Raw genomic sequence first — 144,179 nt, forward strand, 5'->3', positions numbered from 1 at the left:
TGTGCATGTGTGTGTGTTTCATGATAAAAACTACCAACCGTGCCGAATGTTAAACCTGTAATGCTGACTACATCATATTCAGCATTTCTGTCATTTCAGAGTAAACCGTTCGAGGACCGAACGTGTATAAACAAAACTTTTCTGAGTTGAAGACGTAAAAACGATTTGTTTTTACCTGGAACTACATCGTGTAAATGGAGGCTAAGTTACAGTATGTCCACAGCCAAACATATGGCCAATGCATCCAAAAGTCACCTTTGGGACATCCAATATATTGTACAACTTACTGTCGATCTTATTGCTGTGTCAACTGTAAAAACAAAAACAACAACAAAAACAAAAACCCAATATAAACCATTTGAAAGATCATCTGTTCATTTGTACAGTTTTGGTCAGCTTTCATCACATAGAAATGCTTTGTTGTGTTTATTTCTCCCTGACATTCAAACGTTTTGAAGTTATATTCTAAAATGATCAAGTCATTGGATGATTATCCTACAAAAAGTTAAATTAGCTTTGAATATTTGGCGTATCTCTGATGTCTAGCAGGGTTGTATAGGAAAGCTGCTGGTTCTGGTTGGTACACAACACAACACGCCCTGTACAGAAGGTAGGATGTCATCTAGTGTGAGCAGTTTCCAGGGTCGCTGTGGCGCGCCGTTTGATCACAACACGGCAAGTCAGAAAACAGCGTGGTGACTCGCATACTTACTCTCACGAACACCACATTATGTTATTCGGCTTCTTTAACTGAACTCGTTTTCATAGATCCGAGGCGTTTGCACCGGCCATGACCTTTAGGAGCATGACCCTGTGTGCTATTTGCATATTTATTGCACCATTGTCGTTCCTGACCTCCTTGGAGTCCTTTCTGCCGTCTTACTTGAGCTTTAATTCGTCGCTTTTCAGACCAAACACAATCCGACAAAGACCGGTTCATTTCCCTACGGGGGGAGTTCAATTTTTATTCGTCATCAGGACTTGATGCATCCATGTTCAGAATCATTCAGTTTTGGCACCTTGAAAGACATTACGCTTTTTTTTCTTTTTTCTTTTTGAATTCTCATTTACAACACAACGTAAAAACTGAAGAACAAGAGAAAGAAATGATATAAATAAAGAGACTAAGGCTGCGTGAGAGTTCAAAAGAACCGAGAAAATCATAATGAAACCAAAGTGAAAAGACATGAAAAGATTTCTCTTCTGATAAAAAAAGCTTTGACACGTTCTTCAAAGTTAGTTTTTTTTTTTGTTTCAAGCGTAATGAAGCCCCACCCCCAAATATCCCTCCAAAAGAATAAAGAAAAAAAAAATAGAAAAGAAATGTAATTGACACAGTACTGTAACATTAACTTCTACTTTGTCACTCCCACTGCCCTTACATGGTATCATTGTTCAGTAATTCAAAACATAGGTTCCTTAAAAGCAGATCGGATGATTTTTGATTAGCATGCATGTAAATTCTTAATTTTTTGGAGTCACTTAGCTTCAGCGCGCTGGTAGCCGTGTTCTCTCACGCACTACTTTGTGTCTTTGGCAGTAGTGACGTTTCATTGTCCACAGTCATCTTCAAGTTTGCAGAGAGATCATCCATTACCCAGAGTTCTCTCTCTTCACTTCGCCCCCTTTTTCCGGGGCAAAATATAAACAAACAAACAAACCAAAAAAAAAAAGAAGAAAAAAAAGTCAAAACCAAAAAAAGCACGGTCAACTTTTCACTCGTTGTCGACCCTGAACAAAGATGGCTGCCAACGTTTCGGCGGAAGGCCTGGGATTCTTTTTCTTCTCGTAAAAGAAGGTGATAATGTATCTAATACTAACCGATATCAGTTTATGGAGTCGGCTGAAGCCGTTGGCCCGTCGGATGAGCCGGTCACGATGAATCCTCCGTCTTCCGTCACAAGTTTCACCTGTAAGTTTTTTTTTTTGTTGATATTTTTTGCGCCAGGGAAATCTAGTCATGATTTATTAACATATATATTCATATATTTATATATAATCAATACATATATTAACTTATGTTTTTTTTTCGTGATTTTTTTTTTTTTTTTTTTTGTTGCGGCCTGAATTGCTCCCTGCTAAAAATTCCACACCGCAATGGTTCACAGTATTAATGCGAATAAAGAATGAAATCAAGAAGATACAGCAACTAAAGAAAGGAGTGGGGTTCGAGGGAGTTTCTCGGGTGTGTGTGTGTGTGTGTGTGTGTGTGTGTGTGTGTGTGTGTGTGTGTGTGTGTATGTGTGTGTGTGTGTGTGTGTGTGTTGGAGGGGGCTTGGGGTGTGGTGGTGCCAGGGCAGGTTCGTAGGCGGGGAAGATGGGGGCCAAACTACGCCCCGTTTTGATCAGACTGAGGAAGAGTAAAAAATATAAGGTTCGCCTTGAAAGGGGGCAGTCTGGCCCGGAACCCCGACAGAAGCCCGACTCCACGGATCCACAGCCCCGAGAGTACCGCCACCGCCCCACCCTCCGTCCTGAAGGACCACCCCCCTCCTGACTCCTCTTTCCCCATCCTCCCCCATGACTCTTTACAAACATGTTCAAAACTTGTTAAACAATGGTTCATGGGAAAATCATGCATGTTTCTTTTTTTATGCATTTTTACTCTGTTTCCTTTTTTTTTCTAAAACAGAAACTCGGTGATTATCTGAGGTGCTGTGGAGCCTCAGAGACTCCCCTCCTGTAGCGTACCCCCCCAGCCCCTGCTAAGCCCTCTCGTCTTCCTTTTACTTCCTCCTTTCATCTTGATCTGTCTCGTTGCTGCTTTCCCCCCCAAAGTCCCTCTGATGTATGTTAGTGTCTGTGGTCCGACTGTCAGTTTCATACAGGTGTGGTGCGCCGGTTGGCGGTGTTGCTGTGGCCACCCGAGTCCTTCAGGTCCTTCTGGATGCAGTTGTGGACCTGGAGGAAGTTGTGGTCCCTCTCCGTGGAGTTATAGGTGGCCGTGGGAGTGCCCGTTTGGCCCTTGGGCAGCGTGTACATGGAGAGCTCAGTGGAGGGCAGCGTCCCGAAGCCCTTCAGGCCCACCGGCGATGCCTCGCGGGAGTGCGAGGGGTCCGTGGAGCGGGACGAAGAGCGTGAGCGGCGTCGATAGCGGTAGCGGTAGCTCGGGATGCGAGTGATGGCCGCACCTTGGAGGTAGTCGGCGGCTCGCGCCCCCACGCGTAGCTCTCGATGGCGGTCGATGAACATGTGCACGGCCAGCACGCCCACCATTTCAGCCATGATGAAGGAAAGGGCACCGAAGTAGAAGGACCAGCCGTAGGAGTAGCTGTTCTTCTTGGAGTCACTCTTGGAAGGGTCCCCAGCGTTGGCTGATATGTACACAATGATTCCTATGATGTTGCTTAGGCCTGGGAAGAAGAATGAAGAGAAGTTAGCTCAAAATTCACATAACTAAAAACTTAGAGAGAACTTAGCAGCTTCAGTGTTTATCTGACAAACTTTGTCACTTGTTCGGCTTCTCATGGGAGCAGATGATAGGATCAGGCGTCATTAATCACAATTATAGAGGATGGTGCTCTTGAAATGATTGATGTCCTGTCAGAACTATCAGGAGCTTCCAACACTTGTTGTTTTATACCTGTGTCTGAGAGCTTGATCATACGTACCTGGTATTAATAATGTATTTCAGGTGACCAGATCACAAGAGGCGAGCCCTGAGCGTAGACTGTTTACACTTGTCCGTATCGTGTTTCAGGCTAACAGTAAATGGCCCGGCCAGTCCTGAGTCATCTAGCTTGCTCGATAGTATCCTCTGCCCAGCCTGCTATAAAGGATCATGTCTCTACAGACTTCCAGGCACGGACATCAATGTTCTTTTCAATAGTTTTGTTGGAAAGTTGGAGACACTGACGTCTATAAATTACGTATAATATAACTTCCTCCTTTGCCATCGTCCTAAGATGCATTTGTGACAAATGACATTCATACTGCAAAACCAATGCGGTCAGATGTGTCCCAGAACGCCTCCATAAGTGGTTTGAGTGAAAACATTTTGTCTACCTTTGTCTTTTGGGCTTTCCGCTTGTGATTTGATCACCCAAAGCAAACGTTAATGCCAGGTGTGAACGGGCATTGTGAAAAATGAAGATGAGGCATTCATACCAGAGGTAACAGACAATCCACTTCTCATTTCTGACCTAATTTTTTTTCACTGTTTTCAGAAATAAAACCGAAGTAATGCAAATGAAATATTCACAAATAAACAATCCAGTCCAAATGTTCACATTTTTTTTTTTATCAATTTGTACATTTTCTAAGCCCATTTTACCTTCCGCTGGTGCAGTACTACTGGAGACCACGTTTCCAAGCCCTTGGTTGTGACTCAGTCTCAGCCTCCTAAAGTCTTGGTCTTGGTATACTCTGGTCTCAGTCTTGACTCAGTCTTGGCCCCTTAAAGTTTAGGTCTTTCTCTGGTCTTGGGATACTCTGGTTTTGCTCTTGAGATACTCTGGTCTTAGTCTTGGGACACTCTGGTATTGGTCTTGGGATACTGTGGTCTTGGTCTTGTCTTGGAATACTCTGGTCATGGTCTTGGGATGCTTTAGGGTGGTTTTAGGTGGTCTTGACTATAACACTACCCTTAAAGAGGAGACCATGTAGTGGAACCAGATGTAGGGTGTCCAGAATGGCATTGTCTGGTGGCTGCAATTTTTTCTGTTTACCTAGATGATAGAGGACGTTATTGGGCAATATTTAAGAAATTTTACACTGTAAATTTATGACCAATTACCATACTGCTTTAATTGAAACAGTAAATTGACTTTCAGCAGCCCGTTACTGTGATAACTGACAGTAAACTGCAATATTTATGAAATTTGAGGATGTTGCTATCTCGCCAGGAAGCATCATCCTGCCAGATGGAGGAGGAAGCAGCAGAGACACAGGAGTGTTTTTATTTACAGCGCTCCCCAGAGGTTATAACAGGAAATCTGCACTGCACTGCATGGCGAAAAAGCACAAAAATAATGATCGATAAAAAAAGAAAAACATGTAATAATCACTCCTCAAAAAGGTCTAATGGGAACTCTAACCTGAAGAAGGGATGAACTAAGACCAAGTCCAAGGCTCTAAGGTAAAATCGGTCCGTTCTCCTCGGGCAGGCTGCATGTCATCATTTCACCAGAAGCATTCACTAAAGACTTTATATACCTGCTGTCATGTGACCAAACCATCCACAGAATTATTCAGCTTTAATTTGAGGTGCTGTAAATACTGTGCACTCACCTGTAATTAAACCAACACCAGCTGCTCTTCAGCATCTGACAATTCTGCCAAAGTCTTAAAATGAGAGAACTCTCAGAAAGAAAATGTTTCATGATGAACATTAACTGCCTTCAAAGCATCTGTGGGGTTTTGGATGTACTTAGACAGTATCCAGCCCTTTGGGCTTGCTGAAGAGATCAGGACTCTCTCAGAATAATGTCTTGGAGGCTGAAACGTCTCAGGCCCACCAACTGGACAGACAGCTGCAGGAAACTCTGCAGAAGCTGGTGAGGCAGAAGGACTTGAGATGTTTTTTCCAGAGGGAGAAAGAAACCAAGTGAGCATGCAGCAGCGCTGTGGCGTGGAAACTCTCCACAAAGCCAAGTTAGCTCTAGAGGTCCACGGCTAAAGAATAGCAAGCAGCTGCACAAAGCCGATGAAGCGCTGCGGCTCGCTCGTGTGGCGTTGAGGAAACAGAAGTCCAGTCCTCATCCACCACGCAAGGACCAAAGAAATGACGCTTGGTTCCACAACAGTTAGTGGAACATTTTATTGATTTCTTGGTTTATTGCTGAATGATTTAATTTAAGATCAAAGTAATTCATATGCAACTTAATTTATTTATTAATTAATCACTCCTTATACTCAGTCCTAACTTACAGGAACCGTATCTTGAGTGACGACACAATGGCTGTAAAGAAAGGTTTGAGTCATAACGAATACAGGATTTTTCATGTGTTCACAAACCAAAGGACTGATCCCTCACAGAGACAATGAAGGCATCTGATCAATGAGGGTGACAAGGAACCAAAATATATTCAGGATGAACGCATGGCTCGTGTTTATAACGGCATTAGTTATTGACAGTCAAGTATGTCTCTTTGTTCTATTTCTCCCTCCAAACTGGGGCAGACTGGCTTCTCTGCCTCACATCCTGTTTACATGTCTTCCTCCATATCTCAGTTTTACCAGCTCACCAGCCAATCACACTCCCATCCTTTAAATCTCACCACTTTCCTCTTCATTTAAACTTTCTTTTGTCAATCTCGGTCATCTATTACCATTCTCAGCGAAAACACACAGCGTATGAAGACGGAGGGAGAAAAAAAAAGGCAGACAAAGGTGTTGGGACTGTGAAGGCCTGATTGAGATGGATCAGAGCAAAAGAGTATCAGGGACACCTTATTTTTAGAGTGTAATCCCAGTGGCCTCGCCTCAGCCTAGCAACAGGGCGAGAGAGGCAGACAGCGATAAAGAGAGAGAGAGAGGAAACGGAGGGAACGGTCTCTCACTTCTTCGTTGGAGGGCAGATAGTTATGTAGCGCAGCGCAGTAGGCCATGGCCTAGAACCACAGTACACACATTCACGCACACATTCATACTCCAAAGAGGCAGCCTGTAATATCTCTGTTCACCTGACTTCACCATCAGCTGCTGGCCATCAAGGCTGCCTTTATTTTGAAAACGCCACACTTTGGTTGCTCTCATCACTTCATGCTGTAATTATGTCGGTTTTGGATTCAGAAATACAGTTTAAGAAGCTTCTAGTCTGATGGTTTTTAAAAATCCATATGGCGGAGAATGTTTTGGTGACTTCATGAACATGACTGAGCAGAACATCAGAGACCTCCGTGACGGCCTCGGTCCAAACGGCGCCTCGTACCTGCGGAGACGAAGAGGATGCCGGCGCTGAGGATGATGTTGTGGCGTGACTTGTAGAACTCGCTGGCGGCGATGCACAGCCCCCCCATGAAGAGCAGGATCACACTCAGGATGGGGAAGATACTGGAGGCCCGCACAGCGCCTGGACACAAAGACAGCGACTCAGATCTGAACACAGTGACTTGGCAAAGATGTCATCAGAACTGCAAACCATAGAAACAGATGATTGAAGAAGTAATCGTGGACATAGATCGATGTTTCTTTGGACTAAACTCAATCAGAGAAACGTTGAAATTCATTCACTTCTGAATTTTGTTAGTTTTTCACTTTTTTTTAAACTGACACAGAAAAGAAACAGTGTTCAGCGTATGATCAGGAAAGCATCTTTATGCATTTTCAAGCAGATTTTTTTCTTTTGAATACACCAGTTGGGCTCAGCTACTTTTCCAAAAACAGCGTTTTGTGAGCAGGCCTTGTCTGGGCAGCGCTGGAGAGCTTCTAATCTCTGGGATTTGACTTAGTAAGTGGTGTGTAAATCTATTACTGACGTCATTAAAACACATTTTCAGAACTGAAGTCATTCAAGTCCAACGTGTTGCTGTAAAACAGAATAAAGTCATTGGAATGATTCAAAAGGATTTCGTCCAAAAACCTCAAATCTCACAGAAAGGTTTCAGATCACATTTTAAAAAGTACCAACTTAGAGCATCTTATGAGCACAGTAGAGGTGCTTTGTGTTACACATTGATCCCAACAGTTTCAAAAGTGTCCTATTGGAGTGGGTCACAGTTTGAGTCAAGCTACTTGGCCCTGAAAGCTCTTTCTAGTCTGTATCCATAAAAACACTTGTTTGATTTCCTTCCCCGTCTGTCTGCAGACGATCTCAGTCAATGGGCAGCATCTGTGTGCCTCCATCTGACCCCTCTCCATCGCGCTATCGCTCCATCTCTCTGTGTCCTCCTCCTCCTCTGCCTGTATCAGTCTGTCCATCAGCTATCTGTCTGTTTGCCCTCTGCCTGGCTGATTTGCTGATTGGCCTTCGGGGTTGTCACGGCTCCGCCGTGGTCATCGAGCTTCGGAGGCGACCAATGTCACATTCCTGAGCTGTTGGTAGTTTTTCCAGCAGATGGGATTTGGCCTTTCTTGTAGAGGACAGTAGTTTGTACAACTAAGAATTTCCAAATGCATCAGTTTCATAATGTCAACCAAATGTTATGTCAGTTGAATTTCAATTTGCTTGTCACAAACAACTTTTCAACATTGTAAGTGAAGCTTTAGGTTCTTCTCAGCTTCATCCAGCTACAGACGGAACTCCCATTGTTGAACATCTGGATCTGATTGTTACCAAACCAATGCGATAGTGGCATTTTGTTTCCAACCAGTCCCGTAGCGATACACCTTTTTATGGTATAACTGCTCTACTTTGAGAAGAACTCAGCATCCCCACGGAACTCTACATCCAAAACTACAGCTTCAAAACCAAAAACAACCCAGCAGGTATCTCTGCAAGCCTTTAATAAACCCATTTTACACACCATCCATCTGTTGTATACCGCACTGTTTCTAACTGAAGGTCACGGTGTGCCGCTGAAGGCAGGTCCAGCCTGGACAGACAGCCAGTCCATCACAGGGCAAAACCAGAGACCGAAAACTACACCTACAAGAGATTTACCCTGATCAATAACACCGTTCTGGACTGTGGGAGGACAGCAAAACACTCAGAGAAAATCCACACGTGCACAAGGAGAAGACAGAAGCAGCAGAAGCTGCACAATTGACTCGCCACACGGCTGTCGGTGGCTGGCTTCTCCAGAACCAGGCTGTTCTGGGTGTGCAAAGGTCAGTTCCTACCAAAGGTAGCTGAAGGTTGAAATTTGTAATGCGTTGACAGGGTCGTGACCAACCCAGACTCAGTGATGCATGTGTGCAGGGCTGACCTCTGATCCAACCCACACAGGAGCCGCTGCAGCCCCAGCTGTTGAAAAAGTAATGCTGACTGTCATCAAAAGACGCCAGGACATCCAGTCCACAGCCATTTGTTGCAGAGAGGGTTGTGTTCCTGCGGGTCTGTCATGCTGCGCATCATTTCAAGTTCCCACCATGGTCAAGAGAGTCTAAGACGTAGATCAGGACTACTTGACCCCGGTCCTTGTGGGCCACAACCTTGAATGTTTCAGGTCTCTCCTAGTTGCAGCACACTTGATTGGAGTGAAGGCTCCTTACTGGACTGTTTTTTACCAGCATGATGATGATTGAGACAGAGTGAGGGCTGCTGAAGCAGGGAGAGAGCTGAACCATCCCCCGGGGACCTGGATTGAGTAGACCTGACCTCGACCATGGAGCGGTGAAGAATTCCTCCATTTGTCTGGCGATGAGGATTTCTAATCCATATTGGTGTCACGTTCTTGGAAAAACAGAGTTGTTGCGTTCCACTTCATGGTAGCATTGTGAATCAGAAAACAGAACAGAAGAGTCCATGGAAGTGGTTCCTGAGCATTCAGCACACCTGTCATGCAGAAACATCATAAAATCATCCCCACAAGCAACGCCATGGTGAACAAAGACTTCTGTGCTGTTAAGAAATGATTTACTGCGAGATGTCGGAGGAGACACAGCTACGCTGAAAATTAAAGTTGGTTTCCATCGAAGCCAAACTGAGTTTCACAACTCAGGTTAGTCAGTCTCCTTTTAATCCTTAACAGGAAATGCTCAGAGAGTCCTCCGTAACAGTAATCCAACTTCACCATCTGTCCATATGAGTGTCTGTGTTCATCAGCAGTGCCACCTCATGGCCTGGCATGCTAACTACATCGTTTTTGCCTCTTGAACATGAAACACTTCTGAAATGAAAATCCAAAAATGATGCATTTTCACTTGAAACAATGACGTGTAGATTGAATTGAATAGAACAGAATAGAAATACTTTATTAACTGCAGAGGGAAAATCTTCTAAACGGTTCCTCAATGAATAAGAAAAATCAACATTTGTCCTTCGTACGTCGCTCTCAGTCTTTGATTCCCTTCCATCTCCCTCCTTTTCCTCGTGTATCTCTTTCTGTTTCCATCTTTCCAGTGTAGCCGGACTGTGTTGGTTTCATTCACTGAAGCAGATCAAATATTAAGGTGACCTCAGAGTTGGCTCTGCACCAAGACCCCCCCTTCCTCCTCTCCTCCTCTCCTCCTCCTCCTCCTCTCCTCCTCTCCTCCTTCCTCCATCCTATTTGTTTTAACCCCATCTCCTCGCCTTCATTGACAGGTGCCGTCAGGGCAAATTATCTTCAAGGTGGATTGCCCCCGCCGCATGAAGCGCATACTGTATGCACACTGAGAGGCACACATCTTTTTCAGAGAGTAAGCAAAAAAAAAATGTCTTCAGTCACGCACACACACACACTCACTCACAAGCACCTGCACTACACTTGATTTATCACTCACTTAGAGTGAACACACTGCTGGCTGATATCCTACACAGAGCACAGACTACCACGGGCCGTTCATATTATCTGACAGCGAGGTTGTATTTGCAATCAAAATTTTATCGACTGCTTATTTTTATCGACCACGTCCAACACGCCCGCTGTGCTCACACCTGTCAGGCTTTGCGTGGTGGCATTGGACACGCAAAGTTTACAGTGACAGCAGAGATCATAGTCATCTTTAGAGCAAGGCCTTCTTAATGTCAGAGGGAAAGAAGACCAGCCCGGAGTTCAAACTCTCACCCAGTGCAGTGGCACTGACATCCCGGTAATGTCGGAACAATTTAGGAGCTGTAGCTGGTTCGCTTCATCGGTATAAAACTATGACCTGTTGGGAATGGCTTTCACTAGAATTTAACAACTTCTATGTACCTGTCATCATTTAAACAAAACGGTGGATTGGCTATTTCAGTACCATGGACAGCGCCTTGGCCTTATTACAACGGTGCCCCAATGATAATCTTAACCATAACTGTGGATTGGCAATTTCAGCAGCATGGACAGTGAATTGGAATTTGACAATGAATAGAGACCCACTGTTAATCTTTACCACAACCATGGATTGGCTACTTCAGCACCATGGACAGTGCCTTGGAATCATCATGAAAGAGTGACCTACTGATATTCGGCACCAAAATGGTGGACTGGCTATTTCAGCACCATTGACAGCGCCTTGAACTTATTAAAACAGTGACCCACTGATAGTCTTAACCAAAACTGTGGATTAGCTATTTCAGCACCGTGGACAGCACCTTGGTCTTATTACAACAGTGACCCAATGATAACCTTAACCATAACTGTGGATTGGCTATTTCAGCACCATGGACAGTGAATTGGAATTCATAAATGAATAGAGACCTACTGTTAATTGTTACTAAAACGGTGGACTGGCTATTTCAGCACCATTGACAGCGCCTTGTGTTTATCATTAAACAGCAACCCACTGCTGATTACAATTGTCATTTGGATATTTCAGTATAATGGACAGCGCCTCGAATTTATCATTTGACAGTGTCTCACTAATAATCTGCATCAAAATGGTGGATTGGTTATTTCAGCACCATGGACAGCGCCTTATATTTTTAATGATACAATGAACAACTGATACTCTGCACCACAATGTTTGACTATTTCAGCACCAAGGACAGCACCTTGGAATTATGAAAGAGTGACTTACTGTTCATCTGCACCACAACAGTCAATTGGCTATTTCAGTGCCATAGACAGTGAATTGGAAGTCATCAGTGAATAGAGACCCTCTGATAATCTTCACCACAACAGTGGAATGGCTATTTCAGCACCATGGACAGCATCTTGGATTTCAAATGATACAGTGACCCACTGATAATCTGCACCACAATGGTGGATTGGCTATTTCAGCACCATGGACAGCGCCTTGGATTTATTGGTAAACAGCAACCTGATATTAGATTTTACCACAACAGTCAAATGGCTGTGTCAGCACCATGGGCAGCGAATTAGAATTCTTCAGTGAATAGGGACCCACTGTTAATCTTTACCAAAGTGGTGGATTGGCTATTTCAGCACCATGGAAAGCGTCTTGGACTTACTAAAACAGCGACCCACTGATAATCTGCACCAGAACAGTCAATTGGCTATATCCGCACCATGGACAGCTCCTTGGGTTTTAAGGATACAGTGACCCACTGATTTTCTGCTCCACAATTGTCAATCGGTCTTTCAGTACCATGGACAGTGCCTTGTGTTTATCATTAAACAGCGACTCACTGATAATCACAATTGTCATTTGGCAATTTCAGTGCCATGGACAGCGCCTGATAATCTCCACCAAAATGGTGGATTTTCTAATTCAGCACCTCGGATAACGACTTCGATTTATCATGAAAAAGCATTCTAATATTTACCTTTACCACAACGGTGGATTGGCTATTTCAGCACCATGGACAGCACCTTGGATTTGTAATGGTACAGTGACCCACTGATACTCTGCACCACAATTGTGGATTGCCAATTTCAGCAACACGGACAGCGCCTTGGATTTATCGGCGACCTACTGTTAATCGTTACCACAACAGTCAATTGGCTATTTCAGCACCATGAACAGCGCCTTGGATTTATCAAAACAGTGACCCACTTATAATCTTGTGGATTTGCTAATTTAGCACCATGGACAACGCCTTAGATTTTTCATGAAAGAGCATTCTAATATTTACTTTTACCACAACCATGGATTGGCTATTTCAGCACCATGGACAGCGCCTTGGACTTTTTGAAACAGTGACCCACTGATAATGTTCACCACAACGGTGGATTGGCTATTTCAGCACCATGGACAGCGAATTGGAATTCATCAATGAATAGAGACCCAGTCATCACTATAGTAATAGAAATAGTCTTCATCGTAGTGGTGGATTGGCTATTTCAGCACAATGGACAGCACCGTGGACTTATTTAAACGAGTGATCAACGATAGTCTTTACGATAATGGTGGATTGGCTATTTCAGCACCATTGACAGCACGTTGGAATTATAATTAAAGAGCAACCTACAGCTATTCTGCACCACAGCGGTGGATTGGCTGTTTCAGCGCCATGGACAGTGACTTGGACTTATTAAAACAGTGACCCAATGATAGTCTTCACCCAAACGGTGGATTGGCTAAATCAGCACCATGGACGTCAAATTGGAGTTCATCAATGAATAGAGACCCACTGTTAGTCTTCATCATAGTGGTGGATTGGCTATTTCAGCACCAAGGACAGCGCCTTGGACTTATTAAAACCCATCGATAATCTTTACTACAATGGTGGATTGGCCATTTCAGCACGATGGCCAAACCTTTTACCACAACCGTGGACTGGCTATTTCAGCACCATCGACAGCGCCTTGGACTTATTAAAACAGTGACCCACTGATAGTCTTAACCAAAACTGTGGATTAGCTATTTCAGCACCGTGGACAGCGCCTTGGAATCATCATGAAAGAGCGACCTACTGATATTCGGCACCAAAATGGTGGACTGGCTATTTCAGCACCATTGACAGCGCCTTGGACTTATTAAAACAGTGACCCACTGATAGTCTTAAAACCATGATAAAGTATGTAAATTTATTTGATGGGAATTTATCGTATTTTTGCAAAATAGCTTTAAAATGGGTCTATTATCAATAGAAACAAAAACAGATTGCACATCTTTAATGATCTGTGAAGGACCAGAACCCTGAAAAACACTCGGGTCATCCTGTTTCGTGTTTCCTGCATCTGACTGGTTTGATCTGCAGATCCAACACACCTAAGAACTCCTCTTAAAGTCTGCTTTGTCTTCAAAGAAAAAAAAAAAAGCATTGTTGATGATTTGTTGTTTCCATTTTTTATTTTTAGCTGCTGGTTGCCCCCTCAGGGATAATGTTCTTCATTTGACCTCCATCCTTTAAGACCCAAGAACTTCTACCAAGACCTTCTGCCCTCGCTCAAACTTTTCTGTTTGAATTGTCTTGAAAATTCTCGGATTTCACCGGAACTTCATGCTTCCAGTGCCAGGGGCAGCAAAGCAGTCCCAGGGAAATGTTGAGTTTGGGTTTTGGATTCGTCAGTGCCAAATGGACTTATTTGGTGAAGGGAATGTTCACTGCCATAGTGGTGTGTTGAAGGACTGGTCATGAGGCTGCCTGGAACTCATCAGTACTGCTCATTTCCCAGTTATCTGCAGTCATAATCAGCATTCGACTGTTCACTCTGGAATTTAATGGTGCTTCTCCAATAAAGTGCACATTTACTGCTAGGAGAGGAGACTGTACGGCACCAGTGGCATGTTCTCCAGTGGCCTGATGGGTCATGAGGAGCATTGCACATCTTCCTGGGCTGAACGGGTCTTCCTTTACTTTCTCCATGCCTGATACCACGGCTCACCTCTTAATGCAGAGTGGAACTCGTGCACATTGACAGATCGAGGCTGCTTTGGGGCCATAATGGGGATCCAGATGTGAGTAGAACAGGGCAAAGCAAAAGAAGTGTGATCTCCACAAAGAGAGACACAGATTCGGGACGGAACATAAAAGGCGGCCGTGGTGGAAAGCTGATTTTTCACAAAAAGCCAGAAGAGAGGGATAAGTAGGGAAATCAATAGAAAAACAGATGCGGGAGGAAAAGAAATGAGAGCAGAAGAGAAAAAAACAAGGAGTAGACAAGACGAGGAGCGTAAAGACTGCAGGCCTTCGTTTCTCTGTGAAGCTGCTTTGCCTCCAGCGGTTTCTCTCTCTCTCTCTCTCTCTCTCTCCCTCTCTCTCTCTCTCTGCTCTTGCGCTTTAAGCAGAAGGCAGGGAGTTTAAAAAGAAGAATTTTTAAATGTGCTGGCCTCCAGGCGCACCCTGCCACCAGGCACATCGAGAGAGAGAGAGAGAGAGAGAGAGAGAGAGAGAGAGAGAGAGAGAGAGAGAGAGAGAGAGAGAGAGACCAGCTGAGGCTGGGAGAGTTCCTGTGAAGCAGTGTTGGGGAGACTTCTCCACTATGTTTGCAGTTTCTTTGCTAAACAGGCTGGAGGCTGCTGTTGGGACTGAAAACACCATCTGACCGGCTGCTGATCGATCCCCGCACACTGGATTCCACCCTGCCTCACCACAGTGTGTCAGGCCGAGCGTCATTCTGACCGACAACCTGCTCACTAAGTCACATTATTCACGAAAAATAAATGGAGCCTTACTGAGTGACTCTGATGCTTTAGACATCCCATCACATCATATTTGTCCACAGGGGACCAAACACTTGATATCAGCCATGATTTCAGCTTTTTTTTGCCTTGTTAGAAGAAGCCCTCAATTCCTTTATATTTGTTCTCAGGTTTACAGATTTCATTTTATTGGTTTTACATGTTTACATTATTGCATCACATGGAGAAAACAGAGTCAATGTAAACAGATTCAGAGGTTCAAGGTTTGTTTGCTGGTGATTCACTAAAACATCAGTTCTTCGGAATACGTATCCTTTATTACAGTAACTCTGACGCTGTGTTTGCATCAGCAGCACCTCCCTCTTGCTTCCTGTGTGCAGCTATTCGAGTGGTCAAAACAACCACTTGCAGCTGGCTTCTCTAGAATTTATTCATTAAGTCTTTATTTTTCCAATAAACGTCATTCCGAATGCCATTTGCCTGAAAGGTGCTCCGATGACTTTGCTGTCGATCTTTACGACTTTAAATGACAAGTACAAGTTGCAAAGCTGGACATTTAAAGCAATAATCAGAAGACCGGTTAATACCGCTCTGGCGATGATTAGACATTTACATCCAAACACACTGAGAGCTCGATATTGCTGTGAGATTTGAAAGCAATTTGTGAAAACTCCCAGCGAAGGGACCGGCGTTTGATTATCCACATCCATCAATCTATCCGTTATCTATAGCCACGGATCCTGCAGGCTTTGTCTCATGATTGAACGTAGAGAGATGATTGTTGGAAGGAGGTGTGGAGAGGCTCGTGATGATCGTCTGGCTAATGATGCTCCTGCAATACGCGTCTGCAGTTAACGGCCGATGTGACTAATTATCAGCCGCTTTCTTCTCTCTGATTTCCATTTTTATAAAAACACTTTAAATGAGGGAAGGTGAGCAACATAAGGCCTGAGTTACAATGATAATGTATAAAGCAGGGGTTTCAAACATAAGGTCCGTGGGCCAAAAGGAGTGTGCAGGGAAAAGGCCCCCATTGGATTGAAAAGCCACCGATACAAATTTCAATGAAAGCTAATTTTTTTTTAGGAAGAGTGGAAAAAACACAACACTGGAAACCTGAGATCACTGCAAACCAGCTAGCATTAGCCTGAAACCCTGCAGTCAGGGGGAGTTTGTAAAAACAAGCACAATGCAACAGTCTTGTTTCATTTCACTGTATTTTGCACTAGAAGGTGTTAACATCGACTTTATGTCGAGAACGTAGTCATTTTCAGTTTTTTTGCAAAAACACAAACATTTTCATCACGTTTAAACTGATCTGTGTGGAATAGAAGAGATTCAGATACGATACGACACAGGAAGTACATTAACAAAACTCTTCAAATTAACAGAGTTTTATAGCGATATTGAAATTGATCTGTCACCAAGCGGTGAACAGAACTCACTGAGGGAAGTCACGGCGGGCCAGCTGAGGAAATGCCTTCCAGCACAGTAACGACAGCATCTCTGAGGCGATTGTCCTTTAAACAAACGCTATAAAATAATAACAAGCATTCTCAGGTGCTGATAAACAGTCAATACTAACTGTTCTCAGTGTTTTCGCACGATCTGGACAACGTGCTCATAAAGGAAGGAGTGCTAAATCTAGAGTATTTTTTTGCATCTCTGTGATCCCTCACGTGAACGCCTGTAAAGGTTCAAACCTATAAATCCATAATCTAAAAGGAGTCAGATTCCTCCATCCATACAGTGTGTCCACATGTTCCCACACACAGTCTTTGCCACATCTCCGCCATGTCTTTCCTTATCCGTTCTCGGCGGCGCGCTGTGGTCTGGCCTCCGTCTCTGCCGTGTTGCTCGCTGGGTTCTGCTGCAGTGGTGTGTGTTTATACGTGTGTGTCTCCGGCTGACTTATGGTTTCATTAGCTGCGGCAGAGGAGAGCCTTGTAATTGTGGCTGAATTATAGAGGCGGGGGTGGACACCACCATGGGAGCTCCCTGGGTTCACACACACACACACACACACACACACACACACACACACACACACACACACACACACACACACACACACACACACACACACACACACACACACACACACACACACACACACGCACCGCAGCTCAACAAGCTACAAAGTGAACACACTCATCGATCAGCCTACCACCTACTCACTTGCTCACTCTCCAAAGTGGGGTGTTTCCCATACACACTGCACAGGAACAATCTGCTCGCTCGCTCTGTCTCCCACACACGTTCATCTAACTTCTAACACACACACACACACACACACACACAGACACACACACACACACACACACACACACACACACACACACACACTCACACACACACTCTTCGCCCACGTGGGAGAGCCCAGCAGCAAAGAACATGTGGTAGTGGGAACTCAGCAAAACTGCTACAGGGGAATAGCTATCTGCCTCTGTGCGTGTGTGTGTGTGTGTGTGTGTGTGTGTGTGTGTGTGTGTGTGTGTGTGTCCGTGCGAGCATCACCGGTGGAATCGCTTTGAGAAAACAAACTCATCTTCGTTCAAAAGGAAGAAAAGATGGAGAGTGAACGCACCAGCAGATGTGTTTGCACGTGCCCGCCTGAGTGTGGGTGTATTTTCGTATTAATGCAGCACACACACACACACACACACACACACACACACACACACACACACTCGCATTGGGGGAGCCTGCGCCGCCTGCCAGTGGTTATCATGGCGTATTACTCATGTAAATCGTGATCTGCCTCCATGTCACAAGTCTCCGGCTGTCTGGAAATAGCAGCGGTGACGTCGGCGAGCGCGGCGATGTCCTCACGGCGTGACGTCACGTGTCTCCTAGCATCCCCGTCCCCGGTATTAGCATTATGTACGGGCATCCAGCTTTCTAATTATAGCAGCAGCAGGATTGTGCGCAGCTTCCACCTCAAACAGGAATCAGTGTGTGTGTGTGTGTGTGTGTGTGTGTGTGTGTGCTGCATTTCCATCTGTGTCGGAGCCAGAAATCTATCAGAGGACTGTTCCAATGTGTTAAATTCATGAGAGTAACGTCAAGAATTAGAAACTATTCTAATAATATCACCGACAACCTGTGTAAAAACGTACTTTTCGCTTTACTCGTTAATGGCATTTATTGATTGATTTATATTTTCAGAAGTGATCCTCAGTGTGTCCCACTGTTAGACCTGCTTCCTCATGAGTCTATATTCTCAGACCTTTGGCAGAGCAGTGTTTGGTGCTCATGCATGAAATGTAACTCCTCACAATACGGTCAAAACCTGAAGAATGCAATAAAAACATTCATCATCATTAATGGTGCTTTCTTTTACACTCGGATGATTTGGTGTGAATGCATGCATACCAGTGTGTGTGTGTGTGTGTGTGTGTGTGTGTGTGTGTCTGTGTGTGTGTGTGTGTCTGTGTGTGTGTGTGCCTTGCTCAAGCCAGTTAGGGCCAGCGCTGAGCTGTTGGCCATATCTAATCCCATTCATTGGCTCCATGCATGACACAATGCACACAGGTACTTCACACACTCTCTCTCTCGCACACACACACACACACACACACACACACACACACACACACACACACACACACACACACACACACACACTCACACACACACACACACGCACACACAGACTTGAAGTAGTTCTACCTGAAATTCTTCCTCAGAATTTACATGAACTCTTTACAAACTGCTGTAAGTCGTAACATTCAACCCTTTGCGAGACACGCTCGAATAAATCCCAACAACACCGTAATCTACTCCACAACAAGATGAACAGACAACGCAGTAAATATGAGGAACGTCTGACGCCGTCAGGCAGAGGTCACCATCACAACCTTGGATATTCTCCGTTTTCCCAGGAGCTGCTGGCTCTAGGTGAGGGGAATGCTGGGAGTGAGGAAACCTGCTTCCAACGTCAAATAGACCTTAAACAAACACGTTAGTTCTGGACTAATTATCCTTCCAAATAATAGGAAACAGGACTCATCATTCAGACGGCTACAGTGAGAGCTCTGTTCTTACATCAGGAAGGTAAATGGTTCAGCATCTGATCTCTGTATTGTGCTATACTGGCTTTGGGTGGTGTCTCTCTCTCTCTCTCTCTCTCTCTCTCTCTCTCTCTCTGATAGTACAACTGCTGCAGGACGAAGGCTGACTGCTCGCTCTTACATAACCACATGTACAAATTCAGCCGGCGAGAGGAGGGTTAGGGGAACGGGGGAGGCGGGTGAGACAGCTCAGAGAGCGAGCGGCTGAGGGAGAGAGATCGAAAAGGCCCTTGGGGAAAGAGAGAGAGAGAGAGAGAGAGAGAGAGAGAATAGAAGAGAGTCAGTGTGTAAAGCATCCAAAATGAATGATGACTTCCATGCTCTATTTAATGTGGGTCTACTACTGTCTCGCTCCGTGCATGTGGTCCAAACGGGAGCAGAGTCCATGAAATGTGACATTTCCGTCAATCTCCTCTACAAATGAGTTACGGAGCCGTCTTCATTTTAGGAAATGGATTTCCTGAGCTAAACTGAAAAGCTGGTGTGCTTCTTCACTCTCAGGCTAACGATACCAACCAGACGTAGCTGCTGCGCTGCATGCAAAGCTGCTCATGTTGTGGTATTGAGTCCATCTTCCACTTCTGTCTTTGGCCTGATCTTAAACCAATATTATGAACAGAATAAGCAGATTCAGGCCATTTTCAAGTGAAAATGGAAGACATGTTGCGTTTTGAGTGTCTGTTCAGACTGCAGCGATGCTCAGAGCCACTGAAAACACAACTTCTTGAAAACTTTTTGACAAGACTCCCAGTCCTTATTCTCCTGGGACTTGGTGGTTTTAGAGTTCCGACTCGTGTATTTGCCATAGTTAATGTCTGCAGTGTATTGCTGTGCCAGTGTGTGTGGTTTCACTACATAAACAGCCATGTCCGAGCTACGCCGGGCATTTGGAATCAGTGAAAACAGAACTTATAGGAAACAGGACTTCGCTAGACGCTCGTGCCACACATGCTCATTAAAGTCCAACTTCGTAGTTCTGCGCACGTGCGAGAAGCTCGGTTATAAAAAAAGGAGTCCAGGCGCAACGCCTTCGTCGTGGAGACAGAGACGGTCCGAGGGAATTTAAGTTAGAAGGTTGGAAGGATTTGGCACATCGTTTGCATCCGGAGTTTAAATCAGGCTTCAGAGTTCTGCTCATGTCAACGGGACATTCATCGAGTCTATTCAGTCTGACCTTGAAAATATTCCAGTAACTACACAGAAAATTGAGCCTGAATCAAGAGAATATATGTTTAAAGTCGATGAAAAGCCGGACGAGACCGTGCTCCGAGCAATCCTGATCCATCCCATAATCCTCCACATCTGACGGCATGCGGGGAGTGATGGAAATTCAAGGTGATGCCCAGAGACCGGGAATCACCGAAGCCAGAAGAATTCCTCCAGTTCTTGTCAACTAATTTCTCTCCCATTTGACGGAGGCCGTTTAGCGAGGCTCCGGCCCACTGGAACTGTCCCGCAGACCGGCGGCGTGGCGCCGAGGCTCCACGCCGCCAAGCTTCCAGGTGGGAACGGGGATGCCGAGCGGATTAATGGAGAAAGAAAGCCCGGCTTTGATAAACAGACGTTGCATCACCTCCATCTGTCAGAATGTGTCATCATCCACACTTTACATTGTTATTGCGGTAATTTAGCTGACAGTGTTACTCAGAGCGACTTGCAGCGGCAGAATGGGCTTTGATTACCGTATCAGCGGAGATTACAGGAAACCAAAAGAGAGGGGCGCGAGGAGTCGCCGCGCTAATGAAATCCCCACGTCTTTAAAAGGCTCGCTCGGAAAACAAACAGACAAAGAGCAGGAGGACAAGCTGAGCGCCGCGCTCACAGTCACACACGATTACAGAGCCGACATCCAAACAGCGACTTCGCTGATCTCCTCTAAAAGTTCTCTTTGTTGAATTTCTCATTAACAGCTGGTCCAGCAGCATACAGATGTAAATGAGGAGCAAACTGTCTGAAGTAGAGTTCAGGCAGCCTAAACCCTTCACTGCTTCTTCTTTCTGTTTAATCAAACGGTTTACATGTGTCAGTACACCGATGCTGGAGGCTGGAGGTTTATTTGTTCTCGTCATCCACAGTCCTGTAAATCCTCACCAGCCCAGCTGCTGTGAATTATGAACAATTAGCAGGAAACCGTGAAAGAGATGGAGCGTTGCTCTTTCTGATCAGTTTCTGAAACACGCTGCTTGCAGTCTGGACTCGAATCCGGGAGTTTAAATGAAGCTGGTGACGTTGTGACGTGTTTTCAGTGTAGATATTGACAAAGCGTTCCTCTATCGCTGCTAAACCACTAAATACAAGTCAACAGCATCTAGGACAAGTAAAGGGGCATTTAGATCGTGACAAATACACCAGGCTGTCCTCCATAAAAAATATAAATAAATGGATTTCACTTATTTTGAGCTTTTGCACCATTCAGTCACATTCATCCATTCACACACTCATTCACACAGCAGAGGCAGCTGCTATGCTAGGCGCTCAGTCCATCAGTTTGGGGTTCAGCAGAGAGAAATATAATGAATACTAGGTAAAGATAATATACGGTACGGAAAAATAACTGCCTTGAGTAGAAAAGGATGACAGTGATTCATATTACAGTTTAAATGCTTTTCAGATATTTCAGTACAAGATGACGATGAAGTGCAATTCAAAACCTATTTTCAATATACTGAATGGGTGGCATTTCATACTTTTCTTTAGGAATGCAATCTGTATGTAGGATTTGTTGGACATATCAGGAATTCAAACGTTGGTATTTGCACAGACTTTCCTTTAAACAACAGATTGTATTTATTTTGAAAAGTGCGTGGAGTGAGTCCGTTTATGAAGGCGTGAACAGGGTGACGTCTGGGGGTTCTCTGCAGACGGGATATTATTGATCAGGAAGATTTCAGTAAGTGAAAAGCGCAAACTGCATTTTTGTTAGCTTCATTTTAGAATATCTATTTATTCTCCTGCTTTAATTGCATTTTGTCTTTTAATTGCTCTTTAATTTTCAAAAGTCTTGTTGTTTCTATCATTTTAATGTTGTTTTACGTTTCCTTCCACACACCTCAGTCAGCTGAATTACATTACACAGGCTAATGCAGACACTGACGTCGACCTTTCAGTTTTCTCGAAAAAGATTTGTTAGGATTTAAACTATGTAGTCATCCCCGATCCAGATTTGAGTCGTCATTATTTTTTATGAATAGGACTGTTTCAGACATCGCTCTCCCCTCAAATGTCAGAAAAACTCTGGGAAAGTCTGACAAACATCTGGAAACTCCTGCAGCCTCCAAACAATCCGCTTCTCCACACAGTTAGTCAGTTTTCTGCCCGCAGTGGCTTCAAACTTTCTCAAACTTTCCAGATCAGCTCTTGGGAGCAGACCTGACATCGACTCCAGCTCCCTCCCTGGCCCCGGCCCCCCCCGGCCCCCCCCGGTTCCCCCTCGGTTCCCCCCGGTCCCTCCCGGTCCCCCGCCGTCTCCCGCTTCACCCACAGCCTCCATCCACCAGCTGTCAGACCGGCGCCAGGGCCTCGGCGGAGATGGACAGACAGATGGATGGAGAGCAAGAGGAGGGAGGAGGCAAGGGATGGATGGATGGAGGGAAGGAGGAGAGGAAGAGGTGTGACCCACTTAGCAGAGCCCGGAGTATTTATAGAGGAAAGTGTCCTAATTGGCAAGCCGCTGGGAGAGCGACAGCGCTGCGCTGGTTCCCTCCTCCTTGTCCTTCACCTCCCCAACCTTCCCTCAGTTCTTATCCGCAGACCCCTTCTTCTCGTCCTCTTTCACCTCCTCTCTTCTCCCGCCTCTCCGGGGCTGTACTGACCTTCCCCACCCCGGGTCTTTTCATTTTCCTTTACCACACCTTGACTTTTCTCCTGCTTCTTCTCATTTCCACAAACTTTCCTTTCAGATGTTTTGAACGACTGAAGGCTCATTCATGCTGGACGTTAGAAACCTGCAATCCAGGCTCTTCATTCACACGGCAACTGAAAACGCAACTTCTTGAAAACGGTTCCGAAAGTGAAACTGATCGCATGGAGACGGAGCGTTTCTAAAAAGTTGCGTTTTCAGTGATTCCGAGCCTCCAAAACTGCAAAGTTTTCATTTGAAAACATCCCGTAAACAGGAGCCTCACTCTGAAGGACAGAACTGTGCAGACCCTTACTGTGAGAGCTTCCATCAGTGGAAGGAACAAGAAGATCAAGACCCATATTCTAGAGGCTCCGTTCTGCTTTCTGACTAAATCTGGAATGTAGCACAGACGCAGAACGTCTCTGCAGGCTGCAAGCAGCACACACACTCGTCATTTAGCTGCAGATTATTGGTTTGATCAATGACAGTCGCTCCTGTTTGGGCTCTTTCTGGTGTTTAGCAGCAGTTGTGAGCTCGCGGCAGGTAGATTCACCTGAGGGCATCCGGCTCGGCTCACAGCCGTGTTGCTCAAGTCATGAAATATAGGTCAGTGCTTTCAGAACCGCTGATTCCGAGGCTGTCAGAATTCACCAGAATCAAAGAAAACACACTTTTCTAGCAGAAAGCCTGAGAAGAAGGTTTCTGCTGTTGTATGTTGGTCAGAGTGTCCATCAGTGATATTTTGGCAAATTTAGGGCTTGAGAGGTGGTTGGTAGCCTTTCTTAGAGGCATTCTTTAGGGATTTCAGAATAAGAAAATGGTATAATATATCAGAAAGGCACATTGAGCATTTATGTGATGCATTAAAAAATCTCAGTGCGATCATATAGTGTAAAATGAAAAGCATATGTGGATTCCCTTGGTCTGTTTGGGTCCAGATTATTCAGCAGTTTTTCATTATTCACACCTGTGCATGACCTCCACACCCCAGCATACCAACAGTAAAGACAAATTCTGCTTGAATCTTTCAGAAATTCAACATAAATCATGGTTCAATACCAAAAATCTAATGATTTGTTGTGGTGTCTCTTCGATGTTCGTTTCTACACTGTTTAAAATCACATCAAAGAGATGAAGACAAATGTTTCATCAGTGCAGATAGAAAGCACAAGCCTGCTAGTAGGATTTAGATAATTTCATCAGAGAAGTGATTTCAAAGCCTGATCTGAAATACAATACTAATGTAACAAATGGATGAAGATGTAAATATTGAGAAGACTCACGTAGGAAGTACTCGGAAGCATCCGCCTCATAGTCGGCGTCCTCTGGGAAGTGATCTATCTGCTTACACATGCCTTTAAAGGAACCTGCGAGAGAAACAAGCAAGAAGAGACACGAGAGGGTTTATTAAACTCATGTGGCTACAGTGACTCTGCGTCTGCACGGACGCCCCGGCACATCGGGCAACAACAGGAGGCCACAAACAGGAGGGAGAGGTGGAGGGGAGGAGTTTAATTTAAACGCCTCAAAAGTGCAGGTGGGAAGAGGAGGAGGAGGAGGAGGAGGAGGAGGAGGAGGAGGAGGAGGAGGAGGCGAGAAGAAAGTTAGCAAAATGCAAATGATAGAGAGGAAGAAAGGAGAGCTGATAGTGCCTCTCATTAAGGGGGATTGTGTGTGTGTGTGTGTGTGTGTGTGAGTGTGTGTGTGTGTGTGTGTGTGTGTGTGTGTGTTTTCGCTTGGTTCAGCTCCAGTGGTAATTGTATGCCCTCCCAAACCACTGCAATTAAATGGGCCCTTGTTAATTGGCGATTGAAGGACGAAAGACTTGTGCCCGGCTTTCAAATGGGCATCGGTTACACACACACACACACACACACAGTAGCGCCAGTCTCGCCTCTCCCGTTCATCCTTCGCTTCATGCTAAACATTCAGCATTTTCATCAAGACAAAAGAGAAAAGAACAATTTTACACCAAAGCTCGACGCATAAAAGTGAAAAAAAAAAAGAATGGCTGAGAAATCCTGATGACAGGCCTCCAACAGCAGTCTTTTTTCATATTTACATATCTTTAATACCCCTCAGCAAACACTCAGACGAACAAAGTGTTTTTCATCAGGTAGACTTTGATAGATACTTTAAAGACGATATTTCACGAGGAAGCGGCGCGGAAACCTTTCAGCAGCCTGCAAAAAAAAAAAAAAAAAAATGAAAAGGCTTTCATCATTTCGTAATTTCAGCGTGAACCGAGCGGCGTGTTGGAAATTCTGCTGGATTGGAGAGCGGAGTGTGTCAATGCGACGGGTGTGTTTCCCGCTCCTTCTTCCTGCTTTACACCCTGCGCTGGTTTGTTGTGTAAAACGCGGCGGCGCTACGAAGCCAGAGGTGTGCGGGACGTGCGGCGTGGACTCGGGAGGGCCGGCAGCGCAGAAACAACGTGTTGACGTGTGAAGACCTTTCGGGTGGCGCGATTCGCCCTCCAACACACGCGAAGCAGGTCTCAGCGCCGTGACCTCCAGCAGACAGGAACTAAAACACTTTTGGAAGGAAGTGGGTTACATTTCAACCCTTCTGATCAGGTTTAGCAAGGAGCTTGTGCTACTGCATGCGCGTGTTTTCATAACAGAGTCAAACTGCAGCGCCCACTAGTGGACCAACGTGAAAACTGGATCGTTTCCAGGGTTTCTGTTTTCTTCGTTCAGAACGTCGCTGTTTTTGTGAACGAGACGTGAACCTGTGGCAGTTTAACGACCTCTCAAAGCAACTGAAACAGGTCAGACGGACAGGCGAGACGATGCATGGCTACGATTCCACTTTCTAGTTAAATATCTAGTGTTGTACCTTCAGCATGCATCGAGTGACACTGTCGTCGTCCCAGTTTTCCTTTCAAGCTGCAGGAAAATGGTGAGAGCCATCAGTGGACTTAAGATGTCTGAAAGTATTTTGTGTCCCAAATCCTGTAAAGCAGGATTAAGACTCATTTATTTTCAAAACTGAGCACATTTACAGCTCGTCCAGAGCCTTCGGTCTTATTAACGTCAGTATTTCTGTCCGGACCGTTGATGCTTCCAGGTACAAACAGGTTCCTCTTTCTCTTGCTGTTCCTCCTCTTTCTGCCTTTCATCTTGCTATTTTTCCAGGGTGCTAATGCAGAGCCGCACCCTGTGGTGGATTCATTACCGAAAGTTGATTTCAAAGCGTCAGATGATTGGAAGCATAAAGAAAGTGACATTTGCAGTGTTTGAAGGAGAGCTGAAAGTTCGGTCTTGCTTCGTAAATGGAGCCACATTTCAGAGAATGTTTTAGAAAACTTATCAAAAACAGTTAAAACTCAGATTGACTAGAATGATATTTAACACCTAAACGCACAAAACCTGAGAGAAGATTCAATTCCCGATTGGATCTCAGAGAATCAGGCCTTAAGAGAGAAACAAAAGTTTTTTGTTGCTGAACAGAAGGAAGAGGAGAACGCTGTGAAGGTTTTCAGTTCTGCAAACTACACGAGAATCCAAACGTTCAGATTTGACAGAAACACGAGAAGAGAGCAACACCGGAGTGATCCCTTCTACGACAGGTGCAGTGACACACATTCCAGGCAGGTTCGTTCAGTCGTTGCCCTCTTTTCCCGTGAAAACTGGGTCAATGACTCGGCACATCGCAGTAAGTGTGTCGTCCGCGTTTCTCCGTATCAACGGGCCGAATAAAGACCGACATCAGCCGGTTACCTGCTGGAAGCCGCTGTCTGAACCCGGTTCCCTCCCGGTGCCCTGGACTCTGGAAACACCGGCTGTTGTTTGAGACGTTAGCATGAGCAGCTGTGGAGGAGTCTTTACATTCACACAAGATGATGAACAAATGAATGATGACTTTTTTTCCTCCGTATAAATACATATGTGTACCTACAGTATGATAAAATATTCAAAATGGTGTCTGCTGTTGTTGCTAGGTGAAGCTACAAGCCCCATTGCTCCTGCAACGTCAAGAAAATGAGTGGTTTCTGTGTTTGTTCTCAGTTTACAGCTCTGGATTCGCGCTGTTGTCTTTACGTGAGTGTCTCCAAATAAGTCTGAAACATCAAATCACGCAGTCGCTGCTGTGCAGCAGCTCGGTGGCGTCCTCTCTCTCTCTCTCTCTTTCTCCGTTCACACGCTCCCTCCCTCGCTCCAACACATGCCCACCCACGCTGCACCACGAGCACATGTAATCTGGAATTGCATTTTCCCGTCCTTTCTGTCTCCATCTCTCGCTCTGTCTGTCGAACGCTCGTGTCCCTGAAGACCGCGAACCGATCCAGCTCAGCCAGGGCTGGAGAAACCGGAGCGTTTTTGACTTTAGCGTACGATATTCCACGTCCGCACCTCTGACGACGATGCAGTCCGATACCACACAATCGCAACTGTTATAATTTAATCAACCTTTTTTGCATCGGGGCCAGAAGTGTTGCAGAGAATTTATGGGCATCGTTAAAGTCCGTTTTTACGGCCGAACATCTGAACCGGGAGGTGTGAGCTCGAGATACGCCCAATAAAGTGCTCCCGTATATGAGCAAGACAAATCTGTGTAAGAAAAAAAAAAAAATCTGCTTTACACCTGTTTAATGTTTGCCCTTCATGCGTGGTTCGCCGTTAAACACCGAGGTTTATGGTAAAACAGGAAACTGGAGCGGCGGCCCCGATGGATCCGTCTGATGTTTCAGAAATCCTTCATTTCACACCTTTTACTTTTGAGACGGAGTGAAGGGTGAAACCATTATTCTTTTTTTTAAATAATAACATCATGAATTTGAAAGCTTAAAATGATCTTGACGTCTTACTTTTACTATTTCACAGTTTTACAGAAATGTTTGTACGAACCGCCGCAACACTTCAATCGTCAACAAGTCATTTTTTTCCCTCTTTAACATGAGAGCCTCCTCCTCCTCCTCCTCCCTCTCCGAGACGAGACAGTCGTCATAATGAAGTGTCGCTCTTTCAAATTGCCACCTTTAAATTATACATTCTGCTTCAACATGGAACAGACACTATCATTCTGCACCTCGGGGGTCAGGTCCACTCACTTAACGCTCACAGCGAGAGGAGGATGATTTATACCAATAAAAGGAGACCCCGCCGACCCCGCCCTCCTCGCTGCCACGGGCCAATCAGGAGCCTGCGAATCGAGCGACCTCCTGGCCGACGAGGATAAGTTAATGTAGTTCCTCGAAACAATAACAGTCGTCTATTATGAGGCATTAACACGGTAACCTGCAGAAAAATGCGGCTGTGAAGTGGAAGCGGCCTCCTCTGAACCGCTATGCTAATGTTTCCCTCATGCTAATGACAACTCCGTCTGCACGCTGGAGTTCCATGAAAGTAACCCCTCTGCTGTAAAGGTGGAGGAACATCAGAGAGCTGGAGGTGCTGCGCTGCAGACGGAGCGAACAGATCACTTCGCTGGACGACCAGATCAGTGCACAGAAATTTCCCATCCTCCTAATTCACACAGGAACACTCAGCTTCTTCTTTCGTGCTTTTAATAAACATTTCATCGTGCCATCTGCACAATTCCTGATTATGTCCTCACAGAAGAACCACAATGACTGTTTACTGAATCTATGAGCAAAAAATACATGAAGATACACTTTGAAGCAGTCATTGCATTTCAAAAACTGCACCACAGAGTAAAGTTTGCAACAAAAGAGAAAGTCTGATCTCGGCTTGATTGTAAACTTTGTCCTGTAAAATCACAAGATTTCAGTCAGCACAGGTAAATTTCATCAGATATGAAACTTTCTACATTTAAAAGTTGCTCACAGTGAAACTCACACAGCTAGAAGATTGAAAAACAAATATTTCTGTAATAGCTTTGAACATTGTAATATAAATATTGAAGACTAAATGGCATATTTTAGTCAGTGGATCCCAACCCTTTTCCTTTAGTCCCATCTTTGATTTTCCACAACGAATCTGGAGGAACAAACACAAAGTTTCACAGATTTGCTCTGCATTCTAGATGTTATGCCATTTTACTCCTGAAATTTTTCTTTCAGTTAAAATCCATCTGAAGCCCTGTTTGCACAAAAATGTTTCAAGTAAAAACGTCAATTTTTTGCATTTTGCTTTCAGGAAAGTTTTTCATTTTCATGCCAATATTTTGTGAAGGATGTCGGTTCACACAGAAATGGCAAAAACGCTGAATATGATGCAGGTGGCTCCTAGAGCCACAAGGAAAGGCTGAGAAGCGAGAGGAAACACTTGAAGAGCGTCCTGAACAAACCGGAGGCCTCATTACATTTCAGAGGTTAAACTGTGTCAGACATGCTTTCAGACATGCTGCATTTGTTCAGGTCTGAGTTCAGTTTTATTGGCTCAGCTACGTGGGAAAGCTTTGGAAAAAAGAAACGCATTCAACATAATGGACGCAATAAACGCAACGTCCAAAAATGAGCTCCGCTTTTCCTTTTTTTCCCCCCATTTTGGGACTCGAACTTTGATTGTTTCGCTCCACGAGGCAGAGAACGGGGAAATGAGCGAGGAAAAAAAAAAAGCTCTCACTTCATTAAATGATTTCATTGTGAGCTTTATTTCATTTTAATCTTTGAACCCGGACAGCCCAATTCATTTCCACACAATTTCAGAACACGTTCCACAATAGAGAGACCTATTAAAGATAATTGTAATAAATGTGGAATTAGATTCTCACCCTATTTGCTCTAACTAATTTAGAGTAAGCAATTACTTTCCCTATCAGCGGGCATGCACATGTGCACACACAACACACAAATGGGTCTGATGTGTGGCCGCGACAGAAGAGGGAGCTGCTGGGGTTTGCTCCTGCCCTGCTTTCATATCTTTCTTCTTCTCTTTTTATATCCGTCAGATGTTGAAATGGAGCGGTGAGTCGTCCTGCGGCGCAATCCGGAGAGCAGCGAACGGCTGGTCCACTGGAATTTGGCCGAACACCGGAAGTGTGGTGGAGGGAACGACCAGAACCAGCTGGTCACATTTTTTGTCCAACTGAGTCCATGTAGGGTTTGTTTCGAGGGTTTGCGGATGTGTAGTTTACCACTGCTGTGGTCAATAGTTCTGCTATATCATGCTCTATCTATCTATCGTGCCATGGACAACAAAGAAACATGGCGGCCTCCAGACTGGCAGGACTCCCACTCCACTTCTCTAGACCGGTAGTTTTGTAGCTGAGATTCATCCCTAATAGTAACAAGTTCCTCATCTCTCCATACAAATGTTAATGGCGCCAACTTGTGGCCGGACATGCAAACTACATCAGCTCAGCGTTTCTGGTGTTGCTGTGTAAACACAAAACTTTTCTGAAACAAAAACACTTCTGAACAGAGCCGCTGTCTCTGGTTCCAGACTCCCTGACTTCCCCTCCTCGTGCCTGATTGCCTTTCCCTGATGTGTTCCACCTGTGACTGAGTGTGACTGACTGAGTGTGTGTGTGTGTGTGTGTGTGTGTGTGATGGTCTTCACCTGGTGGCTGTGGTATAACACTGAGTGTCTCCGGTCTGTTTTGGTTTCTGTGTGGAGGTTCTCTTGTGTTTCAGTCTGCGCTCCTGTCTTTTGGCCTCAGTAATTAGACTTTGTTAATTTGAATATTTGGTTATTCGGGTTTGAGCAAAGATAAACTCCTGGAGTCTTGAATTCAAACAGCTGCTCCCTCTTCTGTGGTCATTGTCGGGCGACCAGAATCAGCAGCACTGAGAAAAACCAAGTTAACCAAATAGATTGAAGTTTTACTGTAGTTCAGACCAACTGACCCCAGGCTGAACCCAGACCAAGACCTCGATGTGGTCATGAGACCAGACCGGTCTGGAGTCCTGAAACGCTATTTCGAAGGTGGGAGATGTTACTAACATGAAAGTGTTGTTAACTCATCACGACAAGTGGCTGCAGATGGATTCTGCTCTCTGGAGAGAGAACCAGCTGGACCAGGCTCCATCTTTTACATTCACTTCTAGATTTTTGCAGAAATCTCAGAAATGCATATGAAAAAACTGAAGCTGTAAAAGCCTAGACATCAAAAAGGATTGTCAGTCTTTCGTTCAGTAATTCAATTCAGTATGTGGTTAAAGTTCGGTAAGTAAAATGCAGGTAAGAAGACAGAAACCCAGAGTGTTCAGGCAGCAGGTTCTCCCGCTGCTGACATCTCTTAATGCGACATCTCCTTTAATTATGCATCGCACAATCTCTCTTCTTTTTTTTTTTTTAACCGGACACATTCGCACAATTTCCAAGAGCTTAAAAACCAGAAACTTTTTTTTTTTTTTTCAGGAGGGACAGAGCTGCAGAGTGGCTGCAATTCAGTTGTTAAAAGCAGAACTTGTACTGTGTCACAGGCGTGTAGCACTCTCAGAACAAGAGTGTTACAACTTGGTGAGTGCCTGCTTGCCTTGAACAAGAGCCACAGATTTTCAGAACGCATTAACCTACCGCGCTATCCCCCCCCCCCCCCCCCCCTCAGAAACAGGCACAGACATTCAAGGATTTAAGGGTGTGAAATGAGGAACGAGTGGTGAAAGCGGAGCCACAATTAGGAGCTGCGCTCCTCCACCGACACAAAGAGGCAGAGTGAAACTCACCAGAACATCCGTACAAAACACATCAGACCGGGAACAGAGTGACGCTGCAACATTAATGGAGCAGACGCCCGTTCACACCGCTACGTGAAAATGCAACGCTTTCGCGTCAACGCTGAGTTGTTGAAACCAGAAATACAGCAGAAAGTAATGTTCAGTGAGAACAGAGACTGAAGATTTACTCTGATTTACTAAGATGCTACACAAAACGTGCTGATTTTTATGCGAACACAGATTGTAGTTTCACTTTTGCGTCGATTTTCAAAGTGATTCATGAAGAAAGACATGAGTGAGAACACACAGAAGTTTCCCTCTATCATGGAGTGATTAAATGAAGCGAAGAGATGTCGAGTTGAACATGGTGGATAAAGTCATTACTGAAGATAAATTTGGAGTTAATCAGTCACAAAGTCAAAGTTAGATGTGCAGCACAGAAACGAGCCTATAATAAATCCACAAACAAAAGCCGCGGGGAGCCAGGACAGGAAATGCCTCTGAGCAAGGCAAGCAAGTTTGCTCCTACGTTTCAAACACAGTGACACTGAAGTAATCATAAACACTGCAAGTGTTTCCAGATGGAGTTAACCACATTAGGCATTGTATATGAATCAATTGGGAAAAAATTCAACACTAAACCCAGAATTTTGCACGATCTGGAACACACTTGACCTTTCATATTCACGAAGGCAAACTTCCAAAATGGATACTGTGTGATATTTTGTGAATCTGTTAGACATAGAGACACTAAACGGACTGATCGTTGTATTAGAAAATCAACTCCCATCAAGTTTGTACTCATTTTATGCACAAAGACTTTTATTAGATGTAAGTAATGTCAGCATGTACAAAAATCAAACCCAATCCTTGTGCAAGCAGCAGCGGAATTAACATTAAACAGAGCTTTAAAAGCCAAATGCAGGGCAAACAAATGGAAGAACAATGTGTGCTCCTCACATTTCAGGTGAACGTTCAATGTTTGTCTGAAAAAGTCATTCAACAAGTTCAGAAAATCGTCACAAAAAGAAAGTGTGAAAGAATCCAAACCCTCATTTACTGTGAGCAAGCAGACGAACCGCCGGCGTGCTTTTTGCCGACGGCGCTCAGAAAAGGGTCAAACAATGAGACCAAGTTAATAAACAATTCATGCTTTAATTGGGGAGTAACATCAACCACCTGCAAACAAGCGCACTGTCCCCCTTTTCAGAAATCCCCCGGCGGTCCCGCCGGTCCCTCCACTGCTCTATCCTAGTTTTGTTTAGTGAAACTTTCTCCAGTGTTTTCCTCCGCCTCCCACACGATCAGCTGACGGAGAGAACGGGAGCGGAACCAGGCGGCAGAGGGAACGGACGACGTGGGGACGGAGGGCCGTCGCTAATGGACGAGATCTGAGGAAGTCCTGGAGCTTGATAGCATCTCGGCGAAGCCGACTGATGAATGAGGGAACAGCTGTTCGCATGTCTGCCGGATTCGCTCCCATTCTGCACTTCTGCCTCAATGTTTGCTGTCTGCAGAGCCCCAAAGCAGCACCATACAGATACTGTATAGACTTTTCAGGTGCTGGAATTTATACTTCTACTCCTGATGTTACTAATAACAACAGAAACCGAGAAACCACAATGAAAGCTACATGTTACAAAGAAAGCTGAACGATGGTGTTCAAGTTCTATCATTTGAAACAGAAAAAAAGATTCATAGCGAAGTCTTGAGTCATCCTCACATCTTTGCATAATCTTTTTTCAGGACAGAAAAATCATTGGTTTCCTCCTAAAATATTCCCTTCCTTAAAAAGCTGATGCAAATTAAACGCAGTGACCTATTGGCGTGATAAATGATTAAAAGCGAGGCCTTATTTTCAGCGCTTGCAGGGGACTCTGCGCCAGCTGCTGCAGCACAATTAAAACGCGAGTGTTATGAGTGGGCTGAACACCACCGGTAAATTTAGACTCAGATATTTCCGTATTGTTTTTGGTTTGATTTCTAAATGCTGGGCTGAGAAAGTTGAATGGAAAAGCTGTTCTCTAATCATAATTACGGCACATTAAAATTCAGCCGTGCTCCAGTGGAAAACACGTTCGTAAATGGGTCAGGATCAGCCAGTAGCTTGTGAGGGTCTGACAGGACCACAAGACCGGGCGAGATAGTGGGTCAGTGACCAATGAGTGGCAGCGCTCTCGCCCTCGCTCTCCCCCGTCTCGCTTTCTCCCTGCATCACGCCTTCCATCCATCCGCTGTCTTTCTCTCCCATCCAAATCTCTGCCTCTCGCTCACCCCCCCCCCCTCCACCGCCCTCCCATGCCCCCCAGTGTGTCTGTGATGGCCGTTGCGTAACATTACTAAAGAAACTGCACACCAGCGAGCAGCATCAGTGGGGGGAGGGGGGGAGGGAGGGAGGGGGGTGGGGGGTGACGGAGGAGGGGGGGGGAGTCGAGCAGGGAGCACTGACCCAATATCTAATGAAAGAGCAGAGAGATGAAGGGGAAGGGAGGGCAGGGGAAAAGAAAAAAAAAACAGGAAAAATGGAGGGAGGGATGAAGATGGGGAGGAAAGAGAGAGAGAGAGATCGTGGACGATCGGCATAGGGGGAAACACAGAGGGAGAAAGAGAGAGACAGAGGCCAGAGGGGGGAGAAGGAGAGAGAGAGAGAGAGAGAGAGAGAGAGAGAGAGAGAGAAAGAGAGAGGCAGACAATGAATTCAGGCAAAAAGAGCCAGGACATTTAAACTATAAATAACCGAGATACTTGCAGCAACACTGGTCTTCTCTTTCTCTCGTTCCCTCGCTTTATCCTTCCTCCATTCTTTCGAGCATCCTCATTTTTGTTTGTGTTCACCAAAACGAGGAACTTCACCTGGCTTTTGTTCACGGCTTCGTTGTGAATTCACATCATCCGGCTTTGTTTCATAGTAAATCACTGATTCAGGGTTTGGAATTCAAAAAACTTGCTGAATAGAAATGTTTCACATTTCATCTGAATGGTCTTTATTTGGGTTCTTGTGTTTATTTCAGAAGCCGTATTTGTGATAATGTTGACATGGGAGTTGTTAGCATCTCCCATCCACTAACATGTAGCTGTTAGCATCATTAACATTTAATTCAAGAAGCGGCTCAGGTATGAAAACAGCAATGCAGAACGAAGACTTCAGTTTTTTTTCAAAGAAAAATAGTAGAGAATCAAACATTTGGAATGCATTTCGACTGGAATTTTGAGGTCAAAGGTTTTATTATGGGAAGTTTGCATGTTCTCTACTGCATTTTGCCTTTCAATGAACCGTCAACCTTTCAAATGTGCAGCTTTTGCCTCCAGTCCTTGGACAGACGGGCCTGGACGAAGATTCTGGAGTGAGACCAAATTCATCGAACTCAGAAAACAGAAACCACCACTGGTTTCACTGCCCAGCGTTTCCCTCTGCTCGTTGTGCTTTATTTGCTTCGTGTTGCTCGCATAACACAACTGGGTTCCGACAGGATCCAGTTACTGGACGCCTCCTTGCAGATGAATCGACACGCGCGAGAAAAAACACGACAAAATCACAACCGCTGAGAGAGACTGACTGAAATCACAGGCACGGCGTGGAAGCGAGTCCTGGCTGCCTGTCACGGCTGCTCAGAGGACTCAGGGGGGCTCAGAGGACCGCTCCAACCAGATGAGAACCTCGGATTTCCCACAAAGCACTGGGGCAGCCGAGGACTCCGCTCCATGTATTTCTGCATGTGCCTGCATGTGTTGCTACACGCTCGCTGCAAATGTTGGTGTTGGTGTGTGTGTGTGTGTGTCTGTGCAGTTGTGCATTTATCCAGGCGCAACTGCACACACCCAACCAAGTGTGTGTGTACGTGTGTGTGTGTGTGAGAGAGAATGCATGTGAATATGAGCCATTAGTCGTCATCCACAGGGAAGACATGTTAACAGGTTCGGCTACAACTGAGAGGATTGGTAAGAAACCACCAGGAGCTGTGTGTGTGTGTGTGTGTGTGTGTGTGTGTGTGTGGTTCTGTACGCCCAGTCGTGTGTGTTTATGTGTTGAGTGTGTGTGTGTATGTGTGTGTGAGGTCCCATTGAGTCAGTGGAAGGAAAGCAGGGGGTATGAGTGTGAGGGGAGGGAGGGATGGCTCGTGGAGGGGGTGGGGGTGGGGGGTGGGGGGGGGGGGGGGGTGCGCTATGACTCATCCACTGCATGGGCCTCTGGCTCTCTCTCTCTCTCTCTCTCTCTCTCTCTCTCTCTCTCTTACTCACTCGCTCAGCCGCTCGCCGTCTTTCCCTGCATAGCAACGGCTGTGCGAAAGCTCATATAGGTCCATAGCAACCGGTGCTGATCGTGCACAAGCCCATAAACACTCCATTACCAGGTCACACTGCGCCCAGGAAGTCGTAAATACCACGGTCCGCCAGCTGAATGCTGTTTGTACATTTGTAAGTTTTTCATTGAATGATTTTAAGGTTTGACAAGATATTGTTGATTTCATGCTAATTTCCCCAGAAAAAAAAACAAACAGGTCCAGAAAGGCTCACGTTGCTCTAATACTGATGTAGGTGCAGATTACTAAGGATCCAGGGGATTACACAAGTTTGATGCGACCATACTTTGTAAATGTTGACCACTGACTGCTCACCCGAATGACATGTTCACTTCTTTCGTAAAGTCTCATCATGACCGTTGGTATCTCTACAGGCTCAGTCACAGTGCAGATCTGTCTTTTTTGATCTGCAGATGCTTTTTTTGTTTCGCCAATATTTTTCATCATTGCATTTTATATCAGTTTTCAAGTGATTCGTGCAGTTTCAGCAGCATAACAGCTCAGAGCTGTCTAAGACCTGGAAACGGGAATGTCTCTCGCTGAGGTTCTCTGGTCCCTCAGTATAAATCCGTCCTGACACCTGGGTCTCGGCCGCCCTGGGACACGGTGGACCCTTTCCCTCAGTCCCCCTCGGTCCGTCTGTTGGGACTGATCCCGTCTCCGGCTCCTCGGCCTGCCTGCTGCTTCCTGCTGACGATTCAACTGTCAGGCTCGCTTGTTTTATTGGACCATTTGGATTCACACCCTGTACTGTACTCTAATGGACCTAATTGTCATTCTGTCATCGACTTTGCCTTTCTCTAAGTTGATGGTCTGAGACCATTGTCTGCGGGACGACTCCTGTCCAAAAAACTTCCCAAGTACCGTCACTTCAGTCCAGTCAGGATCAACTGCCTCTGGTGAAACTGTTATGGATCAATATCTGGACTCTCGCATTGAAAGACTGATCAGTTTATTCACATTAATTCACACTTTTACATAGAATTTATCTTTTGCTGAACTTAGTTATTAATTAAACAGTCAAATATGGGTATTTGGACGATGTCTTTTCCAAACATATTTCTCTTATTTAAGCAGGAAAACTAGTAAATGGAGGGTAAAACTACACTCTGTTGATTCCTGCATCGGGAACAATCTTATTCTGAATGTTTTTCCTATTTGTTTGTCCTCCTAAATGTTCTATTTCCACCCAAAACACCATTTTGTTGCACATAAACTTAATTTCTATTGGAGTGAAGTCAATGGCAGCACGGTCCTGCCGTGCAGGTAGGAGTGTTTGTGTCGCTGCAGCAGCTTCGGCGTTAACCGTGATGGATGGAACGAGCGGCCGCGGCAGTGAGTGAGGCTGGTGATGGATGATGTTTCCCAGAAAGCTCCAGCTTTGCTCCCCCCCCCCCCCCCCCCCGTTCCGTCAAATCAGCAAAGGAGTAAACAAGATGAAAGAAGCGTCGCCGGTCGCGATGGGCCGGTGTTTCTGAGGCCGTGGCGTCCGTCTCACTCCGTTCTGCTCTGAAGGATCGCCGGACGCCGTCGTTCACCTCTCCGTCTCTCCTCGCTCCCCTGTCTCATTACAGATGTTGATCTCAGTACAGATGTTGTTTGGAAAGCTCTCTCCCGCACACAGCTACCTCTCCCTCCTTCGCAGATGTTGTTTGGCTCATGTCTCCCGCTCCCCGTCCTCCTCTGCTCTTCCTTCCTTCCTTTCTTTCTTTCTTTTTTTTTAAAACTTCTGCATCACTTCTGCTTGTCTCTCCATCTGCTCCTCTTCCCCAGTTTTCCTCCGTCTCTCCTCCCCGTGTCCCGTCCCTCTTCCCCCCCCCTCTCCCAACTGCTCCTGCTCTCTTTTTCCTCCCAACTCCTCCTTTTCAGTACTTCTCCCACATCCAGTTCCTCGCCTCTGCAGCCAAACGAAGCCGCTTTGGTTTCAACACATTCAGACGGACAGAGACGGCGACAGAGCCAGAGGAGGGGCGGGCACGGTGGGGGGGGTTGTGTTTGCGGTCACAGTGAGAAGTTTGGCATAAAGATTGGCAATGACAAGGCTACATCCTCGCTCTGGACGAACGCCAGCAGACCGGAGCGGCGAGCAGCTTCCTGCACGGCGCCGTCCCTGTCGTCGCTCACGTGGACGGAATCACAGCCACTGCTTCTCGCCGTGGTCCCGAACACAGGACTGATTTAATTCAGGCACATTCCGTCACAATTTGTTAATCAAAAATAAAACTTTTAAATTCATAAACAGTAAATTCTCTGAATTTTGAATTGACTTTGTTCAAATGTTGCTCGTTCCTGTTTCGTATGAACAGATGGGGAGGTTCATCATTGTGTGCCTGATGTGATTTACTGATTTTTCTTAATGTTTCCAATAAACACACTCTAACACAGGTTGAATCATTTCGTGATCCTATCGGTCAGTTCAGAGGATGATGAGAGGAAGTCATTGAAATGCTCAGAAAATGGACGATCTGGCAAACTTTTGTTAAATATTTCAAGATTTTAGTGGCTTTTTTCCACAGTCAGAGTGGAAAAATAGCTAAAAACATGAGATCTAATGAAATAATTACATGATAATATATGTTAGATCTTATGAAAGTTCTTATGAATTATGAAAGTTCTGTGAAAGGTTCTTTTTTCCTTTTTCTACACTGATCAATATCTCTACATGTAACACCTGTCAGGCGATAATTCAAAGTGCTTTACAAATGATTGATAACACCTGTGCAACATATGCACCTGCACAGATGGACGGACACACACACACACACACACACACACACACACACTGACATCACTGGATAAAATAAACCAATAAAAGTCTGAAAACTGCAGATTAGAAAATGTTGTAATCAAATGGATAAAAGGAACAATAAAACACACTTCTGTAAAACACAGAGACGTTTAGAAATGCTATGAACATCAGAGTCACCACTAGAGTCTCACAAAAGTTGCCTCAATAATACGATGTTTTGTCTGTATTGATAAGCTAATAGTGCAGCACAGCTGAAATGTTTAATGTGGTGTCATGACACAATGACATTTTATTAACATGTTTTGCTGAAGCTACAACTATCCGATTGTCCTGAAACACTTTGTTCCCCTGCCACTGTGAGTTATGGGAAGAAAAATGTAAGTTCCTAAATAGAGTCACTGACCTTAAAGTATACTTAGATTCTTGAATTCAAAATAATCAAAAACAAGTTTTTCATCACAGTATGAACTCATCTCTGCTTTTCAGGTGTGATTGTCATTTGACACCAGCCTCACTGGCGTCTTGCTGCCTTCCTTTATCAAGATATGAACAAAAGAAAGTCACGATTCAACCTGCAGACGTCCGAACCGCTTTCAACGCAGGTGAAGCATCTTCAGCAAAACACACCCAATGAGTGGAGTTCAGAATCACAGCCAAGCAAGTTTCTTTCACAAATAATCAGTAGTTAACTTGTGGACTGGTTTCAGTGGTCAATTTTAAATGAGAAAAAACAGAGTCTGACCAGGCAGCAGATCTGGACTCTGATCGAGATGGAAGCGAATAATAAAACCTCAATGTGTGTGGAGGATTTGTTTGAAAAAGAAGCTGCAAATCTGCTCAAGCTTCGTCCAATCAGGCCCCGGCAAGAAAAATACCACCGCGGGAACAACAATATTCCCATTATTGGTCTAAAAATTGAACCAAACCTATTATCGATGTATGACATCTGCTGGATTAAAAGCCTTTAAAAAAAAAGTAATGTTTGACATCTATAAGCACTGCTCCTGGAACAGTTATCATCTTACATTAAAGCATATTTCATCACATAATTTTGACTGCATTTCATTAAATTTCACCCAAATACTTCAATATACCCTTTTATGCGTCCCACAAGAGGGACATCTGCAGCTGGACCCTCAGCTGGAAGCTTTATTCAGTCACGATCACTTCAGAAGATCAATGTCGCGGCTTTATGTGAGGAAGACGTGCTTCCTTTCTGAGATGACATGAAGAGCGTCAAACGTGGCACGGCAGCGGCGATCGCTCGTTCCCGAACAAACCAAACAGCGGGAAACAGAAGATGGGACTGTTTTTAAGGTGTGATCAAGCTCTCTCTCTTTCCCTCTCTCTCTCTTTGTCTCTCCCTCTCTCTCTCTCTCTCTGAGCAGAATGATTAATTTGCGACTATCGATTCCTGGAGAATGTGGGAGGGACGGACAGAGCGAGGGAGCATCCAGTATTCTGAGTGGCGCCTCGCTGCAGCTCTCGCCTCCAGCCCGCGATTTCAGGAAAAAGCCAACGGGCGTTGAGAGTTTGGATCCACCAGATCACCTTCAGCCATTCCTTCCTCCTCCTCCTCCTCCTCCCTTCATCCCTCCACTTCTCTTCCCCTTCACTTCCCTGCGGGCCGGGCGAATGGCGGTGAGCAGGAAGGGAGGAAGGAGGCGGAGGAGGCGGAGGACCAAGTGCTTAGAAAACAGAAACAAAAAAATATTTGCTCCTCCTAAAGTTCATAAACTATTTAGCTTGGTAAATATCTTGAAAAGCATGAGGCAAGCCCTGAGCTGTGTTTCGCTACCACTTCAAAAACACTCCTTCAACAGCATTTTGGAATTTCACAGAATAATTCTCATTTAATATCACAAGGAGCATATTAAAGCACTTTTTTCTGCACCAGCAAAGGCGAAAAACACAGCCGGGCTCCTCTCAGAACTCTGACTTTTTCTTTTTTTTTAAGTAGAATACTGATTATAAAAGTACAATGGCAGGAAAAAAGTGTGTTAAAGTCATTAAATAAGCGTTATTGCATTTTCATGAAGCGTCTAATACCTATCAGTCAAGGTCTCTTCAAAAACTGCTGCTTTTGTCTTACTAGCCAGGAGGACAACTGGGTTTAATATGTTGTGGGATTAAGGTAATAATCAAGGTCGGAGCGCTGACTGGAGTTTAAGAGTATTAATCAACATTTTCCTTCGCTTCGTGTCCCGTTTCCCCCTGACAGCCGGAACTCGTCTTTTCAAACAGGCGTGTCAGGATCGGGCCGCAGAGCGTCGGCGCCGCGCTGTGAGGCTCCGTTTGTGTGAAAACAGAAACTTTTCGTTCAATTTTCTGTTTCCGAAAACACAACTTTTTGACATCGTCTCTGTGTGATCGGTGGAAAACACAACGTTTCTGAAACGCCGTAGAAAACAGGTGTTCTGCACGCGGGTGAGTTTTAGTTTTCAGTAATCAGAAGAATTCAAAGAGACGGAAAGCGGGAGAGCAACCAAGAAAAACCCTCAGCCGCCCGGTCTCAGACCGTCAGCTCCAGCTTTCAATGCAGCGTTCTGAAGCGACCTGGTCTGGCTGCAGCGACGGGAATTGATCGACTCTGTTACCGTTTGCGACTCTCAAAAAGTGTATTTTCTGGACGTCTTCCAGCCGTGGAGGGAGAAGCTGCAGCCGGCGGCGCACAGAGTGATTACAGGCTGGTGGGGGACGGCTGCCAAACCCACATCAGGCCTGCTCTGGCTTTCAGGAGGACGTCAGACGTGTTTCCTGAGACACGGTGAGAAGTCTCACTGGGCGCATCGAGTGTTTGACTGATCGAGTAACTTCTTCATGGCTGAAATCTGAAATCTGATCGAGTGAAAATATGTAAAAACAGTAATACTGCAACCTTTATGCTCCCCAGTGTGGGAGTTCTCCGCTTCTCTTATTAAACCAACACGGCAAATAAAACTACTGCAAACTCCAACTTCAAGCTTTCTCTTTCCTGAAAAAGTACTGTATATCTTAATCTAAATCCTTTAACTATGGGTAAAGAACTTCACAGCTCAGTGACGCTGGAGTGAAAGTCTGATCAGGTGTTTTAGCTAAATGCTGACAACGTTAAGCAACAAGAGAATCCCTCCTCCTAGACCTGAAAACACACTGAGATACTGCAGAGATTTACAAATTGCTAGATATCAATTATTAAACACTGTAATTGATCTATTTAGATGCTTTCGAATCGAAATACCTGGTATATCTTTATATAAGGGATGAAATCATCAGCACTGATGGATTTAAGGTTTTCTATAGCAGCGTAATTTAATTAAAAATAATTTTTATATCACAACTTAGGCCCTGCTTACAGGACACCATTTCAAGTGAAAATGCAAAGTATTTATATTTTCGCTTTTGAAAGCGACGTCCATTTACACGGAATCAGCGGAAATGCTGAAAATAACGCAGTTAGCATGCCAGACCATGGGGTGGCGCTGCTGCGACCAAAGTTTGATGTAAATGTGGCCTTAAACACACGATCTCACTGCACTGCAGACACTTCCAGGCACGCTGAAGCTTTCTAATGAGCTGCTGGTTAATTCTCTGCACCTCCAGAAATCCTTCCACGTCCTTTTTTTACGAAGACATGCCATCATTTTATGGCCGTCGCTCAGCGGCGAGCGTCTTTAAAGTAGAGAAGTGTTAACAGTCTGGAGGCTGAGAGCCTCTTCTGTAAACATGTGGCTGGATTGTGGAGGAAGTGACACTTGAGTGCTGTTAGCAGATGGTCTCAGTGTTTTAACAGTCGCTTCATTCACAGCGAGGCTGCAGAATAAACCCGCGGAAAATAAAAGCAGTGTTTGCTCAGACCGCCGGGGATCGGAGCGGAGCCGCTTCGGCAGTGTCACCTGTCGGTCAGCAGCACGGACCCGAGCGCAGCGGCCAGGCTGGAGGCCATTTTGTGTCCATGCGCCGCCGCCGCCGCCGCTGCTCTGACCTGAACCCGCCGAGGCTCGGGGAAACAGCTGAACGCTTTTGGCTTCATCCTGACTCAACCCGCGCCGCTGCGGTACCTGCCGCAGGGGAGAAGCTCCCAAAACATCCTCTGCCGCGTCACCGGCCGCCTCCGTGAACCACGTCCGGCGTGGACCTCCACCGTGCACGCAAAGCGCACGCCGTGCACGGTCACAGCAGCTCAGAGCGAGGAGGAGCTCATTAACCCTCAGAAAGTGCAACATGTTAATTCTGCAATGACTGATGTCCTTACAATGTCTGGACCTAAAACATTTGATATGGATGACGACGATTCTCATTCCGTAGTGTTTTATTTGCAAAAAAGTCCTTTTAATATGTCCTTTTAAATTAAAAAAATTGATTGAATATTTGCAAAAAGACAAGCTTGTATAACAGAATGGAAGTCATTCTGAGAAACGTGAAGCAGATGTCTCGTCTCTTTTCATAATCGTCATGAATCCTGTGAATCCAGCAGAAGTCAGAGGCCAGAAATTATTCAGACAACCTGTGATTATTAGATTTAAAGTGACAGGAAAAAATATGAGCAAATACGGTCACGAGCCAGGAAGAGTTAAAGAAGCAGAAGCTGAAATACAACTGAATGAGCGTGACAATGAAATAAATTGATTCAGCCTGTGATGATGAAAAAAACAACTTTTGGAAGGAAAAATGTATGTGTGATATATCTTATACTGATGTTATCGGAGCATAAATTTACATGAAACATCTTGAGAATATGTCTTCCTCTCATGGAGCTTTTATTTTGTTAGCGAAGTTGAAGTGGCGCTGCTTGGTTTGCCGGTTCAGACTGATAACCAACAGACCACAGTGGCTCTGCCTCATTAGGCTGATGTGTCGGGTGTGACTAAACATATCAGATAGATTAGAAAATAAATTAATTTACTAATACGAGTCAATCATTTATCGGTGGGCCCATTCCCACTGCCTCCTCTGGTCGCTACAGATGTGATTTATAGCTTCCAGCCTGCGAAACAAACTCTGACAAGTTGTCACATTTAATTTGTTGGTCAATTTGTTTTGTTTTTTTTTTAACCCAAAATATGTCAGAGAGGTCACATTTACGTGGCTCTTCCACTGCTTTCATGCCGGTGTGCTGCTCCTCCAGCATCTAATTAAACTAAACAGGTAATTGTCGAGCTCTGCAGGAGTGTGTTCACAGCCGATCACTCGGATCGATAGAGTGTGAGCTCCTCCGGACCGGGGCTAACAGTGTGAAGAAACTACAGTAGCTCTGACCAACCGGGACGGATGAGCGTCCGGGCCGTGGCGTCAGCAACACACACTTTGCCTCCTTGTTACAGTTCCACACCGACACACACACACACACACACACACACACCACCTGCCTGATACAGACTCAGTCTGGAGCTGCTGGATCTGATCAATGAGCAGCTAGAAGTCACAGCGAGCTACAGTCACTCCGACTGTTTGTCTCATTTTCGGTCCTGAAGGACAGGAAAGCAGCAGAACTGCACCGTGACGGCAATGGATGGAATTCTGCCTGAGATTTATCGATTCATCTGTGAGCTTTAACTCAGACAGTATGAACAAAAAGCAGGTTTTTTTTTTCCAACGCTGCTAATAAACCATCAGACAGTCAACTGTCATGATTAAAAGAAAAAAAAAGAGGAAAATTATTAAGAGTCTCAGTAAAATACACAACAGAAACTTTTATTTTGTTTCGTAACATGGTTTTGACATTTGACAAAAAATAAAGAGCTTATTAGTGTAATGGAGATTGATACCTAACTGTAACTGATACGAAAGCTGCAGAGCTTGCATGAAGTCTCCCTCGTTATTTCAAATCTGTCTAATTCACACATGTAATCAACAGAAGAAGAGCTCTGCTTTTTATTGAACCCATCGTTGCAATAATATTTTCATGGAAAAAGCAAACTTGATGAAATCCTGACATCTAGCAGAGACGAGTGTTTCTGTTGAGGAGAAACACGTCCGCCGTGATGAAGGGGAACCCGGTTCGAGCGCCGCAGTCAGAACGGCTGAAGGGCATGAAGGATGAATCCAGGAAACCACTGACCTGCTGATTCTCGCTCCTCTCCGCCGCTCAAGGGTTAACGCGGCTCTGAGAACGCCGAAGCTGTTCCCACTGAAATCTGAGCTGACCTTAATAAATCAGCTCAGATTGACGCGGCGTTAAACGGTGGCGTCCCTCTCAGCGGCGACACGGGCCCACTGAACTTTACGCAACCTTTTCCGTTCATTAAGAAGATCTGTGAGAATTTCGACCTAAGCCGCGTTGACACCCTGAAGAGCTCGGAATCCGCATTTTCACCGCCAGTGGAACGTGACCCGATTCTGACTCTCTGCTCTCAGATCCGATCCGACTCTGGACAGCGGAGGCAGGACGAAGACGCATGCGCTGACGCACCGATGGCTTTTCAGGAAATAACTGCAGCAGACGTAATTATGAGATTTTTCCTCCCCTGCTTAAATATCTGGGCAGTGTTTGGTTCAGAAGTAGTCTGAAGGTTGGAAACACTACAGGTACGCATGTAGAGGCAAGTGTACACATGAGAAATATGAATCAAATAATAAAATCGTGAAATCTCAGAGTCAAAAAAATGAAATTGAGGCAGTAAATTTCATCTGGACATCAGATTGCTAGAATAAAAAATAAATAGCTCCTTCAGAGCAGCACTGAAAAGTCTTTATGAATACTTATTCAATACTTTTATTAGTTTTATTGGGTGTATTGGTGTTAAACTGAGATGTGACCGGATGCAAATACGACCATGAGACAGGGAAACAGTGACTGAGCAGGAAGAAAGAGATGAGCAGGAACACGAACAGACGCACAACTGACAGGAACTGAAGGACGATAAAAAAGCGCAATAAAATTCTGCAAATCTGACAAAAACCAAGATGCCTGTCAAAAGATGTTTGAGTTTTAGTTGGTGTCAAACATTCTGTGTTAGTCTGTGTTGGACTGAATGCACTCGTTATTTATTTACCCGTCAATTGATTTAATTTCAATGGGAACAAGCTTCATGTGTGGTTTTATTCTTTTCTCCACATGAAAGGAGCGACCACTGGTTACATGACGAGCGCGGTCAACAGCATTGATTCTCTATTGATTGTTTATTATGGCAAAAATCTACACGCATGTATTTGATTGCATGGTGTCTAAATGAGTCGATGAGGCTTATTTATAGCTGAGTGGTTAAAGAACATATTCCAGGGTGACGAGCTGCTCTATACCGGTTCAGATCGAGAGATTTGAAACAATCACTGGCGTTTCAGTGATTTATTCTGCTGCACATGAACACAGTGGAGACGTTTCAGAGCTGTTTTCTCTTCCCGCCCTGCTTCCTGACGGTCGGCATCGTCTCCACAGGAGAGTCGGTCTGTTACGATTTCATAAACTCCACCGCTGCAGTAATACAGCTGCTGGGACAATATTAAGAGCTTATTAACATGCAGTTACTCTCCATAATAGTTTACATAATGATCAATTATCAGGTTTCAGCTGCAAGCATAGAACTGGAAATCAAATTTGTGGAAGATTTCATTTAAAAAAAAAACAAAAAACACTTATTAGTTCCAATCCAGAAGTGAACCAGACCTCTCTAAATCAACTGAATTTAGAGGAGCATAATAATGAGAAAACAAAAACAATTCAGTTAATTTTCTGGATCTCGTGCATCGATGAGTTACAATTGTGACTTAAAAAAAAAAAACAGTTTTAACACTGTAATAACATGACTCCAAACTCCACCACGTTCAAACTCAAGCTCAAAATAACACAAAATCCAGCATCCGCAGCTTTCCAATGGCCGTGTGTGTATCACTATAAATATAACAAGTGTGAACACACACACACACACACACACACACACACACACACACACACACACACACACACACACACACACACACACACACACACAGCAAGCAGTACATAAACACGTGGAGGATTTACAGCGGACCACGACTCATAAAACGCAGACATCCGAGTTCATCATCGCCGCTTAATGTTGCTCCATTACCGTTAGCGCGAGTTCGCCACATCTGCCGTGTCGCTGTAAACTCATTCCACTGACCATAAAGATCTGATGAATCATAACCCGGCAGCTCCGAGACGGGCGCCGCCACATCTGGGCTGCCTCTCACGCCGCCAAACAACCAGGTTAGGGAGCGATTCCATTCGTCTTGAGCGGCGGCTGCGGCGGGAGTTTCGGCGGGTTCGCCGCTCGCGCAAATTAAATGGGAACACACTCACAAGGCCGCACTGAATCAGGGTCGGCTGAATCACTCCGCTGCTGCCGTCAAACCGTCTCCGCTGCTGGAAAAACTGGGACTGAAGTTAGTCAAACATGGCCTGAAGTGGCGGCGGCCAGCGATCCGGCAGCGTGTCTGCAACCTGAACGACAATCCATCATCAGCCGTGACTCAAAGACGCACAAACCGGCGTCATTTGGTCACACGCCATCAATCACCAGGCCGACACACGCCAGGGAACCGCCCAGCTGAACGCATTCATCCCTGAATTAAATAAAACAGCCTCAGAGCTCCGCTGATTGTTTTCCTCTGAGCGCATCAAGATGTGGAGCGAACTTCTTTTAACAAGTGTCATAAAGTTCAAAGGTTATGTGTCTAAATTAGGAATAAGGTCATTTTCATCCTCATATCATCTCCGTGTTGCTTTTGATAACGTGCGAAAACTGTCCAGTGAATATTTACAACACGTCTGCCTCTCTGTGTTTATAGCTCTCATGTCTGCATTTTGACTTCTTGATAAATAAATTCAGAAGTGACTGAAGTAATAAACAGAAGAGGTGCAGGAAAATCCAAAAACGTTGGTGTAAAGCGAATCTGAACTGCGAAACTAATCTGACCTTTGATCAGCCTTTTACTCTGATGGGAATATAAAAATGTTTTTATTTCTTAAAAAGAGGACGAGCACCAGATGCTTTAAAGACGCTCCAGGTTTATTCAATAACGTCTGAAAACTCACTGGTTGAAGAAATCATGTAAAACTATCACGTACGGATCAATCAACTCGACGGAAAATGACATATTCAGTTAAAACCGAGTCGACTGACGTTTATGTGAAAAGAGAAATGACGTTATTCTTTCAGTTTATGCAATAATTCGCCTCAATCTTTAGCTCTTCAGGTATCATTGATTGTGTCAGCGTCACATTCTCCATCCAGTCGGGCTCCGGATTGTGTCGGATCATCAAATTCTCCTCTTTCCATGAAGTGAAAACCTGCATCAGCTGATAACAGCTGCTTTTTTCTGCCAATCCAGGTTCCTTCATAACACCTTAACTGGACTGAAATACCCCGTTCCTCATCTCTGTGATATGAATCCGAGCGGCCCCGTCGGTCCGGGGTTGATTTTGAGGACGATACTCTGCAGGAACGGAGTCAAACCCTCAACCTGGAGGCTCAAACTGGCCTCAGAAGCTCTGCTCTCATCCTGCAGGATGTTTCTGTAAAGTGGAACAAAGACAAAGAATATACTGAGGAATATTTGTAAGCTGATGGTGAAATAATAGATAAAGTAGTGTTGCATTATACCCAAAGCTAATTCACACACACACACACACACACACACACACACACGCTGTTTCAGAACAAACTTTGGGTGCGTTAACCCTGCGATGAGGGAAACTGACACTTCTGCTGTAAAAACAGTGATAAATTAAACTCGGAGTTAGTTTCCATGGTAACCCAGTCTGCCTGTTGGCAGGTTTTCTTTAAAAGCCGGACTGTAGGTCTCCTCTCTCTCGCTGCCTCCTCCTGTGATGCCGCCGCCAGCCTGTTATAGGCAGCTATACGGAACACCGTCACTCTTTGAGCTGCAGTTATCGGTAATGCTACCTCGTGTTTTTCGGTACGCGGCGTCCCGCTGGCTCTCCAAACGGGGCGCAGCCAATGTCAAATTTTAAAAAAAAAACAACTTCATGATGAGGCTTTTTCTGCTTTCATCTGTGGAGATAACAGGAGCTCTTTCTGTATTTTTCAACTTGCGCGGAAATCTGAAACTGCAGCACCTTCCATTTTTAAAAACATTTAGTTTTTCTCGTCTGGCCTGTTGGTGAAGTCTTAAAAAACCTCGGACAGGAGAAGCGATTACATGTCCTCTTGTTTCATTCAAAGTTTCCTGATTGATTGATAGATGATCACAAAATGCCAGAGGGAATGAAACACTGCAGAGCGTGCTTCTTCTGGATTTTGGGGAAGTTCTCGATGTTTTGAAAACTCTTCTGTGTTTTAAAGTACAAGAAGACATTTGCACATTCCAAAATTTAGGAATTCCTGCTTTTTTCTATGATCCTGTTTGTGGGAATTCTTGAATTTCTGAAATCTCACGAACGTCTGAAAACTCTAGAATTCCTGTCAGAGTTCTTAATGTGGAGATGCTCTAGAATATGTGCATTCCTAAATGAGTTCCCAAATGTATGTATCCTCCAGTTTGTGAGAAACTTGTCTATTTTTTTTCATGTCTTAAAATGGGTTCAAGAATAAATTACATTTATGTAATTTGTATGTTTTGGAAGTTGTTCTAAAAAAATGTGTATGTTCGAGAACGTTTGTGTTCCGGGATTTGGGAAAATTCTACAATTTGGAAAAGTTGTAGAGTCTGTGAGGCTTCAGATTATTGTCAGTGTCTTAGACGTTTTAATATTAATCCTCTGTAAATGGTTGATCATTACAAAAAAAACCACCTAAAACCCAACTGTTTCCTTCCCGATCATTAACACCATGCAGATTTATGTTTTTATGAGCCGGTCCTGTTTTTCTGTTCCTTCTGTTTTCCAACACGGGTTGTGAAGCGGCTCTCTTCCTCACTGAGCAGGTCAGCAGGAGCACAACAGCCTCAGATCTGCTGTTTGTAATTTGAGTGTGAGATTAAAGAGTGTTTGTGGCTTTTATAGCCGGTCTTTCCTCCTGGCTCCCCCCACTTTAATGCATATCGCTTAATCAATAGGCTAGCACATATGGAACACACACACACACACACACACACGTGCGCGTGCCATGGTAATGAGTCATCTTGCAGATGACAGCATTGTTGCTTCGTCACTCGGCCATATGTTGCTCCGAACACAGATTCCTCGAGGCTTTACGATGTTTTCACACTTCAGCCCCGTTTGCAACAGTTTCAGAGAAAATGCTTCGTCCACTGCGTTTTCATGTCAGAACGGTTTTGCGTTCGTAGCGTGGTGTGCGCGCGCAGCGGCAGCGTTTCAGAAAAGCTGCATTTCCCCCCGTTTACACGGAGACACATGAGGAACGTTTTCAAAATCAGCCCTGCTGATCGGCCGCTCTGCCGTGGCCGACGGTGGGCGGAGTCACTTTCTTCACCTGTACCTCCACTTCCTAACCAGCAGTTTGGAGTGTTCTGCACGGCGGTGTGTTTCACGGCGCTGGGGTGTGGGCGTGTCGGCGTGCCGTGCTTCCCGGTCATTCCCTTTGGCTCCTGATGTGTGTGTCGGATCCGGGCGCAGCCGGCCTGTCAGCACCTCTCCCACCAGGCGTTAAACAGGCTGTGTGGAGGTGCCAACACCTCTCCGCCACGCCGCGCTCCACCGGCTATACTGTAAAACACACAGCGTGACACACTGCTACTACTGTAAGAGGCTGGACGCCACTGCGAGACGCAGCACGCCACGTTACTACTGTTTACAGCCAGACACGGGTTTGCTGAGATAATCATGAATTAAGATGCTGTTACTATGCTGTGAAGAGCAGGGAGACAGAAAGGAGGAGGCGGGACGATGGTCGGAGTGGCACAGGGCGCTCGTTTGAACTGCTGGGATTTAGACCTGAGACGCTTTAGGGTGGGGGTGCCTGAGATCACTGGAGGGGGGTCTGATCAGGAATCTAGACCTACAACCTAATAACTGCAGGTATAGAAGTCACACCGTCAACACGGAATTAAAAAAATTGACATGAAAGCTTTGAGAAAGAACAGCTGCAGTTCTTTTATAGACAGATTTTGGTCTCAGAATGAAAATGCTTCATCAGTCTTGGGTGGAGCTGAAAGGGGATTGAGTCCTCAGTCCATGGGGCTTCTGGGACCTGCTGATATGATGTTTGCAAGTGAAAGTGGATAATTTTTGTTGCTTTTTTTGTGTCCGTTGATACGACAACTGTGCATGAAGCCACTGAAAATTCTACTTTTTTTTTTTTAAAGGCTCAGGCTCTGACTCAATCTGTGGCAAAGAGGGAAAGACAACTTTTCTAAAACACTGTTACTGCTGCTGCTGCTGCTCCTGTAAGAGCAACCCTTCTTTGTCGTCTCTCCACGTGAACGTTCGTGTGTGTGGATTCATTACAAAAACTACCGGAACAGATTTCAATCGCCGGTCATGACCTGACCTCTGAACTCGGGAAGAGGTCTTCCTCCGGTTTCGTCACACGGTCTGTGTGTGGAGCAGCAGCTCACACACTCTCCCAAAACTGGAAGCTAATTCAGAGTGCGATTCCCAACACTTCTATTTCCCTATTAGACAGCTTACTGAAAACACAGCCAGAGAAGCTCAATGGTGTGCTGCAGCCACAACAACAACACAATCAAAGCAAAGAGGAAAATAAATCGTGTGAGAAATGCAGTGCAGCAGCAGTGTTTACACACACACACACACACACACACACACACACACACACACACACACACACACACACACACACACACACAATAGAGAGGAGATGCAGGCCAGTCAGGAGGCGACTGCTATGCATACTACACGGCTCTGGGACACTCGCCTCCTGTCACACCACACACTGCTAACAGCTCTGTCCTGTTGCATAACCCTGTTAGTGAAACACTCCAGCATCTGCAGCAGAACAAACACACTGCTGGACACGCTGCAGCAGCTTTCAAAGGCAATTTCAAGATTAACACCAGGGGCTTTTGATACCACGCACACACACACACACACACACACACACACACACACACACACACACACACACACACACACACACACACGCACACACACACACGCACACACACTGAATTTAATGTTCACACAGCAACATTACATGAAGCAAAAGAGAAGATTTGATTCAAAATCACTAAACTCAGTGATCCAAATGATCCATGATCACATATGTAGAGTTTATATGCAATATGGAAAGTTTAAAAAAAAAATCCATATTTTTGCATAAAATCAACCACATATAGAAATGTTGTCGCTCAGAAAATTCAGACTGCAAATGATCTCAGTATCGTCCTGAAAACCTGCATCAGCCGGACAAGGATGTGAATAAAAAAATGGTGAAAAAGGTGGAGATGTTTTATGATAGAAAGCTGCAAAAGAAAAACCATTCTGAAAAGAAAGAATGCCAATAAGACTGCCTGTGATACCAAATCGTGATGCATCATTTGTCAGCTGATGGCTGGATGTAGTGCAGCAGTCGATCTGCAGATTTTATTTAAAATGTAATTAAACATGACTGTCTGGTGATTCAAGCTTACAGGTCCTATATGTCTTATTTAACGGAGAACCTATAACCGCTCTGTCCTACACATCAAGGCATTCTGGATCCAACAAAGCTCGCATGTGTAAAAACAGGATAATTCCAGCACACATGTGGGGGATGATCTGTTACCAGGATGCATTCAGGATCGCATTTGGCAAATGTGTAAAATTAATCACACTTTCCATTCAGAGCATTTATCTCCACGAATATGAAACATTACGCCTGTGTGCCACACAGAAGTTTCATGCTAGCAGATTGATGCACAAAGCGATATTCAGCATCTGAAAACACAAACTGACTCAGCATTTATCAGAAATGTTGCTACTGGGACGTATTTCTCCACTGGCATCCCTCGACTTTTATTTGCAGACTTCATTACAAGTAATTTTTGAGGTTGTAAACATTTTTAACCATTAAAATCTTTTAGTATCTGTAAACTGTATTAACTACTGTATTAACATTTAGCCAATGTGAATGAGTCGAATGAAATCCACTGACATGCGCAAAATTCATCTCACAGCAGAAATGTTACGAAGCTGGTGTCAAATTACAGGCACTCGGGGGAAGGGTTTAAGCTAAACTCAACACCGTTGCAGTGAGGGTCGCATTGACGTCGCAAGAAAGTGGACTTTCCCTTTAAATCCTGTGTTTTAAAGAGCCGTACAGTAAAACTGCTTCAGACATCTGTGAAGGATGACGGAGCTTTAAACAGAGAGAGACGACTGGAAATTAAGGGAAGGCGTCCCCTTTAAACAAGCCGGAACGCTCACATGTCCTTGTAGCCCTACTAAAGTTTTGCATGTAAATGTGTGTGTGTGTGTGTGATTGATGTCCCTCCCATGGTGCGGAGCAGAGTGTGTGTCAGTCCCAGGTGGTGTGTGAGCGCTCGTAAACAGTCCCTTTGATTGAGAGCCCATGATGCCTGTTTGACAGGCGGCCTTGTGCTGCCAGCAGAGCGCCGCATCGCCATAGTTACGCAGTGTCATGTGGTCGCGGGCGGCCCGGCAATGCCACGACGGAGGACGAGGAGAGCGGCCGCAAATAGACGGTGGAACAACTGCATTAATCAGTTAATGAGGAGGCGAATAATGGGCCGATGCGGAGTGAAAGAGAAGGAAAATAATGTAGAAGTGAGACAGATCAAGTGTTTTTCTCCTTCACTGCTGATGTCGTCCATCATCGAGGACCACATTCTGCTCCTTCATCAGTATTTTAACAACAGATGTGAACAAGAGCAACAACAACGCTCTATTTATCTATATAAAGATGCCTGTTTAATGTAAAGATCAACAATCTCACATAGGAGTGTCAAACATAAGGCTTGTGGGCTAAAACCAGCTCACAGGAGGCTCCAATTTGGCCCAACAAACCACCAAGTAAATCCTAAAAAGGTCAAAGAAAACTTAATTTTAAAAAAAAAAACATTTTAAAAGAGAAGCAGACACACGTTGGAAGACATTTTCAAAAAAAATAGAAGCATTTTCAGCAGCTCCGAGCACCGCTGTCATGTAAACAGACACGCAAAACCACTAATGAGCAAGCAGCAAGCAAAAGTTTTCCATTTTCACTTGCAAATAATTGAAAAGAGCCTAATATTCAAGAGGAGGATTAAACGTCCTCCGTCAAACCCTCTCCATTTCATCCTTTTAACTTTCAGCTTGAATGCTGTAAAAAAAAAAAAAAAAAAAAAAAAAAAAAAACTCTGAATTTTCAATTAACTTTGTGCTAAATGAAAATACAAAGCCTGAACTGTGAAAATAAACAATTAACCTTGTGAGAACCAAGACCTAATTAAACCTGATCGGGAGGTGAAGCCTCGCCGTGAGCCTTGACGGAGTTTAATCCCCATCATAACAGAGGAGAAACCCTGAACCGCGAGCCGGCACCGGCTCCTCTGGTCCGCAGGGTTTCCAACGGCCTGGCAACACCATGATTCTCGCTGTGATAAAAGCTGAAAAAAAAAACTGAGTGACGGCACAAACACACACGCAGGATACACTCTCAGACACTCACACCTCATTCCCAGAAACATATCTCCTGTCACACGACGCCCGCTCGCTCTCCAGCCCGCCGTGATGGAGATTAATAGCAGCATTTAGAGCCTGCTGAGCTCCACCTGTCAAGGATGGGGCCCCCAGGGCAGCGCCGGGCTGTGCCTGGGAACCGGCCGCCGTCCCGGGGCCAGATCTATCACGGAGGCCGGCGACAGGCCGGCTCTCCGGAGCCAGCTTCCACAGCTGGACCGCCGACACGGGGCCATCCGTCCGGCCTGACAGGCGCGCCGGGCCGATCCGACCGGAGCAGACCGGATCGCTGCTGGGCGGAGCGGCGGCCGGGGCGGCGGCCAATGAGCCGCTGACCGCGTGTGCGTCTGGCACAAACACATATTGTTTCATGGTGTGTGTGTGTGTGAGTGTGTGTGTGTGTTGGATTGGGCCAGGGTCAAAGAGGAGGAACATATCCTTTCGGCATGTGAAGGGAATGTTTATCCAGCACATTACATTTAATAGACAGAATATATTGATTTTACATCCATCTATGTATTACTTTCACGGATGTCTTGTCTATTAGCCAGCGGTGGAATGCACATTTTAGTTCAGCGGCCTCATTCAACCGAATTTCAAGATAAAAACAGTGCAATAATAACCTTTAAACCTAAACAATGAGGTCTTCTTTGTCATGGTGTAGCGTATACATGACGAAAATGTCTAAATCTTCACAAAACAAAACAATAACTACTAAAAATGTCAACCTAACATTGAATTTAACGGAACCTTTTTTTGCAAAATACAGTGAAATGTCCTAAAATCTTTTTCTAAATCTCTTTAATGATGGATGTTTCAAGAAATCCACCCTGGCGGCGTGGCTTTGAGGCTGGTTCGATTGGATTGGAGCCTCTTGTGGACCGGTTTTGGTCCACTAACCATATTAGAACACATTCTTCTAACCCCACTCTATGAACGTATGAACACTGTTGACACATTGATTGTTATAAAATTTGAGAAAACAATGAAAAAAATCGTTCCCTGTGCAGGGATGAACAGGTGTGAGCGTCACCGCCGCTGAGTTCAGAAGCGTCTGCGGCTCGTTGACGGCGGCAGTTTGACAGCTGCCTTGACCTGTCAGTCACTCTACAGTATCAACAGCAGCACGCCCACAGAGCGCCGCTGGATGCTGACTGTTTGCAAGCCGCCGTGCAGAGGCGGAACAATGGCTCCCGTTTCCTTAAGCAGCCCTCCTCTGTCACAATTCAAAAATACCACATGGCATTTCTGCGTATTTCCATTTTTACTGACTGACCTTTGAACTCCTTAAACTTGATCTTGTGAGCATCTTTTTATGGAGTTCGATAAGCACAGAGCAGCCTACTGTTTTCAGATTTTTCCAGTCATTTTAAAGAGGAGTTAGGCCAAACTGAACCAGCTGCTACCTTACACTGCCCTCTAGTGGCCGTGCTGATCATGGCAGCAGCAATGAAAGAAAGTAAATACAGAGGAAAAGGAAGTTCTCCAAGTCTCAATCCGGAAGTGTCGCGTCATGTAGAACGAGATGTTGATGCCTGAGCTCAAGGTTTCTGTGTGATCATGTTGGACAGCCGGATCAGACGACAGCAGCAGGATGCATCATGGGAACAAGAAATTCGGTGGTGTGGGCAACATCATGGGAGAAAACCTTCGATACTGGTCATCAGTGATGCTCAGTAGCGAGCTACAAGTAGCGGCGCTACACTGCAAAAACTGCAAAAATTCAAATACTTACCAAGTTCAAAAGTCTTGTTTTCAGTCAAATTGTCTCATCTCACTTGATTTAAGATATATTTAAGATACAGAGACGTATTTCTTGGTTTAATATTCTTATATCAAGATCTTGTTTTAAGTAAAATTCACTTGCTGCATGGACAGATAATTTCACTAGTTTTAAGAGTAATTTTCTTTAATTTAGTGTTGAAATCTTGTATTTAGGTTATCCTTTTTTGCAGTGTAGTAGCTTTAGTTACAGTTTTCTGTAGCAAGGCGGCAGCACCGCTCCATTTGAGTCAAGTAGCTCTTCCTGTAACTAAGGTATTTTTAGAGGCAGCAGCGACGGACGCTACACGTTACTGTCGTGTCGAGTGTCCAGAAGAAGTCGGCTGAAAAAAGTTTTGTGCGTGGGGGGGAAAAATCTACGGTGCTTGGTTGGTTTGCATATGACGACTATGGCGACTCACAGTTGGGTAAGATTACCCAATCAGAGGTCAAGGCGGGTCATGCCACTCCAACCAGGAAGCAGAGTCCTTCACCCATATTACCAAACGCACATGTTTTCACATGACGACGAGTGAAGATGACAAACAAAAGGGACGGAAGAACAACCGGATAATGGCAGAGACAGACAGCACTTGTCCCTCTGCTGACAGGAGGCTTGTTGAATTGTTTGCAGTTTGTTTTTTAATAAACAATCAAAGTGCGTATTTTTTAACTGCCGATTTGTTTGGTTGTAAAAAAAAAAAAAAAAAAAAAGTAGTGGGACTGTAGAGCGCTACTTCTGCGCTGTAGCTTGTAGCTTAACTTGCTACATTTTCCAAGCAGCTTGCCCATCGCTGCCGGTCATTCAGTTTCAAGTCGTTCAGACTCAGAGTACCTACTGGAGCTCATTGTAGGACAGCGAAACGGTTTCTTTCTGAAGTCAAAAGCTTCTTTCAACACAATAATGCCATTCAATAGAAATTGATCAGAAATGGTTTGAGATACAAAGAACTCGAAGTGCAAACATGACTTTCAGATTTTTCTAGATCTTGATGTGTTTGACCCTTGTTGACATGTGCTGGAAAAAGACATTCCGTCAAGAGATCTTCACGGAAGCACCGTCACTGACAGAACCGTCTACTGTCTGCATTCATGATGCTTGTATTTCTCTGCACTTCAATAATCAGATTACATCTTTCGCACCCATACACACCATCATTGACCAAAGCTTTAGATTTAAAGAAGTCTGCTTTCTCTTTCAGATCAGTAATCTGATTCCCTGTAATCAGTTACTCCTCATCCCTGGATAGTGTTTTACTGGCTGAGATGAAGAGGCAGCGATGGAGAGGCAGTGTCGAGGATCGGCGCTCGGCAGAGCTAGCGGAGCTGTTGGCTATTAGCATAATTAATGTCATCGCCGTAATGCACTCCGCTCGTGAGACAGCCTGCTTCAAACACACAGACGCGCCTCCATTTGTATACGACGGGAGCGTAATCAGATCCACGAGGAGGAACTCCGGGCTCGACATGACAGCGTGACGTGTGATCTTACCTGCTTTGCAATGCTAACGTGCCGGCGCCGCTAACAAATTGGAAACAAGCGCTTCACCAGCATCTGCAGTTTAATCACAGCATCTCCCAAGCATTCAAGTGAAATCATACGCCGCGCTGTTTCATGTTAAAAGCCGGGGCAGGATAGGTTAGATAGAACGTGGGCCTGTGTGTTAAAGATAGCACCGGATGCCTGAGGGGGTGTGACAGCAAACCAGGGCTGCCTGCTCTTTCTCTTTCTCTCTCTTCTTCCTGTTCTTTCCCCCCCCTTTCTTTTTTTTCTCTCTTTCTCAACACCTCCCAGCTCCTCTCATCCTCCCTCTCGTTCCTCGTCTCTGCGCCAAGCAGCTCCAGAGCAACAGTAGCTCCGAAGGCCTGGATCGCTCGCACGCTTCTCTCTGCTCTTAACCGTTTCGGGTCTCCGGTGCCAAGGACACCCAGCGAAGCTCCACGAGCGCCTCGCGTGGCCGACGCGTCCGTGACTTCAGCATAGTTTCCAGGCGTTCGATGAGACACATTTCCTCTGCGTCCATTTGGATGACCTGCTCTGGGTTATGCAACGCGGACGCGCCGCCAATCACCGGCCGCACCGCTTCTGTGCTGCCGGTGATAAGAGCGTTCATGCCGCGGGGCGAAGAGAACGCAAAGAGCTCAACAGGGGCGAATGTCTGCTCACTTTTCAGGAGACGGATGGAGGAGCGTGAGCGAGTGACGCCCAGCAGTGGTTTCCTTTTCACACCTGCCGTACGCAGCAGGAACCGGCTCCATGGCAGCAGCAGCGCCGCAGCGCATCTCCTGGAACTTTGCTTGGTTCCAGCTGGAGATGCACCGAGGTCGACCCCAGTATCGAGTATCGAGTATCGAGTGTCGGATTCGATACGGCACGCAGTGCTCGTACTGGCGAACGACCCCTGTAAACCTCCCGTGTTTCAGTAAAATGGGAGAAGAAGCCCTGAAAATGGCTGATTACAAGCTCACATTCAGGATTCATGAAATTATTGCACATGCCGCCTTTCTGGGCAGTATTGATCATACGGAGGATCCACATTATTGCCAAAATGCAATAATTACTGCACACCTGGAACCGCTGACTTCTGGGTTTTGTTTATGTTCACGGAAATCTAAACAAATTATGTTTCAGCTCATAGTCACTGAAATTGGATTTGACTAGTTCTAACTGCAGCCTCTCCGTTCACATTCGATCAGAAACAAATACGTGGATGTCGCCGTTTGGCCTTTGCTGATCATGTCAAATTGCACATCTACTGCCTGTAATTTGATACCAGCTTCGCTGTCTTGCCGGCTGCTGTTATGCAACAAGCACGTTGTTATGTAAAGATTTTCTGATGGTTTCTGGGTTTACTTCGCAGAGAGGTGTTGAGCAAACAGGAGAAGTTGTGTTCCAACCAGAAGACCTTTCAGACGTTCTGTGTAAAATACACAGTAAAGGTGTTTTGGATGGAAGCTGTGTTCAGTTGAGAACAGGAAATCGACCCCGGCAGGAAGTGTCCAACACGATAACAGTGAATCTGCCGTCTTACTAAATGCATCATATGAGGCTTGATTGTCAAACCTGGTGAAAAGAGGCCAGAAATCAGAAGCTGGAAAACTTTGTTTGGGCAGTGAATTATCAAATGTGTCAACATATGCTCTTTGGCAAATTTTCAGCAATAAGAAGTTTTTACTGTGAGTAAATGAACACCTTTCAAAAGGAAAAAAAACATTAACAGAACAAGTAGAAGAATTGTTCTCAAGTAGTCCTATGAGCACTCGGTATCAAATGTGACGACCGTATTTCCTGCTGTATGAATCCGTCAGATAATGCATCATGAGGAGGACATGTTTAAATCGTACTGATGCATAGATCCATTTATCTTTCGTCAGATGTAACAGATAATCCTGATGCAGCAGCAGCTGCTAAACAACTTTCCATCAATGAGTTTGTTCTGCTCTTCGACCACGATTAGCCTGACTTTCTTTTCTTTATCACAGAAACAGACAGTTCCTCAAGTCCTTCACAAGTTTCTCACACACTCTGAATTCTCTTTCTGTCATTTGTGTGTGTGTGTGTGTGTGTGTGTGTGTGTGTGTGTGTGTGTGTGTTCCTGTACATACCCAAAAGTAAGGACCAGAATTCGTTTTTCACCAACAGAGTGAGGACATTTTTGCAAAGTGAGGACATTTCTGCAGGTCCTCACAGGCCTTTTTTGGCCTTTTTGAGGGTTGAGACTTGGTTTTTGATTTAGGGTTACAGTTGGGTTTAGGTTAGGTTTAGGGCAGAGGTTAGCGTTAGGCATTATTTTTGATGGTTAGGGTTAGGGTGAGGCGCTAGGAAACGCATTATGTCAATGGGTGTCCTCACAACGATATAAGTACAAACGTGTGTGTGTGTGTGTGTGTGTGTGTGTGTGTGTGTGTGTGTGTGTGTGTGTGTGTGTGTGTGTCTGTCTGTTTACAAACTTTTAGTTTAAAGTCTTGTTTCCTTGTGTGTCAGAGTGACACTGAGCCATCTGGCTGATTGTGTGATGGTGATAAAACAGAGCAGAGGTATTTTATTAATGCCAGATCAAAATTCTTTAGCAACAGCCAAACATCAACACAAAACACAAGTGATTTATACAGTGAGTCTGCTTGTTCTGTTAAAAACTGGGATATTACCTTGTAGCATGAGCCTCATTAAATGACAAATCGCACTTTTTGCACTTTTTTTTTTTTTTAACCCTGACAGTTGAACCCTGCATCTGAACTGGTTTTGGATCATTGTGGCTCATATTAAAGTTTTTTTGTGTCTTATTTCGTTCCGATTTACCTCTTTTTGGTTGCTGTGGGGCACATCATTTATTTATGGACCCCTCTGACGCCATATAGCTCAGATCAGCCCCACATAGCCGATATCCTTAAAGTCACCTTCAATCTTGAGTAATTCAACCATTTCAAACATTTCATCAGTTGTCTGACACATTACAGAGTATAATACTTCAATGGTAGAATTTTTGATAAAGCACTATATAATAATTCTGCCTATTTGATGGAGATTTACCTCAATAGGTTCCCTTTTTTATACATGGAAAGATCATTCATCAGACTAATAGAATGGGAATTCTTTGACTGACTCTGGTGTAACTCTGTAATTCTGCTGGCCAAATAGCGTTATAGGTTTAACATGGTGTTAAATTCATGCACAAACGTGATGTATTTGAATAAACTTGCTTAATCAAGAGCAATTTTTCCACTGACTGCAAGATTATTATTAAAAGTAAATTAGAAATCCATATTAAATGTTTCAATTAGTCCACCAAGAGAAATTTCACTGAGAATCAACATGAAGTGAAAGAGTCGTTAAAGTGAATATCGCTGTTCGTCTCCACCCTCCACACACTGCGACTCGCAAGAACCTGAGCGGGCTTCCAGTCTGACCTGCTTGATCCACAAGAACAGGAGAAATCATATCGACTAATAGTTTGAGAGCAAAAGTGTAAAACCTTGAAAAGCTGCCTGAGTTTACAGAACAGAGCTGAAAAAAGCTAATAAGCAGCCAGGAGCCTCATTTTGTCGTCTTGCTGTGCTCTTTTGCTACGATTCACGATCCTTTTCTGCATTTCTGAGGGAGGATGAGGCGAGATGAGGGCCGTTCCAGCAGCCGTCCACATGCTAGCATAGCTTCAGGACTCCCGATGAACCGAGGTGACAGGCTCATTATAGTCCGTCTTATAATAGCTCCTAATGAGGCCTGGCGAGGAGCAATAACAAGGTGTGTGTGACGGGATCAGGCTGCGCGGCTCCACCGATGTGACAACGTGAGGTCACGAACGGGGAGCCACGTCACGTCGCGGCGGCCACACACACACACACACGCACACGCACACACACACACACACACAGCGTGAGGAATAAGCTAGGTGCTTATTATCATGACACGGATCAAACTGCAGCGAACACTCCAGCTCAGCAGCGTGTCAGTCTCACGTCATAATTACAACGTCCATCACGTCCGAGGACGGCCATCAGAAGGCGTCTTGTACGTATTTCTGGTTTTTCCTTCTCAGAAAAACACACAGGGTCGATGAAAAGAAAGAAAAAAAGAGATAAAGAAGCTCTAAAAAAAACTGCATGTGATCAGCACAGGGACGAGCGCATGAAGCTCCGTGCTGCGTTTGTGTGCATGTGTCAGATTTGCTTTCGCACGTAAAGAGACATTTCACAGCTTTTTCCCTTTTTGCATGATCACAAATAAACTCCCACTACGACTCACATATGCTTTGATCTCTCCCTTTCTCCATTTCTCTGCATCAACAAGCGCTCTTCTTCCCCTTCTGTGGATTGCAAAATGCGTTAATGCCACAGTCGAACCAGATCTCAGCTGAGCACATGAATGAAAGTTTTTTGGCTCTTTGTTCAAAGTACAGAGATAAAGCTGTAAGTCGAAGGATAAATCTGGTTTCTTTTTTTTTTTAATAAAACCCAATGAGTTATTATAATTTTTAATTCCAACGAAATGGTGGAAAGTGACTCTGCTTTAATTTGGAAGGACACTTTCAGAAGAGAAGAGGGTTTTGGGGGGGTTTAGTCCTCGTTTCCTTCAGACTCGTACAGGTTTTGTAGCACAGAACTCAAGGTGAGAATGAAGAACAGGCAGGATTATGGAGCTCGCTCAACACCCCCCACACTGGAGCCGAGGAAGAAACACTCCTATCACTCTTCTCACCCCCCATGAGACAAACTGGAACGGAAAACAGAAAGCAGAATGAAAAGACGTGTTTTTGATGAGCTTAAAGAACGACTGCAACTGATATTGGGCTCATGTTTGATTCTCTCCGCACACTGCCAGTTGAGCAGATCCGTCCTAAAACATGTCCAAACTGCTCTCTGTCCCAGAATTTAAAAAACGAAGCAAACAAGACTTCTGGACTTCCTGAAATCGTTCAGCCGGAAACCAGCAAACCGCACCACGAGGCTGAGCGTGGACGAGAACCGACGGAGGCCTGGTGTGAGAGACTCCTGCACCTGGCAGGAACAAGTGAGACCCAGAGAGTGGGGTGTGTGTGTGTGACCCAGAGAGTGGGGTGTGTGACCCAGAGAGTGGGGTGTGTGACCCACGGAGCCGGGTTTCTAGCAGCTCGCTGCTGGGGCAATTAAAAGATCATGCATACCAGCTGACTGTGACAGATAGACAGACAGGATGGACTCCGTCCCCGTCCTGGAGGACCAACATTTGGTGATTCTGTCATCCAAGTGACCTCTCAGGAAGAAGAATGATAGATAGATAGATAGATAGATAGATAGATAGATAGATAGATAGATAGATAGATAGATAGATAGATAGATAGATAGATAGATAGATAGATAGATAGATAGATAGATAGATAGATAGATGTGTGGAAATAGTTGCAGAGGACATACAGAATGGTGTGGGCACACGAGCGTATGTGTAGGCATGTGAGTGCAAATGCAGGACTGCGTGAAATGTGTGTGTGTGTGTGTGTGTGTGTGGGCACCCGGGCATCGATCTGCTTGTGTGCCGTCGGTGTATCCGTGCGTGTGCATACATATAAATATATATTTCTATAAGCGGCTCCGGGCCGGGCTGCGGCTCACCTTCCAGGCAGCAGGTCCTCCAGAGGCCCGAGTGCGTCATCACCTCCTCGTTCTTCTTGCTGGTCTCGTTCTCGTTGGTGCTCTTGATCTTGCAGACGCCGCGCGAGTACAGCCAGTAGTCTGTCCCCACGGCGATGGTCATGAGGCTGAAGGCGGCGAAGGCCCCCACCGTGGTCAGCAGCATCTGAACTCCGCGGTCAAACACGCCCATGTTGCCGCATTCCACGAAAGGGGGGCCCCCTTTCCTCTTGATGTACAGGAAGTAAATATTTGTGAGTTTGCGTCGCCACGCCAGCTCGGAAAACGGGGGGTGGGCGGCGTCGGGCGGACGACGGTAGCGGGGGGCCGCTGGGGGGGCGGGGGAATTCGGGGAGCTCGGGGGAAATCGTATGGTTGGTTTTGGGGGGGGTTCCACTAACAGGCGAAAAATAAGACCGAAGTTTGAGCGGCTGTTTGGGGCGGGGGGGTTGGCCTGTTTGAGCCGAGCCGAGTCGAGCGGGTCAAACGGGCTTGGGCTGACGACAGAACCCCTCAGATACCAGACTCCCTGAGGGCTGGGCCTCCGGTGGCAGGACGCTGCCCCGCTCTGGCAACAACAGCAAAAAAAAAAAAGAGATGTTGACCTAAAAAGACAGGCTTCGAGCAGATCCCACCAGAGACCTGGTCTGGGATCGGGGCCTACTTTGTTGAGATGGAAGGCCTCTAAACGTCAAACTCTGAGAAAGGCCGAGATAATGAGAAGATGGAGGGTTTTTTCTTTTTTTGCGTTTGGCTTTCGGAGCTGACTACAGCGGTAGCATGTATTACAATCCTCACAGCTTCGACGGTGATCGAGGGAACGGGGTGCATGTAGCGCTCGACTCTTTCTTTTCCCCACATACAGTGTCACACACAGTCTACACTGTCATCCTCCTGCACACACACACACACACACACACTCACACAGACTTAAACTTTCACCCACACGCACACACCTGTATGTGGACGAGCACCCGCATGCACGCAGTGTGAATTAATTCATACTGAAAAGGGATGAAGGAACATGGGGGTGGGGGTGGAGTGTGGTTAAGACTAACACAGTTGGCGGCCTGATTTCTTTAAAATTACCCCCCTTTCCTCTGCTCCTCTCTCTCCCTCTCTCTCTCTCTCTCTCTCTCAAAGAAACAAAAGCGGAGACCTCCAACAGATGACGGCACAATCCAGCACTAAATCTCGATGGAACCCAGAGGATGGAGTGAAGGATGGAGGCTCATGTCAGACGTTCTCCGAACAATCGGGCGATCACATGGACTCCGAGGGAAGAGGGTGACGGAAGACAGGCAAGACAAGAAGACAGGCAGGGCCCGCAGATATGCAGAAGGAATCGAAACGAGTGAATAAAATAAGCCAGGGCTGGATGAGCGGGGAAAGAAAATGAAAGAGCAGAGTCAAACCAGCAGAATCAAGGACAGAATGGTAAATACTGCCAAATGTGAGCCGGCACCATGACTGCCATGAAAACCAGCCATTCCTTCAGACATGATGGAGAAACAAAAAAAACAGAAACCAACCAGGGACGAACACCCCCCCTCTCCAAATCAAAATGAAAACACAAAAAAATCAAGCCAGGAGGAGGAGGAGGAGGAGGAAAGAGAAGGAAAGAAAAAAAAATGTTAAGTTATGAAAATCAAACGACAGCCTGCTTAGTTTTCCTTTTTCCTAAAATTCTGATCCCCAGTTTCCATATGTGGTCCCTAGACCTCTCTCCGGCGACAGTGGAAATCTGCTATAGGGGGACACGGGCGGCGCACCGCGGACAGAGGGGCGCATCCGGGCGGACAGGCCGAGCATCACCGGTCATGCAGCCGGTCGCGCGAGTGAGGGGGACGCGGAAGGATGGACGAAGCTTCCCGGAGCGTCTGCGCCTCTTCCTCCGGCATCCACACGATCCGACACGGAGCGATCACGGCCGGGCGGCAAACACATAACACGCGCAGCCGCTCACTGGCATCACACCGGGAAAAGGAAAAATTACAAAAAATAAAAAATGAAAAAAAAAAGAGGAAAAAAATCACATATGTAAGAATGAGATTTAGAGAGAAAACAATGTGCGTGGAGACGAGGCGGCAGGCGAAACGCGTGCGCAAAAAAAGGAGGAAAATGTTCAAGTCGAGCAACACATCAATCCTCGGTTTCCCCGTTTTTCTTCTTCGCAGAGCTGAGATAGAAGTGGAGAGAGGAGAGGAGGAGGAGGAGGAGGAGGAGGAGGAGGAGGGGGTGGATGATGGTTAGGAGCAGAGGATGAAAAAACCGACACAAGCAGAGAGAGAGAGAGAGAGAGAGAGAGATGCTCCGCGCGCAGCAGCCGCAGCACTTTACGCAAAAACAAGCGCACTGCAAAAAAAGGAAAAAAAAAAACCTGTCCTTTTCAAGTAAGCTCCTGCAAAAGCGACATATCAGTGTTTTATTTTCCATTTTCTTAAATTCGTTTAAGAATAAAAACTCCCATCAACCTGCTTGATTCATTCCTCTCCGGTATCTTCATGTAAAGCTTCTTCTGGTGCCTTTATCCTTTACCTTTATCCGGAAAAACACCACATTCCACTGCAATCAGGAAAAATATCCTCAAAACCAGGAGAAATGGAAAAACTGTTTTCAAACGAATTATAAAGTCACAGGAAAATGAAATACTTCTTAATGCTCATTTGGAACTCAACAGTTGGTTTAAAGTTGTATATTTCATTAAAATAAAATCTATAATGTGGATGTTTGATTTTTAATAAATCCAATTCATTGTCTTTCTATCTTAATAGCTCTTATTTTGTTCTTACATAGTAAATGAATCATGCCTCAGTAATAAACAATCCTCCTCCATCCACCTGCTGTACCGGGTGCAGGGTTGCCGATCTCAGTGAGCTGTGGTCGAGGGCAGGATACACTCTGGACAGGTCTCCAGTCCGACCACACACACTCTCACACTGAAGGGAAAGTTAGGGTCACAGATTAACCTCACATACATCTTTAGAGCTTGTGGGAGGATAGCTGAAGCGAAGGCACACAGGGAATCCAACAGGAGTCATGCTGTGGTTAGTGGTTTACACTTTCTTCTCACAGTGAAATCCCTGGTTCGAGTCCAGGTTCGGGCCCTTCTGTGTCGACTTTGCACGTTCTTCTTGTGCATCTGCGTGTTATGCACAGATGTATATGCGCATGTATATGGAGAAACCTGTCTCTACTCCACTTGCCTCCCACAGTCCAAAAACATGACGTGAGGCTAACTGGTGACCTGTAGTGGAGCCAGAGTGGGGGCAAGGGGGCGGTCGCCCCAGGGCCCACAAGGTCATAGGGCCCCTTTTCATGTGATGTGTTCACATTTACTCGTAAATTAATTATTATAATAAAATGTGCAGTGTGTGAGAGAGGGTATGCTTGTGGGCTCCAACTTGCCAATTCTTACATTACGACTGTCCCTGAATGCATCAGAGCTGTAAACCAGCGCTGATTGGCTGTGCGGCATGAACCAGTTTTTTCTTTGCACTTGATCTGAAATCTTTGGAGGGAAGTTAAACAGTATGCTAAACACTATGCTAGCTGCTAGCGGTACTACCCAAAACCTAACATCGGAGCCACTGGTGAGTCAGTGAAACCTTCAAAAATATTATCTTCATCAGAATGCTGTGGTCTTAAACACCTGCCTATTGGAATGTGCCTTGTGTTGCTCTTAACTATAAGAGACCGCCGAGTCTTTTTTTCTAATATACGTGAATTCCAAAAGATATAGATAACTGTGTCTATATCTATCTGAATAGATTGTGTAATTTTAGACCAGCTGTGTCTGTTTTATATTTGAGATGTATCAAAAATGGTACAGATTTAGCCAGTGAGTTTTTATCTGTGCTTTCAGCACCATGGACAGCGGACACTCTGAGATTGACACCTAGGCTGCATTTGTGTGTGTGTGTGTGTGTGTGTGTGTGTGTGTGTGTGTGTGTGTGCGTATGTGTATTTGTTCTTCAGAACAAGTTTGTGAACTGGTTTGTGACTTTATTCTGCTTTCTGAGGCATATAGGTTTGCTTGGCTCAATAAAAGTGAGCATTAGTGTGTTGTTTGATGGTAGCATGAGGGATTGTTTGAATGATAAAATTACTGTCATAAGGGCCCGTAGAGAATGTTCCGCCCCCTCTGTACTGAGACCCACGCTCCGCCTCTGCTGGTGACCCTAAATCGAACCTCAATGTGAGAGTGAGAGTGTGGTTGTCTCTCTCTCTCTCTCTGTGTTTGTCCTGTTATGAACTGATGACCTGCCCAGGGTGAATCCTGCCCTCGACCATAGTTAGCTGCGACTGACTCCAGTGCCGCACAACCCTCAACAGGAGAAAGTGGTAAAAATGGATGGATGGAAGGATGGATGGATGTCTGCTGTGCCGACCACGTTTACTGCTTCGCCTGTATCCTCAGCTGGTGTGAGGAAAGAGGCTGATATCAGGTTATCCACTCTGGACTGGAAAGCCAAAAGCTGCTTCTCGAGGGGACGAAACCATCTATATAATCTGCGGGGCTATAGTAGCTCTAAATGACCTGTGTGTGTGGAGAGCTCTGTGTGTATAATAGATTTAGAGAGTGAGTACTGAGGGTCCTGCATGCCTACATACTTCAACCTCAGAGTGACGTCTCTGGACCTCTTCCGGTGGATTTTTCTCTGAAACGCTGATAGATGTATCTGCGTTCCTGTGATTTGTGTCCCTGCAGTTTGTCTTGCAGGCTCATTTGACCTGTAATGTTAAGTTTGAGCACTGCCATAGTGATGCTTGGTGTATGGAAGGTGTATAACCAAGAAGGCTCAGTGCAGATGAAAAGGCACACAGTGACAACACTGAGCCTGCCAGTCAGCATTCAGGGCGAAGCAGCATTACACAGAGCAGTCACCAAATCCACCTGAAAGGTAAAGTAAAGTTTGACTGAGATGGAGGTGAAAACAGACATTTCCACGTTCTTGCAGGTGTCAGATAATAACAAAACACACTCACATGCAGTGCACACATACAAACCTGCTTTTGCAGGTTTTAAATTGTAATTCAGACACAAATTGACTTATTTTCTTTTTCCAGAAGCCTTTTAAACTGGTGATGTCCAGAGGAAAGGCTTCATCAGCAGTTTTTTGGGTAAAAAAAAAGCTTTATTATTTGTTGTTTTTTCTTTATGTTTTTAAGATTTCAGTTGGATTGTTTGAGTATTTGTCTGACCTACAAATGCTGACTCCTGTTTCAAATGTTTCTGAGATGAACTACCTTGGTGAAATATGAAATGTTCTGATTCTGAAAATATGCCTTTTAAAGCCATTTTCAGTGCTGCTGTCTTAAACTGCCTGACTTGTTTCAGAGCCTTTTGAAGCTTTGAATCTCTTCACGCTCTCACATCCATTATGATGGCTGCTGTTGGAGAAGCTTAAAGGGATACTTCAACATTTTGGCAAATTGGCCCATTTAGTGCAATTCCTTAGTCATTTCAAACAAAAGGGAATGGTATTTTTGCTTCCCCTCGTCAAACTCATCAAATACACAATCCAACAACCCCAAAACACTTTGGTGGACACGTTATAATCCGCACATTCACTACGCTGTGGAATATTAATGCAAAATTACGAGATTGAGTTGTTTATGCGAAGATTGCTAAGACGGAACTACTTACTAAATATGGCATCTGGGTGTAGTGATTTCAGAAGAAAAAGTAGTTCCCAGTATTTGCTTCAGTGTCGTAACGCTACAATATTATTTGTTGGTGTTCCACAGTGTAGTGAATGTGTGGATTATAACGTGTCCACCAAAGTGTTTTGGGGTTGTTGGATTTTGTATTTGATGAGTTTGACGAGGGGGAACAAAAATACCATTCACTTCCATTGTGTCCGTCCCGAAAACCTTCCCCGACTCACCTCTGAATAAACAACAGCTCGCCCTCACAAAAAAAGTAAGTTTCAGATGCAAAGGATTCGTTTTTACATTGTCATTTCAGAAAAATGTTGCATATTCACTGCAACATTTTGGCAGTGATGCCTGCTCACACAGAAATGGCAGAAATGGTGAAAACGATGTAGTTAGCATGCCAGACCACAGGTTGGCTCTGTTGATGGTTTTTGTAATAAACACATGCACATTAACAATAATGAGTAAGCAGACTTTCTGAACAGGCCACCATGTTGGTGACTCAACTATAAAACTATGAAGACCCAGCAGAATCTGGACTGGGAGTCATGACACTCATGGAGGCCGCCATCGTTGTTATCGATCATCTGACTGACGCATGCAGAAGAAGTGTTTTCTACGTGGTTCTCATGTCAGCAGCACCTGAACTTCTGTCAGCTGGAAGGGATGGGAGGTCAGATTGTTCTACTTAATGCCAACATTTATTCACCCCTTGTTTTCGTGGAGAGGCGGGCGATGATGACTCAATTACATTATGCAGCGGATGCTTCGAAAGGTGCGCAAATCAAGCGCACTCTGCAGAAGAGTCCTGCAGTGAAGCATCACTCAGCCTCACGAGTCCCGGGGGGGGGTGGGGGGGTAGCTCTGCGTCTGACCTCTAACATCTGACCTCTGCATCGCCGTGGAGTGGAGGCGAGCGGGGGGAGGTGGGCCGAGAGGCTGAAAGAGAGACACTTGTCCGACCGGGATCAATAAGGTGACGTGTTATTATCATCAACAGATTATTATTTCCCGGCAGTCTATATTGCGTGTTTTAATTTCCCGGTGCGAGGAAGATACGAGACGCGGAATGATGAAAGGCGCGAGCGGCGGGTGTAAAACACCTGACCGAGCGGGTTAAGGGCTTGGATGGCTTCAACAGGAATAGATGGCTTAGGTTGTAAAACTCACTGATCCGTGCTCTTGTATGTTTGACTCTGTCATATGTTTCAACGCCCCCCCATCCCTCCCATCCCCCCATCCCCTCCACCCCCTCCACCACTCCTCGCCTTGCAGAAAAGACAATGATTCTAATACTGTCACCAGCGCTGAATTATACTTCATGTTACACATGTTCCCTCGACCTTTGCTGCACGTGCTACTAAATTAAGTCCAGTATGCTTTGGGAATACGTGTAAATGTGACTGTGGAACAGTGCGACACCTTGAATGTGAATGGAAGAAGATCGAATTTCATTTTTTCTGATGATCATGAAGCAGGAAAATGCTCCGGTTTGTGTCGTCATTTGTGCCTGATCAGTGCCATGTTTGGCTGCTGCTGCCGCTCCGTGGTGCTGAACCGGACAGCTCCGTCTGAAGATCCACAAGCATGGCAACTGTCTCCCTCTTGTGATAGGCTGTGCTGCAGGCACATGCTGGTTTCATGAGGACTGCCAGGTATACGGACCCAGACAGTCGGTGCAGCAGCCTCTCCTGGAGGGAACAGCAACTAGTTTCTCTTAAGAAATGCATTTTGCAACATTGAGTCTGGAGCTGTAGGAGATGGACTGGTGCAGTGTGTTTCCAGCTCTGTAAGCGAGGGTCTTCTTCTCCCACAATAAAAAAAATCTCTTCATGTCTCATCATTAACATGAGTATGGAAGTGTGTTCTCATGCTCTGGTACAAAAATGAGATAAAACTTCCAGAATCTGTGATCTTCACATCGTAACAGCAAGATGAGAAGGATGATAAAAGCTTTTAAGCATGATGCTTAAATCATCTCGAGGCACTTTTGCAAAGCAAAACCAATTCCACACGAAAGAAATGGAGACGGTGGAAAGAGAAAAACTCTCTTCTAATAGGATGAAACCTGCAGAAACAAGTTTAGAGCCTGGTTGGAGTGCTCACTCACTTGACTGGAAACACTGGGCTGAAGGTAATGCAAAGAAAAACTGAATTTCAATGAAGTCACAGAATTAATTCTTGCAGATACGATCAGTTTTGACGCTGCAGATCCGTGCAGGCCAGTTCAGACTTTTTCAATGTTGTCTCGTCCAACATTTAGGATGGATGTCTGTGAAACTATCTGCTGAGGAACCCCGGATTTTGGCATTGTTCTTGCATTTTTAGAATTATACTTTGCTGCCTGGTGGGGATATTGTAATTAAATGTCAAAACATCGAATGCTGAAAGGCCACGCGCGCTGCGGCACCACTCAGATCTGGACGTAATGAGAGAAGCTCTGTCTTGTCAGAGATTGCCCTACAGCTACCTGCACCATTTGTAGGCGATGACATGTGCAGTATCGCTTTTTGCTTTTGTCCACATGCACGTTCAAACACGCTTCCGTCCAAGCCTGTGGACACATCACGCCATCTCATGCATGTATCGTTCTCCGCATGGGCGTCTCTGCGTGACCGCCGATAGAAAGTCACAGAATGGCCTCGCTTTGGGTTTCTAAAGCATCAGAACAGGAAAAATGTCATTTAGCACCAAGTTTCTGAGTTTTTAAATGAGTGGGGAGCAGATTGTTTAGGAACATGGCCGAGGACCCATGACACTCCCACGGCCACCATTGTTGTAATGGTTGTCTATACTTACACGTGTGGTGTGCTTGTGCAGTCGCAGCAATTTCACGAAGTTGCATTTTCCCCCCATTCCCATGAGGACAAAGGCGTGTTGTCCAAATGTTTCCCCTTGGTAAATGATGCCTTGCTTCCAAAATTTGAAAACACAACATTTACATGATGCCTGCATCTCAGTCTTTGTTTCACCACTTGCTGGTATTTTTTCTAAGGATTTCAGTCGCCGTTGGCTGACAAAACGCTGGGAGCAGGCCTGCATGGCACTTCACTGAAATCACTTGAAAGCGACTGGAATTATAATTTGCATCAAGCCAGATTAAAACAACCTTTTCAGCGTAACGTTTAGTTTACATTTACATTTCACATTTTAATACTTTGAGTGGGAAAACACTGATTTGGTTCCGTGAGGTGACTGTGCACTGCCTGTGGGCGTCTCTGTGATGGACGGCTGAGTTGAACAAGGTGTTCCCTGCATCCGCCGTAACGCCGCCCTCAACTGGATAATGCAGTGGAGAAGATGGATGGAGGGATGGATGAGGGGGTCGTGCTCGCACTGTGTGCAAAAGAAAAGTGTTGATAACTTCATTTCAATAATGTGCTGTTTACGCAAATTCTCAAGTCGAATAATGTTTTTCTCAGTGAGCGAAACACAAATTCGAGAGGATTCAGAAGGATATGCAGAATGTAGGAACAGCTTCCAAATGAAGGAACAAAAAAACGCTCCAAAGAAAGAGAATATGGTGTGGGAGGAAGAAAAGTGAGAGAAAGTGATCCAGAGGAATGGAGACAGAGCCATGGAGAGAAAAGAGAGAACAGGCTGCCATGTTGGCCGCCCTCCCTCCTCCCTCCTCCTCCCTCCTCTGGGGTCTAGAGGACATGTTTAACATTCTACTCTACTCCTCCTCCTCTCCTCTCATCCAGCCACAGCCTCAAGTCCCTGCTGCACTCTGGTTACTGATGGCCAGAGACGAGAGGAGAGGCACAGAAAATCCCTTAATCATGACCGGCACAGCCTTGTTACCGCATTGTTGTTGCTGCATCCTATGAAGCCGTTCGGCACGAGCGATGTCTGACACCTGTTTGTCTCTGCTGGTCTGGCTTTTACTTCTGGAAAGACTTTTACCCGGCTTGTTAACAAAAGTGTGCAAGTTCTGACTCTTTTACAGCAAAAACTTACTAAAGATAAATTTAAATACCAAGTTTTTGGCTTATATGTGTTTAACTAACTGCTTTGTAAAGTGTTTGCAAAGAGTCCAGTCGACTGAAGATTTAAAAATGATATTGATGGAGGTGACAGATATATAGATCGCGTCTGACAGATGCACAAAATAACACATATTTTCAATTTAGCACGTTTCCCTTCAGGAATATGGGATTTTGTGCATGTGGCCAAGATTTTGAAAAACACTATGAGGATTTCCCGCAGACACAATAATGTTCAAAACACAACCTGATCTGCTACCTCTGAAAAGCGTTGCATTAGTCATGATTTAATCTGTTTTACTGCAGATGGAGAGGAGGTGTGAGTCGGACGCCGGCCACGTCGACGCGTCACGTTTTCAGATGAAAACTTTCGTTGTGGGAAAATGCAGCTTTTTGAAAACAGCTCCAAAGGTGGAACTTTTTAAAAACACTCTGGCTCCTCCTCCGTGAATATTTCAGAAAACGCAACTTCACGCAACAAACAAAATCCTGTTGATCATTTTTAGCTTCAGCTTTTCTTAAAAATTTTGCTGACGTTGATAATTCTGTGCTTTTTGACGGGAACACTGGGAATAACCTTAATGCCAGCCTGGGCGTCTCCACTCACAGATCCATGTTCAGCACTGCGGTGGTACTGAAGACCTGCGCTACTTCAAATGTAAATTCTTTATATTTCTTTATTTATATCTTTATTGTACACAGCGAGTTTGAAACTGAAACTTTCCATCTACTGGACCAAGAAACAGCTTATCTAATCAACTGAAAGGAACTTTCTCAGATGAAACCATCCATGTCGGAGTGTGAAATTAAATAAATAAACCTGTTCAATTTTTTTGGGAGAAGTTATTACTGAAAAACTGACACACTGAATGGATGGATTTGCATAACGGTTAATTGGTTCATCTTGTGTTGTGCCGCCCTGTCATGCCGTTCTAAGAGGTTTTAAAAGTGATGTATCGTTTCTCGTTTTCTGTATCTAAAACATTTCATCTTCTTTGGTGGTTTTTTTCAGCTCTCTTCTCTCTTGATCACTCCCACTTCCTCTTGTAACCATCACATTACTTCATCAGTCGTTTTGTGAAGCCTTGAAAAACGACTGCAGACCCAAATCTACCATCTCTGATTGTTTAAAAGAAAAGCAAGAGTTTGTTTCTAAACTGTACAAAGCATCTTATTCTGATTTTTCTTGACATTTGCTGATCTAACGTTGTCAGCTTCAGAGATAAATGAGTTTTGAGCACGTGGCCTCGGCGGGGAACCGCCAGCTCCGTCATGGAATCAAACGGGTCCGACAAACTTTCGCAATGTAGAAATCTTGTGCTCTCCAGCACTCGTGGACGATTAAAACTGAACCTTGTGCTCACTCCTTCAAAACGTTGACCGTGTTCGTGCAGAAGTGCATCGCAGTTTATCAGCGATCGACTGGAGATTTCAGCACTGCTGCTGCTGCAAATATCAGAGTCCGGTTCGAGCTATTCAGGCTTCCTTCGCTCTCTTCTTTTACCACCAGCACTTCGTCGTCGCCGCTTCCTTTCTCTCTGCCGCTCGTGGCCCGAGGCCCGGCCCGGGTGTCCCGCTCCTCTTGCTCTCTCCACCTTCCCGTTTGCATGGATGACTCTGCGTTACCTGCTGCAACCTGGCCTACTTTGGCAGTTCCTCCTCCGCTCTGCCCCGGCGCCACCAGCAAAGTCACCGGCAGACAGAGAGCGAGGCGGCGGGCCGGCGGGCCGGCGGGTCTGCAGCGCTGACGGATAAAGCCGAGCACATTTACCTCATTGACAGCGCTCCACTTCCTTTGAATCGTGCGCAAACTCTTCCCTCGTCTGTCTGTCCTATTGTTCAACGTCCCCGTTTTTCGGAAACATTTAAAGTGGTACCATTTAAATAAATCATATCTGCACTCGTTTTTCAGACATGATGATAATTATCCCCGTCAAATTAGACCATCACAGAGACGACAATCAAATTAAAATGGGTCAGAGTTTTCCTGCAATAAAAATGTCTCTGCTGTTATCTTACAAGCTGCAGAGCTTTTTTTTTTTCTGGTCCACTTTATATTCCAATTCTTTCCTCGCATCAAGTGACCCGGTCAGGTTTTCCTCTTTGGTGATCAGAGGTTTTGTTACCAGAGGGGTAAACAGCAGCACGCTCACTGTTACTGTACTCGCAAAAGCCAAAGCAGACTCCAGCCCCTCTCCGTTCTTTGGCTCAGCTGCAGCTTTGATCACGTATTCAAAACTGAATCTGTTCATTAGAAAGTACACAGCTCTGTAAAGTTTATGCACACACACAACAAAAGATCCAATTGTCTTTGCAGCTCTCGGTGCAGATGCTTCCATATGTAAATATATTTGGTGTTTTCTCGCCCCAACTAAGGAATACTGAGCTGGATTCACACCACAGAGTGGTTCTCCCCACTAGAAATACTGGAAATGGTGTAAATCCTCAAAAGCAAAACTTTACCAGCAAAACGCCTCCTAAGTTTCTCCTTTCAGTTCTGGGTTCAAGCTGTATTTATTCCAGCAGCTTTTTTACGCCATCTTGTAAATTTCACTGTAAACATTGAAGCTTTCCAAGAACTTCTGGAGGATTTATGCCTCTGGTTTGGTTTGGGAAGGACTCGAGGTCCGTCCAGGACAGGTGGAGACAGAGACAGATCTGCTCTCTGCTCTGCCACCTCCACACAACATGAACTGAGAGGGACAGAAGCTACATGGATGGACGAAGGGACAGTCCGTTGTTCATTATTTAATTTCTGTATTTATTTAACAGGAGCCCCGAATGTCTTTTCAATGGACAATACTTGCTTCGATGCTCACCTTTATATATCTACTTAAAATCTTAGTTAAAAGGAAAGAGTTGGACACTGAAAAACACTGACTGGTCTGAACTGAGTTCAATTACAGGGACGGAAGAAAGAAAAGAGAAAGATTCAGAAGCATAAAGGAATCTCGATGCCCGTCTTCCTCTTTGCCACGAGGAGGGATGGTCGCCCCGAGACTCCTCCTCTTCACCCAGGAGATGAGAGGAGGGAGAAGTTCGGCTCAGTCACAGCAGGGTCTGAAAATCCACAGTAATCAGCCTGTCTCTCCTTTTTCCCGCCGTCACACTCATTCCTGCACTTATCGGTGCATTTGAATAGAGGCCTCAGTTTATGGTTGGGAGCAGGCATGCTGCCGGATGATTGGCTCTCTGACCCACAGTCCTGACCTGATTCATGCGGCTGTTTGTCAGACGATGAGTCGCTCAAGTGTGGAAATGTTGATTACAGTTTCACAACAGCGCTAAGCCAGCGGCTCTGTTTTCTTGAGGCCCTGCGGGTTTCCTCCGGGGAAGACTGCGGACCGCCCTTCTGATATTTAATCGGCTAAAATGTTACAGTGAAGTTACCTCTGGCAAAAACATCCACTTTCATCAACGTACAGATACCAGTGCGACGCAGCACGAGTCAGATCGTTGAGTGTTTGCTCCGTCTAAAGTTGTGGATAGTACTGACAGACCCGTACTGTCTGTCAAAACCAGCCCCTTCAGTTCATTGGCCAACATCTCCTCGATGCCTTGACTCTTGTTAAATCGCCAGATTCTCCCACGTAGATCAGAGATGTGGATCTTCCCCAGAGTGTTACAGAAAGAAGCACATTACAGCGTCATTAGAAGTCATCCAGACACAATGTGTCTCAATGAACTGTCGTTTCTTCGTCATGCAGGGACAGGGAAAGGCGGGGACGGGTGGTCCCAGTGGAGCAATCAATTTAAAACAGCGCCGACACACAGCTGGACACTTTCACAACCGATTGCGATGCAAACAGCATCGTGTCACAGCCGTCCGCTCGGTGATCAGGCGTCAGGCGGCGTCGACTTAACAGGAACAGACTCCAGGATGTGATCAAGCAAACATGCTGCTGCATGTGAAACGAGCTTCAACACTTCTAATGAGGACGGCGTGGCGAGTGGTGGAAGTAAACGCCGCATCAAAGAGCCGCTGCGGAGCGCGTCAAAGCAGAACAAGAACATCGAGGCTGTTTTATAGTGAAGAAACACGGAAAAGACGCCCAATCGCATTAACCTTTCTGATCATCCAATTACGACAGATTCGGCACAACATATCCGGGGCTGACAGCATGTTGCTGTGGTGACTCAGCCCTGCATCTGGACTGCAGCTGCACGTTTCAGGCTGTGTTCAAAGGAGAGAAAACATCACAGATCAGCAGTCTGGATTCCGCTTTACACCTTCTTTACACCACAGGTGTCACACACACCTCGGTTCAGCCCAGTTTCATTCTGAGTGGGTCAGACTAGTGAAATAATGCCAGAGTGACCTTTAAATTTAAACTTTAAGGTTTTGCTTTGTTGTATGGAAGAGTGCACATCATGAAAATGTCGATATTTTCACAAAACCAAACAGTTCCTACCGAAAATGACTGCAATCTCAACACGGCTGATTTTAACGAAACGTCTGGTACGAAATACAATAAAATGTCTTAAAAACGTCTCCTGTTGCATCAGGCATGTTTTCATACATTCACCCTCAGCGTTGTGTTGTGTCTGCTATTCCAACACTACTGCAATTTGTTTTTAAAAAATGTATTTTCTTTGAAATTTTTACAATTTTCTGGTGAGTGTGTGGGCCGGACTGGAGCCTCTTGCGCACTAGTTGTGGCCTACGGGCCTTATGTTTGACCACCCTGCTTCACAATGTCTCAAATTCAATTATGCAAATGAAAGACACGTCGGACAGCTGATGCGCACATTGTCCAAGAGAATCATCAAGAGCAACTACAGGCCTCATCTTCCATTCTGCTTTATCCAGTTCACGGTCACAGGCCGATCCCAGCTGAGGCTGGATGAGGCGGGGTGGAGGGATGCAGGGAACACTGTGGACAGGTCGCCATTTCATCCCAGCGCGAACAGAGAGAAAAACAACCACACTCCCATTCCGGGTCACCACCAGTTAGCTTCAAATGTTTGTTTTTTGACTGTATGAGTAGCTGAAAGTCTTAATGCACAGGTCACCAGTGAGGATGACCCCTGACCCCATCAAGTCTCATTATGTGCAGAAACAAGAATTCATGAAGTCTGATTAGTTTAGATTCCACAGAGAGAACATGAACCCGTGACCTTCTCACAGTGAGGAAAGAGAGCTACCCACTGCGACCACGTGACAGTGGAAACCAAACCGTCCAGCATGGAGCGGGCGCAGAAAAGGTTTCTGTATTTGAAGAAGTTTAAATTCTTTTGCCGGGTTTGTAGGAAGGAGACCGGTTTGGGAGAAATGACACCTCTCTCCTCCCTTCCTGACGATGCTCTCACTGCAGCATTTAGAACCAAGCAGAGGCTTTTCAGAGTTTCTGGAACAGTTGTGACAACAGGAACTCATGAGTGCGGATGCTTGTCGGGGTCACTCGCTGAATCAACATCTGATTCCAACGGAGACACGTTGCTTTTCGACCCCTTTTAATCCTCCGGCAGAGGACAGAGCAGCAGACGAACGAGGGCCAAATGAGAGTCTCTTCATTCCGTCGAACCCTGAAGAAGCGTCATGTGACGTGATGACAGAAGCGGCGTTTGGCTGAGGACGGTCCGGACGTGACGTCAGGTCTGCTGCTCGCTATAGGAGCCGTCCTCATGCAGCCTGCAGCCAATCTGGAGAGACATGTTTCCAACTGCATGCGCCACAAGTTGACATCTTAGCCGCATGCTGGAATGTCCTCTGGCTGGAGTCCGCCTTTACCCACTCCTTCCTCTTCCTCTTCCTCTGCTCTCGTCTTCTCTCCCCTTTTCTCTCTCTCTCTCTCTCTCTCTCTGGAGGAAGTTAAAGGGCCAGCGGAGCCTGATTAGAATGCAGAGGAGGACGGCGCTGCTGCAAATTGAAAACATATTGATTCTCCTCATGCTTCTGGGGAGAGGGGGCGAGAGACAAGAGAGGGAAGGAGAGGAAGACAGGAGCAAAGAAAGACAGAGAGGGAGGGAGAGAGAAGGAGGGAGGAGGAGAGAGGAGGAGAGAGGAGGAGAGAGGAGGTGTAGAGAAAGATTAAAACAGGACGGGGGGGTCTGTGAAGGAACAGAGAGGGAAACACAGTTTGCCTGGTGCCAGTTGCAACTTGTGTGTCTGTCGGATCTCTGTCACACACACACACACACACACACACACACACACACACACACACACACACACACACACACACGCGTGCGTGCGTGCGCACGGTGTCCTACGGGCTGCGTGCGCGCCTGTCATGTCCAGCTGTGGTGCGGAGAGGCCGCGGGATGCCAACGAGAGAGGACAGCGCATAACACGTACAGATGTGCTGACTGCACAGTTTCCATGGGAACAAGCATCCCCCCTCCCCTCCCCTCCCTTCCATACCCCATCCTCCCCTCCCGCCTCCACCACCCACCAACCCACACGTCCCCTCTCCCTCCATCGCTCCTCGCTGCTCTGACAAGCTCTCCCCGCGCTCCTCCTCGCTTCACATCTCCGCGCGTGCACGTGCCGGTTTCGGCGCACGTGCGCGCGCACATTGGTATGTGCGACACGCTTGTCTCTCACTCTTTAATCAGGGACGAGGAGGGGAGGACAGGGGGAGGTGCTGGACACTGTCAAGCAGAGTGGCTTCTGAGCTGTTTGGTGTCTGCTGTAGGAAGGCTGCCCCCCTGTGGCTCCTCGCTGCCACTGCATCTGTCTGCTCTTGGATCAGGCCCGGGCAACATAAGGCTCGGGGGCCACATGGGGCCCTTAAGCTCTGCTCGACCGGCCTCTCAGGGTGTCACTGCGAAATCCTGAATCGAATGAAAATCACTGTCATTATGGACTTTATTGCGTCTAAAATGGTCACATTTCTCACGCTCTTGGCCGTTTTGACAGAATTGCACCTCGGACCGCTGAGCTTTTTCAATGACTCCAAACCCTGTTGAGTAAACAGACCTCGTCATGATGGCTTCAGTCTGTCTGCCAGCGATGTATGTATGGTCTGTCTTCAGGAGGTCACTGATCCATCAGAGTCAAAGCGATCGGACTGTCTCCATTTAACGCCAACATACGTCTCTCTGGGTTTTGGAAGCGAGCCAGTTCGCGTCCCGGGATGAACGGTGCTGAAAGTGTGCCGAGACACACACACACACACACAGACAGTGTGTCCAGTATATTCAAACGGAGGCGATGTTCCGGTGTTCTCAGCCTTTTCCTGTCAAGGTCTTTGTGATCCGTCCAGGAAAACGGTGAAGTGACTGCATTGGATCGATACTCTCTGTTATTCCACTCTTGTTATAAATCACGACTCCACATTACGTAATCTAATACCTTCCAACACAACTGATCAGCCATGAACGTTGTCACAGGCGATGTGATTTCTTTTGTTTTGAGACGCACTTTGCCTGAAGTCTTTATAATTCAGAAACACTCACTGAACCCTGAAGGAAGAAACTTCAGAAACTAATTAGATCAAGAAAAAATTTGTATAAAGAAAAATGCATGAATTTATGACTGTGGTCTTTTTTTTGTTGGGGGGGGGGGGGGGGGGGGGGGGGGCTTGGGTAATGTGGGAACATTTACAGAACAACAGCGGCCGGTCAGGTTATTGATCCAACGCTGCCAACTCACCACTTTACTGTAAATAACTAATTACTCAGCTGTGTACAATTAAATCTAACGATGTAGGAGTGTGAATGGATTGGAAAATGTAATTTCTGTTCTTTTTAGTCCGTGATCAAATTATACTTCAAGTTTCAACAAAGTGATGGAAAACTCATTATGATATCAACAGATCCAGTAAAAACAACAAAAGTAACATTAATTTCACAAACTCATGAACAAACACATGAAGATCTTATAGAGTGAGTAAAACAGAATGAAAGGTTCATGAGTGTATATTTTTCTAAATTTTTTTTCACAGAGACCAGAAAAGACAGAAATCAGTCTGCCATCATACTAAGGGGATGAACTCTTCACTTTAATTTAATTCTTTTAACACTTTTGAACAATGACTTTTTCTTCTTTTAACTTAAGTTACAGTTTTATAACCTTTGCTGTAAAACTTTGTAGTTCTGAGCTGGAGTCATCGAGGTTATGAGAAGAAGTAATGAGTATTTGCAGCAGGTACATTCCTTAACTTTAACTAAAATTTCTGCTTTGTTTCATGTTTTTACACCAACTTTAAATAGAACCCACCTCCCATGTGGGAATCTTCCAGTTTGACGTGTTCTGATGCATTTTTCCCACTGGGAATGGGAGTTTCCCAGTTGGCTGCATCAACCAGCCCAAGAGATCGGCTTCATATAGATTCCATTTCTGTTGTTACTTGTCTGATTGTCTTTCTAAAAAAGTGAATTTGGTTTGCTCTGTTTGGCAAAGATTGCTTTTGAATAGGTTGGTTTGAGTTTGGTTGATATTTTCCTTTTGTCTTTGTATTTCATTTCCTGTGCATAGTCAACATTAACTTTGTATTTAGGTTTGAAAGGTCAAAGATTTCAGCGTGGAGCACTTTGAAATGGATTCAAGTACATTAAAGGAATACTCCACCCAAAAAACGATTTGGCCTCACTTTCTACTCACCCTCATGCTGAGAAACACTCTGGAGCAGTTTTTTGACGTTTCAAATGCAGTTGGAGATGTTTGGGGATTTTCGTGGTCAACAAACAGGGACCGACAGCGCCCGACAGAAAAAATGGTCCATAAAATCCACAAAAACGTTCCCATTTTCCTTCATACTGCTCGTCCGCTGTAATCCAAGTGTACCGAGTGCGTAACGTCCATAATTAATTCTTAACGAGGTCATTTAGTATATTTTAAGAGTCCAAACAGTGCGCTCTGGTACAGCTCAGGTGCATGTCTGCGCGCACCCTGAACTACGGAAGCCGCGGCAGACCAAGCCAGACTCTTGTGCCCTTTCAGCAGGACACCGAATTCAAAGCTTTAAAACAGCAGCCAATCTCTTTTGTGATTGTCCACAGCTCGGTCACTCACAGCAGAATATAAACAGCGGAACTTCTTCTTCTACGCTTGCTATTTAGAAAAGCAGTCGCTGAATGCGCGCAAGCGTGTTGCTTGGTCTGCTGCGGCTTCCGTAGTTCAGGGTGCGCGCGCAGACATGCAGTGGAGCTGTATGAGAGCGCCCTGTTTAGGCTCTTAAAATATACTAAATGACCTCGTTAAGAATTAATTATGGACGTTACCCGCTCAGGACACTTGGATTACAGTGGACGAGCAGTATGAAGGAAAATGGGCACGTTTTTGTGGACTTTATGGACCGTTTTTTCTGTCGGCCTCTGTCGGTCCATGTTTGTTGACTATGAAAGTCCCCAAACATCTCCAACTGCCTTTGAAACGTCAAAAAACTGCTCCAGGGTGTTTCTCAGCATGAGGGTGAGTAGAAAATGAGGCCAAATCGTTTTTTGGGTGGAGTATTCCTTTAAAGGTGCCATATAAATAAATTTGGATTGATTGATTGATTCTTTTTTTTCAGGTTTCTGAATTATTTATTGATTTGTGCATCCATCGCAGGAGAACCAGAAAATCTCACAGGCTCATAATATTCACCGCAGATGCAGTATAGAGTCACAGAGTAGCTTCAAGTGCCTGTTTTTGGGCTGAAGGAAGAAACCAGAGTACACATGCACCTGTTCCCACGCCCAACAGCACTCCACCTTTCAAATGGTCTGAATAAGTAAATGTTTTTATCCAATATTTTGACAAAGCATGCTAAATCCTGGATTCTCCTTCCTTAAGTCAAGTGTTAAAATAAAAAATACTGCAAAAATAAAATGAAATGTTGTTTATTTTTGTTTTAAAGGGGAAAAAATTAGTATGAAACATCCATATCACCAGAACTCCTTCAGTTTAGGGTTAAGGTGGGGATTTGCACCAGGAATGCTGCCATTCTGGGCTGGAAAAAGTCACGCTAGATAGACTGTTCGAATGTTGGGCTCCTTTCCAGCATTCAACGGCTTCTGAGAGAAAACTTTAAGAGGATAGCTGCCATTATGTGACCAAAGAGTGAAACAACACTGCTGCTTCCTGGATTTCGACCTGAGACCATTCAAAGGTTTAAGGAGTCTTCATTTCTGGTTTTGGGGTTGCAGTATTCGTTATTATCATCAGACTTTCCAATAAGTAATAGATTTAGCTTTTCTTTTGTTTGCTTGTTTAAATCACATTTGTGTTTGCTTATGCTCCTTTTAATGCTCTTCTTAATCACCTTATTTTGATTTATTTCCTTTATTTCCGTCAAAAAAATTGTGAATTTCCTTGTGTGTGAATGGTGCAGCTGAAATATGTGTCTTATATCCAGAACTTTCCAGAAATAAAACAGTTTAACTGATTGAAAACTTATGACTCCAAGGTCTAGACAAAACTCTGTGTTGGCTGTTTGGTCGTGGAAAGCCTGTTTCTACTTGTTTTTGTCTTTGGACATTTATTGCATAAAAAAAAAGTGTTTCCTTCTTTTCGCCTGCTAAACATATGTTCAAAGTATTTAACGTGTGTTTCGTGGGAGGCTGCGCTTTAGTGTGAATTTCATTCAGGCGGAAAGGTTTAAACTAGTATCTATTGCTGAAAACTGTCAGCACGATCTGGCAACTTCGCCGCTGGTTTGCGACACTTTCACAAACACGCCGCCGTCACACTTTACGGCCTCCGGCTCGCTGCTCGCTGCACAGAGACGTCAGGTCTGCGAATAAAGACATTTTCTTCTAAATATACTGACTTATTACTCAGTTTACCGCGTTATTATCCCGGTTTAACACCTTTCTGTGTCCGTGTCGCTGTTGCAAAGCGTCTTTATCTTCTGGAAATACCAGCTAAAGCTCACACGTGCTAACTATTATTAGCCGCTCCGCTACTTTTAAATATCTGAAAAGAGGCATTTTCTGCACTTTCTGCAAGTAAATACGTGATTTTTGAAACTGTGAGCACAGTTACGTCGGTTACTCTGTGGTTTTACTCAATATTGTGTGTTATTTTTCCTTAACTATACAACTCGTGCCTGTTTATTAGGATACAAGAGTCAAAAAAGGGCAAAATATCAACAATATGAGTAAAATTTTGACTTCTAAGGTTCATTATAGTGGTGTTATAATCCTTCATGAATGCACAGTCTGATTTCAGCAAAAATTAAAATAATAAAATCAGTAAATGTCATGAGGAGGTTTGACCAGATGTTGTGATGTGTTTCATTTTCATGATCATCCTTTTGTCTCTGTCTTGGGAGGCTCTGGCCTTGGTCTTTTCTTGTTCTCAGCTCTTTAAAATCTTGGTCTTGACTGCAACATTATAGAGACATGACAATCATTTTCTGCACGTTCTGTACATTTAATGGAGTAATTTGTATGTGAAAGTTTCCTCCTTGCCAAACTGCATTGAAAGCATGTGTGTGCTCTGTGCTGACTAACTCTCCAGTGTGTGTGTTTCTAACCTGCTAAGGCGATGCGCATTGGACTGCCCGGCACAGAGACGCTGCAAGGTGGATCCTTAAAGGCTCTGATTGTGGTGAGCATGTTCACTCTTTCTACTCGGCACATGACAGTATGCATTTTGGTCGTGCATGGAGTCCCGTGCCAGCTGTGGTTATGTAGACCTGCACTTTGGATTTATGTAAACTAATTAACAAGAGTTTTCTGTTTTCCAGACGGTGCTCCTGAGCGGGTTTATGTTCCAGCTGCTGAGGACTGTCGGACTGAGGGCGTTCTCCATGGCATCCGAGACGTACACGTCGGGCACGCACTCCGCCGCCTTCGTCACCTGCCCCAACGACACAGTGGCGAGAGACCTGGCCCGGTGAAGTTCTGCTCAGCTCATTGTTTTTTTCTCTTCTGGAGAAAATGAGAAAGTCACAGATCTCTTGAGACGTCAGCGGTTGGACTCCGGGCAGCAGGAGGAAGGAGGGTTTTCTCATGATGCTGTTCTTCCGTCCCTCAGGGGGATTGTAGAGAAAAAGCTCGCAGCTTGTGTCAACATCGTGCCAGCAATCAAGTCCATGTAAGTTTTGGCTTTTTGAAGATTCAAGACTAAGACCCTGTAAACACGACAACGTTTCAAGTGAAGTGCAACCTTTTTTACACTTTTGTTTCAGAAAACTTTTGCATTTATATGGAAATGTTTTAAAAACAATGTCTGTTTATACGCTAACAGCCAAAATGCTTACATGACGTAGATAGCACGTCAGGCCACAAGATGGTGCTGTTGGTTGTAATGAAACTACACACACCCACAAACTGTTTTTCTACAGAACTATCAGGGAAGATTGACATCTTTTTTTTTATTAACTTCAGATATGAATGGCAGGGGAAGATTGAAGAGGACAGCGAGGTTCTCCTGGTGAGTGAGGACGAGCTTTGTGATTCAGATGTGTTGTTGGTGCGGCGCTGCAATACATTAATTTAAACATCCTTCATAAAGAAGGCCTCGGTGCTCCTGTGGAGGCGGAAATCAAGTGTGACGTTGTCGCTTTGCTGCATTTGCTGGCAGGAAAGTAGAAATAGATGACGCTGGAGTCGAAATCATTCGTTGATCTGACATTTGCGTGAACAAAACGTGTGCAGACAGTGGAAAATATACAGCTTTCCTTCATGATCAGTCTGTATTTTGAAGCCAGACTAAGCTGTGCTTGCTTTGATTGATCAAAAAGTTGATCAGAAAATATAAAAGTGACTGGATTTACAGCAAAATCATCCGAGAAAGAGAGAAAGAAGCTCGACTGAATGGAAAATATCAGCCATCGCTTCTCCTTTCTCTTAGCTCATATAATACTTTTTATCTATGTTAGCTATTATATTGACATTCCAATCTATTTTAGACATTTTGTTTCCCCAAGATGAAGACTGTATTTTAAACCGAGCCCCGTGCTTCATATGGTAAATGGATGGAAGAGATGGAGAGTTAAAGTTTAAACTGAGAGGAGCAGAGAGGTGATCAGAGAGGTGAGCTGTGACTTGTGGCAAAAACGCAGAGTACATGGAGGACATCTGTGCACAGGGAGCACATGGAAACTCCACACAGAACCCGGGAAACCATGGAAACAGAGCTAACCACTGCATGGATCCTTCATTCTTCTTACCTGGGACAGTTTACAGGAGTTCAGACTCATGTGAAACGTGTTGTACAGATAAGAACTGGGAATTCTTTAAGGTCCTGCGTCAGTCAGAAGTGTTGAGGCTGAACTTTGTCGCTTCTCTTCATCCAGATGATTAAAACCAGGAGTTCCAAAGTTCCCGCTCTCGCCGAATACGTCCGGTAAGTGAGGGAAACACGGCGCTTGAACCAAGCCCCCACTGCGTCAGCAGAGTTTCAGCTCCGATGTTCTCGTCTTGACGCTGTGCAGCTCCAACCATCCGTACGAAGTGGCCGAAGTCATCAGCCTGCCCATCGAGCAGGGGAACCCGCCGTACCTCCGGTGGATCGGAGACGTCGTGCCCGAGTGAAGGCGGATCAGGAGGAGAGGGAAAGTCCAGCCTGATGCATTCTGAAAGTTCAAATCATCATTGTTAAATCAAGCTTAAAGGAGAAGAAGTCCAGTGTGTTTGTTTTTTGTACATGAGTCTTCCCTTCAGCGTGTTTACCTGCAGGGGGCAGCGTTGGCCTCGGTTCAACTCAAACTGAAGCATTGAGGTGAAATAAAGCTGCAGACTGATGTTTGGTTTTCAAGTCTTTCTTTGTGAAAACATTTACATGCATGACATTGAATTCTACACACAGTTGAAGTTTGCAGTGTTCAGATCATGAGATTTTTTTTTTTTTTCCGCTCACTGGTGTCACTGCGGTACATTTGGCTTTAAAACTCCACCGAAGCCTCGACGACACTGAGGACACAACATCTTAAAGCAATCTGTGGATCGAGCTGGATCCACCGGCAAAGACAAGTAATACAAAATCCACAGTACAGGACAAACACACTCCTACTGTCAGCCGACGCAACAAACCTGCTGTCTTCATACGGGAATCAACGTTTCTATGAGGAAACATAAAGGATGTCCGTCACATTCCAACAGGCCCGGACTCATCTTCTACCATTAAATTAAAGTTTGACGCGATAGAAGCATGAAAGAGGAGAGGTCAGCGTTCAGGCGTGTCCATCATGTCCTCGTCGACTCCTGGCGCCGTTTCAAAGAAGCGTCGTTTGTAGATCTGACATCTGCATTCGTCACCGTCGACCTTCCCCGTGAGGCCGCGGCCTCGGATCGGCGCAGAGAACAGCTCTGCTGATGAAAGCTGGCTCCACTGCGGCCCACGTTGCACAGAAGAGGTTTGCTTTCACGCTGCAACGTTTTGGAAATGAGGTCCGTTTCCACGGAGATGGAAACCATGTAGTGAGCGTGTCAGGCCACTAGTTGGCACTGTTGGTTGAAAACGCACAAAAGTTCTATATTTCAGGATGTTTTCATAAATTTCCACCTCGGGAGCCATTTTCTAAAAGTTGAATTTTTCACCCAAAACACAACAAAGAGGTTTTCTTTTTCCGCAACTTGAAAACCTTGTGGTGTAAACAGAGCCTCAGTACAGATTCCATTCAGGTCATTAACTCCAAAATCTCCAAACATTCCTTCAACAAACAAAAACACACATCTCAAGAGTCCTAATTGTAATTTCTTGTATCACAATGCACACATTCAAGTACTTTGCAATACTATTTCACATATACTTCTGTATTTTAAAATTCTGTGTTTCGATCAATATTAAAAGCTTTCAAACCTTCCATATTTTTGTCTTTAAATTGTCAGCTTTGAGACTGTTTTACTTCGATTGTGGTGTTTTTGTAATGGCTTCTTGCATGGGTATTCATTGTGTGCTTTTTGAGTTGATATTTGTCTTCAAATGTGGCCAGAACTGCCATAACCTCCCTCTTAATAGCGGCGATTTAACACACTCATAAACAGTGTTTGAGTCAACATTTAAGAAGTGAACGCTAGTTTTTAATAGTTGCTATCGGCATCAACACTGTTATAGCTGCTGAAGTTTCCTTCGAGCTTGTTTCTGTTTTGATATTATGTCTAACTGGAGATGACTGTAGACCTGTCTGACTCATTTCAGTGTTGCTCAGTTTTGAGCCGGAACTGAAAAATAGTGCCTTCATAACCTTTAAATTTAAACTTTAAAGCTTTTCTTTGTTGGAGTGCAGAGAAGAGAAGATGAAAATGTTGATATTTTCACTAAACCAAACAGTTACTTTTGAAAAATGACGACAATCTCAACATGAAGCCAGTGTTGATGAAACTTTCTGCAGGAGAATACAGTTATGACTGCTGAGAGAAAAAAAGAAAAAGGTTTTATGAAAATTTCTGGGCCAGTTTGGAGCCTATTGAGAACTGGTTTTGGCCCACGGGCCTTATGTTTGATGCCTCAGCTCGAAAGAAAGAGTAGCTTCACTTTATATGGGCTGGTTGCTGCAGTCTGTGGTTTATGTCTGGCGCTCACTGCTGAAAAAAGTTGCATGAATTTTTGCAATTGATTTTCTTAAAATATGTAATTATAAGCAGGGAAGAGACTTCAAAACCAAACTCTGAACCAAGATCTGCAGAATATATGACCCTCACGGTTATCGTGGTGTCAAAATACAAAATACACATAAAGATAAAGCGCAGTAAATTATGTTTCACACATTCATGCTCTGCAATTTCACAATGACAGAATTTCAAATATCAGTGATTCATTATCAGTAATTCACAAAGACATGAGAATAAATACCAACCGAGGAGTGCAGTTTTTTTTTTTTTTTTAAATAGAAAAACCCATCAGGGCAGAGAGATGTTGATATCTTTTATGGTAACCAAAGTTAAAGAGTAGCATGAATTCAAATGTGATCTAGTCTGTCAGGATCTCATCAGGACTTGTTTTAATGTTTTAAATTGATTTCATAGCATATCATGGACTACAGCTACTAGAAACAAATATTTCTTTTCTTTTTAATTCGGTGCAGCTTTTTTAGGTTCAATTGTACCAAGAATTTAAGATGTGCTTGGAGAAACTGGGGGTAAACTGACATGAAACTAAAATAGCACTCATGAAGCTACACCGAGCCAAAGGTGGAACTCGAGACGCGCCGATACCACTTTTCTTTTTTTTTTTTAAAGTACGGGTCCTAACATTTAGCCATGTGCCGATACTGAGCTCTGATCTCAGTTTCCTCCTGGATCCACTGACCTGTTCAACTGACGAGCAGCGTCGGGTTAAAGCTATGGTGCGTAACTTCGGTCGCCCTCTAGCGGAATTCTGCGTTCTTACAACAATAAAGCCGGCGCTTCCACATGACGTACGCCCAGCTGTCCCCGGTGTCCCCCCTCCCCCTCTCCCCCCAACCGCTGCCACGGTGATTCGCGTTTCCACAGCGCAAATCGCCGTTGGGAACGGTTTTTATTCTGTGTGAATAAGGACAGCTGGTGAAAAAAAGATGGACTCTTCGGAAGAGGTAATTATTGTTTTTTTTTTTTTTTTTTGCCAAATAATAAAGTACTTATATAATTACAAACCAAGTCACTTACTCATCCAACAGCAGCAAGGCAACATCTGTGTCTGCCCTCAGCCCAGTTTCTGCTTTCAACGCTCTCCACCGAGGAAAAGCCACGCCAATGCAAATCCTCGTTTGCCTTCTCCGTCGGTCACTTTCCTTCTTCGCCAGCAGTCCTTCTGCCGACCGTCCAGGCTTTTTTTTGGTGGTAGGATCCACTTCAGGACTCTTTCTCGGCCGTTTCTTTAGATTATCCGCCATGTCGCTTCCTCATTCTGCCTGAGCTCCTGCCTGTTGCTATGAGACCCTCTGTGCGTCCTCCCCCTCCCTTCTTGTTGTGACGTAAAATGCGTAATTTACTGCGCGCCAGCGCGGGAATGTCGCCAGTCGACACGCAAAGCAAGAAATATATATATTGAAAAATCCCGCGAGATGTTAGAGGAGCCGACCGGCTTAATCTGCATTTTGTCATCTCCACTAGTAGTGACTTGGCTAAAACGGACATTCATAGACGTTTAAAGTTACGCACTATAGCTTTAAGTTTCTGGTGTTGCATGAACTGACTTTCGTCTCCTCTTGATACGAGAACTCTGTGCAGTGTTGGACCCTGTGCTGGTATCGGCATCGGTATCAGTGCATCCCTACATACAACTAATATGAATAAAGGCTGCCGTTTGTGTTGCTGCACTTCTCCCAGGTGGTGATTAAGAGCAAACTTTCATTAGTTTTCCTTAACAGGGACTAAAGCATTACTTTAAACATGTGTTGTTAATGACATACATTCACGTTCTCCTCGGTGAAGACGTGTCAAACTGTGAGACATGTTGGCAGAAGCTCCACCTGTGGGCTGCTGTCAAAAAGCCGAAGCGGTAAAAGTAAACACAGCTGCCATTTTTCATTTCAGAACAGGTCATTAATTGTGTTTTCTCCCACTGGGACGTGATTCATGCAGTGCATTAGCCATTTCAGCACAAGATGTTCTTAATTGGAAAAGTGGCAGTCTTCTTTCAAACACGCACACGGAGGCAAGTGAAGGTCTTTCCATGGTGATGTGGTTGCAGATGTGAGCCACTCGGTTTTTTTGCACGGCCTTTTCGCGGGTTCCGTCGCCTCCGAGGTACCACAGGAACTCGCTCTCTTCATGGCACTTGAAGCTATTTAACAACATAGAGCGTTCCATTGAATTGTTTAGCTAATAAACATGAAAACCTGTTTCTCAGGATGGTTCATCCGCATCGACAACGTCACACTGTTAGATCACACAAACTGGCACGACAAGCAACTCGCACATTTTAATATACACAGGTCAGCCAAAGGACTGGAACCTTCAGCCTTGATCTCGGCTCTCTGAGGAAAAGACCCATCCAAAGCTGTAAAGGTCCTCAACGCTGATCAGGTACCAGAACATCAGCGGCAGGTCCTGGAGTTCAGGATTAGACTGGTTTGGCCAACACATCTTACAGATAATGAGGTTTAGAGTGTCAGTATATCCGAATCATCTCAGCAAAGGGCTGAAAGAGGCCACGGCCATCGAAACACCCTTTCTATGGATTGGTGTGTGTGAGCTGCAACATCGTTCATGTGGACAGAATTACACGAAGTAAAGTCAAAGGTTTTCCAGGAACTTTGGCCAAAGCGTCGCCTCATCTCCACCAGTTAGCTTTTTCCCCACAGTGTTTTATGTTTTCCCCAAACCAGACGAACAAATCCAGCTGCTCTGGGTGATCGACGATCGACGACCCAGTTTTAAAGTCTTTTTGTTGGTACTCTCAATGGTGGAGCGGTTGACCTGTCTGGTGTGTGTGTGTGTGTGTGTGTGTGTGTGTGTTGGGGGGGGGGGGGGGGGGGGGGGTCATCTTCTAAGACATAAACAAATAAACAAGTCCAGTTTACCTGATTCAGTCGCCCAAATGCATCAATGAAAATATGCACAGAAATCGTCCTTCAGATCAGACCAAGGTTTGGTTGTTCGCTCTTTTTGTTTGGGTGGGTTGTGTGTGTGTTTGGTAACGCCTTTGTTCATTGATGTTGGTTGAAGTTTACACCTGGACCCTTTAGTCCGAGTTCCACTCTGACTGTTGTCTGCTGTGAAATGCATTCTGCCTCTTCACTGCAGCCTCGGTATCAACAGGCTCTGTTCCACATAATGGAAAACACTCGTGGTTCTGAAGTGGCGGCTGGACTGTAGGCACGCCAGACAAACGGCAGGTCAGCCATAGCTTCTGAAATGACCTCTGACCCTCCGCTACAGGTAGCTGATATCAAGCACAGCCTGTTTGTCTGGGTGTTCTTCGGAGTGTGACGTGCCGTTTTTATTTTTTGATGAGGCAGCTGTGACAGAATCGCCGCCTGCACTCAGCTCAGGGTTGCTTCTCTGTGCCGCCTCCGTCCTTGAAATGTCTTTTATTCTATTCTGATTTCCATTTTGTGAGGTTCTACATATTTCTTTCATCTGCACAGCTCCCTCCAGTCCATTTGTTCCCACCTCTTCGTTGTTTCCACCGCCGTCGTTCGCCCTCACGCCAGTGACCCCCTTGCTCTTTTGCACCTGAAGCGCAATGCCCCCCCACTCCTCTGTGGGGCGCTGCACCTCGGTGCCCGTCCGCTCGTTGCTCTTCACCCGGCGTGACGTTCGGCACAGGGCCTTCCTGAAGCCCCTCTTGAAGTTGTCGGACAGAAACCCGTACAGGATGGGGTTGGCGCAGCTGTTTGCGTATGAAAGCACCACGACGAAAAAGTAGAGCCCCCGGAAGTCTCCGGGCAGGACCACCAGCAGGTTGAGGATGTTGAGGGCGTAGAAGGGGAGCCAGCAGAGGACGAACACCGCCACCACCACCACAACCATCCGCGTGATTTTACGCTCGGACTTCCTGCGTCTGGAGGACGTGGCCTGAGCGCGTTTTCCAACACTTCGCACCTGAGAAAGGAGAGAAACGGGACGGCGAGTCAAGGAAGACTGCATCGCTAACGTTCAGAGGAATTCACACCACCGCGCTCTGAAAGCAACGTCGGGAATGCTGGAAATGATGGAGGTTTCATGTTGGGCCCAAGCGCCAACCTCCGCTGGTAAAACGTGAAGATAATGCAGAAGTGTAGAAAAGTTGTAATACCATGGAAATTCCAGCAGGGGGCGATGATGTTGGTTTGAAAACAAGCCCGGGTCTCATTGGAACCCATTCAAAAAGGTCGATTTTCAGATTGCAAATAAACATAAAAAGCGTCCGGTTCCAGAACATGTTCTGGTCTCTGTCACTAGTTTCTATAACCCAGTCGTCTTGACTAGACTCTGATTTTCACATGAATCTTCTGTTGATTTTATTTTATGAGTTAAAGTTCTGCATAAATCACCCTATGACAGCCTCTGTTCCCGTGATGCGGTCACTTGACAGGCTGGACCAATCACATTAAATCTGGTTTAAAAAGTTTAATATGGAGACGACTTGCTCAAATCAACAGAACGGGGTTTCAGAACGCTGTGGGCGACGTCACATAAGTTTTTGTCCATCTTTATATACTGTCAATGGCTGGGCCACTAGTGGGGGCAGCTGATTGTTTTGTAATAAAACCAGAAAACAATACGATACAAACATTAAGGACAGCGAGTGCGACGACATTCGTGTGGACAGATAACAGAAGTTGGATTACTGTGTGACCCTGAGCTATAAAAACGAGCAGGTTCCAGGAGAATCTGAGCTGGGAGTCGTGACACTCTGGAGGCCATTGTTGTTATTATCCATCTACATCTGCCTCTACATGTGCGGAAGAAATATTGACTCAGCAGCACCACTTCAGAAAATGTTGTGTTTTCACCCATTCACTGCTGTCTTTCCTGCCACAGAGACCACACACAGACCGAGTGGTAGAGAAGACGGACGGAATCAGAACGTTATGGAAAAGTTGTGTTTTCCCCCGTTTCCATGGAAATGGAGCCGGAGCTTTTATTTCCCTGTAATTCTGTTTTCATAAAGTCTCATTTTCAGTGGCTACACACCTAAAATACAACGGAAGTTTTACCTTTTCACTTGAAACTTTTTCACAGAAACAGGGTCTTAATGTGATCTATGACAAAAAAGCTTCTTTCTAAAGTCATTAAATGAAAAAATGTGATTCGAAATGATATTCAACAGTTATTTCAACACACACACACACACACACACATTCACTTTAGTGAAAGTATCTGTTGAACATTAAAGTGGACTGACTGGGCTATGGAGCAAGAGTTTTTCTCCACAATATCATCACAAAAATGAATTAACCTTATCACTAAATTCTTCTTATTAATGGCAGAAGTGCCCTCAGCGTCATTCATTTTATCAACAACCCTTTCAATTAGGATATTAGTATTTTCCACCGGAGTCCTCAATACCAGCCGCTTGTTCTCTGCTCAGCAGCGTTATCTGAAGCGCACGTCCTTATAAATGAGAGAAAACTACACTTTTAGTAAAATTGCATTTGGCATTAAAATGATGAGGAGGTTTTCATTTGATTTGAGCTATTGTCACTGCTGCTTTGGAGAGTAATTTCAATTCCCTGTGACTGGTGCACATGACGACGTGACTGGAGGGCAACAAGGGCAAAACACAAGCTGGGGAAATGGCAGCTGTGAGTCTGGTTGTTTGGTTGGAAACAAAATAGTCAAAGATATATCCTGTTTACCTCCTGATTCGGGCAGAGAGTATTACTTCAGCCACACAGGAGCCATGCTCTAAAAAAAACAATCACAGTGCCTGAGATGTGGGGACAATTGCCACTGACAGCAAGAAAAGGAGGGGGATTAGGCAGTTGGCTGAACAAACAACACAATCTGTTGCTGAAATCTGTTGAAGTTTGGACTGTGGGTCTGCTGTTGCAACATTGTCGTGTATCTTTTTCACTAATCCATCAGTAAGACGTCAGCCAAGCCAGGATGAAGAACAAATAGAGATTTTTTTTTTGTGGAGAAAAACAGCAAATATCTGAAGTGGCCTTTGTCTTATGAAACAGATTCTATGATTATGACTCCAAAAGGTCATTTTAGTGTTTTGGATGAGGAGAGCCTCCTTTCTACAAATCATACATCCTAAATGCTACTGATAAGAAAAGGCATTGTATTCTATGAAACAAATAAAAAAACATTTTTTTAGGACTTCAGTATGAAGTTTTGACAGGGATATGTAATGACTCCTCAGGTATCCAATAGAAGTACTTAATTTACACGACAAAAGCTTTTTAACCTCCATGGATCCAGACAGCTGCCTCCAAAACATTTTACATTTGGCGACCCCGTTTTTCTGACTCGTGACAGAGCCACAGCTGCAAAGAGCTTCAAACTGCGAACACTCGTATGTACCTTGATGACGATCAGGAGGTAGCACAGGCAGATGACGGTCAGCGGGCAGAAGAAGCCCACGGTGCAGGTGTACACGATGAACGAAGTCTTCCACACTTCCGCCGGCTCGGGCCACACGATGCTGCAGTTGCCGTCGTCCTTCAGCACGTCCGCAAACACCACCACGGGCAGCACCACCACAAAGGACCCCGCCCAGACCGTGGCGCTGATGGCCTTGGCCACGCGGGGGCGGCGCCACCAGGAGGACCGGATGGGGTGCACCACAGCCAGGTACCGGTCCACCGACATCACCGTCAGGCAGAAGATGCTGGTGAACTGGTTGATGGCGTCGACCGTCATGACCACCCGGCACATCAGGGATCCGAAGGGCCAGGACAGCAGCGCGTTCTGCACCGCCAGGAAGGGCAGGCCCAGCATGAAGAGCTCGTCCGCGATGGCCAGGTTGAGGATGTAGATGTTGGTGACGGACTCATTCTTGGTGTAGTTGACCACGACGTGGATGACCAGACTGTTTCCCACTAGTCCAACGACGCACACGATTCCATAAATGAGAGGGATGAAGATCCCGGCCAGGCCGGGGAGGGAGTCGGGGCCGCTCTGACTGCAGTTCTGACAGGAAGCGTTCGGAGGGAAGGCTGAGTTGAAACTGAAAGGCGGCTCGGAGGGAGTGGAGAGGAGCAGGAAGTGGGAGTAGGGCGGTGCAGAGACGTTTCTCCACGCAGCCGGAGACGATTCCTGAGGTAGCAAAGAGACCTGGGTTGCCTGGATGAGCTCCATGGAGGCATCAAGGGATGATAATCCAGAGAGGTTGGTGGGATCCCATCAGAGACTGGTCAACGCCCCTGAAAAACAAAGCAGAGTCAGACCATTCATCTCCACTCGTTCACAAAGTCAACAACTTCTCTGCACTGCTGGTGTGGGTGTTCACTAATGTGGCTAATGTCACTAATGCCCATCTGGATATCCTGACTTCATCTACAGCCCAAAAAGTGTGTGTGTTGGAGTCAATGGTGTCTGTAATGACAGCCGTTGTGAATGTGTTGACCCTGTGATGGACCAGCGGTGTGTCAAAATCAAACTCGATCTTTCCCTGATGGAGAGGCCACCAAAACACTTAATATGTGCAGTTTATTAAACTCTAAAAGTAATAGAATCAACAAAATGTCAGGAAACAACAGTTTTGACTTCAGCTTTTTTTTCACACATAGCTGTGCACAGCCTCAGAACAAACAGAACAAAATACATTTGCAAATATCTCAGAGTACAGCCATGATTGAAAAGGAGCAGGAAGAAGAAAATCTTATATCTGTCCCTGTCTGAAACATAAACACAATGACAGATGGTCTGCCAGCCGAAGACTTCAAAATCAATACTCCATCACATGAAAAACTTCATTCATGTATTTACAATCTGTATAAGAGCCTTTTTTCAAGTTCATATTCACAAAATATTCTATGCTTATAGGTTTTTTGAAAAAGAACAATGCTGATGCACATTTTCAACTCTGTCTGTAATTGGCTCCATAATCTGACGCCACATCTTGAGATGGCCGTCTGCTTTAAAGTGGCTCTTGCTATTTGATGCTTAAAGTGATATTTTGTTCGACTGTTCTGATCTTCTGAACTGAAAATAAACAATTTCCGTTAATATTCTGATAACACTTTACTTTTAGCTTTGTAAATACAATAACTCATAATGTGTTTAACGCAACTAGATCTTTAAGTTTCACCCGTCTTAACTTTAGAAACAGAAAATAAAATCTCTATCTGACGTGCTGCACAGTTAGTGAATCAGGCCCGTCAGCCAAGTGTTTCAAAACCACTCGAAATCAGAAAACATTCTGCAGCAGGCAGTCTGGAGCTGAAGCACAATTAATGGCAATGGACACAAATTAATATTTCTCGGCCACAGATTAATATTTTGTGTCCACAAATGAATGTTTTATGACCTAAAGTTATCCCTTCATGACCACTAATTAAAATTTCTTAGTCTCTGAATATCTTTTGCTTAGTTTTTTCCAGTTAAATCTGTTTTTCAGATGTTGTGTTGAGTCTGTAGTTTATAACAAAAAAAAGAAAAAGGGAGAAATTGTTATTTCACAAGATGGGAAGTATTTTAAAACTCTCCGGCCGATATTTGAGACAAACAGTCCAGGACACTGCAGTGCAGTGGTTGGCTGAACACGTGCCGGATGCATTCGCTCTGCTTCCTTGGAAACAAACTGAGAAATACTCTGATGAACGAGATAGAAGCAGAAATTATCTGGATCTTTTGTAGCATGACTCTAATATTACAACATTAAAACATTAAAGTGAAAACATCATCTGAAGAATGACTTCAGAAACTGGAAAAAAGCAGCTCTCAAAAAATGTTTTCAACCGAGTAACAACTGACAACAAAGTCTTCAATGAGACTGAATTCAGCATAAAGGACATCATATAAATCCCAACAAACCACAGCAGCTTTTTGGAGCACTTGTCTGTAGAAAATCGCTGCCAAAGTTGAAAACCCGGCAGAAGTTCACCAGACCTACAGACACGTTCCTGCCGAATACTAAGCTGATAATTAGCTTAACTGAGTTTCTCACAGCAAAAACAAACCGGCGTCTGAACAAAGGCGCGATGTAAATGGTTCTATTAGTCCGAGCCTTGTTTATGAAGCAGCCCTGGTCGGTCTTAATGACCGACGCGCTGCACACAGGCACATGCCCGTCCCTCGCAGCCATGGCCAGTAATTGGTCCTCTGTTGGGAACAAAATGCTCTGACCGCTGGAGAGAGAATAACCGTGGCACGTCCTCCACAACCTTGACTGAACTACATTAGAGGCGTGAGGATGGTGGGAAGTGGGGAGGCCACAAAGGCAGGAGATGCCTGCTTGGCAACAAGCAGAGATGTTAACGCATCTGAAACTATGATTAAATAAAAAAACAAAACTAAGGGGAATATTGCAAAACAAGACCCAGGATGAGATTTCTTTTGGTTTTTACCAATCTTATAATATTATTGAGAGCGTGATTGGAATTAAAAAGACAATATGTATTCTTTTTCAAACATTTACAGGTTGTAAACTGAAAAATTAAGAGGAAGGTCTCAATTCTGGAGCGACATCACGGGTGTGTTAGTTATCCAGGCCTGCATCGTGAACCAAAAGGATCGAACATATGAACAAATTACCAAGTCAAGCAGCCAATCTGCTCCTCCTCCTGGGAGCTGCAGGTGGATCTGACCACACAAAGGCTGGTGGAAAAAGCTGTGAACCCGTGTGACATGATGGGCGTGTGGCCAGAGGACGCTCATCTCCCACAGTCAATATTATCGTTCAGTGAAGGTTATTCTCTAAAAGCATTAGAAACCGGCTTACCCAAAGCATCCAACGTTTGCATTAAACACAGCCATATTATTCAAAATGCACTTCTTTGAGTCTTTTTAAAGGTTGCACGTGCCCTCGCCCCCCCACATGAAGAAAAACACTGTTCTTTTACCTTCTCTCCTCTTACATGGTTCACTAGGTGTATGTTAAAATAATCCAGTTTTATTCTGGTCTTTTTATGAGCTCAGAAAAAGGCCTAAAAGACAACATATTTTATTTATAGTCCTTGAGCTGGACCGATTGAAAACCCTCATCGACTTGGCTGGACGGCAGTCGCTCCCTCGCTAATGCCAGACTGACATTATGTGAAATGCTGGATACATAATCGCTGAGGTGAACCGAGCTGAACCCCGCTCTGCAGGGCAACGCTGAACAGAGAGGGTTTGATTAAAAAGAAAAAAAAAAAAACATGGGCTCATTGAGCTACTCTAACCTGGCAAAACAATAAAAACCCCAATATTTATGTGATTTACTCAAATGCTGCCGTCAGTCTGTTCAGGCAGTCTGTTTATTAAAGTGCCGATGTTTCATTTATTGAGCCGTGCATTTCTCTGTAGTAATTTCTGAAAACTTCAATGATTTCTGTGGGAATTCCTTTTGCGATTGGAATTTTAGCATCTCTCGTTTGATGTGCCATGTGAGCAATTCAGCAGATTTATCTGCTTGTTCATAAGATGTTTGTTTTAATCTTAGACTGCAGCGCCTCTGCAAGCAGACAGTCTTTCATAAAGTTCACTTTGAGATTTGGATTTCTTCTCTTACAGACTCCTCTTGAATATGACTTATTTTAGTTTGAGGGCTTTTCTGTGTGGGGTTTGCATGTTCTTCCTCTGCTTGTGGTACCATGGCTTCCTCCCAAAAAAACCACATCGTTGAGGTGAATTAGTGATTTTAAGATTGCTTGTGTGAATCTGAATGTGTGTGCATTGGTTCAAACAATTTAAAAGATCTGTTAAAAAAAAAAAGAAATTCAGTTTAATGGAATAATTGGCACCGCTGTCTGTATGTGTTTCATTGCTGTGGCCTGCAGCTGAGGGAGCCCCGCTCATTTGCCTTTAAACACAGGAAAACCCGTCCAAACCTTTGAACCTGGAACCTTGTTCCGAGCTTGAACGTGTTGTATGATTTCTTGGAAAGTCTCATCTGAGTAAACAGACTTAAACTGAGGTCACAGCTGCACTCAAATGAGATTTGAAAGTAAAAGCATTCTGAGCTCTGACATGACGTGGATGCCAAAGCCACTGCTCGGGATCCGGGGGAGTGAAATAAGTATGTAAAAGCCACTGGGTAATTTATTCGGAGGCCATTTATATCATGGAAAACGTTGACTTCAGGCTCTATAATGGACAAGCAATCAGTCCAGAGTGTTCCCTGTCTCCGGCCTGGAGTGAGCGGGGGTTTTCCCAGTCCTGACGACAGCTGAATGAGACAGAAGAGAAAATGGATGTTAAATTCAAAGGAGACAGTTTAAGAGGCAATTAATTTCCTGAGGAAACGGATGAAAAACTGCCTGAGAAGGTCAAGTATAGGGTGAAAAAAATAAAAAAGGAGTCCGATATCCTTTTATATCACAGCAGTGCTTTAGTACAAGAACACCTGACCCAAGACCGAGACCTGAACCGACTAAGACTGAGTCAAGACCGAGATCTAAACCTAGCAAGGCCGAGGCAAGACTGAGATAAGGCCTAAGATCATGATTTATTTGCAATCCTGAATCTCTGTCTTCAACAGTAAAGGCCCCAAATTCTATTTCAAATCCAGTAAAGAATTACTTCAATGTTTTGTTTTCTGAAAAACTCTCTTCTTTAACATTTCTTAGCACTGTGGGTCAACAACACGATGGCGTGTAAAGATATGTGTGAACCGAGGCTACGATTAGACATCAGGTCTCAAATTTGACCTCAAACTGTGTGAATTTGATTATTTCAGTGGTTTAAGGGAATCCCTCCTCAACAGAAGGAGAAGCGGGTCCTCATCCAATATGGCGACCGTACGCCTCAATGACGTCTGGGTTCCTCTTCTGACGTGAAACTGACATGAAATGCAAAGTGACTTTTCAGACTGAAACTATGTGTGTGTGTGTGTGTGTGTGTGTGTGTATGTGTGGAAAAAACAACTGTATTCATGAATAAAATCAGATATTAATGACATACGGTCGAACAAAAGTCAGATTTCTTCCACGTTTCCACGCAGTGTGATTATCGCCTAATTTGCACCGAGTTAAATATTTATCACTGACATCTGACAGACATCCAGAGGACTATATGTCCCACAGGTCTCTGCTAATGCATCGCTGCAACGGATGAAAACACAAGTCAGTCAGACAAAACGATTATATGACAGAGAGAAGTTATAGAAGAAGTTATACTCAATACAAATTAGAATAATGAAGATGAAATATTCACATCATTCACAGTCAGTCAATAAAGAATGCAATTCTATGATTGCTAATGTGAATAATAAAATAAACCTGGTTTGGAGCACGAGGGCCGAAAAAAACGGCATCGCTCAAAGGAACGACTGAAAAACAAACAGGAAGCGCTTCACCTGGAGATTTAGGTTCCTGCAGATTAAAAGCTCAACTCGACGGGAGCCTTGAGAAAACCATGATCTCTCCGGTGTTGTCGCCCTAAAATGAACATCTTGAATGGTTTCATGATCAGGGCTGGAAAACCCAACAGGTCAACTCCTTCCTGCCCTCGATGGGACACTGAGGACAGGATGTCCCACTGCACGACCCAAAATAATCCCCGACACACTCCTCTGCAGCCCGAGCACCTCAGCCACGCTTCCCCTCCTAATCTCACATGAACACAATAAGAGCAGGCGGACGATCCGTCTTCCCGAAACACATCGCCTCTTTTGTGTGCCTTTGTAATGATACGTCCTGGGGGGTGTTGCCATGGCGACTTAAGGTCAAGAAAAAGCTTAAAAGGGCCTAGAGAGAGCAAATCTTGAAGATAAGCGAGGGTGTGAATGCCGGCTGATTGAGGAGTCGGTGGTCTTTACAGTCAAATACAGAGGAGAGCAAATCGCAGTGCGTGGAGGCGAGTACGTGATGAACGCCGCCGTGCATCCCTTGCATGCAAAACCAGCCTGGTGTGCAGCTGCTGGATGTAGATACTATAGGTTCAGACACTCCTTGTCATTCAAAGGCGTCTGCATCTTAAAGTGCTGATTTAAATTCAGAAATGTGAGTCTGACGCTGCCACACGATCACACTCTTCTACTGTTTTTTATGAATCTTGCAGAACCAGGAGTCTCAAGAGAAATATGGAAAAACTCAAGATGAAAAGAGTGTGGTGTGTGTGTGTGTGTGTGTGTGTGTGTGTAGGGGGGTGTTGTTCACCAGTTAAACATTCAGCGTTTGATGAGAGTAGTTTCTGCCGCAGAAGGTTTCAGACAGATTTCGAATGAGCGCTCCTCAGTTTCACATCTCGTCAAGAGAGAGTTTCTGACCAACAAGTGGTCATCATCACTGCTTCCTTGTTTTTTTTTTTCTCTCTTTTTTCATGGACAAGAGACACAAGTGTGAGCAAGTTGAGATGCGAACGGAGGACGAACAGTCCAGAGTGACTGAACCACAACTGCATTAACACCAGACAGGCATGGTGTTAGTGGAGATGGTGGAGTGATCACACGGAAATGTGTGTGTGTGTGTGTGTACATAAAGCACTGCTGTTATTTGTTTTCTTGTCTTATTTAAAGTCCTGTCACATTATGTGCGTCACGCTGTTGAAATCTTTTGGAATATGTGTAAAAACATGAACATCGCCAGAGAGCCACGGAGTGTCGTGGATGAACAGCAGCGACATTTACTGAAGAGAAACACGGCAAAAACACATCAGGATGACGCGAGGAGACCAGCAGAAACTTATGTACTACTGAACAAAGGAGAGTGAAAAGGGATGAATCAGAGGAGAACGGGAAGAGAAAGGAGCGCTGTAGAGAAAGTGAGCTACAGGCGTTGACCCTCACACACCTTCACACACACTGAGAAGCAGCTTATTGCGTCACTAAAATGACAGATCCAAGTGACAGAAAGTAATTAAGACCATATCACCCGTGAGCACTGACACTGTTTGGGGTTTAAACAAATCTCCTTTATTCAAACCGTTTTCATTTGGAGCGTAAACAGAGCCTTCTCCCACATCGCCTTCAATCTGTTTGTGTTTCCTTAACGTTCTGCACCTCGGTGTCAAGTGATGGACAGTATTGCTGTCACTTCTACAGAAAAATCACTTTCTTGATCATTGTTCTCTCAAAATGTCAAATGCACAATGAAATCAGAGCATTAAACGCTTTGCTGTCGCTGCAGGGACAATTGGGAGGAACTCGTTGGACTTGCGATCACCTGCTGTGAGCTTCATCTGTCATCCTCTAAAATAGAGCGAGACAGAAAGTTCTTCGCCACTTTTCCACGACATTTGATACCTGCTGTGTGCCGAAGCGCTCCTCTGATCGGCGTTAATGCCCGCAGAGCGCTGCTTTTATGGAAATTATGCATTTTCAGCCCCTCGGCCGGTTTAACACGACCAAGCACCAATTGAGCTTTGACCCGTCGCATTACCGGCTGTTAGGAGGCAGGAACGCATCGCAGATTGAAAACCTCCCTCAGAATAGATTTCAATAGCACAACTTTCCCACTGGCCGTATTGTCCGGGGGCAGTGTATGATTGCAGGGCTGTGAAGAGGCAGCTCTCTCGTCAATGAACGCTCCATTCACGCCCGTGTAATACTTCATAATTGCCGAGGCCGGAGCGGAGCACAAACAACCATCAGCTGCGATCCAGAGACCACCGGGTCACCGGTAAAACAAACGCTAAATACTGAGTCGGAGGGATGAAACTGACAGAGGGAGTGGGCTGAGAGCGGAGCTAAACACGGAGAAGAGGCTTTTAGTGGCTGAAATCAACGGTTTGGTGCCCAGAAACACTCGAAATCACAAGGCCCGCAAACTTATGAAGGGCAGTGTGTTATTTTTAAAGATATTTTATTTATTTTTCTCCTTTACGTCGAGTCTTTTTTCTGAAGTCGCGAAACATATTCAACCACTAAGTCATGGACCTTTCACAAGAGTTTAGATTTTTCTGATTTATATTGTCTCCAAGAACCGGCGAGCGCCGACATCGAAACGGCTGTAGCAAATAGTTCTTGTGCACATGCAGGAGTAGATGGCCAATAATGATTGTTCTCTGCATAAATATGTGTGTGGTTTCATTGCACGTAAAAAAAAAAAAAAAAGACACATTTCCTAAATGAAAACTTTGTGTTTTCACTTAAAACCTTGTCGTGGAAATGAGGCCTGCTGGTTTCAGCTGCATCAACGGGTCCGGTGTTGCTCTTTGATCCTTCTCCTGCACATTATGAATGCATTTCATTTCAAAAGAGTCTTTCCACATTGAATCAAGCCTCTTCTTCTCATCTTTTGTTGATACTTTATCATTATGATTAGTGAGGCTGGAGATTTCACCTCAAGGCGAACAACAAAGAGTCTCTTTTGAAGATTTGCTGTGCAAAGAAATGAAAAGTCCCCTGCTCTGGACTCTGGCATTCATCTGAAATCGTGTTGTTTTAATCTCTCGGCGAAGCACCTTGAACCTTGTTTTGGTTTCTCCTCTGACTCTGCTTCTCACGGCCGTCTTCAAATAACAGCAGCTTGAATTGCTGCAGCCTCTGTCCTCTGCCTCCTCCTGCCACCAACAGCGTTCTCAGCTGCTGATGAAAGACAAGGTCAATTACTGTTTACTCGCTGTTCAGACCCGATCCCGACCTCATGACCTTAATGTGACCTTTCTCCGATGAGTCGTGGCCTCATCACTCTGCTTTCAGAGGTTTCCGCTGTGCTCTTTATCTGATCTCGTCCATCCAGCTCAGGGCTCGTCCGCTGACCAGGATTCTAACTCGGTTCTCCTTCCCATCATTCCCCTCTGACCTCTGACATCTCTGCGCTGTCTTCCTCAAGACATTTTCTCTTATTTATTTAGACCATAATCTAACCTAAGCTAATCACACTTTATTAATCCCCTCGGGGAAATTCCCTTCACTCCCATCTTATTTCTTGGAAGCTGCAGGCAGCAGCATTACGGCTCTCTGGGGAGCTGCCGGCGGTCAGGGGTCTTGCTCAGGGGCAGATTAGTTTAGTCTTCTTATACCAGAAAATCTGCCACCAACAACTTGTTACATGCAAAATCATAAAAACGTCCTTCATTCTGTTCTTATGACTCTGTACTTGCTAGACTTGGGCAGACCGACCCTTAATCCGATCGTCCAATCAGACTCTCTATAATGCATGGATATGGATGCTAACGACGCCTTTGCCATGAGATTACTGTCCATTCCTGAAAGTAACCAATCAAGTTTTCACAATTCATTTTATTAATAAAGTGATTCTTCATGAAATTCTTCCAGGCACTCCGGTCTACTTCCACAACCCAAAACATGCATGTGAGAGTAACTGCGAGGTGTGAATGTGAGGTGAATGTGAGTGTGTGTGTGTGTGTATGGGCGTTCTCGTATTTCTATCCTTGTTGGGGCCAAATGTCCCCACAAGGATAGCAAAATGTGGAACGACGTGCCTTGTGGGGACCTTTTTCCGGTCCTAAGTAGGAGAAACAGTGTTTTCTTGACCATGTTGTTGTTACTGAAAAAAGTAAAAGTGCAAAAACATTTCTTTAGGGTTAGGCTTTGTTGTGGTGTGGGTTAGGGTTAGGGTTAGGGTTAGGGGCTAGACATGAATGGGAGTCAATGGACGGTCCCCACAAGGATAGAAATACAAGACTGAGCGTGTGTGTGTGTGTGTGTGTGTGTGGATGGACTAATAAAGTATTTTCTTTCAATTTGGAAAGAATGCCTGTATGAGATCTGAGTCATACGGAACTGCTGCAGATCAATAATCAATAATCTACTCTGCTGTGGGCGTATATTTGTAAATGTGATTGTGGTTGAATCAGTACCCAGAAGCCCTTGCTCCACCATGAGGCAACGTGACCGGCCGTCACTCACCAGGCGGCCATGCGGAGGAAAAGACCGCCGCCTCCGTACCGGAGTATCGCTTCTCCACGTTTTCCCATGAGCACAGAGGCTGCAGACCCTGTCATTAAAACATTGTGCTGCTGCACATTTATGCTACAAGAAAGCCATGATTAAGCGCCTGCAGGCATGCTAGCATTCGCATTTGTTATTCATTCTTTTTTTCCGCCAACTTCACTGTAAACTTTATGTAAATTTTCTCTCATTTGCGATTCATGCAAATTTATGCTTCAACACTGAAACTCCCCTTTGGGATCAATAACGCAATTTATCTATTTATTGTTCCCCAAAGGAGTGTATTTCCTCTGCTGCTAGCGGGCTGATGGATTTGCGACCGAGGCTGCGGCTCATTACGGAGACCGGAGAGGGCTCAGAGGCTGGTCCCAGTCCGATGATCAATACTCTCATGAACTCATCATGGAAATGAAGACGAGCAACGCCGGGCCCGGTCGCAGCGTAGTGCTGGGCGCACTGTGCTCTTTCTAAACAGTCCGTGTGTTCGGGCACCAAGACATTCAGCGGGGTGCCGCGCATGCAAATGACTCATTTACTTCTCGCTGAGGCCCTGGAAGGAAAACAGGCAGCCAAAAGAAATTGTACTTCTCGGCACCCGCCGAGCACGGAGAGGATTTGAGAGGAAGGTATGCAGCTCTTTGGAGTGTGCCGACACACAATGTCACAGGTCTGCTAAGCATAAATATTGGAAACAATTATCTTTTCTTCCCAGAGAGCGCGCGGCGCCCGGGCGGTGCATACCAATCCCGGCCAAATTGGCCACATGCTCGGAACAGAGTAAAAAGCTTTAAAAGCAACGGAGTGAATGTTGACCAATTAAATCAGCAAGAAAGCGCCTGCATTTCCATGGGCTGATAGAGAGAGAGAGAGAGAGCGAGCCAGGCAGGGAAAAGGGAGGGTCACAGGAGGTTAATTATTTTTTTCTCTCTTTGACTGCAGCACATTAATCTAAGAAGCAGGATTTCAGTAACAGGTGCAAACCCAACCCGCTCAAGACGAGCGGCATCAGAGCGGCACACGAGCCTCGAACGGCGTCTTATCAGCAGGCAGAGGGACACGTTTTCATTACTTTCCACTTCTTTCTTATATCCTTTGAGGAGCTTGTCACCTGTTTTTATCTCGTGTGTCCAACCTTCTTCTGCTTTCATTTTCTCCCCTGCACGTCTATCTGCATTTCCTCTCTGCTCCTCTACTTTGTTTTTCCATCATTTCCTTCTGTCGTCTGTCAGTGATTTTCAGTGATTGGCTTCACCCGATAACATTAATATCAATAACTAGAATATACAGCATGAATCATAGCCTTAAACTGGAAATAACATTAATAGGACTGATTATTTCACCAAAAAAAAAACGCTAACATTTGAGAGATTATTTTAGAGTCTAATTCAGTTAAAACGTGGATCGTTTTTGTGTTTCCGTTGCAGAAAAGTTTCACGTTTGAGTGGCAACTTTATGAAAACGATGTCCGTTTACACAGGAATGGCAGAAACACTGAAACCTGAAAATGGCCACTAGTTGACACTGTTGGGCTGGTTTTGTAATGAATCCACACACACATGCATGCAGAACACAGTGCGCTGCAAACATTAACAATGACGAGTAAACAGATCTTCATCTGGACAGTGACCCCCAACTCCAAATCTACCAAATCCCAGAAGAGTCTGGACTGGGAGTCGTGACATGGAGCCAAACGTTGTTATTTTCCATCTGCTGCTGCTGCATGTGCAGAAGAACTGTTTACTACTGGGAAGGTGTAAATACACAGCAGCGGTGTTTTCCTCTGTCTACATGAATAAAAACTCAGAGCATTTTCAAAAAGTTGCTTGTTCAGTGGCTCTGGGCACCGTTGCCATGTTAACAGACACAAACAGAATAAAGGTTTTACATCTTCACTTGAAAACATCATGTAAATAAGTTAGTTGGTCTCAACCGTGTATTTAAGGTCAGTCCAATCCATCTGACCGGCCTATCAACTGACCTCAAATGCTCGTTTTGGAAACACGGCATGATTATCAACCGAACTCACAAACAAAGAGACTGAAATCCTACCGAGGCACGGCGTGGGAGATTAATGTCACTTTGTAGTATTTAGTGGCAGCCTGGTCAGTTTCGGGTTAGTTGTTGCTGAAAGCTTATTTACAAGCATATTTACAAGTGTTGACACCTGCCTCCCCTTTGGGCTCTGAACGAACAAGATTCCAGGACTCAATACACCACCCTGTGGCAGAAAGTGATACTGCATGATGCACGTCAGTGCAACTGAAAACTACACAGTTCATGACTGAACGGATGATTTCTGAAGTTATTTCGTCAGATAAACCGTAAAACACGAGCTCCGACAATATTAATCACTAATTCACTTGTAAATGTAGGTCCATAAAGTAATCCATCAAACTTTTCAAACAGATAACCTATTCTCAAATATAAAATTTGCTGACCTTTGGACTGCGTGACTTTTTGTGAAATGTTCTTTTTCCTATCTTCTCCACTCAAACTGAATTTCCACTCTTGTCTTGTACTTGATTACATTTCAAAAGAGATGAGAAATGACAAGCTGTTAGCCTCTATTCGCATCTAATTTCATCTCTACTTTCTTTTAAATTCCCTTCTTTTTTCTTCTTCCTGGCCTTGCTCTTGATGCCAAAGGACAACCGGCAGGCAGATGAAAACGTCGCTGTGCCTCTGTAATTCCATTCATTGGATTTAATGTGAGATGAAAAAGACAAGCTGTATGCAAATGGCCTCCAAACGGATGTGTGCTGTCAAACTGTGAGGTAAATGTATTGAAATGAGAGCGCTGCCAGTGTGAGGACGACTGCAATAAGAAACCAGCAACTGGACAGATTCTCAAACGCCATATATGTAAATTCACCATTAACTAATTTACTGCATGTCAATCTAGAGTTTGGAATTAACATAACGTGCCACGGAGCAGGGCTGCACAATGTGAGGCCACGTTTCAAAGGAAAATGAAAACAGAAAACTTCATAATGACAGTTTTTGTTTTTTTTTTGCGGTCATACACATTCTAAATTTCATACTTAAGACAGAATTTAGAAACTGTTCTGTGCACGGTTTGATAAACGAGGGACTTGATGGTTTTACATGTAGTTGTTCTCTGCACACATGTTGGTGAGGTTTCACTACAGAAACCAACAACACCCGCTCGTGGCCCGGCGCGAAAGCTCGATTGTTTTCAGCATTTCTGCCAATTCCAAGAAAACTCACATCATTTTCAGAAACACTGCCGTGTACACAGGAAATGAAACTGCTTATATAAATAAAACTTTTCACTGTGAAAATGGGGCCTTACAAAAACGTGACATGCAATAATGTTGTCCAGTATAGCAGTGCTCTTTCTCTTGCCCCCGAATTCACACTAACTCTGACTGGGCTTTCTCTCCCCTTCATGTTTGCTTCCTCATAAATTACTGTGATTAAGTCAGTCTTTTACTTTTATATTGCACCTACTGATATCACAATAATGATCAACTTTGCAATATACCGATACTGGAGTGTCCTCAGAGCCCAGAGGTGCAGTGATCCCGGAGGGATCAGGGACTCAGTGGACGGTAGGACGGCTCTGGTTAGTGGAACTGCCTTCACTGTATTTGCTCACTGTGACATTATTCTGGTCATGACCCGCCCTGCTCTGCCTGTGATTGGCTGCTAGATAAATCAATCAAATCAGTGAATTAGAGGCAGTAGGGCGGGTCAGGGCGTTGTCATCCTAGGGGGAAAAAACACTGCTGATTTGTGCATCGAGGGGATTCAGAAGTGGGTGGATGCAACGCTGATTGAAAACTTGATTTGCCACAAGTTGTCCTTTATAGTTGTCTACTGGACTTCCTGATGCCTTTCATATAGAAACAATCTGTTATTTATAAGCATGTGCTCGTAAAAGCCTTTGACGCTCAAAGTGAGGGTAAATGCTTTTTTAATGATTCCACCGTAGATGTTCTTCTGTCACACTTTGTGTTCACTGTAAAATAAATAGCGCAATAATATAATCTTTTCAAAAGGGGCTCTGGATGCTTGAAAAGCCAACAGCGTGGGCGCCCTATCGATGCAAGCCTGTGGATACCGTCGCCTCAGGCTTGACATAAGAACAGCAGGCTCCCTCGTCCCTGCAGCAGGGCGAGGTGGAACCACGCTGCCGACGAGTAAAAGGGCTAATGAGTCAAACTGCGCCTCATCGCCACCCGCTCCGCTGACGGTAACGGAGCCTCATCGACACCTCCTCTCCATTCAGGGAACGCCGGGCCCTGAGCGGTTCCCCCTGACAACAAGCCGGACTGGAACAGAGCGGAACGTCGAGGCTGCAGGGAGAGGCAGGCGGACGCTGCAGCTCCTTACAGCGAAAGAACTCAGTGTTACGGAAGGTTCCTTCAGTGCTCCAACGGGAAAACCACATTCAGCAGAGTGAAGACGTCCTCCTGTTGTCACTCGTGCGCGCTCTCATGCACCGCGTCCTTCCCGCTGATCGACAGGTGGAACCGCGAGTTCCAAGTCATCCAGTCTGTACAAAGGTAAGAAAACCCCAAAGAAAGAGAAAACAAAAATACAAACTAAACACGAAGAAACGCCAGATGTTGGACACTCTGTTTTTTGGTGATTTAAAAAAAAAAAAAAGTTCAGCCAGTGATGAAAATCTGATTAAAAAGATTATATCCCTCAGATAAAATCATAGCAAGTGAAAATGCTACTGCAACAGTAAAACACCAACTCCGAGAGAAAAATGTCAACTATAAAATGATTCACTCACAAACCGACACAAACAAGAGTGTTACCATACAATCAGCACATTGATTCCTGTTTTATGGGCGGAAACGACCACAGACTGCTTTGATGACTATCATCCACATTCTTTAACATTCTCTGAAAGAGGAACGTTCTGATGAACAGAGCTTGAACTACGTTCTCGTTGCAACCAACTGTTCAAAACTCAAGAACCAAGGCTCACTGAGCTACATCTTTACCATCAAGATGATCAGGAAACACCGTCAGAAAGTCTTCATTGCTCCTGACTGAACAGGAAGTCATGAATCGACGGAAGGTGGGGTTACATTAGCGATACAGAGTGAATGAAGGCGTGCTCGTCCACAGTCTGTGCACGTGTGGAAGGGAAGATGATCTCCTAAAAGTCTCACTGTCTCTGACAGAAACGCAAAACAGCACACGCAATCAGTCTGGAACGTTTGGTTCCTCTGTTGTTCCCTTTCTGAGGTCTCATGTAAACGCTAACTCACTCTAATGCCTGCAACAAGACAACACGAAAGCCCTGAGTGGTGTATCTCTGTTTGCATGTAATGTCGCTCATGGCGAAACACATGAATTCTATTCCAATTAGACGGCCTTCATAAAGGCAGTGAAACACCGCAGGTGGAATCCATGAACAGCAAAAAGCTTGAAACTTTTGTTTCTGTAAACTTAAGGTTTCACACCATTTTTTTTTTTGTTGCTGTTGTTTTCATGGGAATAACATTATACTGTGGACTAAAAATGTAGATTTTGGTTGAAATCAAAAGTAGTCACAGACAGTTTTATGCTGATTTGGAATTCAGATATACCTCTCAGTTTATGGTGACGCTCCAAAACATCATGGAAAATACTGTTAACTCCTGATCTCCCCCAGAGGCGACTGCAGCGCACGCACCCAACATCCCACTTCTCCACTGCGACGCACCGCGGTGATCACACAGTGACAGAGACTGTCAGCTAAAGTGCAAAGAAGATTATCTAATCATTGCTTTTATCTGGTGTGTTCTTTGCTCAGAAACAGCTCAAACAAAATTTATACTAATATAAATATATAAAAAAACACAAACAGAAAAATAAAGCTTTGCACCAAAACACATCTGTCTTGGTTTTATCTCAGACTGCAGCCTGTGGATGTTTCTATCACTCATAGACGACACTGCTGGGTTTCATCAGGCGTCAGATGTTCTTTCAGCGTCGGCTACGATCTCACCTTCAGGCGGCGCCAATTAAAAGTAGAGTGGGCGTAAATCTGTGGGCGGGACAAGATGGTGCGTTCACCAATCAGACTTAAAGGACTGTGATGGCTAAACCGGACAATCTGGCGTTTTCCACTTGGTTTCCATCACATCCAGTCGAGGACAGAAAGATAAATGGTGCTTTTCTCATTTTAATTTCTAATTTTTCCTTTTTTTATCGTTACAACTCACAGGAGATCCAATTCAGAAAGTCAATTTTAGTCTTCCAATTCCATTTTCCCATTTCCTAAATTCGAAAATTAAACTGCACTGACTACATATCTTCAGCAGCCGCAATTTCCTGTGCAGCAACCTTTGTGGGTGGCGGGGTTAGAGGCGGGGAGGCAGATAAAGACGGCTGTCTCTCGGCTGTGGAGGACAGGACACGAAGCACTCAGAGGAACAGAGGAAGGCGTGACCCGCTGGGGAGACGGCGGCCTGCCGCCGTAACGGGGGCCGCGGCAGAAAGCCCATTTCTGCCCACCAGAATAACAGTAATGAGTCCTCTGGTGTGGCTGCAGCGGAGTCAACACTCCAAGAGCAAAACACACATTTCTCTCATTTAGATTTGATCGGTTCAGGTCTGAGAGAGTTATGCATGTTTTCTTTTTTCTTAAATTATTCATGTCAAACGATGCTGCTCACCGCACTCCCCTTATAGGGGATCAATAAAGCGATCTATCTGTTCAACAATCTATCTATCTCATTCCCCAGGCGGGTTTATCTCTTCTGCTGCTGTTAAATTAACAGATCTGCAGGGTTTGAAGCCAGTCTGCCTCCCAGCCACGCTACTGCCACCTCACACTTCAATATAAAGACTGACAGCAGCAAAGCCACTGGCCGGTTTCTGGTCAATACGAGTGGACCAAGAAGTATAACGCCTAATTTAATCGTTCAAAATGTGTTCGAAATGGAAAATGAGGACAGACATACGGATTAATATAGACAAGTTGAACAAGGATTAGTTTTAAGTGATCAGAGAAAGACACGACTCCAACCAGCACTCCCAGGTCAGGTTTTGGAAGCAAAGCAATCCTACATTTGTCTATTGTTGTGCAATTCTACAAAGCAAATACACACAATGTTGCCAAAAATTACATTTCCTGCCAACAGAGTGTGAATTCTAAAGACATTTAACTGAAGCCAAGCTGACCAGATGAAGAGAAGCCAAGTGGTACGTTTTCAAAAATCCCCAAAAAAGGAAAATATGAATAACTAGAATTTGGCGCTCAGAGAGCGCAGACCTCCGCCACAGCTCAAATCAGTCACCAACAACCGTAAGAACACCAGATATAATCACACAACATTGTGATCGGGGTGTGATCGGAGCGGAGCGCTGCGGCGTGCGGTGCCTCTGTCTGTCGCCCTCTCTCTCTGTGTGTGTGTGTGTGTGTGTGTGTGTGTGTGTTCATCTGAAAAGGAAAACCGAAAAGCAACATAATTTATGTTATTTTACTTCATTTTAATTTGAAAATTTACCGGATTCTCTCGTATTTTCCGTTCCCGACTGCCTGTGTGGTGCGATCTGCTCTGTCCAGCTTTACAGCTGGTGGTCCACGGCGCGCGGCTCGCGGAGAAAATAGAGAGGAGCGGAGCGGCCGCGGTCCACGGCGCGAGCCGCTACGCACCCGGCGGTCCCCCGCGCCTCCTGTATGAACCGTCAGATAGGTTAACAGGGGCGCCGATCTGACAGTCGGTGCGCAGCGCTTCCACTTCCGCGTCGGAAGCGGTGCGTCCTGTGTGAACCAGGCATTTGTCGCCCCCTGTCGGCGGGCCTGCCCAACCATGTGAAAAACTCCCTATCTCTCAATGATAAAGAATCCTTTAAAAAATTCCTGGATCCAGACAGTGATCCGGATCTTCACCAAAATTGAATGGACTCTAAGTTAGCCCAAGACCCACCTTCCCATTAAGTTTCATTGCAATCCGTCCATTACTTTTTCCGTGATCTTGCTAACAGACCAACAAACCAACCAACCGACATGATTACATAAGCTCCTGGCAGAGGTAATAAGCAGAAGATGATTTGATGGGAGCCACCATTAAACTGTATACACAGTCAGTCTGTAGCACTTAACTAACAAAAAAAGTTTGTATTGTCTTAAAACACAAAACACACACACACACACACACACACACACACACACACACACACACACACACACACACACACACACAAAACCCTAAAAAGCAGCAGTATTGAGAAGCAGTATCCATCAAAACATTCCATCTCTTCATCCCTTCATTCTGTCATTCAGGGTCGGCGGATTCTTGCTGCCATGTCAACGCTCCAGTTTTCAAATGGGTTTTCCCAAATGGTAACGAGTTGCCACGTGCATGTATGTAAATATTATGTGAGTTACTGCGTCTGCAGCCTGCACAGGATGGCGTGTAGCCTCGACACACTCCCTCCACCCTGGAGCTTCTGCGTTAAGACTGGACGCTGCGCGGCCCAAAGGACCAACATCAGGCTAAATCATCAGATCTCCGGCGGGGAATTTAAGGTTCTTTCATGATAACCGGTGGGATGAGAGAAAAATCAATGCACATAATTGTAGCAATATCCATCCAAACATCAACGACGCCGCTTCGTCCAGCTCAGGTTCATGAAGTGCTGAAGAAGATCCCAGCCTCCCAACCTTCACTTAGCATCCCACTGACTTTTCTCTTTAAGGCAGAAATAGGTCGTGGAAGGCCCGAACAAATCCACAACGGGGAAAAGGAACTCTGCCAGTTGAAAGACGACCACTCCACCACAGCTGCCTCTAATCGTAAAATTTTGATCCCTTAAGAAGAAGATTGTCTGAAATCATGAATCAATGTATGAAAACAAGAAATTAGTAAACACACAAGGTGTTGTAGAATACGGCCACAGCAGGTCTTACGAGTGACTTTTAACAATAAGGTCTCAGTTATCTCCGTATCTGGTTCAGTAGGCGCAGGCGGGTTGCCGAGCGACCATGTCTCGAACCTTCATGTTGAGGAGTTAGCCTACGAGGATCAGTCCAGCTGAGATGAATCTCCTCTCATAAGTCTCCCGCCGGAAAACACAAAAGCTTCAGAGACACGGGGCAATTGGTTCAAATAGTCAAAACACGTCTAAATGATGACAAAAACATGGAAGAATAAAGAAATCATTGGTCTGGTTGGTTATTTTGTTTCAGTTGCAAATTAACGAGGATGTTTTAAGGAGAATGGAAAAATCCAGGGGTAATCCATTACTGATATGCATGTGCCGCCAGCGGAGCTCGCCAGGTGCAGAAAATCACCCAGACCACTTTTAACTGTGCAGAAACAAAACTTTCTGAAACAAGAATGCAGAAGTGATTCAGAATCAGAAAAACCTTTGCTTGTCCTCGCAGGGCAATGAGCGGAGTGTGTGGAGGGCGAAAGCAGCAGGTTCTGTAGCGGCAGCCAGGCCTGTTACCAACGCCGCAGGCAGCTATGTTCATTTACTTGGTCTTATGTCCTGGAATGTGTCCAATTCATGTTATTCCTGGTAGTCAATGGGTTGAACAAACCATTCTCATCTGATGTTTGGCCCGTTTGACCCGCTTCGCCCCGGAACACCCGGAATTTATTCATTTCTCTGCAATAAAACCAATAATGTAAAAACCAAGTGTGTAGTAGAGTATTTGCTCCTTTATGCATTTGCTTCATTATCATGATAAAATTCTACTTTGTCAATAATCTACTAAGTTAAGCATATAAAAAAAAATCTTTCATAATGGAAGCAGTGCTGTCAAGATTGTAATGATGCATTAAAAGCAGGCAGCGGGAAGATGTTTTAAGTAGAGGTGACTGGCAACCGAATGAATGAAGGAGTGACGTGACTGCATTTTTTTACCTGCTGTATAGTGCAGCCACGGCAGCACCCCCCCGCCCTGCCCCCCTTCCCGCGTTGGTGCTCAATAGTGCTGCATTTCTTGGATGTAAAAGATTTTTTTGTAGCTTTTGTGCCGTTTGCCTATCAAAAATAGTCGTCATATTAATTCATTGAGGATTCCTCTGCAGCACTCTCAATTTAATCTGGAAAAAAATATTGATTTCATTAAACCAATGACAGGATAGTATGTCATTGGCTTTATCACATTCAAAATGGTAAACATGATCACATTCTTACAATAGTCAGTGTTAGATTACTGGTTATTACACAACTTCCTCCTCATCAACTACTGAACTGATTTTTTTTCACGTTGTCTCTGTCATCGCTACCACGGCCACAAGAGGGCGCAGTTTATATCATTTTCACACTGATTTCACCATTTCAGGCCCAGAGAGAACACACTGCAGTGATTACTAATTATTGCCTGAGCTGAAAATATCTCTGTATAAGAAAGAATGGAACTCAAGGGTGTGAAGTATCAGCAGCTAATCTGATGCTGATTAATTTAATTAAGATGTGTGAAGATGGTTGTAACATTCACCAACAACTCATCTAACGTACGTGATGCAGGGGAAGTTATTTTCTGCCGGTTATTTATGAGAAAGTGGAAGCTTCACTGACGGCTCAAAGTACAACTGTCACTGGATGAACAGTGCACAGCTGCTTTAAAAATATCTATTATTAATATCATGAGGAGATGCTGCATCCTTCCTCTCACCATCCTCTGCCTCCTTTCACACCCTTCATGCCCTCTCCGTGGATCTTGTCTCCCAGTCCCTCCTCTGCTTCCTTACTGACAGCCTCTCATCTTCATCACCATTTCCCTCCTCTTCTCTCTTCTGCCATTTGATTGGATTGTTGTTTTCTCCCTGAAGCTCACACTTTCACGTCTTGCCTCTCCTTCTGGTGCTGCTGCTGATTACTTTTTATGGATTAGCAGCAGACAAATGATCAGTGTCACTCAGACTGTTTCTGGTTTGACAGATGGATGATGCACAGAGAGGAAACATGTTGCTGGCACTGTGAGACTAGAAACACGTGATATATTTAAAAAAAAAGACAACTATTAATGTACAAAATGCGCAATGTTTTGGGTAAATGGTCAATGATTATGTTAATGAGTTGAACTAACACTGAAACTGACTTTTGGTTAAATTGACTCCAAAGTGAAACGAGCATTGAAGTTTCATCCAACCCAGAGCTGCTGTTACCTGTGAGGAGAATCCTGCTCAAAAACACACATCTGATACAACCTCGGAACAGATGAGATAAGAGGACGGAGAGAGGAAATGCTTCCTTAAAATCCACATAACTTTACATTTCATTTGTGATGCCACGCGCAAACCACGAGCGGGCAGTTCTGGGATTAAAATAGCCTGAAGAAGGAGGGGGAGAAGGAGAAACGCGCTTACCTCTGTGCAGTTGTCTTTCCTTTCCATCAGCGTGGAAATGGAATCAAATTGGCGTCCAGACCGTCGCGGTCCTCGCGCAGCTCCGTGTGAGAGCGCAGGGAAACCAAAGTGCAGCCTCGACCCGCCCACCCACAACCCCGATGCGCAATTACGCACGCACACAAACGGCATCCGCGTGAAACAGAGCTTCACCTGCCTTCACCACGACGCACAGATCCGTGACAGATGTGAACACCAATACTTTTAGACTGTTATGTGCTATAAATGTTATTTCTGCATGATTCCAACCTTGTGTGTTTATTTTTTGTAAAAAAAAAAAAAAAAAAAAAAAAAAAAACAATCACAGAATTTGCGTATTTTCTAAACCACAGTTCCTACAATATATATTTTTTTCTTTTTTCGTTGTTTAGCTAACAGAATACATATTGTATAAGAAAATGAAGAAAAAAAAGTATTTTACAGTAAGAACCTTGAAGCTCATGAATGACTGAATACTGAACTCATACTTCCAACTTCCGAGGAAATTGCTATCATTATTATATCCACAGTCCACATACAAAGTAACTTCCGTCCATCAGAATACAATATACTGTAAAATAAACACAAAGAACAAAAAAAGAAAAAAGAAAAGAAAAGGAAAATCATATGTAGCCTACAGTGCTGTTTCCAAGCTCACTTCTTCACAGCCCCCCCTCCTCACCCGCCTGGTCGGCTCCTCACCCTCATGTTCACAGGCTCACGTCTGGTATTCTGAAGTTTGTTCTTGACCAGTTTTTACAGTTGAACAGATGATTTTGCAGGTGATGACTGATACAATGAAATGATGCTGACATGTTTTGGAGAGATCAACCATTAATCAATCAGTTTAGATCAACATGATATATTCATTTGGAAATTTCCCTAAATCTTGCCTGCCTGTGCTTAATCATTAGAAAGATGCACTGAGACATTGAGACTCGGACTAAGACATTTACAATGTGGTGAAATGAAAGAGAAACACCGTTCTGCTGAGAGCAGCTGCAGTTTGGAGGTTTGTAAATGTTGTTTTGAGAATTTGTTTCAAGAAATGATCCAAACGAATGCAGAAAAACTGTAATAAACATCTTTTTGACAAGAACTCACTTTCCATCCAAACTGTCTGGCTGTGCTTATGCTTAGTCAAGCTCGAGGATGTCAAACATAAGGCCTACGGGCCAAAACTGGACCACAGAAGGCTCCAATCTGGCCACATGATGAAACCACCAAGCAAATGATCAAAATTTCAAAGACAACATATAAAAATAAAACATTCCTTTCATACAACAATTCAAGTGAAAACGCATCGTTTATGAATTTTGTTTCAGAAAAGTTTTACATTTACGTGGCAACATTTAGAGAAGAGTCACTTCACATGCTGAAAGTCCATGTAGTTCTCATGTGGAGCCACAGGGTGGTGCTGTTGGTTGTTCTTGAAATGAAACTAAACCAAATGATATAAACTTTAAACTGCCAAACAAAAGGCCACAGCAGCTTTCCATATTCATTTCAAAATGTGGCGTAGAGGCCAGAGACCCGAGCTGCACCCGGCGTGAGTGGACCATGATGAAATATTGGTGAAACTAATGGTTTTTGGACGATTAAAGCTGTTTTAGTAGCAGCGTCACCGATACCCCGTCTGCTAGACGTATATGGATGTCCGCCGCTCGATTTTGGATCTAAGTTTCTCCCAAAGCACTGTTCGGATCAGAGAAACTTTCTGGGTGAGTATATTGTTCTACTTAATTCTACAACAACGTGAAAGCTGTTTAAACCGTACTTCCCCTTTAAAGCGATACTTCAACATTTTGGCAAATTGGCCCATTTAGCGCAATTCCTTTGTCATTTCGAACAGCAGACTTACTTTTTTGGTGAGGGCGAGCTGTTGTTTATTCAGAGGTGAGTCGAGGAGATTTGCGGGACGGACACAATGGAAGTGGATGGTATTTTGGTTCCCCTCGCCAAACTCATCAAATACACAATCCAACAACCCCAAAACACTTTGGTGGACACGTTATAATCCGCACATTCACTACACTGTGGAACACCAACAAATAATATTGTCGCGTTACGACACTGAAGCAAATACTGGGAACTACTTTTTCTTTTGAAATCACTACGCCCAGACGCCATGTTTAGTAAGTAGTTCCGTCCTAGCAATCTTCACATAAACAACTCAATCTGGTCATTTTGCATCAATATTTCACAGCGTAGTGAATGTGCGGATTATAACATGTCCACCAAAGTGTTTTGGGGTTGTTGGATTGTGTATTTGATGAGTTTGACGAGGGGGAACAAAAATACCGTCCACTTCCATTGTGTCCGTCCCGAAAACCTTCCCCGACTCACCTCTGAATAAACAACAGCTCGCCCTCACAAAAACAGTCAGTCTGCTGTTCGAAATGAATAAGGAATTGCGCTAAATGGGCCAATTTGCCAAAATGTTGAAGTATTCCTTTAATCAGTCGACAGTTTGTGATTTTGGTTTGCGCCCATGAACCACTGCAATGTAAATGTATGCTTCTTTCCTGACATTATTTTATTTTTTAAATAATTTGACTAAAGTTGTCATGCTGATGAATGTTTTCAATCAAAGTAGATGATAGTTCTATGTAAACATATAACTAAAGCTGTGTTTACTTCACAAAGTTCATGTCTGTCATCACTACCTTGTCTCGGTGACGGTGGACATGCTCACTGAAACTGCTGCTCTGAGTTTCAGTCCTCCTTTTATTTACATAGAAATGAATCCTCATACATTGTGATGGCATTTTATTGATTGATTGAATCTTTTTGCCATTTCAGGGATGTCGATCTTCAAGAAAGCCGTGATAGGGACAGAACCATTTTGGGAGTCTACGTCATCCAGAGTGAAGAAGCCGACGCCACAGATCCACCCGAGGATGTTGGCATCATTGTTGAAGGATTCTCAGTGCTCCTAGATTAGAGAGACGTGGCAAATGACAGTGCACTCTTGCTTGGCGTGACATACTGTCTGAACTTGAGCTATCCCAAGGACCTGAAGTACACGTTCGAGTTTTTATAAAAAGTGCTCATGGATTTGGATGGGAAGAAGCTCTCCACAAAGGTGCAGGTCCTCAAGAACAAACTGTGCGAACAAAGTCATTGGACTTCTCTTTAAGTTTTCTAAACTGGGACTCTTTTTAAATGCTCATTGAACATAAGGTTCAATTGTGTTCACTGTGTACATATTGCTTCTTGTTATTATAGACTTTGTGAATTAGATGTTTGAAACTGCTTCTGTAACTTCGATTGCTGTTGGACAGTAGAAGCTGCAGTCTGAAAACAATTCTATTGTCTGAAGACCATGTTATTTTCCCAGTCACTGCACTGAAATTTTTTTTGTTGTTATTGCTTATGAAAAGTCTTTATTTTGTTCAGGCAAGATTGATGTGTCTTATGTTACTTTTTAATGTTTCTTAACCCTTTAAGCCGTAGGCTATTTTTACAATCTCTGAAATGTTTGCTGTCAGGCCCCCAATTGGGGGTCGCTAGGGCTTAAGTGGCGTTGTGTTTTAAGGTTGTCTGCCTGCCTGGAAGTTCTTAAGATTTAGCGTAACACAGCGTATTTTAGTACTGTCTTCCTGAGTATCACTTCATGTAAAACATTCAGTTTAATATACACCTTGTGTATTATTTGTGGGATTTGTTAAGCCTTGAATGTGTTGAACATATTCGCGAGTGGAATGTTTTTTTTTAAAAAGTGTTTGATTGTTTGACATGGATCCAGTCACGATTTTGTCAGTTGTCGGTTCAATAAAGACAGTTATATAGAATTGACTTAAGTTGTATTTATTGAACCTGCACACATATACAGAGCAAATCTTGTTAAATAAAATCAACAAAATACTGCAATGTTAATACAGCTTGACACAGTTTAGTAAATCAAACATAACAATGACATTTAAATGGAACATATTAAATATATTCAATATAATTTGTTTAAGTTAATGTAACTTAACTGGATGATGTATCATTTAATGCACACAGTTTAGTTGAATTTATTTAAAAATACATTGTCAGAATTAATTGTACAGTTGATGTTAGATTTACTCAACTGAGTTTTGTGGGACCGGTTGACGATACTGGGTTGAGTAAATGCAACATTTCATTTCTTTGAGTGTGAGATGTCAGTGCTGCTGGCATGAAAGCTCCTCCTCACTGCAAAATGCAACCCGGCTTCAAAGTCATTCTGTCAGGCTGAGTAAAATAATCAAGAGCTCATGGTGTCAAAGGTCAAAGTGAGAGGGTGAGTTTTAGGATGTCTTTTATAAACATACAGAGAAGGGACCTTTAGCAATTGTTGTCTCGTTATTGTGAGAGAGTTTTCTCATTCGGACGACATGATTGTCTCATTACAATTCAAATATTCACACTTCCAGCATCAGTAACTCTACAACATGCATAAGTGAGTTCAAAAATGACCCCAAGGTTCATATTCTTCAATATCTTTGAGAGTGAAAGTTTTTATATGTTCATATTCCAGGTATTCCTCATTGTGGCATAAGCCCTTCGGCTTTTTTTTTTTTAAATGTTTCATACATTTTAAGGGATTGCCGTTTTTGTATCACTTCCCAAACTTTCCATAAAAACTCCTACCACCAAGAATATTGGAGATAAAAACTAATTGTCTAGTCAGACAGGAATTCAAGATTAAATAAAAAATCAAATGCATAATTTGAGAGTTACTAAACATCTGAAGCTTAATGAATCTGTCGGTTAGTGAGCCGATTTTAGATTCATTTCAAATAATATTCCTGAATCAAGACTATGGCTTCATTCAATTCCCTTCCAAAATTTCAAGACGTAATGAAGAAGAAGAAGAAGAAGAAGAAGAAGAAGAACTTAGCAAATCAGATACCAACAAGTACACTGGGTGGCTGCTCAACTGTTCTGTAGATTTCATTACATATTATTGATGATTATTCCAGTCATGAAAAGGTATTCTTGAAAATATAATGAAAGTTGGTGTACAGTTTTTCTTTTTTCAAAGCAGTTCCATTTATTTTCATCTGCACTGAGAGACGGGAGAGAACAACAGCTGTAATGATGAGACTTTATAGGCAAGCAATAAACTGGAAGATCGATATCAGGAAAGAATGAAGTTGGAGCAGATGCACAGCATGTTCAAATTTATGCAGTTATTCATTTAGCCATGACCACGATTTGAGTTGTTGCTGATGATGTTCTTGATCCAATTCATGTAACTGCAAACGTCTATAATGCCAGCTGCTTCAGTGCAGGCGAACGAAGGATCACCGGTGAAAGAAATGACTCCATAAATCTTGTGGTCGTACTCCACACCTCCACCAGAGTCTCCCTGAAAAAGAGTTGCAGGTTATTTAACTATGCTGGGAGAGTGTGGAGCGACTTTAGGCTTCGAAGGAACGGGAACTCACTCGACATATGTCCTTTCTCGGGCTTTGAACACAGAACCAGTGCTGATGCAGTCTGGCTTGGTCTTCGACATTCAGAGGGTCCTGGGCATCGATGTTCACAATGTTCCAGAGATTTCTGCAGTCCACAATGTCAAAGTTGGCACATTGAAGAGTCCTGGACTCACCAGGTTCTACATGATAATGGAAAAACATGATGGTTTTTTTTCTACAATATATCTGATATATAAAAATACCATTAGCTATTTATGTTTTTTTCTTCTGAAATCAAATGTAATGAATTAAACTTTGTCTCACTTCTCTCATTGTATGGGCCCATCCGATCAGGACCATATCCTGCCGCCCGAACGCAGTCTCCGCTGAAATACAATCAAGAGGATGAGTTTGAACAGAAAAGGTTCTTAGAAGAAACCAGAGCTCTCAGACTTCTTTAGAGTGAAACTGTGACTCACATGGTGGGCCGATTTTGACAGTCAGGAAGAGGCACAGGTGTAATCGTGGACCGTTTCGGCAGCTTCAGCAGCATGATGTCATGACTCCTCCGATTTTGGTCCTGAAAGATGTGATGTTCAGTAATGACTTGAGGCTGCTCTCCTGGAACCGGATGAACTCCTACAGTTGCATTCATGGTCCTGAAAATAAACAGGGTTTTGTTTAATCTGCATCAGTTTTATTAGGAGGGTGAAGATGCTCTGTGCTGTGGAGGGCAGTGGTTCTTGAAAGAAATAAATTATGAACTAATAATAAAGCAGCTGAGATCAACGTCCAACTTGCAGACAGGAGCAGGAATGGTTTGAATAGGAGGGGAAATATTTATTTCAGGCTTTTAATGCATCACAGGTGCTGTGGATATGGAGTCAATCTAATGTTACAAACAATCAATAGCACTGACATTAAAGACTGGGACTTCCTCACCATCCGGGTTCCCAGCAGTGAGCTGCAGTGAGAATCCACTGGGACCTGATCAGAGAGCCTCCGCAGAGAGATTCATGTGTGCCGTTTGTCGCCACCAGTTTCACATGGTAGCGACGCTCGGTTCGTCGACAGGTCGAACCTCCAATGAGTCTCCTCTGACGATGCAGCTCCGAGCTCGTGGCGAGACCTGCAGCATCAGATTTTACATCACATTGTTTGTTTTCATGGGAGAAAACAACTGAACTAAAATGGAGTGTCGACTCACCAAGCCACAGCATGAGAAGAAGAAGTTTGAGGAGAGCCATCGTTCTCATTTGCTTCTTGATAACAGACGTCCCGCACGCTCTGCTTTTATAGCATGTCCTCACAGCCTGATTGGCCCCCGAGACACTAACTTATCTCCTTTTAAGGAATTGCTGACCTAATGGTCTTGTTCTAATCACTTCTTCTTATTTCACAACTACAGTGTCAAAACACTGACTGCAGGGGTTCTCATGAACAGGTTCGAGCAGAACATCAACTATGAATTACATACTGCTCAAGACAAGACATATTTTTTTTACTACAGAATGATGCATAAAACTCGTCCTTCTACTGAGTTCAAATAGCAAAAGCGCCATTTTTACTATTGCAGTGTGTCTGAGAGGCGATAATATGTTTGTTGAATAATAAGAGTGATAGATATGACTATGTTTGCCTATGTTGTGCTGACTTTGATGGGTGGAGAGAGGTGAACATTCAGAGCTGGTTTGTGTGTATGTGTGTGCGTGTGCTGTTTCGTTTTTGCTTATTGTCTCTTTTTGTTATTATTTTTGGTCAGTTTTTTTATTTTGTTTTGTTTGTCTTTTCTTATTATTTATGTGTATATATTGTAATTTTTCATATATATATATATATATATATATATATATATATATATATACATATATAATTTTGCTATCTTGTATTTTGTTACGCTACTCTGCTCTTATGTTGTTCTGAATCTGAGGATCCCCTCGAAAACGAGATCACTTATCTCAAGGGCTTATTCCTCGTAATAAAGAACTGTTAATAAAATAAAAGATAGAAAGTATCAATGAAGTATCAGTAACACTGAAGGAATGTCACTACAGTATTATGAATAGTGAAGAAATATCATCATAGTGCCAGTAACAGTTGTAGTAGACAGTAGTATAAAGTACATCCAGCAGAAGTTTTTGTGGCAGCCTGCACATCAGGGACACTAAATAATGAGTTCAAGATGTTTTCTGTTAATTCACAGTCATAAGTGTAACAGGTGTGGAAGTTCCAGGTTACTGCACAGAAACATGTCACCATATTTCACTTTTTAATTTAAAAATCTATTAATTAGCATTCAGTTCAATTCATTGCCTGTTCATCACAAACCCTGAGAACTTGTTCTACATTTAGCACATTTTTACCATCACCCTGTCTTTGTTGTCATGTTCTGACCTTGCAGTATGGTGTGTATGAAATGATGTGCAATGCATGTGATTGTCATGTAATATATCTTTAGTACAGTGTTCAACCTGCAACCAGACATTTTTAAAGCTGTAGCGTCAAAGTTAATCTAGAAAGAAAGAGACAAAGCTCCGGCACCGGGATCTGTTTCCTGTAGATGTAAGAACGTTACATCCACTCCCCGTCCAATCAGAACGCTTCAGCCCGCAGCATGAAAGTGGATTTAATCCTGTTTTTCCCATGTAAACACCAAGCTAATTCATTTGAAATGAACTAATTCAGAATTAAAAACGCCATGTAACTGTGGCCACAGACACACATTGTGCTCTATGCTGCAGTGCAGTTCGCTGTTTCCCCTTTGAATGACAGGACTCGAAACTAGAAGTGTTGGAGGTGTGATGCCGTGTCGGAGTCCCAGGTCTCAGAACTGCTGTCCGACTGTCGTACTTCCTTTGTCGTTTCTGTACTTCAGTCATGAGGTGCTTCTAGACTTTTACATGCTGGCTCTTGGAGAAGATATCAGTTTTTCTCCCTGGTTAGCTTCATCATGAAAGTCTTCGCTCTCAGCAGGTCCTCCATAGTGCATCTCAGTCTGACCCGGGGCTCTCTCTCTCTCCAGTGAGGGAGCAGCACAGTGTTCAGCCTCACTGCTCTCAGGGATCCACCCTCCATCGTCTCCTCGCTCCAGCTCATCATGTTCAATCAACCGCTCGTCATCAGGCTTCCACAACGCCATTCAACTCACCATCACCTGAAGATGATTCTTATTTTCAGACAAGATGGAGCACGACCAACTGTTGGGATTTCAGCTTTGTTGATTTGGCTATCAGTAAATCCAAGAATTAAAGATCTGATTTTCATCAGATAACCTCGGGGCGCCATCTACATCAGTAGGAAACGAAAGCCAATTCATTGTGATCAGTCTCATAAACTAGATTAAACTATTAATTTGGAATTTGGATTAATAATTTTACATTATTCCCAATTACTAAATTCTAACAGTAAAACCTGAAGGATTCTGGAGTTCTGAAACAGAAGAGGCCGACATTTTATTTATAACCGTCCTTGCTGTGGTTCCGGTGATGCTCTGGTTCTGCTGTGCCGTGTCCTTCGTGGGCTGGAGCAGTGGATCCCGGGCCGGTCGTGCAGTCAGATGTTGGAGGCTGACTCTCTGGTGAAGCTTGTCTCGGTTCTGCTCCAGGGTGCCATGTGCTGATAACCAGCGTTGAAGGGGCCAGGCTGAAGGAAGCTGGTCGCTTCACCTGTGAAGTCTCAAAGAACAGAGTCTGTGAAAGTGAAGGCTGTGTTCTGAATCCCAAAACAATGTTGGCATGATCATCTGGAACATGTTATTCACATCAGAGAACACACTTTTGAATCTTTACTTTGCTTTATAGACAGCACATTGCAAGTCGTGATAGTTGTTGAGTCATTCTTGCAGCAGAAGTGTCACAGAATGACAGCTGTTTTGAGAGATAAACTTCCTTGAAATGCTTTTAAAAATGATTACAAGATGTTCACTCAACTAGAGACAGAAGAAGGAAGATGACTTGTGGGGCTGATAAAGCTCATTATAGATTCAGGGTCTGATATCTTCTGACTGGAACAAAAAAAGAAAAACTACAGCAAATGAATGCTTATAAACAGTGGTGGCCAAGTTACTTCCTAAATATAATACAATTCATGTTATTTAGTTACTGTTATTTGTAAGTAATTAGTGACATTACTGTTTGTGAATTGTAATACGTTACACTACAGTTGCATTATTTCTGAGTTACTTCCACCAAAAGGACCTCAGAAATATTCATAGACATTCTACATTGCTGAAACGTCGTCTTTTGCAGCTCATTGTACATTCAGCGGATGGTGATGTAGCCTTATGTAGATCCTAAAACTATTCACAACTTCATACAACGGCCTGAGTGAAGAGTCATGGTGCAATGTAATAAGAAACAATGGCTGTCAGAACCACAAAAGCAGACCAAGGATCAGTTTAGTTATGATAAAGATGCTGCAAGTATTCGAAGTCTAGGCCTCTTTATAAAAGTGCAAAAGTAAAAAAAAATAAAGGCCTGAAAATAAAAGTGTTTTGACCTATTAGACCAATGGGATACACAGATCAGTCTTTTCACTTTCAACTTCACAAAAAAAAAAATTAGTGTATAAATAAAAGTTACAAAATCATGATTACAGTTTTTCACGATTGTTAACACGTTTCTCAATACATTAACGGCTTTCTCAATACTGCACAAACAAAACTGAAAACCGCACGCACAGCATGCTAAGCCTGACACTCCCTTTGCAAGAACACTCGTGCCATCAAATCTCTACATTGTGTTCACAAAATGGAGCTCATGTTTTCATTTGCTACACACAGCCGTATTTTACATACCATTCATTGAGCACACACAACTAAGCTATTGCTGCACACTACCAAGCATTTACTGCACACTGTAGTGTAAAATTGAAAACACTATTGTAAAATGGAACACACCATATGAATGACAGCGACTCTGGAAAATAAGATATTTCTCCTTTCGTAAAAATGACTCAACGTAGCCTACTTTTTTCATTAAAAAAAATGAAAACTTAAAACAGCTCAAATATGCAGCCAAAAATGTTTTATTTTTGGACACAGTTGAGGAATCATCATGATCAAGCATCATCATGCCTTTGGTTTCTGTCAGGCCAGAGGGCTTCGTCCACATCACAGGCCATGTTCTCCCTATGGAGACGCCTCTGGAAGAACCGCCTGGAGCACAGATCAGTCATTTCACTCTAAACTTCACAAAAAAAATTAGTGTATTAATAAAAGTTACAAAATTATGATTAAAAAGGAAGCCCAGTCAGGAAACCTGTTACTGCCAATTGTCCTGTACAACAGAGGGAGCATGCAGCCAAAGAAGAGTGGTGAAATAAACAAAACTAAAAGGGAGTTATGGCCTGGGCCTTTCCTCAGCTGTGGTTCTAAAGTGAGGTGGGGGAGCTGCTTAATCCACGACTCTCTTGGCTGAAATACTTATTGAAGCACATCAGGAGAAGACGCTGAATCCGTCTATCACCAAGACAGTTGAGCTTTGGGGTGAGCACAAGAGCCAAGACTGGAAGTCTCTCCACTGGCGCACTGGATGGTGTTGGGGAGTTATAGCATAGTTTATTAATCCGCCTGTCCTGTCCAGCATCTAAGTAGCAGAATGGAGGTCCTGGAAGAAGGTCTGAGTTGCTCCTAGAAGTAGTTACATTTTACTACAAATACAATTCTCTGCATTGAATAATGACTTCAGTTAGACTTTCAAAACAACAAAATCATTAAGCCTTCTAGGAGCCTGACGAAGGTGAGGTTCCCCTCTGCTGCACTCATGGTCTGTCGGGTTTTGCACTTGTCCAAAAAGCTGCCATCAAGAAAAAAAAGTACAGTCACTGCTAAACGAGAAGTTTAAAGAAAACACATGTGAACTTAAGACTGCACTCCCTGAGGGGGATGTTGTGTGCACCACAGCAGATTGCTGGTCAGCTCTGAATCAGTTACTTATAGGTGTCACTGTCCACTGGCTGAACAGAAATGATGTTTCTGAGAGACACTCTGCAGTATCGGCATTCAGGTGGGTTAAAGGAGCGTATACACGATGGCTTAGCAACAGTGTGGTCTGATATTAACAAAGAACTCAAAATCCTCAACAAGGTTGTGTGCACAGTGACAGACAAAGCTTCAAATTTTATCAAGGCATTCAGCTGTTTTGGGATGGAGGTTGCTATCGATGATGGTGAAGAGACAGAGAGTGAGACAGTGTTTGAAGCTGATGATGAAAATGAAGAAGACAATGAACCAGGCTCCACCGTTGCTGCCGCCGCCGGCAGTGAGAGCTCAGATCACGAGGACCAGATGGAGCCTGAGCCTCTCTCAGATCTGGATCATCCCTCTCTACCCCCTCACAGAAGGTGTATGGCTCACATCTTGAATAGCCAAAGACACAGAAAAGGTAACTGATAAATGCTGCAAATCAATGTCGACGACTGTTTTTGCAAAAGCATGTGCTCTTTGGAACAAGGTTAAACAGAGTCCTGGAAAAGCTTGGAATCAGCTTTGTTTCGCCAAATGACACAAGATGGAACTCTGTATTTCTTGCCATGGAGCGACTACCTCACATTCAACACTAACTACTAGGGGCGTCCTCAGATATTCAATGATTCGTTTGAAGGGGCCTGGATGTGGTTATGAAACGAGGACCATTCCATTCCAGCTGTATGGGGGTGCTGAATGACTGATTTTACATAGAATTGCTTGTTTTTTTTCCAAATAAACATGATATAAAACCATATTTGACATACATTTTAGTCTATCAAATATAATGTGGAAAATTTTACTTAGCTTGTACTTTTATTCAATATTCTATTTAGTGTTTGTGAATGAACCACCATTGTGAATGGCACAATCCGATTTTGCATAGAGCTCCATCACAGAGCAGCATCTCGGTGGTGATTTGGCTTAACTTTAAAACGCTCAAAATGTTGGACAAAAAACTTCATAACAAGTAAAAAATGATCAAAAAAAGTCAAATGCCAGTTGTGTCAGCAGCTCGTTTCTTATCATTCCACAACTATATGGCTTTCCACCTTAAACAGGTAAGTAGCCAGGTAATTGGGTGTATGAAAGATGCTTGGTCACTCACTTCTCAATATTAATGCTGACTTTTCTTTCATTTCATTGTAATATTTTAGTTTTTTTATTTATTTATTTATTTAAAAGGCTTATTCTATTTAATTAGTGTTTGTTTTTGCATGGATGTTGCGCTGCACAACGGACCAACACAGTGCAATTAAGCCTATTTCATTGAATTTGAGCAGATAATGTGAGAAATTAAGCCAAAAAATTTGAGCTTATCTGCAGAGCTTATGAATGAATGAATGAAGGTATTTATTATCATTTATATCAGTATTATTATATATTATTTATTATTTGACGATTGAGTACACAGTTTATCAGTCAGCCCAACAGAAGACCTCTGCACTGTGACAATACCATATTTTTGAATCGAAATTTAAACAGATGAATATTTGGAGATTGTTTGAGTTCTAATGCTAGTTGTTTATAGATATAAATAAATTACATGCTTTAGCCCGTTTGTTAGAAGTGGGTTTGGTTATGGCCATTTGAACTTCATTTGTTTGATGTTTAGAGTTACGGCACTTCGTTCCAGTCTGTGTTTCAGTGTGTAGGAAAATAATAAGTGCTGTTTTACCTGCCTGCGCTGTTTTTTTTTTTTTAAATACCGCAACATTCTGCTATAGCCTTTATTCAAATGATTCTAAAAAAAAAAAAAAAAGATGATTGATTCACTATCAGTCGACGATCAGCAGGATTGGACAAATCTGATTCAACTACATAAAGTCATAGTCGGGGACACCTCTACCAACTACCAAGGCAGAAATGAATGAGGATCATCTTGCAGTCACTGAGCAGAAGGCCAACAGCTCTTCTAGAGAAGAGGGAGAATGTACTGTCTGCTGCCAAGATTCAAGCTGGGTTGAAGATGATGTGAAACATCTCCAATACAGATCGATGCTTAAAGGAGAAGGTCAAACCCACTCTGATGACTCAGATGCAAGAGAGTCAGGTCAAACCCTGTCCAGTGGTGAACCTGAGAAGAAAGATCCTGCAGCTTTGTTCTTCAAATTTAACAGGAACCCTCAGGTTTCTCAAAAAACGGAAGTGGACACTTATCTGGACGCCGAAACCACAGATGAGTTTGAGGAATACAAGCAGTTTCCTAAACTCAAAAGGCTGTTTATGAAACGCAACACTGCACTGCCCTCAAGCGCTCCGGTACAGAAGCTCTACAGCATCGGTGGACAAATATTGGGGTAGGGATGAACTGTGATTGTGTTCCATAATAATTAATTATTAACCATATGCTTTAGCAATAAGTACAATGTTGTCAGTAAATATCCAGCCTCAGTCATAGATCTGTCTTGGTGATATTATCCCAACACTTCCACAGCAAATAGTAATTGTGGTTTCAATATATATCAAAAAAAAAAAAAAAAAAAATGTATTGCCTCAATAATTATGATGCTCTTCCTTCATCTCATTCAGGCCCAGGAGAAACCGGCTGGGGGATGGCAACTTTGAGAAGTAGCTTGTCTTGAATGCCGACAAAAATATTGGAAGGTATTTTGTTTAATTACACGGGACAGTGCATTTTAATGAAGTAAATACTGGATTAACCAAAGATACTAATTTCAATCTACAGTCCCCACACAAAAACAAAAACAAAACAGGCTAAAAAAGAAACAGCATGTGACATACAGTATATTACAATAATAACACATAAGTGTTAAATGCATCTATGTAATTTATCAGAGTTTGGAAATGGAGATGAGTATGGTGTTCAGAGGCGAGCTGCATGAAAATAAAAGCATATGTTTTTGCTTTTACAGGAAGTAAGAAACCAGGGGTCCAGCAGGATCCACCAGGGAGAGACCACAGTGACAGAGGATCTTCATACAGATACGGCATCGTCAGGCTGGACAAAATCTCTTGGCCCTGCACACTTTTGGAAATTTTAATTTGACTAATTATGATTATTTTAGTTATTTATTTGACACACACAGAAAGCAATAGCAGCACTGTCCATGGGCCTTGGACTCTGACTGTCTCTTTAAGTTATTATTGTGGTTTTTTTTTCTACCTCATTTGTACCTTTTTACCAAATTCTTACCTCTTTTGGCCTTATGTTGCACTCTATTAGTTTACACATTTGTTTTAGTTTGGGCAAACAAGTCGGGGGGTGAGAAATAAAAAAGCAATGCCACTGAGTGGAAATAAATGTTAAAATGTTTTGCACTTTGATAAGTGTTGTTTATAGTTTTTGAGAAAACAAGTCTGGAAAAGAAGCATGTGACTGACTGGAAAGAAATGTTAAATGTTTTGCACTTTTATAAGAGCTTTGTGTCTGCCAATAAAAAGTGGAAATGTGAGTAGTGTACTTTGTCCTGCACTGATTTGAAATTTTGGAGGTACTACTTTTTGGGGATATTTAACAATTCCTGGTTTTGTTTTGTTTTTTCCTCAGAGCCCTATCTGTTGTGTCACTATATGTGCCTAAAGGTTGCTATTTACAGTGAGGTGTGAAAAATGTGACGTGTGTGACGCTCATTAAATGTCGGTCACATTTTATGAACTTCTGTTTATTTTGAATGTATTATTGCTGCAGAATTGTGAATGTAATCCGAAATTATTACTTATTGCTTCCTCTAAGAGCGAAGAAAACTCATTTCATATGAGACAATTACATTTATGAGAAACTTATTCAGGGCCACCAGTAGGAGGCAGTGGCGCCTTGCTTCTCTGTGCAAACGGAAGTATCAACTTCCTCATTCTGCTGAAGAAGCCAGACTGCACCAGAAGCATCGTCGTCTGTCTCATCTTTTCTTCCTGTTTTACAGGATTTCTTATCTGTTAATGGGTTCTCAATCTGAGACCTGTTACACGTCCACAATAGGAGGCAGTCTGGTGTGGATCTGGCCCAAGAGGACGGAGCAGTGGGGGAGGCAGGTAGCAAGACCCCCGGTACTGATGCCGAGGGCCCCCAGAGCCAAGAGGCAAGGGACCAACAACCCCCCGGGAGCTGCCGATCAGAGCACCATAGCCCCAACACAGGCCAGCTGCACGTAGCACCCCACCCCGAACAGGGGACCAGGCCACGCCACAACGAAGCGAGGGCCACAAGCCGCCACACCCACCCAGGAGCCGGCACGCAAAGGACGCAGGGCGCCCACCCCGCAGGGCCCCCGAGACCCCACCCACCCCATCGCACCGGAGGCCCCCAGCCAGCAGAAACTGGACTCCCGTGGCGGCACACAGGCCAGGATCGAGGCCTGTGCCCAGGTGAGCCAGAGTCACCCCCCCAGTGAGATCACCCAGCCCCCACGCCAGGCCGCCCGCCCACAGAGGGCCACCGGCCCCCCCACAGGAGAGGGAGAGGGGCGAGGGGGAGCGGGCAGGCAGGAGAGGAGGGAGGAGGAGGGAAGCGGAGCAGGAAGGGACAGGGGAGCAGCGGAGGGACCAACCCAACCCAAGCCCCAGGACCAGCCAGGCGCCCCACAGGAGAGATCAGCCGCCTACACCCGGGGGTCCAGGGGGAGTGTGCAGACCCATCAGACCCAGAGCTCAATGGGGGAGACACCGGAGACGCCCACCCCCAGGGACAGGGGGCACACGCCACCCCGACCCCGCAGAACCAGAGAGCAACCCCGAGAGCCATAGGTGAAGGACACCACCAGAGCCTGCACACGGCCTCCAAGTCCACGGTGCTGTCAATCTTGAGAGTTGGCGTGTTAATAAACTGAAATAAAGCAGAGGAGAGTTAGACCATACGCACAGACAGAACAGGTATTACCAATTTTTTTTTTCATATATAATGGAGGCAGTGGCACACGTCCACATACAAACAGGAGCTATAGTAGGAGCTATTAATATTTAATGAATTAATCAATGGAGACCATTTTTCTTTAAATGATGTTGAGATATTTAGCAATTCGTATTTTATATGTATACTAGACTTTAGGTCTTGCACTCCACTAAGAAAACCCATTGCTGATGTGCAACTTCATTTTGTTTACTTTGAATATTGCGGTTTGAGGTTGAGGTTAAACATAGTTTCCTACCTCAGCCTGATTTCCACCTCAGATTGTGTTGTGTTAAAGCGATACTTCAACATTTTGGCAAATTGGCCCATCTAGGGCAATTCGGTAGTCATTTAGAACAGCATACTTACTTTTTTTGAGGGCGAGCTGTTTATTCAGCGGTGAGTCTGAGGAGAGCTTCACGGCGGACATAATGGAAGTGGATGGTACAGTAGCTTCCCTCGTCAAACTCATCAATCCAACACAATCCAACAACCCCAAAACACACTTTGGTGGACACGTTATAATCCCCACATTCACTACGCTGTGAAATATTAATGCAAAATTACGAGATTGAGCGTTTTTTTGCGAAGATTGCTAAGACGGAACTACTTACTAAACATGGCGTCTGGGCGTAGTGATCTCAAAAGAAAAAGTAGTTCCCAATATTTGCTTCAATGTCGTAATGCTACAATATTATTTGTTGGTGTTTCACAGCGTAGTGAATGTGCGGATTATAACGTGTCCACCAAAGTGTTTTGGGGTTGTTGGATTGTGTATTTGATGAGTTTGACGAGGGAAGCAACTGTACCGTCCACTTCCATTATGTCCGCCGTGAAGCTCTCTTCAGACGCACCGCTGAATAAACAACAGCTCGCCCTCACAAAAAAAGTAAGTATGCTGTTCTAAATGACTACCGAATTGCTCTAGATGGGCCAATTTGCCAAAATGTTGAAGTATCACTTTAAAGTCATGTCGGCAGAAAATTAGCTACGAAGATGAACATGGTTTCAGCATTAACACAGTTTGGGGTACTACTTTATTTGAGGCCCCCCTGTATAACACATCATAAGTATTAATATTTCTAAAGCATTATAATGCCATTATAACATGTGTAGCTATAGTTCTAAACATTCATAGATGATCACAATGCCAGGACCTAAACCTAACCCTAACCCTAATCCTATGCTGTATAGTGAGTTATAAAGCATTGTGATCTGGTTCTACACAGGCTCTGTCAATAATGTTCACAAATTAGCTCGTAGCTCGCAGCAACGCAAGGAAAAAAAGAACTAAAAAATTAAAGCCGCGAGCGGCGTCAAAAGGCCCTCGCCCGCCGGTTACCTGACCCGCCCCCGTTTTATTCTTTCATTGATGTTTGTCAAATGTGGCACATTTCCATGGCAACAAGTAAATTTGATTTGATGGGAGATTTTTCACTCGGGCCCATTAGAATAACATGGGGAACTTCAGCCATCGCCACGGCAACACCGTTGATATTACAATATGGTTACCATTTGCTTTTTTGATCGGGACCACATGACGGAATTATCACCCAAGTTTCATTGATTTCTGACAATCTAATAATTTTACTCCCCATACAAATTTTATTTTTAATCCACAGGGGGCGCTGTAACGCCGATTTTCAAAATTTCTCTGTCAATGTGTCCAGATAAGAAGGGTCAATAAGTGTTTAAAATTTGGTTTGGATTGGAGTCATTATGTCGAAATGGCAGCCATTTATCACCCTCAAAAAATGGCAAAATTTGACATCAACTTTGCGGCGTTGCCACGCGGAAACCGTGATCTGAAGATTTGTGAATTGGATAACTTTTAATTGTCTACTTGTGTAGATGGTGTACACCAAATTTCAGCTCATTTGGAGAAGCGCGCGATCAAAACGAACATTTTGTACGACGCCCTGGAAAACGCTGACTCAGCAATTTTGAAAATTCAATCCCAGCTCGCTGCTTTCCTGCTGTTTTGAGGTCGGGGTCATAATAATATTTTTTGTTTGTCCCGACAACGCGCATGTGTATACCAAATTTTGTGGCTGTACGACAAAGTTTTTTGCGGACTCCCTCCCATCGACGCAATGCATTTTGGGTTTTGCAGGTGGCGCTGTAGAGCCAATTTTTAAATCCCAATATTGAAATTCACATTAAAAAAAATTTTTCGCCGGAACTGAATTTTGTGCAAAATTTGGTGAGTTTTCGAGCATGTTCAGGGGGTCAAATTCCAGTTTAAAGAGCAGAAGAAGAAGAAGAAGAAGAAGAAAGAAAGAATTAAAGCCGCGAGCGGCGTCAAAAGGCCCTCGCCCGCTGCTTGCCTGACCCGCCCCGCTTTATTCTTTCATTGATGTTTGTCAAATTTGGCACATTTCCATGGCAACAAGTGAATTTGATTTGATGGGAGATTTTTCACTTGGGCCCATTCGAATAACATGGGGAACTTCAGCCATTGCCACGGCAACACCGTTGATAATACAATATGGTTACCATTTGCTTTTTTGATCGGGACGACATGACGGAATTATCACCCAAATTCCATTCATTTCTGATAAACTAATAATTTTACTCCCCATACAGATTTTATTTTGATTCTGTAGGGGGCGCTGTAACGCCGATTTTCAAAATTTAACTGTCTATGTGTCCAGGAAGGAAGGATTAATCAGTGTTTAAAATTTGGTTTGGATTGGAGTCATTATGTAGAAATGGCAGCCATTTATCACACTGAAAAAATGGCAAAATTTGACATCAACTTTGCAGCGTTGCCACGTGGAAACCGTGATCTGAAGATTTGTGAATTGGATAACTTTTAATTGTCTGCTTGTGTAGATGGTGTCCACCAAATTTCAGCTCATTTGGAGAAGCGCGCGATCAAAACGAACATTTTGTACGACGTCCTGGAAAACGCTGACTCAGCAATTTTGAAAATTCAATCCCAGCTCGCTGCTTTCCTGCTGTTTTGCGGTCGGGGTCATAATAATATTTTTTGTTTGTCCCGACAACACGCATGTGTATACCACATTTTGTGGCTGTACGACAAAGTTTTTTGCGGACCCCCTCCCATCGACGCAATGCATTTTGGGTTTTGCAGGTGGCGCTGTAGGGCCAATTTTTAAATCCCAATATTGAAATTCACATTAAAAAAAATTTTTCGCCGGAACTGAATTTTGTGCAAAATTTGGTGAGTTTTCGAGCATGTTCAGGGGGTCAAATTCCAGTTGAAAGAGCAGAAGAAGAAGAAGAAGAAGAAGAAGAAAGAAAGAAAGAATAATATTTTTTGCAAAAACAATATGCGATTTTTTTTTCTGCCATTATTTCGCCCACATGTTATATATTTTCGGAAAGGTCTCGACAAGCCCGACGTGTCTGTGAGGTGTTTCAGAGTGTGAATGCCTGTGGTCGAGCGCTACGCGCTCGACAAATCATGGTTGTGTGTGAGAGTGTGTGTGCGTTTTTTGTATTTGCACACATGTGTATGAGTGCATGTCGGGGTGTGTGTGTCTGGACATGTTGGCCTACGTCTGAGGTCGAGCGCTGTGCACTCGACTTGTCATTTTTGTACCTTTGAGCGTGTGAAAGGCCTTGGTCGAGCGCTGCGCGCTCGAAAATTCGTGTGTGTGTGTGCGTTTTTGTGTTTGTACACGCGTATGTGTGAGTGCGTGTCAGTGTGTGTGTGTCTGGACATGTTGAATGATGTCTGTGGTCGAGCGCTGCGCGCTCGACTTGTCATCGTTGTGTGTTTTGAGAGTGTGAAAGGCCTGAGGTCGAGCGCTGCGCGCTCGACGAGTCGTTGTCTGTGTTGCAGAAACAATAGGCCCTTCGCCCTTGGCAGGCCAGGGGCTCGGGCCTAATAATATTTTTTGCAAAAACAATATGCTTTTTTCTTTCCTGCCGTTATTTCGCCCACATGTTATATATTTTCGGAAAGGTCTCGACAAGCCCGACGTGTCTGTGAGGTGTTTGAGAGTGTGGATGTCTGTGGTCGAGCGCTACGCGCTCGACAAGTCATGTTTGTGTGTGAGAGTGTGTGTGTGTTTTTTGTATTTGTACACGTGTGTATGAGTGCATGTCGGGGTGTGTGTGTCTGGACATGTTGGCCTATGTCTGAGGTTGAGCGCTGCGCGCTCGACTTGTCATTTTTGTATGTTTGAGTGTGTGAAAGGCCTGTGGTCGAGCGCTGCGCGCTCGAAAATTCGTGTGTGTGTGTGCGTTTTTGTGTTTGTACACGCGTATGTGTGAGTGCGTGTCGGTGTGTGTGTGTCTGGACATGTTGAACGATGTCTGTGGTCGAGCGCTGCGCGCTCGACTTGTCATCGTTGTGTGTTTTGAGAGTGTGAAAGGCCTGAGGTCGAGCGCTGCGCGCTCGACTGGTCGTTGTCTGTGTTGCAGAAACAATAGGCCCTTCGCCCTTGGCAGGCCAGGGGCTCGGGCCTAATAACAAAATAGTTCTTTATGGGAAAGCATGAACTTCAGTTCAAAATGTTGAATTATGACTCATGAACAGAACTAGTTCTTTTTAAAAGGTTTGAACTGAACTTTGAAATAGTTCATATAAAGTGAACTTCACCAACACTGGTCCAGGGCAAGGTCCACCCATCAGTAGCTGGGATTGGCTCTGGTGACGCTGAACAGGATAAGTGGTTCAGAAAATGATTTAAAAATACGTTTTATGAGTTTTACATTAATTCATTATAGAGCTGTGACATTCAAGGAACGAGTCGTTCGTTTGAACGGCTCTTTTAAATGAAAGACGAGAGCCGGTGTCCTGTCGAAGTGTGTCTGCATGACGTAATCCTCGTAACCCTTGCGCTGCTGCACATGTGCACATGGAGGACTGCCAAGTTGAATCTCCCAGCCATCGATTTGTGCGTCCCCGCCTCACGTGAGTACCCTTTTCCCCACTAAATGCAGCTGGATTTAGTATTTTTTGTTGGTTATTTTCAATACTGCTAAAAAAAAAGTCTGATTAAACATATAATATCACATTAAGTTTCCTAAAGAAAAATGTTAGAAATCTACTAATATCATTAAGAAGTTTGACACGTGCGTTGGCTTAGTACTGCGCCGTGATGTTGAGCTAGCGTTAAGCACTATACCATGCACCTAACACAGTACTTTACCAATGATACCTGTAATGGAACAGTAGCGTTGATGATATGCTGGCTGTGTATAACTGGCCTAATCCTCCGGTCAGAGAAGACCCAGCAACTTCTGTGCTTCAGATGAGTTTAATTGAACTCCTCCAACTGAACAGGGCCTTCCTTCACTGCAGTATGAGTACACGTGTGTGGTTTGTGATGTCTGCAGAAGACAACAATAATAAACAATATTAGAAATAATAACCTACAGTGACATCAGTAACAAAGAACATGACTTACAATAGAAATTAGTGACATGTCATACTGAAAAATCGCCAGTAGGGGTCAGTGCAGGATCATTAAACAGCTTCACGTGACCAAGCCAAATGAGAACGGCTCAGTCTGCTACCAATCTGGTCAGTCTCACACTTTAAAGGTGCTGTAGGCAGGATTTTGCTAGTCAATGCTAATTTTTCTGTGTTTTCTTTGGATTAAATGTTAGAGTATCCATTGATAATCCTTTAGGAGTGTAGCATAACTGCATTACCACGAGGGCGCAGCGTTTCCGTCTGTCTCTGTTCTGAGCTGAAAAGGAATCTCAACAGCTCCAGGTGGCTTTGACCAATCAGAAGAGCCCCTAAGACTCTAACCGTGATTGGTCGAGGGGCGTTCGTCACACGTTCTTGTGGGAGGGGCTTAACTTGTGTAAGGGCGTGATGTCAGAGAAAACAGGACAGGATTGGCTGTGCTGGGTTTCAAATCGCCATCTTCGATGGGTCAAATCGCCATCTTTCTTAGGTAACCCTAAGCAAGATGGCGGAGATGCCGAATCCTGCCTACAGCACCTTTAACACCGACATAATGGCCTCATTGAAGTCCGATAAGGTTCATTAGGCCTTTTTTTGTATTCATGTGTTTGGATTCGTATATACAGGCCAGTATATACGAATCCAAACACATGGCCTCATTGAAACTACAGCTATGAAACTAGCTGAACAGAGACAGGAGAAGATAAACCGTGTGATAATAAATGAAGTTACAAGCCGAGCCGTCCATGTTCTATGGGGATCAGTAAGGCATGCTAACGTGCTAAGCTAACAAAGGAAACAATCAAATGACTCGGAAATATTAGCTCTCGTCACATACAAATATAAACAACAGCTTCTCATAATGCAACTTACATCATCACCGACGCACACTGTTGTACAAGGATTAATGAACATTGACGACAGCAGAAGATCAGTCCAGGTTGTTGACTGCACAAAGGGTTACAGAACACTGCGCATGCACAAACAGTCCATCAGTCTCTGCTTGAAGCAGCCCGCTGTGACGTGTCCTCCTCACAGCAGGGAATTCACAACAATACCAGCAAAATACAACATCGAGATGTGAGCTCCAGGGAGGCACGTTTCAACAAGAGAGGGTAGATCTTGACGGGTGGGGCTGTGTAATTACGTGGTGGTGTACACTTCACAATAACCTATGTCAATAACATATTGACAATAACCAACAAAAAACACAAAATCCAGCTGCATTTAGTGGCAAAAAGGGTGCTCACGTGAGGCGGGGAGGCACAAATCAATGGTTGGGAGATTTAACTGAGGTGAGGTGTGAGGGAGGGGCGTTATGATTATCAGGCCCACTGACAGCTTTGCCTGGGCCCGGGACAACCTACTCTTAGTTGGGCCCAGTCCCGACCACCAAACCGGGGCGTAGCGCAGCAGAGCGGCGGTGCGGAGCGGCGGTGCGGAGCGGCGGTGCGGAGCGGCGGTGCGGAGCGGCGGTGCGGAGCAGCGGTGCAGTGCAGCGCGCAGCTGCGGCGCCCGGAGCGGTGTGGTACGGTGCCTGCATGTGGTGTCAGACCTGGGGGTGGGGAGGCACAGAGCGGCACGGTGCCTGCATGCTGCATCGGGAGCCGTGAGTGGGGTGCTGGATGCATTGTCCGTAACGAGTACTCGTTTAAAGCGAGTATTCGGCACTCTCTTCCGTCTCGCCACACCTTTTTTGTTGTTTGCTTGTTTGTTCACTTGATTCCTTCGCTCTCTATCTCTCTTCCTGTCTTTCTGTCCCCCTGTCAGGTCCAGCAATATCATGTATCAGTATTCAAAATAAATAAAGGAAGAAACCATGTCATCAATAGGAACTCTATGCCGGGCTCACACTGGATGCGGTGCAGTCCAGTCCGGCTCCAGTCCAGACCGGACTGCACTTGTCCCTGTGGACTTGTCAAGAGGCTCCAATCCGACCCAACCAACCACCAAGCAAATGATCAAAATGTCAAAGAAAACATATTTACAAAAAAAACAAAAAAAAACAAGACATTCCTTTCACACAACAGTTCAAGTCAATTGCATCATTCAGGAATTTCTGTTTCATGAAAGTTTTACATTTACATGGCAACGTTTTGAAGTCGCTTGATGTAGTTTTCATGTAGGGCCACAGGGTGGTGCTGTTGATTGTTCTTGAATTGAAACTAAACATAATGCCATGAACTTAAAACTGCCAAACAAAATGCCACAAGAGCTCTTCATATTAATTTGAAAATGTCGTGTAAAGAAGGCCAGAGACCCGAGCTGAGCTGTCAGTACTGCTGGCATCACTGCAAAATGCAACCCGGCTTCAAAGTCATACCGTCAGGGTGAGTAAAACAATCAGCAGCTTTAATCAAAAGCAAAAGGGTGAGTTTTAGGATGTCTTTTATCAATAGACAGAGAAGAGGCCTTTAGCAATTGTTGCCTCGTTATTGTGAGAGTTTTCTCATTCAGACGACATGATTGTCTCATTACAATTCAAATATTCACACTTCCAGCATCAGTAACTCTTCAGCATGCATAAGTGAGTTCAAAAATGACCCCAAGGGTCATATTCTTCAGTGTCTTTGATAATAAAAGTTTTTCTATGTTTATATTCCATATATTCCTCATAAAATGTGTTTGTGATATAAACTAATTTGTATTTTTTTAAATGTTTCATACATTTTAAGAGATTGCGGTTTTTGTATCACTACCCAAATTTTCTGTAAGTGGTACCTCCAGGAATATTGGAGATAAAAACTAATTCTCTAGTCAGACAGAAATTCAAGATTAAATAAAAAAAATTAAATGCATAATTTGAGAGTCACTAAACATCTGAACCTTAATGGATCTGCTAGATATCAACAAACCGATGGTTAGTGAGCTGATTTTACGTTCATTTCAAATAACATTCCTGAATCAAGACCATGGCTTCGTTCAATTTCCTTCCATAATTTCATGACTTATTTCATGTCTGACGTAATGTGGGAGTCATTCAATATGTCTTAAAATGGATCAAAGAAGAAGAAGAAGAAGCTCTTAACAAATCAGAAACCAACAACTAGACTGAGTGGTTGCTCAACTCTTTTTTAGATTTCACTACATGTTGATGATCATTCCAGTCATGAAAAGGTATTCTTGAAAATATAATGAAAGTCAGTGTACAGTTTTTCTTTTTTCAAAGCAGTTCCATTTATTTTCATCTGCACTGAGAGACGGGAGAGAACAACAGCTGTAATGATGAGACTTTATAAGCAAGCAATATTCTGGAAGATCGATATTAGGAAAGAATGAAGTTGGAGCAGATGCACAGCATGTTCAAATATATGCCGTTATTCATTTAGCCAGGACCGCGATTTGCATTGTTGTTGATGGTGTTGTTGATCCAATTCATGTAACTGCAAACGTCCATAATGCCAGCTGCTTCAGTGCAGGCGAGCGAAGTATCACCGACGAAGGAATTGACTCCATAAATCTTGTGGTCGTACTCCACACCTCCACCAGAGTCTCCCTGAAAAAGAGTTGCAGGTTATTTAACTATGCTGGGAGAGCATGGAGTGACTTTAGGCTTCGAGGGAACAGGAACCTACTTTGCACAGATCCTTTCCAGGGCTTTGAATGCAGAACCAGTGCTGATACAGTCTGGCAGGATTACTGAAGGCCTTAAGGTTCCGGAGCCTTGTGCAGTCCACATTGTCAAAGTTGGCACACTGAAGAGTGTTGGACCTACCACGTACTACACAATAATGGAAAAACATGATGTTTTTTTCTACAAATAATCTGATATAGAAAAATACCATGTTTTATATTTTGTTTTCTTCTGAATTCAAATATAATTAATTAAACTTTGTCTCACTTCTCGCATTGTTTTGGCCCATCTGATCAACACCAAATCCTGCCGTCCGAACAGAGGCGCCTCTGAAATACAATAAAAAGTATGAGTTTGAACGGAAAAGGTTCTTAGAAGAAGCCAGACCTCTCAGACTTCTATAGAGTGAAACTGTGACTCACATGGGGAGCAGATTTTGACAGTCAGGAAGAGCCACAGGTGTAATCGTGGACAGATTCGGCAGCTTCAGCAGCATGATGTCATGACTCCTCCGATTTTGGTCCTGAAAGATGTGATGTTCAGTAATGACTTGCGGCTGCTCTCCTGGACCCGGGTGAACTCCTACGGTTGCAGACATGGTCCTGAAAATAAACAGGGTTTTGTTTAATCTGCATCAGTTTTATTAGGAGGGTGAAGATGCTCTGCGCTGTGGAGGGCAGTGGTTCTTGAAAAAAATAAATTATGGGGTCACGTGATGCATCCAAACTGAGAGGACCGCTTTCGCCGACCTCCCGCTTCCTCGGCCGACAAACCTTTGCCTCACTGGATTAAGCTCTTTTTTCAGCTCTTTTTTTCCGGCTCGATCTGTTGATGAACATGCCTAACACCAAGGGAAATGCTATCTCACCAGATGCGCTGCGCAGAGGTTGTCAAGAAGCCAAGAACATACCAACAGGTAGCACCGAAGCTAGCCCGGAAACGGACGATAGCGCATCGTTCGAAGAAAATGTGGCCAACACGGTCTCCAGAACCGTCACCGAAAAGATCGGCGCTCTGATGGAGCAGAAGTTTGCAGAGTTTAACGTCACTCTGGATAAACTCAGCCGCCGGGTGGAAGATAATACAAAGCGGATAACTGAGACAGAGAACCGCATCTCAGAGGGTGAAGACCGCACGGCTACTCTCGAGGCTAAGTTAGCTGAGCTCGAAAAAAAAGTGAAGACGCTAACGGTCCAAGTTGAGGACAGCGAAAACAGGAGCCGCAGAGACAATATTCGAATAATCGGTCTCAAGGAAGGCACAGAGGGGAACCAGGCCGTCAAGTTCTTTGAAACTTGGCTTCCAGAGATGCTGGGATTGGAGACCAAACGAGCCTCAATTAAAATCGACCGGGCACACAGAACTCTGGGTCCACTGAAGAAAAGTTACAGCTGACCTGTTATCATCAAGCTGCATAACTTCAGTGACAAACAACGGATCCTTGTCGCCGCCCGGGAGAAGGGCGAGATTACATACCAGAACAGTAAGATCCACATCCGCCAGGACCTTTCAGCCCAGGTGAGGGAGGCTCGACGCCAGTTCAGCGTGGTGTGCCAGCGCCTCATCCAGACGGGGGTCCGCTTCCAGATGCGCTACCCGGCTACCTTAAGCTTTGTCTACGACGGGGAGGAACGCTCCTTTAAAAGTCCACGGGAAGCAGAGGCGTTTCTGGGCAAGAACCTATAAACCTCGTTTTGGATCAAACAGTACAGTATCCCATTTTCACTTATTATAATTTGTATAATGAATGTTGCCGAACTTTATCTGCTACACGGAGATAGCATACCGTAGAGATGAATGTGTGAAGCGCGCATATGTTGGGGGATTTTTTTCTTTTTCTTTCTTCTTCTTTTCCCCATCTCTTCTTATTATTATCATTGTTATTTATTTATTTATCCATCTTGGTTTTGGTGGTTCCGTAAGTCTCTTCAAGATACAGCACGGTTTTCTTCTCCATGATATCAATGACAATCGCTCTTCTAATAATCACATCGTTGGCAGGGGAGCGGGAACTTTTATTACTGCACTGTATGTTTAGCTCCAGTCCTTTGTTGATCACTAAATCAAATGCTGCCTTTCATTTTTCTCTCATTAATGTTTGCGTGGAATACCTTTATATACATGAGAGGTTTAATTTTATATGGGAGACCTTAAAATTGTTTCACTTAATGTGAAAGGCATTAATCATGTTGTCAAACGTCAGAAGATTTTGTCCTTCCTTAGAAAAGAAAGATGCCAAATAGCCTTTCTGCAAGAAACCCACCTCTCAGATCTGGAACATATAAAACTGAGGAGAAGCTGGGTGGGTCAGGTGTTTTACTCTTCATACAATTCAAAAAGCAGAGGGGTTGCAATCCTCCTGCATCGTTCTCTCCCATTCACTCTTGATAAAACAATATCAGACAAAGAAGGACGCTACATACTTCTGTCTGACTATCTTTACGGAGAACATTTAACTTTTGGTAGTATATATGCTCCAACGGTATATGAAGCTTCTTTTATACCTCAACTCATTTCAGACCTGGCAGCATTTCCCTCCTCATTTCTGCTTCTGGGAGGAGACTTTAACTGTACATTAAACCCGAGTGTGGATGTGTCTCCTCCTCAATCTATTCTCTCCAGGAAAAGTGCAAAAATAGGTGAATTTATCAAAGACTCAGATCTATATGATGTGTGGAGGGTTTTACACCCCTCAGATAAAGATTACACTTTTTTCTCAATTCTACACCAAGTCTTCTCCAGACTAGACTATTTCTTATCTTCAAGGACTGTTTTGAGTAGGGTATTAAGTTGTACAATTGGTACTAAGTTTCTCTCTGATCACTCTCCCATCAGTATAACTATTTCCCCCCCCCATAAAGATCCAGCTTGCAGATACGGGAGACTTGACCCTACCCTGCTAAGTAACAATTCCTTTATTGATTATATTAAACTAGAATGGAAGCAATTTATTTCTATTAATAAAACCCCAGATATCAGCCCCTCCACACTGTGGGAAGCTGGAAAG

At 44.3% G+C, this 144,179-nt stretch overlaps 5 protein-coding genes across 5 annotated transcripts in view; 1 reads left to right on the top strand and 4 right to left on the bottom strand.

The window, feature by feature from the left end:
- Positions 1–2,772: 2,772 nt before the first annotated feature.
- On the bottom strand, positions 2,773–63,335 carry cacng2b (calcium channel, voltage-dependent, gamma subunit 2b). The gene is made up of 4 exons (XM_030094468.1): positions 62,856–63,335; positions 24,192–24,275; positions 6,872–7,012; positions 2,773–3,353 (listed from the first exon to the last, which is right to left on the bottom strand). The coding sequence occupies exons 1-4, from the start codon at positions 63,064–63,066 to the stop codon at positions 2,821–2,823; spliced, it is 969 nt and encodes a 322-aa protein (XP_029950328.1). The 5' UTR covers positions 63,067–63,335; the 3' UTR covers positions 2,773–2,820.
- Positions 63,336–83,100: 19,765 nt separating this feature from the next.
- Positions 83,101–86,147, top strand: LOC115390738 (protein CutA homolog). Its single transcript, XM_030094727.1, has 7 exons — positions 83,101–83,179; positions 83,934–83,999; positions 84,139–84,287; positions 84,429–84,488; positions 84,782–84,827; positions 85,693–85,742; positions 85,831–86,147. Exons 2-7 carry the CDS (start codon positions 83,937–83,939, stop codon positions 85,928–85,930), a joined length of 468 nt encoding a protein of 155 aa, XP_029950587.1. The 5' UTR covers positions 83,101–83,179; positions 83,934–83,936; the 3' UTR covers positions 85,931–86,147.
- Positions 86,148–91,187: 5,040 nt separating this feature from the next.
- On the bottom strand, positions 91,188–95,109 carry sstr3 (somatostatin receptor 3). Its single transcript, XM_030095285.1, has 2 exons — positions 94,280–95,109; positions 91,188–91,867 (listed from the first exon to the last, which is right to left on the bottom strand). Exons 1-2 carry the CDS (start codon positions 95,054–95,056, stop codon positions 91,196–91,198), a joined length of 1,449 nt encoding a protein of 482 aa, XP_029951145.1. The 5' UTR covers positions 95,057–95,109; the 3' UTR covers positions 91,188–91,195.
- A 25,938-nt stretch (positions 95,110–121,047) lies between these two features.
- LOC115390628 (snake venom serine protease KN13-like) lies at positions 121,048–122,644 on the bottom strand. Its single transcript, XM_030094550.1, has 6 exons — positions 122,603–122,644; positions 122,338–122,524; positions 121,875–122,054; positions 121,720–121,781; positions 121,426–121,595; positions 121,048–121,346 (listed from the first exon to the last, which is right to left on the bottom strand). Exons 1-6 carry the CDS (start codon positions 122,640–122,642, stop codon positions 121,176–121,178), a joined length of 810 nt encoding a protein of 269 aa, XP_029950410.1. The 5' UTR covers positions 122,643–122,644; the 3' UTR covers positions 121,048–121,175.
- An 18,117-nt stretch (positions 122,645–140,761) lies between these two features.
- Positions 140,762–144,179, bottom strand: part of LOC115390362 (trypsin I-P38-like) — an 8,539-nt gene continuing 5,121 nt past the window's right edge. Inside the window, exons 3-6 of the mRNA XM_030094205.1 lie at positions 141,595–141,774; positions 141,440–141,501; positions 141,174–141,319; positions 140,762–141,094 (exon numbers count right to left, since the gene is read on the bottom strand). Coding sequence (XP_029950065.1) covers positions 140,924–141,094; positions 141,174–141,319; positions 141,440–141,501; positions 141,595–141,774 — 559 coding nt within the window. The 3' untranslated portion in view covers positions 140,762–140,923. The remainder of the gene's footprint in view (positions 141,095–141,173; positions 141,320–141,439; positions 141,502–141,594; positions 141,775–144,179) is intronic.

The sequence above is a fragment of the Salarias fasciatus genome, chromosome 6 (genome assembly GCF_902148845.1).
Source record: "Salarias fasciatus chromosome 6, fSalaFa1.1, whole genome shotgun sequence".
NCBI classification, from domain to species: Eukaryota; Metazoa; Chordata; class Actinopteri; order Blenniiformes; family Blenniidae; genus Salarias; species Salarias fasciatus.

Excerpts from the sequence above, each read along its gene's own strand:
- cacng2b (XM_030094468.1), bottom strand. The coding sequence starts at position 63,066 with ATGGGCGTGTTTGACCGCGGAGTTCAGATGCTGCTGACCACGGTGGGG. Across the intron at positions 7,013-24,191 it reads TGCTTCCGAGTACTTCCTAC|GCGCTGTGCGGGCCTCCAGT; the intron begins GTGAGTCTTCTC and ends CTTTGTGTCCAG. Across the intron at positions 3,354-6,871 it reads CATCCTCTTCGTCTCCGCAG|GCCTAAGCAACATCATAGGA; the intron begins GTACGAGGCGCC and ends TCTTCTTCCCAG.
- LOC115390738 (XM_030094727.1), top strand. The coding sequence starts at position 83,937 with ATGCGCATTGGACTGCCCGGCACAGAGACGCTGCAAGGTGGATCCTTA. Across the intron at positions 84,288-84,428 it reads GTGGCGAGAGACCTGGCCCG|GGGGATTGTAGAGAAAAAGC; the intron begins GTGAAGTTCTGC and ends TCCGTCCCTCAG. Across the intron at positions 84,828-85,692 it reads AGGACAGCGAGGTTCTCCTG|ATGATTAAAACCAGGAGTTC; the intron begins GTGAGTGAGGAC and ends CTCTTCATCCAG.
- sstr3 (XM_030095285.1), bottom strand. The coding sequence starts at position 95,056 with ATGGAGCTCATCCAGGCAACCCAGGTCTCTTTGCTACCTCAGGAATCG. Across the intron at positions 91,868-94,279 it reads ACCTCCTGATCGTCATCAAG|GTGCGAAGTGTTGGAAAACG; the intron begins GTACATACGAGT and ends CTCCTTTCTCAG.
- LOC115390628 (XM_030094550.1), bottom strand. The coding sequence starts at position 122,642 with ATGGCTCTCCTCAAACTTCTTCTTCTCATGCTGTGGCTTG. Across the intron at positions 122,525-122,602 it reads TCTTCTCATGCTGTGGCTTG|GTCTCGCCACGAGCTCGGAG; the intron begins GTGAGTCGACAC and ends CTGATGCTGCAG. Across the intron at positions 121,347-121,425 it reads CGAGAAAGGACATATGTCGA|GGAGACTCTGGTGGAGGTGT; the intron begins GTGAGTTCCCGT and ends ACTCTTTTTCAG.